Source organism: Panthera leo, chromosome A1 (assembly GCF_018350215.1).
Source record: "Panthera leo isolate Ple1 chromosome A1, P.leo_Ple1_pat1.1, whole genome shotgun sequence".
In the NCBI taxonomy this organism is placed as follows: domain Eukaryota; kingdom Metazoa; phylum Chordata; class Mammalia; order Carnivora; family Felidae; genus Panthera; species Panthera leo.
This window is the reverse complement of record NC_056679.1, coordinates 176,677,347-176,799,242: the sequence shown is the minus strand read 5'-3', so window position 1 is coordinate 176,799,242 and position 121,896 is coordinate 176,677,347. Positions and strand designations below refer to the sequence as shown.

At 48.7% G+C, this 121,896-nt stretch overlaps 1 protein-coding gene and 1 long non-coding RNA gene across 3 annotated transcripts; one reads left to right on the top strand and one right to left on the bottom strand.

The window, feature by feature from the left end:
* Positions 1 to 318: 318 nt before the first annotated feature.
* On the bottom strand, positions 319 to 101,646 carry SH3PXD2B (SH3 and PX domains 2B). 2 transcript variants are annotated; one of them, XM_042946664.1, is made up of 13 exons: positions 101,572 to 101,646; positions 67,876 to 67,956; positions 56,256 to 56,331; positions 49,840 to 49,916; positions 37,228 to 37,319; positions 33,274 to 33,299; positions 24,941 to 25,075; positions 20,730 to 20,834; positions 16,624 to 16,741; positions 13,357 to 13,583; positions 11,404 to 11,453; positions 10,362 to 10,487; positions 319 to 3,272 (listed from the first exon to the last, which is right to left on the bottom strand). In XM_042946664.1, exons 1-13 carry the CDS (start codon positions 101,644 to 101,646, stop codon positions 1,731 to 1,733), a joined length of 2,730 nt encoding a protein of 909 aa, XP_042802598.1. In that variant the 3' UTR covers positions 319 to 1,730. The 2 variants fall into 2 exon arrangements, with proteins under 2 accessions (XP_042802598.1, XP_042802608.1); XM_042946674.1 differs by lacking the exon at positions 101,572 to 101,646 and adding an exon at positions 76,380 to 76,412.
* LOC122224618 lies at positions 77,405 to 80,252 on the top strand. Its single transcript, XR_006204867.1, has 3 exons — positions 77,405 to 77,613; positions 78,996 to 79,188; positions 79,733 to 80,252. It is a non-coding gene; the product is annotated as an uncharacterized LOC122224618 (long non-coding RNA).
* Positions 101,647 to 121,896: the final 20,250 nt, after the last annotated feature.

Genomic DNA, 121,896 nt, shown 5'->3' with positions numbered 1-121,896 from the left:
GCCAGTGGGCGTCCCTGGGAAAGCTGGCCCTGTGGTCCACAAAGCATCACAGCAGACGATCACTGAATTGGAGATTGCAGCTGGATCCTCTTCTGCAGGGTAGGGTGGGGCGAAGAGGGGTTCTGCCCTCTCACCCCGCAGGCAGCCTGGTCCACAGGCAAGCACTCTGGGCTTGGAGCCAGAAACCTCGGGGCCCGATTCTGATTCTGCAATGCAGCTGTGCCTCCGTGAAGCATATCTGTCCAAATGGGTGGAAGTGAGATGACAGAGAGGGAGAATGCATGCAAAAAAAAAAAAAAGAAAAGAAAAGAAAAGAAAAGAAAGAAAGAAAGAAAGAAAAAAAGAAAGAAAGAAAAATTGCTCTGTGAATGCCAGAGAGGAGCAGAAAGCAGCAGCAGAGAGGGCCGGGAGGCATCTGCCTGTGGAGATGCAGCTGCTGGCCCCTGAGCCACCAGGGCCCCTCAAGGCTGGCACGTGAGACCATCTGAGCTCCCTTGGCTCCACGAGCTTTATCCCCCAGAGCAGGCAGCAGCACAGGAGGAGGAAACAGGGCCCTGTGGCAGCCGCCAGAGCCCTGGGCATCCCCACGTTGCCGAGAAGTAGCTGTCCACAGTGTAGGGCAGCCTTCGGTGCAAGCTGTGATGGGTTGGAGGCGTGGTGGGTGTGGGAGCAGCTACTGGTGCCCACACCACGAGGAAGCCCTTGGCCACCTGCTCCTGACACTGTCAGCTTCTTCCTTTCCCCTGCCTGGTTAGCCTCTTACTGGGGGAAGGGCACCGGCATCGAAGTCACACTAGCTCGATTCAAGTTCTCGTTCTTCTTCTGCCCAGCTCGTGTGCCCCTGGGCACACTGAGTCTGAGGTTCTTCGTCCGTAAAACAGGTATACTACAAGAGAGGGTTGATGTGAGGATTGAAACATGAATGTAAAGTGCCAAGTACAGAATCTGGCACCTACTAGCTACTCACAAGGGGCATGGATTGGGATTAGCTCCTTTCAAACCGACTTTGAGATTCTGGCTCTATGGAGACAAAGTGAAATGCCCCATGGTGGGGTGGGGATTCCTATTTAAAAAGCCCTGCTGTGGGAAAGTGAAGCGTGCTGGGGCTGGGACCATGCCCTCAGGATCAGTCAGGGTCCCAAGACAGAAGATGGGAGGCAGAATGGCTCAGCAGACCTTCAGGTCCACTCCTGGGACAGCTGCATCTGGTCAAACCTGAGAGGCTCCCGGGCCCCCAGCCTCGAGGAGGACATCTCCTTGGGATTGGCAATGGAGCCAACTTCCAGGGGATGGAGTTCTTTCTGGTACCAGGCATTTTGGAAACTGAGTAAATAAAGTCACTGGGATTTTAGAAACACGGAGAAGTTGGGGGCCAGCCATCACGGACTGGGTGGGGTGCCAGCAATGAGAGACCCTTTCTGCAGTTTCCAGATCATGGGTTCTGGTCTTGGAGGCGTCGGAGAGTCACGGTCCCGCTGCTAGGTGGCCTACACAGGGTGGCAATGCCACCGGCCTTAAGGCAGGGATGCTGGCTTGGAGAGGAAGCAGGGGGTGTGGCCTCTGACCCTCTGAGCCTCCAGGGAATGCTGTGATGGGAGGGAAGAAACCACAGTACTCCAGAGCCTTCCTTCCTTTGAAGCTGCATGAAGGTTGATAAATTAAGAGGCATATTAAATATGTGGGTAAAGCCAGCAGGGATGCACGGGACCGCCACACAGGGAAGGAGGTGGCTACGGCTTCTTTCTGAGATAGTTGGAAGGAATCCACCCTTCCCAGGAAGGGGCCCCGCTCAGGACCTGGCAGAACCACCAGCCACTGCTGTTCTTTTCCCGGACCTCGAACACCGTCCCCTCCTGGAAGCTGCTGGTATCTTCGTCTCCTTCAAAGTTGGCCACAGCCACATATAAAGAGTCCTTCGGGCCATCTGCATTGGGGAAGGGGGTTGCGGCTTTCTCCCTGTTTTCTCCGATCTTGCCCGCCATCCGTGGTCCCGGACCACCTTTGCCTCTCATGTCGTCTTGGCCACCTGAGGAATTGGAAAGGAAAGGTTTGGCTTTAGGAGGGACCAGCAGGGCCCGGCCTGGGGCAGGAGGTGTCTTGCCTTCGTTGGCTTCCCGTTGTGGTCCTCTGACCTCTGGGAGGGGCCTGGAGGATGAGGTGGTTTTCTTGGGGGGCGGTGGTCTGCGGGGCAGGACCACGGGTCTCTGCGGGGAAGCCTCCTGCAGCGGGGCGGGCACACTCTTAGGCACAGGATCTGCGGTCTTGGCTGGCCTCGGAGGGGCTCTGCAGGACATCTCCTTTGGGCTGAGCCCATCCTGTTTGGCCGTCCTGTCCTGGGTGCGGCCAGGCCCGTCGCCTGGGAGGAAGCCCCGGCTGAAGGCTGCATCTTGGCCCCCAGCAGCCTGGTGGCCGCTCTCTCCGTCTAGTAGGGGTTTCTCTTGGGACTTGGCAGGCCTCAGCTTGCTCCTGAGGTTGCAGATGTCTACTTGGTCTTCGCCCTGAGGTGGCTCTGTCCTGGGGGAAGGAGTTGGTTTGGGCCTAACCTGAGGTTTGGACTTCAAGAAGGGATTCTGGGGAACAACTTCCGGCTTCTCCTCTGGTGGCTCAGCTTTGGGTCTGGAGATGGGTCGGAGGTTGGGCTTCTTCACTTCCTTGGCCAAGACCTTGTGGCCACACTCCAGCCCCATCTCGTTTTTCAGCTGGAACAACTTGCTTTTGTCAGGTTTGGGCTCTGGTCTCCTGCTGTCTCGGGACGGGGGGGTGTGCTTGGCTGGAATCATGGGCAAAATCATGCCCGGAGGCTTGGGTGAGGAGCCCCGGAGCTGTTCCATCCTCTGCCGCCCCCTCTCCTGCAGCTCCCCTTCCGACTTGACGATGGATTCTTTCCGGGGAGGGAGGCTGGGCTTCTCTTCCAGGTCGGGGCTTGAGATCTCTTCGTAGCCTGCGCACGAGGACATGTCGGAAGACGCCTTCCTCAGGACCTCCTTGCCGCCCTTCCAGTCTTTGGACCACGGCATCCCGGAGTCCGCGGTACCATGTGGCGCGTCGGGCAGGGGCCGGGAGGGGCCGACGGCTTCACTGCCCGTGTTGTTCTCCGCTGCTGCTGCATCCCCCAGACGGAGCTGGGTCACCTCGTTGGGCAAGGGAGCCAGGAAGTTGGGTCTTGAGGCATTGCTTGTCTTCTTATACTTGTCAATGAAGGTGGCTGGGGCCCACCCTTCCTTATCTTCGATCTGAATGTACCACCAGCCACTCAAGTTCTTCTCGATCACCTGGAGGGGAGGACACAGGAGAGCACTTAGTAGGGATGGTCTGAGGGCCAGTGGACCAGAACAGTCTGGGAGAACCCACATGTGACTGGATTCTGGAAGCAAGCACTTTTCACTCAGCAGATCCCCAGACAACGGCTGTAGTGGACCATCTATGGAGACCTTACTGTGGGTCAGAAACATCTTACATGGGGGTAGGTTCTGGTCTAATCTTGGATATCCCCCAAAGCAGTCCTGGAGACATGGACTTGGGTATAAGTAATTAATCTGAGAGGTGATTTCAGGAAGTGCAAGTGAGAAAGTGGGAAAAGACAGCCAATTAGGAGTATGTTATTGTTTCGGGCCACGGGGGCTTAATCTGCCAGGACCCTTTGAGATCATGCAGAACTCATCCCAACTTGGGGGGTGGGGACATTTATCTCCTGATTCCTAGTCCCTGCCCCCCTCACCCCCCTGGGGTATTAATCCCCTGGCCTCTCTGGGTGCTGCCCTAATGGGGGTGTAGGAGATGGGAGGCTGTCATATTCAGGGACCTGTGTGCGGCTGCAGGAGGGTCGGGCTGCAGGACCGGCAGTGTCTGCTCCAATTCCACACTCAGCTCATCTTTAGACAGAGGGGAACCTCTGCTGATGAAGGTAAAAGAAACTTTTATCTCCTCTCCTTCTCCCTCTGGGTCAGACACCCATGGGTGGAATCACCCATGGTATTTAAGATCTTATGTTTCCTGTCTCCTTTTTGTTCAGTATCATATGGCTGAATTGACTAGAAGGTGTGTATGTTGCATGTTATAGGCTGAAGTGTGCTCTCTCCAAATTCATAGGTTGAAGCCCCAGCTCCCATGTCTTAGAATGTGACTGCATGTGGAGGGAGAACCTTCTAAGAGGTAATTAAGTTAAAATGAGGTCATATGGGTGGGCCTTGATCTAACATGAGTGGTGTGCTTATAAGAGGAGATTAGGACACAGAGAACACACAGACTGAGGGACGACCACGTGTGAACACAGTTAAGAAAACAGCGGTCTCTGAGCCAAGGCGAGAGGCCTAGCGAGAGACCAAATCTGCTAACCCTTTGATCTTGGACTTTCAGCCTCCAAAACTGTGAGGAAATAAACCTCTGTTGTTTAAACCACCCAGCCTGTGACATTTTGTGGCAGCAGACTGAGCAAACCAATACTCTGCAGTTCCCTGGCAGGCCCCCTCCACAGGAGACCCGATTAATGCTTGCAACCGCTGTGTGAGATGGGGATTATCATCCCATTTTACAGATGCAGAACTGAGCCTCGGGACAACTGAGGGACTTGCAGAGGGTCTTGTGGAAAGTTAATGGAGGAGGCGGGAGCCAAAGGCAGGTGTGTGGGTTCCAGAGCTGGAGCCTTTACCACTACACGACCATGGCTGCCAGGAAAGGGGACCTGCCTGGGGAGGAGCTGTATTCGAGGTGAGAAAGTGCTGGGGGCAGAGAGGGCCACGGGTGCAGTCCTGCCGCTGCACTCCTCCGCCCAGCCTAGCGCAGGAGGCAGAGGCTGGGCTCTGAGGCCCTCGGTGTGGGTTCCAGTTCTGGCTCCACCTTTTATCGCCTGCGTGGCCCTGCACAAGCCGCATGCTTGAGATTCCACAGCGTGAGATGGAGGACGGTGGTGAGAACAAGAACACCCCTTACAGGATTTTCAGGAGCACTGCATAAGCGAATGCACACAGTGGCCCTCGGTCAATGCCGAAAGGTAAATGTTTCCTATTATTAAATTACAGTGGAGATCACTGACAAGGCAGGATGCGTGTGACAAGTGTATATTTAACAAGCCCCGCTGGTCTCCCAGAAAGGGTATTGATACAGGCAAGCCCTTTGCGTGAGGGTGACCAGCATCTCCCTGACACCCAGTGGCTCTGGTAATAATTAAAGGTGACTCTGGGCATACAAGTCACTGTCAGCACACCCACGAGTTCAACCACTCCAAGTGTGTACATGAGAAAATGAAAACAGGACGATAATCGCGGTGAAATACATCAATGAGGATTTGCTAAGCTTACGCTCTATGCAAAGTCCTACGGCAGAAGCACTCAACATGTGTGTTCTTGATCACAACTTACGGGAGTTTTCATTTACCAGAGGGAGGCCGAGAGCTATCATGAATAAAAGCCAATGCCAAATCACAAGAATGAAGGGGAAGGAAAAAAGCCTGGGCTTTAACGCCAGAGACGCCTGGGTTCAAATCCCAGCTCCGCTTACTAGCAATACAACCTTGGGCAGTGGACCTAACCTCTCTTTGTCTCAGGTGTATCTGTAGAATAGGCTGAAGATATCAACCCGTTGGGACTTCTGTGAAGACTGTTATCAAGGGCGTAAGGTCCCCGGCACAGAGAGGTGCCTCTATCATCATCATCAGCAGCAGCAGCAGCAGCAGCAGCAGCAGCCGCACATGTTTTGAACATACACAGACCAGGCAGGCAAGTAAGGTGATCCTGGGCATCGTGTTGGAACACTGTGGCTCCATTAACGAAATCTGAAGGCTAAGAGGAGATTGAAATGAGCCAGGAAGCAAAGTGGGGAAGAAAGTAGAGGATACAGAACTGCTCATGAGAATACTTGGGTAAGCCAAAAGCTTTAGTGGCTTCCCACCGGAGGCCCCCAGGCCACCACTGGCAGAGCCGTATGCTGACATCATGGAACAACGAGCAGTTAAGTTTCAAGGTTGGGTTATGTCTGTGTTTTCTGGAAAAGAATGTCGGGTATGTGAGCTTTTAAAATGGATCAGCTTCAGCAAAGAGAGACAGGATAAAGGCCAGAAATAAAAAAGGGGACTGGTTCTAGTTGAAGTGGGGGGTGGAGACTGGCGGGAGGCACCCCAACACCCCCAGGAAACTCCAGGGATCCATGAGCTCCCGGCTGCACACAGAGTCAGGCCTCAGCTTTGGCGCATGGTCCACAACATCCTGAGCTGCGCTTGGCTGATTTCAGAACATTCTGAGCCAGGTAGCGGTGGTGCCTGTCAGCAAATATTGTTTGCCGACATGCTTGAACAACGGTGTGTGTGTGTGTGTGTGTGTGTGTGTGTGTGTGTGTACAAAACGCTGGAAACTTATTGTCTTGAAGGAGAAGGTGGTTTTATCATATTTTTCAGCACTCCAAGGAAAAGAAAACCAAACCTTTATACTATGCAAGTTGGATTTCTGGTTTCGAGAGGAGGGTGAATAGCAGCTTCCCCTCGATGCGAAAAAGCCAGGGAAATAAATAAATACAAAGCCAAGCTCAGAAGGAGGAAGGGGAGAAGTTAGCGGACCAGGAATTGTGAGGACTCACAGATGGACAGAGGCAGCAGAGGGAGGCTGTGGCCCAGGGCTGCTGCAGGGGTACCTGCCACCAAAGGTGGAGCAGGGCTGAGGTCTGCCAGACTTCAAGGTGGCGGAGCCTGGGAACAGGGTGCCCAGGAGCAAGCAACAGGGGATTAACTGAGATACCAGAGCAGAAGCAGCCAGGCTGGTTGATTCCTCACACCCCTTCTTGCCATTCTTTTAGGGCAGGCAGAGTAAAGAAGGTGATTGCTCATAAGTGGAAACAGGGAATGTGAGAGCTTGGGTCAGAGAGACCCCACACTATTCAGTGGCTGGCTTGGAAGTCCCCAACCTAGCGCTGGAACTGGTGGGAGCTGACCAGCACTTTGTGTACAAGCCCCTGCTGGACTGTCTGACTGCTGCCTCTTCTTGCACAGCCCAAGGCAAGTACTAACACCATGAGAAGAACGGAAATAAACCAACAGCACTGCAAAGGATATATGGCTGAGAAAAGAGATAATGGACTATAACAGTAGGACCTTAAATTCAACATATTTAATATTCTCAGAGTGTGATGGAAGGGCACCAAATTTGCGAAAGAACAGGCTCTGCTGAAACAAGAACAGGCGCCTGGGAAAAAGAATCATTACTGCACTCTCAGAAATGAAAATAATTGTGGAAATAAAATCAGCAACAGACTGAACTGTTAAACAGCAAATGAATGAACCAGAAGATGAGGCACAATGCTGGTGCACCTGGGTGGCTCAGTTGGTTGGGCAACTGACTTTGGCTCAGGTCATGATCTCACGGTTGATGAGTTCAAGCCCCACATCGGGCTCTGTGCTGACAGCTCAGAGCTTGGAGCCTGCTTCAGATTCTATGTCTCCTTCTCTCTCTGCCCCACCCCCCGCTTGCACTCTGTCTCTCTCTGTCTCTAAAAAATAAATAAACGTTAAAAAAAAAAAAAAAAAAAAGATGAGGCTCAATGCTCCAAGAAGGCAGCACCAAGGGACAAAGATAGAAACGTGAAGAAAAAGTCAGGAGACGTGGAGAACAGGGGCAGAAGGTCACAAAGCTGTTTAATAACTGTTCCAGGAGGAAAGAATAAAGACGGTGAATGGAGGCACTGTTTAAAAAAGTAAAAGTGGGGAACTCTCTAGGAAGATCTCGAGGCCTAGATCAAAAAGGCCACCACAATGCTAAGCAGGTAAAAATAAAGAAAGTCACACCTAGACGCACTTTCGTGAAATCCAAGCATTTTAAAGATAATGAGCTCCTGCGAGAATCAGAGAAATGACAGATTATGAACGAGAGAATAAGAATTAGGGAGGTAGTAGCTCGTGACCAGCAGCACTAGATGTGAGAAGGGAACAGAGTGATCTATGCAAAGTGCCAAGGGAAGGGAACTTTCAACTTGGATTACAAAACCCAGTCACTGAAGAAGAAGAAAACAACACTCATTTCTCATCATGTCAAGAAAGCATGTACAGAAGTGAGGGGCTTGCTCTCAGCTGAAGACTGAGACATAGGGCCCAGATAAGCCATACAGGGTAGGGAAGGGAAACCAATGTGAATCAGGGGAGGCTTCCTAGAGGATTTAAAGAATGAGTTTGATTTTGAGATGCCAAGTTCAGTTCAAAAAATGGCCTTCAGTGCCTTTTGTTTGTTTGTTTACTTATTTATTTTGAGAGAGAGTGAGAGAGAGAGCACAAGGTGGGGAGAAGTAGAGAAAAAGAGGGAGAGAGAGAAAATTCTAAGCAGGCTCTACATGGTCAGCACAGAGCCTGATGCGGGGCTCGAACTCATCAACCTGGAGATCATGACCTGAGCTGAAGTCAGACGTTTAACCGACTGAGCCACCCAGGCCGAGTGCCTTCTATGAGAAGGCAGGTGGAGTGCTAGGAGCTGGGTTAAAGCAAGGTCAGTCCTGGCAGAGAGAGTAAGAGAGCTGGAGAAGGGCCAGCTTGACCAGTGGGGTTCGCAGAAAAGCTGTGGAAACAGGCTTTGGTCGGAGACACGGCCTGGGGTGTGAAAAGATGCTCGGAAGAAGGCACATGTTTCATGTCGAATCGGATGTATATGTTTTACAGCAGCAAAATGGGGAACTGGGCATAGAATGATCTTTTAGCACAAATCAAGATGCCTTGAGTTCTCTGTAGATATGAAGTTGGAAAGGCCAGAAAGGCCAAAAAAAAAAAAAAAAAAAAAAAAAAAAGGCAAGAGGAACAGCTATGAAGTCTTCTTAGAACTTTGTGGGTGTTTCTGCTTTCCCCTTAGTCTGTCTACCTAGATTGGGATTTGCATTTTATAAAATTAGCTGGAGAGACTTTAGCTCTCTGCAGATAGCCCTCCCTCAATGGGCTGAAAGACATTTGGTTGAGGATGACTTTCTGGAGATGCCTGGGTAGAATCGGTGGTGGAGAGGCCCAGGACGCAGCACCTTTGGGGAGCCACCTTCTGCTGAGCTGCCTGGGCAGCTGCCCCAGGGCATGAGGGGAAAGAGAGAGAGAGGCAGGAAGTGTCAGAGTGGGAGGGAACCAGCAGGTGCTTTGCAGATCTCTTAGAGAGTGATGAAAGACCCTCAGGGCAACCACACTTGTGCACTGGCTCAACAGTCATCCATCCACTGCTTATGTCCTGCAATCAGCCAAACGTTCACTTCTAAAGCACCCACTACGGACCAGCCCCAATGCCAGGGCTGTGGGTAAGAATGAAGAAGATACTCCCCGGCCTTCTGAGTGTTAGGCAGGAGGCTAGTGGGGAGACAGATTTTCACTGAATCGATATTCCTTGCAAACCTACCATGTGCCAAGCACTGTGCTAGCTGTAAGGACACAGGAGTGAAAAACAGACAAGGTGCCCGCCCTCCTGATGTTCCCAAATGTCCAGCAGATGGCTAACAATAGGAGGTTAACAGTCCTGGCTCAAATCTGGAGACAGACATGGGTTCAAATCCTGCCTCTGCCACCTTTCAGCTGTGTGACTTTGGACAGCACCTTTTTTCCTGAGCCAAAGCTTCCTCATCTGAAAAATGGGGATTGTTAATGGTCCTGCCTCACCAGAGTAAATGATTAAGAGAGAGACTGTGTGAAGTGCTGAGCTCAGTGCCTGGCAGCTGATTGCTATAGCATTACTGCCAGGCTCTCTGGGAGATACGGGAAACAGCCTCAAGCTCTGACTCCACGAGGAAAGGAGAAAGAAATGGAAGGAGAGAGAGGATTTATGTTGGCCTTGGTGCAGGAACAGAGCAGACAAGCAAAGGAGCGGGATGAAAAGGAGAGAGAGAAGCAAGAAGGGAAGTAGGTGGTGATAAAAACAGAATACAAGGCAGTCACAAAAGATCACATAGTGTATGGTTCCACTTATATGAAATGTTCATGTAGGCACAGCAACAGAAACAGAAAGCAGATTAGTGGCTGCCTAGGGCTGGGGGCAGGGGGGCTGAGAACAGTTGAGGGGAAACAGGGAGTGGCGGCTAATGTATACAGCCTTTCTGTTTTGGGTGTTGAGAACGTTCTAACACTGAATGTGGTTGCACAATTCTGTGAATATACTAAAAAACACTGGATTGTATACTTTAAGTCAGTGATGTGTATGGTGTGAATTATATATCAGTAAAGCTGCCACAAAGAAAGGAGAGAAGGGAGGAAGGGAGGAAGGGAGAGAGGGAGGGAGAGAGGAAGGAAGAGAGGGAAGAGGGGAGGAAGGAAAAGAGGAAGGGAGGGAGGGAGGGAGGCTCATGAGGAGAGAAATGAGAGAAGCAGGAGGTGGTGCCGTGGTTTAAGAATCACAAGTAGGCAAAGGGACACCAGGTCCACTCACCTCGACCTTCAGACCCGCCTGGAAGCTGATGCCATCAGGGATGGTTGTCTGGAACTCAGCAATAGTGTAATACTCTTCCTCCACTTGGGGTGGAACGGGAGGCTTGGGCAGGTTAAGACCTCGAGGCTGGCACAATTAAACACAGTGCTAAATCCAGGGTAAGTCCAATGTCATTGGCTGAAGGGGGGAGGCGCTAAGGGTCGGGGGCACACGATCACCCTCGAGGGGAGCTGGTGGACCCGTTTGGATTCTAAGGGACAAAACACAGAGGACCATCTGTGCAGATCGTCTCCTAGATGGTTCACTGGACCATCAGCTTCAGAGTGAGGAGGAGAAACATGGGACATTTACCTACAATCATGAAAATCTGGGGCAGGACAACAGTCTCTGAATTCAAGAGGCAGTGAGGGTTGTGGAAAGAACACGGGCTTGCAGGTCAGACCCATCTGGGTTGGAAATACTGCTTATGCGTGCTGTGCACCTTTGGACAAATAACTTCCCCTTCTGGAGCCTCAGTTTCATCTCCTGTAGAATGGGGATCTACCTGGTGGGATCACTGTAAGCATTCAATAGGTCCACGTAATGAAGCACCCAGCACACTGCAGGGTGCCCAACTGGTGCTCAATAAATGGTAGAAGGCTCAATTTTCAAAGTATTGGTTAGAAAAGGTACCTAAAGAATTAAAAACAGAGTCTGAAAGGAAAATACCAGAACGGCATCACAAACAATACTTATGCCCCATCCCAGCTTTGGTTTCGAGTTACCTTCTCTGAGAAGACTGATCTACAATAAAGCAAAGTGGGCTCAGGAAGCAGAGGGCACATCCTGAGAGCTAACCGTGGCAGAGCCATAGGTAACTTGCATCACTCCCAGGGGACCCTAGCCTTTCCCCCTCTGACCAGACCAACACTTGTCTGGTCTGCGACACTTGTCCAGGCAGCTGTGTGGAGAGGCAAGAGAACATCTCTGGAAAGGGCAAGGTGGGAGTGAGGGGCCAGATTCGGATTAGGGCCTGGCTTCCCGGCAGCAAGGGTCCACTTACTATGGTCATATCTCGGCGAGGAGGGGGTCTCTGCCTCATCTTGGGCGATCCTACAAAGAGACGAGAGCTTACTGCACACACATGCAGAATTCTGCAGATGGAATTCTTCAGGGGGACACCAGGCAGGCATTTGTGAGCCGCTGTGACCTTTCTTGTGGGAAGAAACAGCCTGACTGGGAAGGGGCCGCTCAGACTTGGCTCGGGACTATGAGGACTGCCCGTGTGCCGGAGCGGCGTGAGGCTCTCCAGACAGGCCCACGATGTAGGCTTCGGTGGAACACAGGCGTGGTAATGCCTGCCTGCCACCCAGGGGCAGTGGCAGAGATGAAAGGTAAGGGTGCAAACGAGACCGGGGGCACCTGGTGGGCGTGCAATGTTAAACCACACGTAAACAGAACAAACAATTGTGGGCTGACGACATCAGGGGTTTCTACTCTGGAACTGGGCTGCCCTTGCTCTGAGTCTCAGGCTCAGGAGGATGACTGCGTAATGGTCCAGGCTCCTGGCTCAAGGCGGAACATGTGTCATCCCCTGAGCTGGCTCAGCACAGGTCCACACGGAGGGCAAGTCTGGCAGCTGGGATGTACTAATCTCTTAAATCCCCATTTCCCCTGTCTTCTGTTAGAATTAGTTAGCGATGGAGTTTTAGCCAGCCACTAAGCTGCCTATGTAAAGACTGCACTTCCCAGACTCCCTTGCAGCTAGGTATTGCCATGTGACTAAGTTCTGGCCAGTGGGACGTGACAGAGTGGAGAGCATGTAGCTTCTGAGTCAAGTCCTCCACTTCCCCCTGCCTTCTTCACTGGCTGGACTAGTGGGGCACCACCCTGGACCAGCAAGATGAGGGCAACACAAGATAGCGTCTAATAAGACCTTTGACTGCACAGAGCTGCCCCAGCAGCCCTGGACGCAGAGCCGGACAGCTTTGTGAGAAAGAAATGAACATCTAAATGATCTGAGCCCCTGTTACTGGGGGTTGGGGGGGTGTGAGGCAGGGGTAGGGAGAGTTTGCTTGAGCATCGGAACCCATCTCCTAACAAAGACATGGGGGTTCAGATTCTTATTTGCTCAGCGTTAATGGGAATCCTGTGCTCTTGGCCATGATAGATTAGAATCACAAAAGCCAGGGGCTGGCCAGAACCCCCGCCATGGCATGCCAGTGTTTTTTTTTTTGTTTTTTGTTTTTTTTCCTGAGACATCAGCTGAGCAGAGAATGGAGAAATTCTTGAGTTTCAAGAATTCACTGACTTTTACAAGTTTGCTGAGCTGCTGTAAACAGTTGGAGAAGATTAGCTGGGCCAGGGGACTTTCCCAGCAGACGGCTTCCTCCTGCCCTGCACAACTGGGGCAGGGTCACGTGCCCGGGGGTGGAGTCCCATGCTCACTGCAGACAACAATAAGGAACCCATACTCTCAGGTGTGTTGGGAACATTCAATGGAAGCATATATACAGAAGGCTTTGGAAAGTAAGATGCATAAAGAACTGTTGTTCGAGTCATCTCAACGCAAGGTCAACAACTTCTGGCTCAGAAACGAGGCCCTAAAGAGAGGGCACAGGTGTTGGGGTCAGGTGGGCCTGGGTTCAAGTCCCGGCCCTACCATTTACTAGCTGGGTGGCCCTGGACAAATCACCTCATCTCTCTGGTTCCTAATCTGTAAAACAAAACTAATTTAGTCCCTCTGAGGTTGTTACAAGGAGCCAATGAGACTAATTGTAAGATTCCTGGTACACAGTAGGGCTTGAGAGATAGAAGCTATCACGATCAGCGCAAGATCGTGGAAAAACCATGGTCTGGAACAAGCTCCCCAGGGTTTCTGGGACTGTTTTCCTGTCTACAGGATGTTGGGCAGCAGGGCTGTTGTGAGGATGAGGGACACGTGAGGAGCTCCGAGCACGGAGCCTGGCACATAGTAGGTCCTCAGCCCCCGAGAGCTCGGTGGGGTGTCACTCACTCTGCTTGATGTCGCTGTCGGGCCCCGGGCGGCCTTCAAACCGGCCGTCCCTCTGGTTGTTGAGCAGCTCTCTCTCCCTTCCCACCGTACTCTGCTGCCGGGAAACTCCGTCCAGGTCGAGAACGCCGGTGTGGGCGGACGAGCCGGGGCCCAGCTTCGGGGGTGAGGGCTCCCCACTGCTCTTCTTTAGGTAGGAGGCTGGGGCCCAGCCCTCTTTGCCCTGGTACCTGGGAAGAGGAGGGATGCTGGACAGGCTGCTCTGCCAGACGCACAGAAAGAAGCCGTGTTCCTACCACGCACTGCACTTCAAGTCCCAGACGGCAGGAACGATGGGCCAGAGGCTGGCACACCCCTTGCTGACCTCAGCTCGGCATTCAAGGCCTTTCCAACCCGCCCTCTGCCTGCCTCCCCAGCCTCATCTCTTAACAGCAACCCCCATGCCCCTCCTACCGCACGAGGCTTGCAGTCTCCCAAACGCACCACCATCGTTCACTCCGGCGGCCTCTGCTCTTGGAAACTCTGTGTCGGGAAAGCCCCTTCCCACTGTCCTTCCTGTTCTTTCTTCCCCAGCTCTGCTTACTGTCATTTCCTTTCTCAAGCCTTCCCTGAGCCTCACAGAGAATGAACCCCTCCCTCCACGGTGACCCAGTGTCTCCCGCACACAACACCACCCTAGCACCTGGGACACACAGTGCACTTGGCTGTGGCGGTTCTGTCTGCCCAGCTAGAACACGAGCTCCTGGGGTACGCTGCACCTGACTGATCTCTGTGTGGCAAGAGCCTCGGTGCCAGGGAGTTGAATAAAGAAATAAAAGGACAAGTGGACAAACTGCCCACGGGCCTGGCAAAGGCGAGCAGCCATAAAGCTCTGCTACACTCACTGTCCCGTCACAGTCATCGCAGAGATGACAACAGTGATAACTGCCACTTAGTGGGCACCTACTGTATGCCAGTCTGTTCTACCCACTTTCCCGCTGTTGACGTACTTCACGCATCCAACCCTGGGAGGTGGCAGAAACGGACTGAGACCTAGGCAGTTGGCACCAGTCTAGTCTCTGCTCCTAACCTGTTTTGCTGCCTCTTCCCAGCAGCCCCAGCTTCTGGCACAAAGCTTGGCACAGGCAGGGCATGGCTCCAGTCACACTGGTTAACATGTAGATTAAACATGCATTCAGGGGGCGCCTGGGTGGCTCAGGAGGTTAATTGGCAGACTCCTGGTTTCGGCTCAGGTCACAGTCTCAAGTTTTCGTGAGTTTGAGCCCCACGCTGGGCTCTGTGCCGGCAGCATGGAGCCTGCTTGAGAGTCTCTCTCTCTCTCTCTCTCTCTCTCTCTCTCTCTCTCTGTGGCTTCCCCCACTCATACTATATCTTTAAAATAAATAAACTTAAAAAATAAAAAAACAACCACCATGCATTCAGATGGGAACCAAGCCGGTCAGGAGCTGGTTCCACGACTTGCTAAGAGTCAGCTGGTGGTCACTGAACTGCAGAGTGACCGAGACCCTGACGGACAGCTCACTGAATTCCAAAGGGATTCAATGAATGCGATCGCTTAATTCTCTGCACAACAGAGCTCAGTTTCATAGCATGAGCCGAGGGGTCAAATTGGACCAGAGGGGTGCTGGAGCCTGCTTGCACCAACTGGTGAGCGTCAACTGTGTTCGTCTCTTCCGAACTCCACATTTAGTGACGTTGCACGGGAGGCTTGGAATCACCCGGTGGGACTATGTACACTTTGGAAAACACCACAACTCAAGGGTAGTTTTCCCTTGAGAACCGGATGTCAACTATTTGCAAGCACCCCGCTGCTCTGGCCCACATAATGCATGCCCACACCTTTGGGGGAGAGTGGAAGAGACCTGAATGGCTGGAGATGATATATGGCAAGGCCAAATCTCTCGTCAAGAATCACTTCAAGAACTAAATAGCACTGTTTCAGTGACGAAAAAGGTCCTTTATAACTGGAAGCCAATTTACAGGAGACAGAAATCTGCAGGATGTGATGACTTTCAATCTTAAAATATCTTCTGAGAGGGAGCAAATCTTGTCCTAACTGGAAAATGTCATGCTACCTAGAATCCAGGCCCTCGGCATGAGACAATTCACTGTCTGAGGTCACAAAGCCACAAGCAGAGCAGCACACGTAGAGGTGAGTGGCTCTGGGGTGAGAAAGGTACAGGTTTAAATCCTGGTTTGTCACTTTCCAGCCTCAGCTGAACCTTCAGATGATGGCATGCGTCGCTGACATCCTACCGCAACCTCAGGAGGGACCCAAGTAAGTCACTCCTTGAATTCCAGAGCCACTAAGTTTTGGGATAATTCGTAATGTAGCTGACACCATATACACTCAGGATATGTTAGGTGTCACTGTCACTACTCCTGCTTCAAACCTCAGTTCTGTAGACCCCTCCCAGGAAGCCATCCTGCCCCCTGAGCTCAGGAGCTCCTCTTCTGTGCTCCAGAGTCCCCATGCATCACCACCCTGCCGGGGGACTGAGCCTGCCTGCTGTGCCTGCTGGTGTGAACCTCCGTGTCTTTCTCACTGTTGACTCCCCAACTCCCAGAAAAGGGCTTGGCCCAGTACAGATTCTTGGTGTGTGTTTGTTGAGTGAATGAATGAAATGCCACAGGCTGAACCCCGATGAATGGCCCTAATATCCTGCATCACATTGCTGTATAGACACCAGGTCCCAAGGACTTCTTTTTTTGCCCTGATGTCTTGTTGCCACTGCCTGCCTACTAAGGTAACCAAGGAGGGGTTCCCAGGACTAACACTGGGGAAGTGGCAGGCAGGCCAGGAGGAGTTGGTGCTCATAGGGTGCTGACTGCATCACATAGGCAAAAGAGCTGTGATAAAGAGTTCGAAAGCTGGCCTCCAGCTTATACTACTGAACTCTGAGATGAGGGCAATTTTTGGCTCTAGGATGAGCTGCGGTCCTGTGGTGTTATGCATCCTGTTGGTGTCAGAGCAGGGCTGGAGTGGGAAATCACCCGCACAGGGCAATGCAGCGTCTCCTTACGAGAAACACATGGGGGTGGAAACCAGTCTTGCTCAACAGGGTTACCGCTATCTGTGGTTTGGGGCATTTGGAGGTTTTGTCTATTGCGGATTTTTAGAGAAGGATCTGGATAGGGAGGGAGTCTAAACGGCATCGAGGAGAAGCATCCTTTTGTGGCTCAGGCCAAAACCTCATCCCATCCATCCGTAATCACTTACAGACCTCTGAGCAGCCAGAGACCATGTGACCACTCAGTTGCAGCAGGTACCTGATCTTCCACCAGCCTTCCAGGTTCTTCTGGATCACCTCCACCACAGCCCCTCGCTCTAGATTCATTTCATCCTGGTCTCGAGCTGTGTACGGGTAGATGACTGTGTACTTCTCCTCTGCAGGGACAAAGGGATGCTGGGTTAAGTCAAAGACAGTGAGAGTCCTGGGATGCTGACGGCCAAGGGCATGAGACGTGATACATGAGACGTCCTTGCCCACTGAAAGGAAGGATTTCCTCCAGAAGTTTCTGGGGACCCCCTAGGCCCTCATTTAGGCCTGGATGACCCTGTGCAAGCAGCAACAGGACACAGGTCAGGTCCCAATCCCTCTGAAATCCCTCAGGGTCATGCAGTCATCCTCATCTTCCTCAAGGTCAAAGCTGTGCTTCAAGGTTACTTTCCTTGACCTTGCTTTATGCAGTATTCCAACTCATGGCAACCTCATCCCCCTTACCCAGGTTTATTTTTTTCCTCATACCAGGAATTACCTTCTAACACACCATACAATTTACCTGGTGACTGTGTTTTGTGTCTGTGTTCTCTGCTAGAATACAAGCACCACGAAGGTAGGGATTTGTGTCTGTCTCAGTTACTCCTCTGTCTCTAGCACTGGGCACGGTACTGGCAATACTGTGTAACTATTCAGTAAATTAGTCAACGTTTAGTAAATGAATAGTTCCCAAAGGCCTGGTGGGAGCCACCTAGCTCATGCCAGAGGGGGTTAAGTCATCTGTGGCTCCTCCACAGTTCTTGCTGGTAGAGGGTTCAGGGGTAAGCTGGATTTGGCAACAGCTGGTTTTAGGCTGAAATCCCTACCAAGGAGGCTACAGCTAGCAATTTTCTTTCTTCCTTTAATTTTTAAAAGCAATTGTCATTACCTAGTGGGTAACTGATCTTCATTTTTCATTAATTATTTTCAAGCTGCTGGATCCAACCACACCTGAAGCTTCAATTTTATTTTTAATATTTTGTTTTTTAAATTGAGATATAATTGACATTTAACACTGTATTCGTTTTAAGCGTGTCACATAATAATTTTATGCACACACATGACCGCACGCGCGCACACACATGTGTGCGCAGTGAAATCACTGCCTGCTTCAACTTTCGTTAATGTGACTGGGGTGCCTTCCACCTCACTCTCAGTGGTGCCTCACTCTTTCCCCTCAAAGCCATGGGACTATTTCTCAGGCTCTGCTTGGAGGACTGCTCACTGTCACAAGCTGGCAGGGCCCTCTGGAGAACAAGAGAATAGCTCCCGTGCTCAACACTGTCAGCAGGGACTCCTGAGACAGAACAGATGAGTGTCCCCAGGGACCCTGAAGAGGACACGGAAGGGCTTTCCTATTTAGCTTACATTCCGGCCCCCAGGGAGTGACCGAGCCAGCTGTGGGCTGGTGTTGATGGCCAGCGTGTTGGGGCCAACTCTCTTCTCTTTGGGAAAACACCACAAGCTGTCTGTGGCCTGCCCAGCTGGTGTCGAGGGAGGTGGAAAACACAGAGGGAGTTTATTTATTTATTGATCTAGCCCACTGACCTGCTCTGTGGGGGCTGAGCTGACTCAAGTTGCAGATATCCTGCGTACAGCAGAGTCAGCTGCTCTCCTCACTCATGGTAGCTGCAGGGTGGGTGCGGGTGCCGTGAGGGGTGCAGAGGGTAATTCAAACCCGTAGATGCACAGAAGTTCTCTCTGGTTGGGTGGGAAGGGTTGCTGCTTCAGTCCTAGACTAAATGCAGTCAGTCCTACGGGCCCTGGACTTCTGGGGGCCCACCCCTCACCTGAATTACACAGGGAGATTCTCCGGCACCCGGAGGCGCTCTCTGGGCTCCATGAAACACTTAGTGATCCCGAACAAACCTTACGGTGGGAAACCTTGCAGACTGCATGGCAGGTGCCCGCTGACACTGCATGCTTAGCGTCCGTCTGCCCTTCCTCTGTCGCCACTACCAGCCTCCATCCACATGGTTTGGGTAAGGCTGACCTCACCACTGCCTTGGAGGGACGGGGAGGGTGCAGGACCCTGGCCTGGCCAAAGTGCTGTCTTCCCCTGGCCACTGTGATTGGTTCAGGGATAGCATGTGGGTCGGTCAGAACCAGTCCTAAGACTTGTGTTGAAGGAGAAGCACTTTCTTTGGTAGGTATCTCTGAAAGGTGCCTGGAATTGGTGTCATGAGAAAATGGTGTCGGCAAGGTAGACAGCAGAGCAGAGGGGAGGAGAGTTAAGTCCCAGGTCCCCATAATGTTTTCAAGCCCCTGGATCCAGCCGTGCTTGAAGCTAGTCCTTCCCCAGACTTTTCAGTGACGAGCTGATACATTTCCCTTTTGGCCTAGGACAGTTTGATGTGGGTTTCTTCCCCTTGTGATGTGTCTGCTAAAAGAAACAGGTCACTGGCTCAGCATTATAGAGGCCCCAGGCATTATTTTTCAACCTGGTAAACTTTAGAGCCCCAGGCCGAGAAATACTGCCCAAACCTACATACCAACACACGCAGAACAGGCAAGGTCACTGTTTCTCACATGCAACAGGCATGGGCAGTCCCCGAGCAGGAAGACGCATGCAGATGCAGGGACCCAGCTCCAAACACTGAACAGGGAAGAAAACCCCAAGGTAGGCACCTTGACGCCAGCTGATGGCATACAAGTCCCCCAGAGTCCGGCGGCGGCCCACAGGCCGGGGCAAAGACCAGTACCTCCATGAGACTGGACAGGCAGCATGTAGAGGTGAAGGGCAGAAGGCAGAGGTGAGAAGAAAGCACTCCCAGTGTCTGGAGGCAAAGGGGACGCTGAGTGCGCGTTCCCGTTTGGGAGGAATTATTTCTGAGCCTACGCCAAGCCCCAGGTATCTTAAAAGGACCAACTTCCTGAGTATTAACCTTGAACTCGGGTGCAGAGGCCACCAGTAGATATAATTCTATTCCTAGCGTGACTTATAAAGAGGCACTAAAAGAAGCCCTTGCGTCAAGGGAGAAGAAAAATGTGCAAACTTAGGAAAATGTGGTATCTCTCCACCTTTTAGCTGTGTGACCCCAAGCAAGTGTCTCTACCTTTCTGAGCCTGTCTCCTCATCTATCAGATGGGGTTAACAATCAGTCTCTTACAGCGGGGTGCCCACAATGGCAATCATCAACTGCCTAAGGGAGCTACAGCTCTCATGCAGAACACCACAACCCCTGAATCTGAGTGGATTCTTTGAGTTGGCCCAGCCCCTCAGAGCTTGGGGGCCCCACAAAACCACCAGTAAAACGACATACGTTTTCGATGAGGGGTGCTGGCTGTAATAAAACTAAATGCAAACCCACATACACATTTTTTATTAACCTTTCAGCACAGAATTATCCCCCTTCTTGTCACCCTCTTTTCTGATAAACACAAAAAGTGGTTTTGTGCTTTCCCCCAAACAGTCAGCTAAAAGCCCAAATAGTCACCCCTGGGTAAGGCATAGTTATTTAATAACTGTTCCTAGTTATTTATTGTCTCTGGTTCTTTGCCAAATGCTTTGCATGTGGAATCTCCTTTAATTAAGAAAAAAAATCTCACGGTACAGACATCATCATTTCCATTTTTAGAGGAGGAGGCTGAGGTGGAGAGAGGTTAAGGTGCTGGCCCGACTCAGCTAACTCACATTCAGGTCTGACTCTAAAACCCTTCGATTTATTAGCTAAGATGGACTCCTACTCTAGTCTCAGGAATGCTTCTAGTGGGGAAAACAGAGTCAGCTGGGCGTTAGCATTTTTGGCATTGCAGGAACCACCCTTCAGGACACCTGTAGGGTAAGTTCTCCAGGAAACGGAAGTGTGCGTGGAGAGGGTCAGTCCTAATGCTGACACCCAGACTGGTCGCTGAGAAAGCACATGTTGATAGATACTTTCAGATGTCTTGCGAATGAGCTGGAAGGAGCCCAGCATCTTGGCCATCAGAATGGTTCGAATGAGGAATAATGAGGTGCTGGGGTGATCAGGCTGGGGCCCTCCTGGGGGTCCCATGGAAGTGTTAGGTCCCCAGCTCTGGCCAGCCTCACCTGGGTTGGCTCCCAAAGGCCCCTAAGGGTGGGCTTGCTGTTAGTCCCAACCCCACGGCAATTGCAAGGCTCCAACTCCTTCCTACCTTCTTCAGGCTGTAGTGAAAACTCATCCTGCATACCATCCTGCCCTTCCAGGCAGGTTGCGGGGACCCAGCCTTGCTCTTCAGCCGTGCTGACAAACCACCAACCTGGAAAATGAGAGTGCAGACTGATGTTAGTTGGGTCAGATGTGAAGCTTGGGGGTCAGAGTATAATAATATGTTCAGCCACTATGAGTCCATGCTTAGGGTAAGGCAAAAAAGTTGCCATTTTATCATAGAACACAACTACCCATGTTAGCTGCCTGCTAACTGCTAAGAATAGCCTAAGAAGAAACCCACTTCTGGGGCGCCTGGGTGGTTAAGCATTGGGCTTCAGCTCAGGTCATGATCTCACAGTTTGTGAGTTTGAGCCCCATATCGGGCTCACTGCTGGCAGCACAGAGCCTGCTTTGGATCCTCTGTTCCCCTCCCTCTGTGCCTGCCCCCCCTTCTCTCTCTCTCTCTCTCTCTCACACACACACACACACACACACACACACTCTCTCTCTCTCAAAAATAAATAAACATTAAAAAAAAAAAAAAAAAAGAAGGGGCACCTGGGTGGCTGAGTTGGTTAAACGTCTGACTCTTGGTTTCGGCTCAGGTCATAAACTCATGGTTTTTTGAGTTTGAGCCCCACACTGGGCTCCACGCTGACAGTGTGGAGCCTGCTTGGGATTCTCTGTCTCCCTCTCTGTCTGCCCTTCCCCTGCTCACGCTGTCTTTGTCTCTCTCAAAATAAATAAATAAACTTAAAAAGAAAGAAAGAAAGAAAGAAAGAAAGAAAGAAAGAAAGAAAGAAAGAAAGAAAAAAAAAACCCACTTCTGAGCTGGGACAGGGGAGAGAAAGGTCGTCCTGAATGGTGAGAGTAAAGAATGTAGCTATCTTCACTAAGGTATGCAAGGCACTAACCCTTTTACTTACACTGTTTTATATAATCTTCAGATTATCATCCCCATTGCACAGATGAGGAAACTGAGGCTCCAAGAAGTCAGTACACTTTTCCAAGTTCACATGGCTCAGGGCAAAGCTGCTATGTGCACCCAGGGCTAAGAGATACTGAAGCCACTGCCCTGATGACTTATCTGAGACACTGAGTTTGCATTTGCTCGTGTCAATGTAAACCTGGCTGCAGTGTAACTGAGAGGCCTCTCACCCAGACTCAGGTCCTCCTCCTTTCGAGAAGGGCTTGTACCCTGTGGCAGGCAGAACAGTGACTGGCCAAAGATGTCTGTGTCCTAATCCTGGGAACCTGTGCCTATGTTAAGGAAATAAGGTTGCAGGTGGTGGGATCAAGGTTGCAAAGCAGCTGAACTACAAATAGGGGGTTATCTGGGGTTATCAGGGTGGGCCCCATGCATTACAGGGGAGGCAGAAGAAGAGTCAGGGAGGTGTGGCTCCGGAGGAAAGACGAGAGAGGCACAGTACTGCTGGCTCTGAGGACTGGGGAGGGACCATGAGCCAAGGGATGGTGTGGTCTCTAGAAATTGACTGGAAAAGGCAGAGAAGCAAATCCTATCCAGAACCTGCAGACAGGAACTCAGCCCTGCCAACGCCTTGATGTTAGCCCAGTGGGACCCAATTTGGACCTACAGAACTGTAAGATAAATAATTTATGTGGTTCGAGGCCACTAAGTTTGTGGTACTTCGTTGTAATGGCAACCGGAAATTAACACAGGGCCCAACAGGCTCTGCACAGTATAATGGAAAAACAGGATCTGCTCCCCAAGATCACATACCTCCAAGCCCTGGAGACCCCAAAAAAGAAGAGAAGGAAGGGGCAGCCTACTGAGTAGCCTTTCTGGTTTTACAGGGAGGCCTTTGCTTTTGACCTCCCTGACTTGGAAGTCACCTACTTTACTCGGCTGGACACTCCTTTTGCAATACAAGTTTTGGTGTGTGTGTGTGTGTGTGTGTGTGTGTGTGTGTGCGTGTGCGCGCGCGCGAGTGAATGGGGTGGATAAGTCTGTGGAAAACCAGAAATTAGAAGATACATCGTATGTCTTCCTAAGAACTCGTATCTGCCGGTATTTGTGTGGGGGTTCAGGAAACTCACTATATAACAACGACAGTAATGTGTGCCAGACCGTCGCAGTGCTTGACATCTGACTGGCGGGATCCTCACAACAGCCCTACGAGCTGCCTACTATTACTGCCCCATTCTACAGATGAGGAAGCCAAGGCTCAGAGAGAGGCAGTGACTTGACTAAGGTCACAAAGAAAGTGGCAGAGCCAGGATTCATTCCTAGGCTGTCCTAGCCTCACAGTCTCAGCTCTTAACTCTGCACCAATGCCTCATGCGTTGCTAGAGGGAGAGTAAATTGCCATGACCAGTTTGGAGGCAATTTGGCAGGATCTTAAAATTCAAAATATGTGTACCTACGGTCCAATAGTTCTATGTCTCATTGTCTAACCTAAAGAAACACTCACCAGTGTGCACAGATATTCTATTCATAGTAGAGAAAAATATGGCTTATGTAGATCAACAGTAGGCAGATGTTAAAGGAATAAAAGCTGAATGTTGACTAAAAAGTATGTTGCAGATCAAAATGATCAAAAGGTACAGAATGATAACACTGGGGTTAAACTATAAAGTTATATCAACACACACAAAATGTTGTGTGTGTGTGCGCATATGGTTATGTATCTATGTATGGGCACACATGTAGACATACAGTTCACACACATACACACATGCACAAAGACACGTATATACATATACGTATATGTACGTGTATACAGTTATCAAGAAGGATTTGGAGTGAACCGTTAGAGGGTCTATTTGGGGTTTTGAAAGGGACTAATGTTGAAGCTAGTGGAAAAAGCAGATTTTAACTTTATGGTTGTTCTAAGAAGAATGTGTCCAGTATTATTTGGCTGGTAAAATACAACTAAAAATAAATGTTGCCAGTTTTTTGGCCCCAGGAAGATTTCACTGTCTGCCTCCTTTTCCCTGCCGCCTTCTGGACACACCAGGCTTATCCTCAACACCCCATCCTGGCTTCTACTCTCCTCCCAGCCGCGGAGTCTTCCCGACTTCCCGCAAGCGGGCTGCCCAGAGGGGTGGGGGCTGCCTTCCTTCGTCCCTGCGAAGCACATATTCATTCCCAGGAATTAGAAAGTCACGTGCCCTTGGGGCCAGCTGGAATTGGTTTGGAATTCCAGCTCGGTAACCTGTCATGAGATCTGGGGTGAGCGACCACGTCACTTAGCGTCTTGTTTCTTTGGCTGTGATGCGGGGATGGTAGTTGCTATATTGAGTAATTAACGAGTTTGGTTGGCTAAAGCAGATCTCATGACTGTGGTAACATGATTCAGATGCTGCTGCAAACACAGCTTTCCCTCTGTTTGTTGGCCGTTTGTTGGTCCTTAACTGGCCAATGGGGTGTCACAAAGACGGGCCTGCCAATCATATTATTAGGCAAGGTCACATTTTAGCCACAACAAAGCGGGTGGGTTTATGCCACTTTTTCCTGGAGAGGAGCTGCTCACCCCCTACTCCTTGCCCTTTTCTTTCGATAGTGCTGATGGCTACTCTGTGGCTAAGGAAGGCAACCGGGAGGGAAACCCACATCCTTGAGTACCTTTTGTGTGCCAGGCACACTCTAGGCACTATCTCATTGGATCCTTATAATAGCTCTTTGAAGTAGCAGCGCTTTCTATTTTGCATATTTTGCATATGAGAGAATTGATGGTCTGAGAGGAGCAGCAAGCTGGACTGCTGTGAGATGCAGAGTTCAGGCTAAGTGTCGGATCATACCACATTCCGTCCCAGACCTGGCCAGTGTACATGACCAGTGGCCCCTGTGATGACAGGTGGGCCGAAGAGTCAGGTGGCGTGTCCATCCCACCAGAGCCCACAGCTGGCGGAGCCTTCGTGAAGACTCCCACGGTAATCAAAGGCAATGTTCCAGTGGAATGCTGGACTCCATGTCTCTAAGTGGCTTTGAAACCAGAAGACACGTTCACGAAATGTGACCCGCAGAATAAATCGGTAACGACGGACGCAACAGGATGCTGGCGAGTTGTGACCAAGGGGGATATCTGAGCCCCGTGATCAAACAGAGGCAGCTTTCTAAGAGGTTGTCAGCTGGATCTGTGGAAACGGCCCAGCTCAGATCAGCGATTGCTGTTTCTGTGTTTCTAAACATCTCCTGTCCTAGGGGCTCGGGGACAGTGTAGGGCGGGGAGGGAGATGGTTTAGTTCCCCTACCTGACTCGTTCTTCTCGATGATGTCCACCACCTGCCCCACGCTGAGGCTGATCTCCGAGCTCTCCTGCTTCTGGTAGTCTGCCACCACCACATACTGCTCCAGGACCATGGGGTCCACTGAGGTCAGGTCACCCCCTGTGGATACAAAACCCACATGCAGCCACTGCCCACACGTGAAGGAGCGAGAGCCAGGGGAGAAGGGTGGGTCAGGAGAACATTCCAAAGAGAGAAAGCAGCTATCATAGGACTTACCTTGAGGGTCACCTCATCCATTCATTCCTGCATAATTTGCTCGTGCAACCACCAAAATTTACCAAATACCTATTCTATGCAGATACTGTGCAAGGCTCTGGGGATTCAGAGTTGGTCAAGATATGGTACCTGCCTTGAAGAAGCAGACAGCCTGATGGGAAAGTGCATTCATGCATACCAATCCTTCCTTCCATCCATTTATCCGTCCATCCACCCGCCCATCCAAAATCACTCATCTCGTAATTCAGGAAGTCACCAGTGATGTTCCAGACCCTCTATTAGGTGCTGGGGGTACTAAAGTGAATGAAACAGACATGACTCCCAGTCTCGAGTAAGTTAACCTAGTTGGGGCACATAAACAAATATACATCATGACAAGTATACAGGATAATAGAAGTATTAATTTTTGATAGCTACATTGCTGGAAACAACCAGGAAGCTGGACCAAGACTGGGAAAGGGGATGCCACATTCAATGGGGTGGTGAACAAGACCTCCCTAAGACAGGGGCATGAACAGGAGACATGGGAGGATGGGGAAAGAACGGTGCAGGCACACTCTCGGATGGGAAAGGGCCCAGAGCCTTCTAGGAACTGGGAGGAGGGTAGGGGACTAAAGTCCAGTGAGTGAGGACAGCGGTCCCGTATGAAGACACAGAGGCAGGCAAGGGCCAGAGCAGGCAGATAAGAAGTTTGGATCTTTTTCACCCTCAAGTAGAAAGCCAGTAGAGGACTTGAAGAAAGGAATGGCAAGTACAGATTTACATCTTTAGAAAGATAATTCTGGCTGCCACACGGAGCCCGGAAAGAAAGCAGGAGACCAGACGGAGACCAGCTGTCAGGCAGGAGACGGCGGTGGCTTTGGACCGTGGCAGTGGCAGTGGGAGAGAAGGGTGTGGACAGGTGCGCCAGGAGAGGCAGTTTCCACAGGACACGGTGGATGGTGCCCTCTGGAGTTGTGTGGTCCTGGTTAAGCAGTAAATCACACCTGCCTAACAAAAGAAAAGATATTGCAGACTATGGCTGATGTAAAGGGAAATCTGCATTCAGAGACTCCAAAGAGAAGGGAATGGCCCTCTTAGAGCAGCAGACGGAATGCGGTGGGAGGGCAGCCTGACATTTCTGGCCACAGGGTCTTCGTTTTCTGCAAGTCCTGATTCACAGCATTTCCTCCTATTGTTTCCATAAACAACTGAAATAGCCAAGAAATCCCACCTCTCTGTGTCCAAGCACACCCGGTAACGGAGTGGTGTGTGAGCGCCAGGCCACCCTGAGCCCGTTTTGTGCATCTTTTCCCAGCTCTGTTGGGTGGCGCCTTGCCGGTAGCTTGAAATTGGCCACCGTGGGAGTATTTACACCATGGATATTGGCAAATGCTACAAAGCAGGGCTTTCGACCAGAAAGCTGGTTGTGAAGTATTCACCAGCACGCCAGTGCCCTCCAGCCTCCGGCATCCAGAAAGAGCACAAAAGCCCTTTGTCAGCACCATGCGCTCTGAATTTTTGATGTGGGAAGCCAGAATAGGGCATTGTAGCAGGGTGAAGCGTTACTGCCTCTTGGCTCTGTGACTGAGGCCAGTCCCTCTTCCCAGCTGAGGTTGATGGAGGGAAACAGGAGTGGGAGGGTCCCAGGGCCACCCTGGGTAGAGAAAGCACGGGAATAGAGAAAGAGCAGAGGAGAGAGAGGGAGATGTAGGCCGAAGGTTCAGGAGCAGGTCTGGAGGGAAGCAGCCCCACACGAATGCCCATCACATCACACGTAAACTGTATGGCTGCACACCATACATAAACTATGTCAACACAACCACCTGGAAGGTGGCTACTACCTTGTTTTACAGACACGAAAAGAGAGGCCCCGAGATATCAAGTGACTTCCCTCGGGTCCCACAGCTGGATGGTGACAAAGCCAGACTTGAATCAGGTCCACCTGGCTCAAAGGCTCCCAGTGTGGTGGGGTGTGGTGGGGGTAGGTGAGGAAAGAAAAGACGCTAGGGAAGGAAGTGTGGTCTGAGGCCCGCTTGCTTTCCTTCCCTGTGGGTTCCCATGAGCACCTGTGAGCACCCCCGGGGACCAGTAAGGCCAAGTTTTATTTCCTTGTGTCTCTCAGGGGTATCTTCTCTCCTCCAGCACCTCTCCTGAGGCTGGCCTGCAGGGCTGATTTCCTCATTGCCTTGAGCACAACAGTCCGCCCCAGCCAGCCCAGCTGGGCTTTCAGTCGCCTTCGAGCAAGCTGATTATTGCCCCTCCCGCTACCCCCACTAGATAATAAGCTCTGGACAGCAGAAGTCTTGACGGTGTCCTGAACCACCTGGCACTGGGCCCACAAAGATCCTACCACGTGAGTGAATGGAGGTAGATTCTGGCTTGCTGGAGGCTCCTGGCCATTGCGAGCTGGGGACAATTTCCCCAGGGAATGCAAGAGGTAGAGACTCCAGAGTCTAGAGTTTTTACCCCAGGATATAGCCTGCCTTGGGGATCACAATCCCAGGAATGCAGCTACTCTTCTGATTTGGCCCTCCGGTGGGCTGTATCCAGGCCAACTGTGTTTCTGTGTGCCTTAACTTGAGAGAAAGAACTGGAGAAGACAGGAGAAAAGTATCCACTTCACAGTCAGGTTGGAACTTGTGCCCACTGCTCAGGTGCCCAGGGTCTTCCAGGCAGGAGGTCAGGGGGCTGGTGGAGTCACAGTGCGGCTGTACTCATGCCTGGGGGTTCTCTGCTGCCACCTGGAGGCAGGTCGGGATTCTTTGTCACAGAGCCACAGGTTTGATGCGGGTGGACCTTTTTAGTGCTTCGTCACCTGACTTTACTCCTATCCTCTGCACCAGGGACTGAGTGAGGCTTCTTTGGGATGGTGGTGGTGGGTGGGGGGAGGGGGGAAACGACACTTATAACTGGTCTCTATCCTGCCCCTCTGGTCTGTCCTCCATATTGCAGAGTGCTTGCTTCAAAAATGCTACTCTGATCATGCCTCTCCTTGCTCAGCACCTGCTGTGGCTCCCCAATGCCCTCAGGTTCTCTACAATCTGGACTCTGCTGGCCTTTATGGTTGTGTCTTTTGGCTCCCTCATCCCAGGTGTACCTAGAAAACATCATAGGCTGTTTTCAGGATGCCTTTTCCTCTCCTCTGCATTCACATGGGAACCACCTATTCTTAGCCTCCTAACTCGTCTCTTGCCTCAGACTTGACTGCTACGATTTGCTCTGGACACAGCAGCTATAGTGATCCTTTCAAAAGATGTGTAAGATCATGTTCCCCAAAGGTCAAGACCCTACAATGGCTCTGCCTCACTCAGGAAAAGCCCAGTGGCCTATGGGGTCCTGCCTGATCTCTCTGACCATTTCTTTTCCACTCTCCCCAGTGTGGCATAGGAAATTGCATGGTTCAGCGTCCTGCTCAAGTGGTATCTCATCAACGGAACCTTCTCTTGACCACCCTGCACTGCCTCACCTAATTTTATTTTGCCATAGAGTTTAAAAAAAACAACAACACAGAGTCTGTGTAGTCATTAGTTTTCCTGTCTGTTTTCCCACTCTAGAACATAAGCCCCATGAGTGCAGGCTCTTGTTTAGTGTTGGACTCCCTGCCTAAAGGCTCACAGGCCCACGTGGTCTGCTTTGGTGCAAAGGGAATTTGGAAAGTTGTTCTATTTTTATAGGGTTGTAAAGGAGAAGGAGAGGAAGAGGAAAAATTATTATTATTGACAGAACCTGTATGTGGCCTGCAAACCCTAAAATATTTGCTTTCTGGCCCTTCAGAGAAAAAGTTTGCCAACATCTGGCCTAGAATGTGAAGGGCACCTACTAGGCTCAATGAACATCTGAAGGAAAAAAAAAAAGAATATTCTAAAACTCACCCTTGGCAGACTTCCTTCCTCAGAAAGAAATTAAAATGTCTTCCTTTGCCATACCTATGACATTTCATTTTCTTTATCCACCTATTCATTCTACCAGACTGTAAGAAGGCTTCCCACATCTTATTTACCTTTGCATTCCCTGGGGGCCTAGAGCACTGTCAGGTACACAGTAGGTGCTTAGTAAACATTTAATCAACAACTGCGTCTGTCCTGTTCACTCGCCACTTAGCACAGACACTCAACGGATATTTGTGGACAAATGATGAAGGGAAACTTCTAGAAACTCTTTGCTTTGCATGGCGCCAGGCCTCCTCCTGTGTTGAGAGTTACAGAAGGCACCTGTCCATCTTATGGGCAACCAAAGACTGTTCCTTCTTGCCTACAAGTAGGGATAGAGCTTCGATTAGGTCAGGGTCCAGTTAAGTATGGTTGCTCTTTCCAAAAAGTTAATTGTTGCCACCCAGTTTTAACAACTGATGGTGGTACACCTGTACCATATAGTTTTCAGGAATCTGATCAATGGAGTGATCTATTCATTTCTGCACCAACTCTCCCAACCATGCTGCCAAGGGGATTTGGGAGAACCAACAGCAGTGACAGAATCAGAAAATCATGGGACTCACTGCAAACAAGACACAAATCCAGGAAGTGAGGAGGTCAGGGAGCAAGGGTTAGGACTCTGGGCTGGCCATGAGCAGATCTGTTACTGGCACAGGGCTCAGGGCTGGCACTTCCTCCAAGACTTGCTCGGGGGCCACGTCTCTGTCTTACATCTCCTTCTTCTTCTTCTTCTATGACAGCAGCTTTTATACCGAAGTACCCTGCCATTAAGTGGTTCAGAAAAAAGTGCATGGGGCTGCCTTTCCAGCAGTTCTTTTGCCTTCGTTTTACCCAGAGCACTCAACTATGAAAACCTCACTGGTTTGACTACCAGAATTCTCACACTAGGCTTCAGGCCACACTAGGCTTCAGTCTTTAGGTGGACACCTACCGGTGGACAGTGATATTGCACCCAAGCTCTATAATGCATAGTAATAGCAATACCTCAAGTTGATGCAGGTAGCTAAGTACTAGGAGCTACAAGTTTGAAATCAAAGTGTTCCTAGGTAAGCAGTGTCATTCTTGTGGTCCAGCAGGAATAAGGGAAGGAAAAGGTCAGCATAAAGGAGGAGATTCGACAGCAGAAGGGTGATTTTGACATTGAGGAAGTGCTATAAAATATTCTCAAGAGGTACAGTGCCTAATCTACCACAGGATTTCCTAGTTGGAATGTTTTGATTCATGATGACATGTTTTGAATTTTATTAAAATTTTTTTTAATGTTTATTTATTTTTGAGAGAGAGAGTGAGCAGGGGAGGGGCAGAGAGAGAGGGAGACACAGAATCTGAAGCAGGCTCCAGGCTCTGAGCTGTCAGCACAGAGCCCAATGTCAGGATCAAACTCACGGACCGCAAGATCATGACCTGAGCCAAAGGTGGATGCTTAACCGACTGAGCCACCCAGGTGCCATGACATGTTTTGAATTTTATTTAAATTTTTTTTTTAATGTTTATTTATTTTTGAGACAGGGAGAGACAGAGCATGAACGGGGGAGGGTCAGAGAGAGAGGGAGACACAGAATCTGAAACAGGCTCCAGGCTCCGACGCGGGGCTCGAACTCACGAACCGCGAGATCATGACCTGAGCCTAAGTTGGACGCTTAACCGACTGAGCCACCCAGGCGCCCCATGTTTTGAATTTTAAAGATAACTGCCATGGACTGAATTCTGTCCCTCTAAAATTCATATACTGAAGCTTTAACTCCCATGGGATGGCATCTGGAGGTGGGGCCTTTGGGAGGTAATTAGGTTTCGATGAGGTCATGAGGGTGGGGCCCCTAGGATGGGGCTAGTGCCCTTACTAGAAGAGACACCAGAGGGCTTGCTCTTGCTCTCTCTCTGCCATGGGAGGACACAGAGAGAAGGCAGCAGCCTAGAAGCCAGGACAAGGGCTCTTGCCAGAACCTGATAATGCCGGCACCTTGATCTCAGACTTCCAGGCTCCATACTTGGAAAGAAATAAGCTTCTGTCATTTAAGCCACTCAGTCAATAGTTTTTTTTGTTATGGCAAAATATAGTGAGCAATGATAACATGGGATTTTCTTTCCAGAAATTGACCATACTGCCAATCTTACTGGAAGAGCCAGTAAATCAGAGTATACTTCAATAAGTAAAGGGTAGAAAAATCAAGAAGAAAGATGCTCCTTAAATAATCAGATGACCTCTTAAATTTTGGTGGGAGGATTTTTTTCTTGCAAGATGAGCAGAAGTTGAGACCACATTAGCCAAAGTCTGCTGGCAAATTCTGGAGACAGGTGAGCTTTCTCCAATTCAGAGTACCAGCACAGAAATCTCTGGGTTTGGGCTGTCGACCTTAAATCCCTTTCACACTCAATCAAGAAGGCCATTTCTAACACAGAGGAAGAGTTCAAAAGTCAGATAAAAAAATAAGGCTCATCTCCGCATGGGTCCTTAGTCTGAAAAGAAAAATGTTATTTTCCATCCAGCTGAACTATAAATAAATCCACCCCTCCATCATTGCAGGTGAATGATGTAATAGTCATCACCACAAATTAGAGCTTCTTCTCTCTTTTCCAGACCAGTCCCCTCATCAAGCCTGTTCCGACCGGACACTTTGGTTTTTGCAAACTAGAGCTGTCTCTTTCCTCTCTTCCTTCAGCCGTTCCCTCCAGGAAAGTCTCTGCACACTCAAAGCCAGAAACTCTTGTCATCAGCCCAAGAGTTCCTCTTCTCCTCTCTGTTCTTTTCTAAGAAACGTATCATTATCCTCAGAGCCCAAGGGCCACGCACAGCTTGAACAGGATGCCATGGCTCTGGCCAGTACTTATTAAACGCAAAGTGCAGCTCTAAACAGACTGGCTGGGGAAAGGCGGGCGTTCATTCCAGACACGAGACCTTGAGGCAGAGACCTAGCTCCTCTCTACTTTCCCTTGCAAGCACAGCTTGGGCCCTGTAAAGTTGACCACAGGCCCTGTACCCAGGGGGCAGTAAAGGGACCAGGGCTACTGAATTTGGAATTTCTACTGATGCTGGACAGGGACATCCATGTGCTTTGAATTAATGGCAGCAGTATAAAGACGGCAGCAAACATGTATCACTTAAAATGTGCCAGGCACTGGTCTGAGTGCTTTATACATATTACTATAAATCCTACAATAACCCTCCAAGATGGATTACTATTATTATCCCCCATTTTACAGATGAGGAAATGGAGGGCCACGAGAGGAGGCAGGCATCCTTTTTTACTTCTGGGATCTCTGCTTGGCCCTTCTCTCCCCACAGCATTATCAATGCCCTCAAACTTCCTGGAGTCCTAGATACATAAAAGAACTTGGAATTCTGGAAGCTCTGAGGACCATGCTGGCTCCAGGTGTGGTGGTATGGGTAGGGGACTCTGCAGATACGGGGAGGGGGGGGCAGATAATACTGGGTTTGCAGAAGAAAAGGTTGGACTATCGTGAGTCTAAAGTTATCAACCCCAGGCCTGAGATGACTCAATCATTCCTCTATGCATACCTAAATCCCCACCTTCTCTTTTCCCATCACTGCTCTAGGGAGTGGAAGGGGTGCTGGGAAGGAAAGGAACTGGTGCCCGGGAGAAGGGAGTGAGTGCCAGAGGTGGTGGAAAGAGTGGCTCTTATTGCCCAGCAATAACAGCAGCCCAGAGGCTGGGCCCAAACCTGTGCCTCCCGCCTGCGCACCTCCCCGCAGCCCTAACTGCCCCTTCGCTCTGTGGAAAGTTCCCGTTCACTCTTTAAGACCCAGTGTCCCTCCTTTTGTGACCCCTTCCAACACCTGAGAAGAATGCTCTTAGCTGTGAGTCACCACATTCCTCTGTCTACAGCAGAATAAAGGTATTTAACCCCCTACAGGTGGTCAGGAGATATCGGGCTCCCCTATTCCTCTGAGGCATTCTCAGGGAAAGACAGCAGGTCTTATCCACTCTAACTTTTTGACACAGGATGCAACAACCTCCAATACTTTTTTTGGAAAACAGGCTGGGGTGTCAACCAATCAATCAAGCATCAACCCATCCATCCACCCATCCACCCACCCAGTCCCATGCTGTATCCCTCAGGCAGTGCCCAGGGACTGGCAATCATCGGTGCAGAGTAGGGGTATGCTCACCATTGAACGAACAGGAGAAAATGGAAAAATATTCTTACCAGATTTCTTTTTCCCAACATGCTCCCTGCACAGGAAAGAAATGGGTGGGAGAGGATAACAAGTCAGTACTGTTACATAGCGACACGAGTTATTCCATTAGGAAACAGAGATTCTCCATTCCACATCATCTCCAGTGAATGAAGAAAAGCCAAGTCAGCCCCAGGGACCCAGACTCTTCAAAGAAGAAAGAACTCCTTTTCATTTACTCCTTTTGCCTGATAAGTGCTCCGGTGCCCTGGGGACTAGCATCTCCACTCTATTTGTAGAGTAGGGGGCCCTGGGGAGGAGCCGCTGTGGGGGCATGCAGTATAAAAGCAAGAGTAGGCCCCCATGTTGCACTGAGCCTGATGCCCACCTCGTCAGGCACAGCAGAGGCCCTGTCCCACCTCCTGGGGGTGCCCTGAGCCATATACATGAAGCAGAAAGCTCTTGGCAGTTAAGTGGTGAGGGGAACACACTATAACACTGGGTAGGAGTCTCAATAGCAGCGAAGAAAACACATCTCCCTCGTGGTGACAGAGAGAACACTACCGTGGGCTAGAATTCACACCGAACAGTGAGTAATGTATTTGTCAACCCTTGTATTTGTCAACCACATCAGAATGTGTACACATCGCTGCATCACAAGTACAGTATGACAAATCAGGGTTTACACATACTTTTTAAGTAAATTATCCCAGTAGTAAAAAGGTTTCCAATGCTATAAAGAGAAAAGGGAGGTGACAGGGTGGTTGGGTTGGGACAGATGTTGTGGTGGCAATAACATTAGCCAAATGTTATTACCATATGCCAGTACCCTGCTAGATACTGTTTAGTTCATTCACTTAACACTCAGAACAGCCCTTGGGAATAAGTACTCTTTTAATGCCTATTTTATAGATGAGGAAAATGAGGCCCAGAGAGGTTAGGTAACTTGCCTAAGGCAACACAGCTAGTAAGTAGCAAGCGGAAGCCAGCTCTACCTACGTAATTTTTGTTTTATGTTTATTTATTTTTGAGAGAGAGAGAGAGAACGCAAGCAAGCAGGCGAGGGGCCGAGAGAGAGGTGGACAGAGGATCGGAAGCAGGCTCCGCGCTGAGAACAGAGAGCCTGACACGGGGCTTGAACTCACTAACCATGAGATCACGACCTGAGCCGAAGTCAGGCACTTAACCAACCAAGCCACCCAGGCGCCCCAGATTTACCTAATTTTTAAAAATTGAGCTATCATTCACACATCATAAAATTCATTCTTTTAAAGTGTAGAGTCCACTGGTTTTTGGCATCTTCGCAAGGTTGTGCAATCATCACCCTAATGCCAAAAAAATATTCATCATTCCACAGGGAAGCCCTGTACCTATAATGGTCACTTGCTATCCCCACCCCTCCGAGTAGCTGGCAAACACTAATTTGCTTGCTGCCTTTAAAGACTGGTCTATTCTGGACGTTTCATATGAATGGGATCATACAGCAAGAGGCTTTTTGTGATGGCCTTCTTTTGGGTGGAATGTTTCCAAGGGCCATCCATGTTGTACCATGTGTCAGTATTTCATACCATCTGATGGCTGAATGCTATTCCCTCATGTGGGTAAAACCACACTTTGCCGATCTGTTCATCAGCTGATGGGCATTTGGGTTGTTTCCGCTTTTTGTCCATTATGAATATGCATCTATCAACATCTGAGCTGAGGTCAGATGCTTAACTGACTGAGCCACCCAGGTGCCCAAATTTAGTCTCATTTTACAGTCTGGCCTTTTAACCACCGTGTAATGATGCTTTCACCGTTATCTTGGAAGGGGGTGAGGGGCTTAGACAATCCCCTGAGCCTGGGGCCACATTCCTGTGCAGCTGGGAGGAGTGGCAGGCCCCAGTGCTGGGCTGCGCAGGTCAATCGTGATGTCCCCTGGCCAGGCACTACCTCAGTGGGGCTAAAATTCATCACCCGTGCAGGGGGGGTTGGGGGTGGTGGTGGTGAGAGCTACGGAGGAATAATGTAGCTCAGGCTTCCTGGCACTTGCTGTGGAGACACTGCTGGTCAGAGCGCTGTATCTGGACTGCCCCAGTGAACCCTCATGACAATCCTTGAGGGTTACTCCATTTCACAGACGGAGACATGGAGGCCCAGGGAGGCGAAGCAACTCAGCCAACATCAGAACCCAGGAGACCTGGCTGGGGCCCACTCTCCTGCCCGAACCCTGGCCTGGCCAGGGGCAAGGGTGCTGCAGCTGGGGCAGGGGGCTGGGGGCAGGAGGGGGCTCTTGGTTTCCAGCAACAGCAGCATGTGTGGGCTCATGTAGGCACATTACCTCTCTGTGTGACATGCTTGGCACAGTCCCAAGTTTTCCCATGCACAGAAGCAAAACCTTCCTTTAACAGCACCATTTGGAATCCATCTTCTGTCTGCCTCAAGACTGCTGAGAACGACCCCCAGTCTCCACCTTCAGCCCTGACTCGGGAACGAGCTTCAGGAGGCTGACCAAGGGACCAGCTGCTTTGCTGCTGTTCATTCCTCCCTAAGCCAACAACCAAGGCCCACCAGGGACTGCCTGAGGGGCCCCAGAGCCATCCCCTGGGCCCTCAGCAACCCTCCTACCTTCCTACCCTCTTCCTTTCCCCTTCAAAGCCTGCTTTAAAGACAGGAAGACGTCACCAGGTAAGTACCTGCCGCGTGCCAGACTCTCCTTTATCGGCAGGGTGGTGTTCAAGCCTCACAACCACGATGCGATCAAGGTTAGCCAAGCCCACCTTGCTGATGAAACAGAAGCTCAAGGAAGTCAAGACACTTGTTCAAGGGGACAAGCAGGAAAAGGAAACAGAAATTGGGAACTTTTCCTTCTTTCCAGGAAGCCTCTTGGAACTAGATGCATATCCTCCAGCAGGATGCTGGTAAGCTGTGCTTTCTTTGGTACAGTCCAGGCGATGTTTTGTATTTTTAGTGGATGTTCTATTGGTGTGCATGTGTGTGTGTGCACGTGCTCTCTCTCGCTCTCTCTCTCTCTCTCTCTCTGGTCAAAGAGCCTGGCTGGCACTTCTCAGCCCTTCCTGACAGGTGCTGTCTCTTGCTCCTAGGACCCCATGACGGCCCTGCACCTGTAGGCTGGTCTCCCCTCCCCTCATGGCGACTGCAGACACACATGGTGGTCTCCCCCACAATAAAGTTGTCAAAAAGCACTATGTGTATATCACCGTCTCACTGGCGGGGCATCTGGTGCCATCAACTCCTGGTATGTGAAAGCTAGAAGGCAGGTGGGGAAATTCTTTGCCGCATGCCCCAAGCAGTGGGGACTATCGGCTGTGCACGGACAGGCGCCAGGAAGCGTCGTCTGTCTGCTGTAGGGGCTGTGGTGAACATTTTGGATAGCACTGGACCCTGGACGACCAAGATCAAATCCCGGCCCTGGCCCCGTAACCCTGAGCGGGTCTCGTCACTCACCCGTCCATCTCCCTCACGGTCCTGAGCACATGCACCCTTGTGGGCAAGGCACTGGGATGAATCTCCTGCACAGGCCCTGCCTCAAGGGCCCGTAGCCTCCTGTTTCTAGCATGCTCCATGGGTTCCGTGGTTAAGTGTGGATCTGTAGGGGGTTCCTTCCCCGGGAGGGCCACATGGAGCAAGGTCCCACCAGGGCTCAATCAATGGGATCCAGCTCAATTTTTACTTTGCTTTAGCGGCGTCTGGGTGGCTCAGTCCGACTCTTGATTTTGGCTCAGGTCATGATCCCAGTGTCGTGGGATTGAGTCCCACATCAGGCTCTGTGCTGAGTGCGGAGCCTGCTTGGGATTCTCTCTCTCCCTCTCTTTTTGCTCCTCTGCCCCACTCGCATGTTGTCTCTCTCTCTCTCTCTCTCTCTCTCTCTCTCAAATTAAGAGAAAATCTTTACTTCGCTATACTCCCGTTCTTCTTGGGGCTGGCCTGGCAGCAGGGACGGCTGTGAGGGCACACTCTGGGAAGCTGTACACACGCCAACTTACTCTTTGGGGGGATTCAGGTCCTCAGGTCTTGTCTCAAAGAACTGCAGCACCTCGTCACACTGAGAGATATAGGGGGGCAGCTGGATCAGGGCCTGGAGAAGAGACACAAGTGAGTCCAAGGGAAGGAAAGGGGTGTCGGGAACGCAATGAGCCAGGGGTTCTCAAACTTGGGTATGATCAGAATCTCTTGGCGGGGGGGGGGGGGGGGGGGGGCGTGGCGTGTGAAAACAGATGGCTGGGGACCAGCCCCAGAGAATGTGCATGTCTGACACCTTCTCTGGTGCTGCTGCTGGTTTGCGGACCGCACACACACATGCATGCACACACACGCACTCTCTATGCACACACACACGTGCGCACGCGCATTATAGGCGTATCTGAACAAATAACATGCACACATTTAGATAAAACACTCAACTATGGACTTCATGCCACGTCATCATTCTTACACAACTTCAACTCTACTGGATATTGGGTGTCTACTGCACAAACGTATCCTACTTTACTGACCCAGCTGCCTAGTGGTGAACGCTTAGCTTGTTTCCAACACGCCCGCATGGACGTCTTAACTCACAGATCTGCAGTGTTAAAGTGAAGGCGCAGCTTTAGGATTTGGGTAGAGGTTAGAAGTTCCCAAGTTATGGGGCATGTGGGTGGCCCAGTAGATTAAGCATCTGACTTTGGCTCGGGTCATGATCTCACAGTTCATGAGTTTGAGCCCCACATTGGGCTCGCTGCTGTCAGCACAAAGCCCGCTTTGGATCCTCTGTCCCCCCTCCCCCACTCGCTCTCTTAGATAAATAAAAAAAAATTTTTTTTTTAAGTTTTACTTTTTAATTTTTTTTAATGTTTATTTCTGACAGAGAAAGAGAAAGGGAGAGAGAGAGAATAAGAGAGGAGAGCAGAGAGAGGGAAACACAGAATCTGAAGCAGGCTCCAGGCTCTGAGCTGTCAGCATAGAGCCGGATGTGGGGCTCGAACTCACAAACCAATGGACCATGACCTGAGCCAAAGTCGGACACTTAACTGACTGAGCCACCCAGGTGCCCCCCCCCCCCCCCCCGCCAAAAAAAGTTTTAAAGAAAAGAAGTTCCGAGGTTACTGAGGGATTGAAACATCTGGTATCTCCCACTGCCCGAGTCATAGAAAGCTGCCATCCCAGCTCATCAGTTAAAGGACCCTCAGAGGTGTGCCAGCGGACTGGATATGGGGTGGGTAGAAAGCACAAATGGGACTAGGTGTCGTGCTAATTTACCTACCAATAGGTATCCATTCATTGATTCAACAGACATGATCTTTGTGCCCAGAACTGCATGGTTTCTGTGTCCAATACAAGAAGGATAGGGTACATCCTGATCACGAAGGGATTTGAAACTAAGACATGGCTCCACGACGAATAAACAGCTCAGCTTAACAAATCTATTTAAGCCCCTTCTGGCGCAGCTCCTGAGGACGCAGATCTGTGTGCAGTAACGCAGCTTCGTGCACGCATTTTATTACAAACTTCTGTGCAGGGAGGGCGCCTGGGCCCATGCACAGATTTGAATAGCACAGGCCATTCTGCCAGCCCACAGTCATGCTCTGGAGTGGGCAGGACTCCCGTACCCCCTTACCATGCTGAGTGTGAGCTGGGCGTGGAAAAATCGTGTCTTGTATTTTCTACATGACAAGCCTCCATAAACTCACCTCCCATTCATCCCCTGCAAAGTGACCCCCCCCAACCCTGCTACAGGGCTGTGATGGACTAAATGGGGAGACGGATGCAGGGGAGGTCTCCAACGGCACCCTTCTTGGAGTCTCAGGAGGGGTTCTGAGTTATTTTTCTGGTTTTTAAAAAGTTAAAAAAAATTTTTTTTAAATTTTATTCATTTTTGAGAGACAGAGAGAGACAGAGCGTGAGTGGGGGAGGGGCAGAGAGAGAGGGAGACACAGAATCTGAAGCAGGCTCCAGGCTCCGAGCCGTCAGCACAGAGCCCAATGTGGGGCTGGAACTCACAGACCACAAGATCATAACCCGAGCAGGAGTTGGGACGCTTAACTGACCGAGCCACTGACGCCCCTGGTTTTTAAAAAGTTTTAATTGTGGTAAAAGACACATAAAATTTGCCATTTTCATCATTTTTTTTTAAAGTAGGCCCCATGCCTGACATGGGGCTCGAACTCATGACTCTGAGACCAAGAGGTGCATGCTCTATTGACCGAGCCAGCCAGGTGCTCCATCATCTTAACCATTTTTAAGCATATGGTTCAGTGGCATTAAGTACATCCACTGTGTTGTGCAACCATCACCAACACCCATCCCCAGAACTCTATTTTGCAAATCTGAAGCCCTGTACCTATTAAACAATTCCCCCTTTCCCCAGCTCCTGGCAACCATTCTGCTTTCTGTCTGTATGAGTCTGACTACTCTAAGTACCTCATACAAATGGAATGATACATTTGTCCTTTTGTGACGGGCTGCTTTCACTTAGCTAATGGCCTCTAGGTCCATCCATGTGGCAGCATGTGCTGGAATTTCCTTCCTTTTCAAGGCTGAGTAACATTCCACCGGAAGGATATGCCACATTTTGTTTATTCGTTCAGCCAAAGATGGTCACTTGGGTTGCTGACCCTGCACAGCCTTTGAGTCAGGCTCCTGTCCTGGATCTAAAATGGGAGAACACATGTGAAGCAGGTGGACATGTTTTTAGTAGGGTGATGTCCCCAGTTACCGTCCATGCTCTATCCTTCTGGGTTGAAAGATGTTGACCATACGGGGCCTGATATTTGTGGTTCGTTGATTTTATTAGCCTTGAAGTAGCTTCTGCTCTGTAGCAAATCCCCAGGAACTGACCTTTTCCAGGCCGGAGGCAGACAGCCCAAGAGGGAGAGAGTGGGCCCTCCCCTCCCCTGCCTCTGGTCCCTGACCGCCTTCTCCTTCTGGTTTAGAGTATTCATTCTTCCTGGGACGAGCTGCCATCTTGGGGACCCCTGTGGCTCTCTCATTCCTCCGAAACCCTGCAGTTCTTACAGTTAGAACCACATAATGAAAGAGCTGATTATATGCTGGACCGTAGCTGCTTAGTGGGCAGAAATCTTGCGGCTCCCCCCCGACTGCAATAACACCATTCATTCCCTTATGTGGGCTCAGCACTCGATGGCTCCTGAAACGCGCTTGTCTGTGTCATTCCATGTAATCCTGGGAGGGCTGGCCCATTTCAGAGATGGGCAGATGGAAGCTCTGGGGAAGTAGGGAGGACTTGAGAGCCCAGGACTGGCTGACACCAGATCCTCTACCCCAAATCTACAGAGGGCAGGGGTACATAGTTGCTCATCCTGCACCTTTCTTCATGCCTAGACAGTGCTGGGGAGACCTTCATACCTGGTTGAAAGTATTCACTGGATCAATGACACGAGGAAATGGCCTGGATGTGGCCACGTGGCCCTGTTTGGGGACAGCAGGGTGGGCCCCGAGGTGGCCATGGCCTCTGCCTACAGGGGCTTCCCAGGGTGCTCCTTGCTGAAATGAGCAGAGGCTCCAGAAGGACCAGCGAGGGAAGGGACAACAAGGCCCACGGAAACTTCCTGACAATGCCAAGTTCTCTTTTGGTTTTGAGTAATTCCTGGGAAGTAAAAGCCAAACCTCCAAACCATAAAATACAGCCAAGTTACTAATAAAAGGCAGCCCGAACGCTTTGATGTTTGCCCCTTCCATTCTGGAAGGACAGGCTAACAGTAAAAACATGACCTGGGGCAGAGCAATACTCCAGAATCATCTTGTGTTTGGTCAGTAAAGACAAAGAACCATAGTTCCAGGAAAACTCGGTTCTTCCCTGGATAGAGTCCGGGCCTTTTGGATAAACGTGGCTGGTCAATGCAGGGAGGAGAGGAGAGGTAAGAACAAGTGTTGTTTGCTGAGGGTGACGAGGAAAGGTCAGACAGACCCAGCTCCTCATTCTGGCTCTAGCCATGTCCCATCACCTCTCTGAGCCTCAGTTTGCTCATCTGTAAAATGGAAATCACTAACATCCATGTCGGAAGGTTGTGCTACAAGACTTTAAGACTTCCATCATACACCAGCCCCTTGGTAACATTAAGTTAACCCTTTGTCTCTCAGTACTGTATCAAGTACAATAGGGTGGTGGTTCCCAGAGGTGGTTTTGGAGCCAGCAAGAGGACTCTTAAATAACAGCGGCTTGGCTAGTGAGGGAGTTTTCTCAGCTTTAAAAGAGTGCCCCAGAGGGGCGCCTGGGTGGCGCAGTTGGTTAAGCGTCCGACTTCAGCCAGGTCACGATCTCGCGGTCCGTGAGTTCGAGCCCCGCGTCAGGCTCTGGGCTGATGGCTCGGAGCCTGGAGCCTGTTTCCGATTCTGTGTCTCCCTCTCTCTCTGCCCCTCCCCCGTTCATGCTCTGTCTCTCTCTGTCCCAAAAATAAATAAAAAACGTTGAAAAAAAAAATTAAAAAAAAAAAAAAAAAAAGAGTGCCCCAGAGAATGAACACTTCTCTTTACATTTTATTTTTATCATGTTTAAAAATTGACTTATTCTGAGTGAGGGGAGAGAGAGAATCCCGAGCAGGCTCCATGCTGTCAGCAGGGAGCCTGATGCGGGATCGAACTCAAGAACTGTGAGGTCAATGACCTGAGCCCAAATCAAGAGTTGGATGCTTAACTGACTGAGCCACTCAGGTGACCCTCTCTTTATATTTCAACAATTTTATTTTAGGGTGATAAGAACAGTCCCCACGAGATCTACCCTCATAGGAAATTTTAAGTGTACAATACAGTATTGTTGGCTGTAGATCTCTACAGCTTATTCATCTCGCTTGCCTTAAACTTTATGCCCGTAGGTTAGTAACTCCCCATTTTTCCGTCCCTCCAGCCCCTGGTTAGCACCATTTTGCTCTGTGATTCTATGAGTTTGACTATTTTAGATACCTCATGTAAGTGAAATTATGTAGTATCTTATCTTTTTGTGACTGGCTTATTTCACTTTAGCACAGGTTCATCCACATTGCCACATATTCAGAATATCCTTCTTTTTAAAGGTGGAATAGTATTCTATTGTACGTATATACCACATTTAGGTTGTTTCCACATCTTGGCTATCATGAATGGTGCTGCAATGAACATGGGAGTGATTATATCTCTCCCAGATCCTGACTTCAATTTCTTTGGATGTATACCCAAAAGAAGTGCGATTGCTGGATCACATGGTAGTACTATTTTAAGTTTTTTGAGGAACCTCCATACTGTTTTTCATAGTGGATGCATTTTGCATTCCCACCAACAGTATGCAAGGGTTCCCATTTCTCCATATCCTTACCAACACTTGTTTTTTTGTTTTTTAATAATAGCCATCCTGACAGATGCGAGGTGATATCACATTGTGGTTGTCACTTGCATACCCCTGATGATTAGTGACATTCAGCAGTTTTTCATATATACAGTTAGTCATTTGTAGATCTTCTTTGGAGAAATGTCTATTCAAGTTCTTAGCCCATTTTAAAATCAGGTTATTAGCTTTTTTGCTATTGAGATATATGGGTTCTTTATATATTCTGGAGATTGACCCTTTCACAGACACCTGATTTGCAAATATTTTCTCCCATTCTGTAGGTTGCTTTTTTTACCACTCTGTTGATTATTTCCTTTGCTTTGCAGCTTTTTAGTTTAATACAGTCCCACTTGTTTATTTTTATTTTTGTTGCCTCTGCTTTTGGTATCAGATCCATGAAATCACTGCCAAGAGCCCTGAAATATATCCACACATATGGGCAACTGATTTTTGACAAAAGCGCCAAGAACATACAATGAGGGAAGTGACAGTCTCTTCAACGAGTGGTGCTGGGAGAACAATATCCACACGCAGAAGAATGACATTGGGCTCTCATCTCACACCACACACAAAAATCCACTCCACGTGGATTAAAGATTGAAACATAAGACCCCAAACTCTGGAATTCCCGGAAGAAAAGGCTTTTCTAACTTGCCGGGCAGGCAGGCAGCAGCAGCTGGCTAGATTTAAAGACATATCCTTTGTTGCTGTCGTTTCATTGCTCTTACTTTTATTTTTATGGCAAATGATGCCAGTTTTATATTATGGTCATGTTAGAAAATTTCCTCTAAAATGTGTATTTTTAAGAAGTTAAAAAAGTGAGTTAATTTGAATAATAATAATAATACAGGGGGTAGCATATAGTAAAACTCTTGAAGAGAGGTCTCAAATGGCTGGCGTCTGGTGAGCACTGCTGTTAGATGCCTACAGTTTACTTGTTTTTTAATGTTTATTTATTTTGAGAGAGAGGGAGAGAGCATGCACGCATGTGAGCAGACGAGAGGCAGAGAGAGAAGAAGAGAGAAAGAATCCCAAGCTGGGTCAGAGCTGTCAGCACAGAGCCCAGTGCGGGGCTCAAACCCACCAACCGTGAGATCATGATCTGAGCCAAAATCAAGAGTTGGTTGAGTGTCTGACTCTTGATTTCGGCTCAGGTCATGATCCCAGGGTCGTGGGATTGAGCCCCGTGTCAGGCTCCATGATGAGCATGGAGCCTGCTTGGGATTGTGTCTGTCTGTCTGTCTGTCTGTTTCTCTCTCCCTCTGCCCCTCCTCCCTCTTGTGCTCTCTCTTTAAAAAACAAAACAAAACAAAACACTACATTATGGCTGTGCATACTCACGTGTGTGTAAGCTACACTCCAATGATGGTGAAAATCTGAAGCATCTTCACTAGAAATGATCATTTTTAGCAAGTAAAAAACTCTAATCACAAGCCCTCCCTCCTGAAAAGGCTACTTCATGGCTTCTGTTGTCTTCACCTCTGATCAACACCATGGCCTTTATCCATCAGCATAACAGTTGTTAGAAATGAAATTCTTTACTGGTGGAATGAAGAATGTTCTAGAAATATTCTCAGATACTCTAACCCTTGCATAAAAAGAACCTGACACATCCATCCTCCAAAATGGTGCACTGGGTCTAGGATTCTGAATCCACTGTGTTCTGTTTCTTCTAGGGGATTTTACTGTCACACCAGCTAATCACCAGTGGGATTAGCTGATCCTGGCACAGGGATAATCATTCCATTTGTTTTGAGGAAACGTTCATGTGAAGTGGTGTCAGACAGTTGGCATTCCAGTAAGCTTGCAGAACAACTTGAGAGGCTGTTTAGGGAGGTGCATGATAATAAATGTTTGTATATGTGGCAGAATTTGGCATGTTTCCACTGTGTTCTTCAATGAACAGAGGTTCTTAAATTTAATGTAGTCAAATAAATCAATCTCTTTATGGTTGGTACTTTGTGCCTTTAGAAAGCCTTCTATACCTAGAGATTATGAAGTTTCCCCCCCCTATTTTTACCTTCTAAAGCCATTTATAGTATTGCCTCTTACATTTAGGTCTTTAATTTCCTTGGAAATGATTACATGTGTGGTGTGAGGCAGGGATTAGTTATCTTTTGTTTGTTTTCCTCATAAGGATTCCCATTTAAATTTTTTTTTTTAATGTTTATTTTTGAGACAGGGAGAGACAGAGCATGTACAGGGGAGGGTCACAGAGAGGGAGACACAGAATATGAAGCAGGCTCCAGGCTCTGAGCTGTCAGCACAGAGCCCGACGAGGGGCTAGAACTCACGGACCGCAAGATCATGACCTGAGCTGAAGTCAGCTGCCTAACCGACTGAGCCACCCAGGCGCCCCATAAGGATTCCCATTTACTGAAGAATCCAACCTTTCCTCAATGACCTGTAAGGCTTCCTTTGCCAGTATTAAAATGTCCAAATACACACAGGTCTGTTTCTGGATTCTCTATTTTGTTCCAAAGGTTTGTTTCCTTATGCCAACACCATACTATGTTAAGTACTGTAACTTTATAATAGGTCTAGCAGAGCAGAAGGTTTCTTCCTAGCTGGTAACTAGGTCTAGGGATACCTACGGCCTTTGTCTATGTTTCCCTATTGGAGACTACCAATTTCTACTAAAATAAGGCTAAGAGTGATAGATTAAATTGGCTTAAGTCAGCTCACAACAATGTCAATAACAGATACCCAAATGCTAAATAAGTCTATGTAGTCTGTAAAAGATTTTGCAGACTGTGTGAATAGATAGTTTCATCTCCCTCCAGGAGGGCAGTTCCCTTGAAGCTAAGCCAGGGACTTTGGCCAACCAAAACCCCAAAATATCTGCTCTGCTTCTTATGATGCATTAATAGCAGGGGGTGGTAACTTCCATGTGGCTCATACAACATAAGCGGCTTCTTCCCTATGGCTAATCCAAGTGAATTCATGATCTCCGTACCATTCCAAGCATCAGCCAGATGCAGGCAGCTGCTGCTCTCTGTTCGTTTCAGGGTTTTATTAAATCTCCTTTTCAAAATCAAATGTCTAGAGGTTCGTGACCCCCTGGGTATGAGGAAAGTGTGACTCTGGAGAGGAGGTGGGTGGGCAGGGGAAGAAGCAGGATAGCACAATTTGGTCTGAGAAATCCCCAGCTGGCCAAGGTGACCCCAGAGGTCCAAAGTTCTTGCCAGCAAGGCTGGCACAAAGGACTTTTAGGCTCTAGAGGTTTGAAAAGACACAAAGCACAGATGATCCAAACTTTCCTCTGAGAGCTGGGAGGCAGTAGTAGCATCTTTGTGCCTGGGTGACCTTCTCTGTGCTTCACTCCCCAATCCTTTTTTAAGGGTATCTTTAGGAGAAAAAGAGTCTGAGTTTATCTACGTCTATGAAATATATGCTTGAATATTTTGATCTCTTGAATTTTTACTTTCTTAAGAGAGGCCATATGTGGTATGTGAGTGCCAAGGCCTAAAAGGCCAGGGTTCAACCATCAAACTCTGTAATACTCTCATTGTAAGTAACTTTGTCGGGCCTCTGTTTCCTCATCTACACAATGGGAATAGTAAAACCTACTTCTCAAGGTTATTGGAGGGATGAAACGAGGTTATGTCCAGTAAAGAGAGGACAGGAGTGATCAGGAATGATTTTCTACCCTTCCATGACATCTCCTGCCAAGACAAGGGTCATCTATGCCCACACTGCCTCCTTTAAATTTTTTTATAGATGTATTGAAGTATAATTTATGTACATAAGAACCACCCATTATAAGTGCACAATTCAATGATATTTAGTAAATTATAGACTGTGCAACCATGACCACAATCCAGTTTTAGAACTTTTCCATCACCTCAAAAATTTCCCCCACCTAATTTGCAGTCCATGTCTGCCTATGCTGTCTTCAGGCCTAGGAAACCACTGATCTGCTTTCTGTCTCCGTAAAGTCGCCTCTTCTGCACATTTCATGTAGATGGAATCATGCAGTATGTAGTCTTTTGCATCTGGCTTTTTTCAGCATCATGTTTTTGAGATTCATCCAAGTTGCAGCATTTATTGGTCTTTCACTGCATTTTACTGTCGAATAATGGTCGATTGTATGATTATTCCACATTTTCTTTATCCATGCGCCTGACGATGGACATTTGGATTGCTTCCAATTTTGGGCTATTATGGATTAGTACTGCTAGAACATGTACATCCGTCTTTGTGTGGACATAGTTTTTCAATTCTCTTAAGTAGATATCAAAGAGTAGTTATACGGTAAATTTCACTTTTTGAAGAAACTGCCAAACTGTTTTCCAAAGTGGCTTTCCATCATGTATACCCTCCAGATTGAGGGCTCTAATTTCTCCATATCTTTACCAGCTCTTGGTTTTGTCTGTCTTGTTGATTATAGCTATTCCAAGGGCTGCGTAGGGTATCTCATTATGGTTTTATTTTGCATTGCCTAATGAATAAAGAAGCTGAACACCTTGTTATGTGTTTTATGTGCTTCCTAGGTGAAATTTCTATTCAAATCTTTTGCCTATTTTTAAACCAGGCCATCTTTATTGTTGAGTTGCAAGAGTTCTTCATATAGACTCAATACAAGTCCCTTGTCAGAGATATGATTTACAAATATTTTCTCCTAATCTGTGGTGTGTGTTTTCATTTTCTTCATGGGATCTTTTTGAAGTACAGAGTTCGGAAGTTTAATGAGTCCCATTTATCAATTTTTCTCTTTTGGTGTCACAGCTAGGAACTCTCTGCCTAAACTACGGTCATGAGGATTTTCTCCTATGTTTTCTTCTAGAAGTTTTATAGTTTTAGCTCTTACGTTTAGGTCTGTGATCCATTTTGAGTTGCTTTTTGTGCATGGTGTGAGGTAGGGATCCAACATAATTTTTTTCTTCTATTTGGTGTACGGATGTCCTACTATCCCACACTGTTAAAAAGATTATCCTTTTCCTACTGAATTTCTTGGCACCATTGCTGAAAATCATTTGACTATAAATTTCACAAAAGTTTATTTCTAGCCTCTTACTTCTGTTCCGCTGATCCACATGCCTATCCTTATGCCAGTACCACACTGTCTTCATTGCTATAGCTTTGTAGGAAGTTTTGAAAATGGATAGTAGAAGCCTCTAATTTTGTTCTTTTTCATAACTGTTTTGGCTATTTTGGGTTCCTTGCATTTCTCCACACAATTTAGGATCAGCTTGTAAATTTCTCTAAAAAAGCTTACTAGGATTTTGCCAGAGATTATATTCAATCTATAGGTCAACTGGGGGAGAATTGCCATTTTCTTTTCTTTTCTTTTCTTTTCTTTTCTTTTCTTTTCTTTTCTTTTCTTTTCTTTTCTTATTTTATTTTATTTTATTTTATTTTATTTTATTTTATTTTATTTTATTTGTAGTATCTTTTGTTTTGTTGGTCATTGGGAAGTTTGAGAGAGACAGCGTGAGAGGGGAAGGGGCAGAGAGAGAGAGAGGAAGAGAGAGAGAATCCCAAGCAGGCCCTGCACAGAGCCTGATGCAGGGCTCAAATTCACTAACTGTGAGATCATGACCTGAGCTAAAACCAAGAGTTGGACTCCCACCAACTGAGCCACCCAGGCGCCCTGGGATTTGTTTTTCTTTTTATTTCTAGTCCTGTCTTTCATCCATTTTTCCTATATGGTTGTTTGTCTTTTTCATATCAATTTCTCTACACACACACATACACGTGTATATATTATACACACACACAAATATACAATATATTGTCCTCATTAAGGCATTCATCCTAACACTCAAATTCTAATTTGCCCTCCTAGATTTTTAAAAAGTTTTTATTTAAATTCCAGTTAGTTATACAGTGACTCAACACTTCCATACAACACCCGGTGCTCATCATAAGTACCCTCCTTGATCCTCATCACCAATTTCACCCATCCCCTCCCCCTCCCACCCCTCTGGTAACCACCAGTTTGTTCTCTATAATTCAGAGTCTGTTTCTTGATTTCTCCCTCTCTCTCTCTCTCTCTCTCTCTACCCCTTTGTTCATTTGTTCCACATATGAGTGAAATCATATGGTATTTGTCTTTCTCTGACTGACTTATTTCACTTAGCATTATGCTCTCTAGCTCCTTCCATGTGGTTGCAAAGGCAAGATTTCATTCTTTTTTATGGCTGAGTAACAACTGCCATTTTAACACTATTGAATCTTCCAATCCATGAGTATGGAATGTCTCTCCATTAATTTTGAGCTGGTTTAATTTCTGTCAAGTGTTTTGTAGTTTCAATGTATAAACCTTGTAATTCTTTTATTAAATTTATTTCTAAGTATTTTATTTATTTTGATATTATTGAGAATGGAATTACTTCCTTAATTTCATTTTTGGATTGTTCATGCTTAGTGCTTAGAAATACAATTGATTTTTGATATTGATCTTGTATCCTGTGATCTTACTAAACTTTTGTATTAGTTCTAGTAGGTTGTTTTTTTTTTTGTGGATCCCTTAAGATTTTCTACAATAGAATCATGTCATTTGTGAAGGAAGGCAGTTTTACTTCCTCCTTTCCAACCCATATGCCTTTTATTATTTCTTTTTTTGTCTGCTTACATTGGCTAGATCCTCCAGCAAAGTGTAGAACAGAAGTGGCAAGAAAAATGTACTTGCTTTGTTCCTGATCCTAGGGAGAGAGAGCATTTACTGCTCCATTGTGATAGTATTTCTTGCTCTTCCCACCCTCTCCAATCAGAGCTTCTAGTGATTTGAAGCTAGAGAAATAAATACTAAAGATAAGGGAAACTAAACAGAGGAAAAGCATGCTTTTTTTCCCCAACCACAGCCTCCAGTCAAACGAAATACAACCAAAAGGCAGGCACCTCGTGGTTTAGAACATTCAAGGGATTGGAAGCCAGCTGCACTGTCCAACAACAGGGGCTGGCTGAATAACTTCTGGGACATTCACACACAGTAGAATACCATGCAACCAGTTACGGGAGGTTCAAGAGAATGTTTTTATAGCATGGGGAAATTCTTATATTACAATATTAAAGGAAAAAGAAAGAGCAACAAAAATAACACATATGGGATAGTGTCAAAACCATAAAGAAATGCATGTAGAGAGAAAAGGTAGAAAGGAAACATAAGAACCTTAATAATTGTTGCCTCTGAGTTGAGGGATCATGGGTGGTTGTTTTTCTGTTTTTACATTTCTTTGAACTACAGATGACTATTTTGTAGCCAGAAAGGGAAAAGAAGGAAAAAAAAAAAACAAAACACAACCCAATGAAAGACATGAGACACAGGGCAAGTGTTGGCATTTCTTAGACCGACCTTACAGTATTCATCAATTGGGATCAGGCGTTTGACAGCAACATCCCGGATGTGGCTTCTTCGGAAGAGAATTTTGCCTGCAGAAAATGAAAGCACACATGACACTGTATGCGAGCAATGACAAGCTGTCAGCAATCCTGGAGGGTGTGGATGTGGCTGCCTCTGTTAGGTGTGAGTGGTACCCAAATTCCTGGCTTCCATTAATATCCCCTGTTGGATGTCCACAGGGCCTGGATGACCCCATGCATGGTCCTCCAAAGCCTTGTTCACAGATCAAGTGCAAGGGCTTGAGTGACTGGGGTCGACTAGGCAAGTTTTGGTGAGATAAGGGAGGCTGGACCAATCGTGTGGAAGGAAGGGGCTCCTGCCAGATGAAGAAGGTAGGTCAGATCTGATGATCCAACTCCAGGGTTCTCAGATGGAGCGAGCAGTAGAGAGGACACTCTGATATGTCCAACCTAACAGCTCAGTCTCCTTTCTTCCTCTTTCCTCGTACACCTAGTCTAGTCTTACATTCCCCAAATACTCCACAGTCTTCATTATTTTCTGTCTTTTGCTCTGTCTGGAAAACCTTCCCCATCCAACGTCACCCACTCCCCCAGTGGGAAACTTTTACCCACTTTAAATGGACTAAGAGTTCATGTCTCTTTCTGACTGCACACATCACATTGTTGATTTACATCTTCTTCTTTCCTACTAGTCATGGAGCTCTGCACAAGAAGGAATGGACTGGGCCTTAGTCAATTGTGTGCCCTCACCACATGGCACTCACATTTGATGAATGTATAAAGGGGGATTTCACTTGCCAAGATGACAAATCCTTCAATTGACAAATCCTTCAAGATGACAAATTCCTTGCAATCAGTTCTCTCTAACAGAAGAGTTCCAAGCCTTCCTATTTCACTGAAAACGAACTGAGAATCAATTGATGACTTGCTCGGTGATATCCAGAGCTTCTAGTGTGACATGTGGGCAGGTCACAGGCAAAGACAAGTATATAAACGATGCCGCTGAGGATGTCTGGAAATATCCAAGATGCTAAAATGTTATGGGTGAGGTTTGTTTAAAGCAAATTGCTGAGGGGCTCCTGGGTGGCTCAGTCGGTTAAGGGTCTGAATCTTGATTTCGGCTTAGGTCATGATCTCATGGTTTGTGGGAGGGAGCTCAATTCAGGCTCTGCCCTGACAGCACAGAGCCTGCTTGGGATTCTCTAGCTCTGCCCCTCCCCACTCATGTGTAGATGCGCATGCTCTCTCTCTCCCAAAAGACATAAATGTTAAAAAAAATTAAGCAAATTGGTGAGTTCCCGTGAGTCTCACAGGGGAGAGTCATGGGCAGATGGTGGTCAACTACATGCACTGACCATTAAGACAGCTCGGCCTTACCCTTTTGGACCTGTCACACAGGGAGGGGGTGAGCAAAATCAGAAATAAGACACCAAGGGGGGGCCAAAAAGGTGGGGGATGGAGACAAGCTCGTCTGCCAAGCTTATCAGAGTGTCAAGAGGTCTCCAGGGGGAAGTCAAAGAGGAAGACACAGGGGGGCCATAGCGTTTCAGACAGCAGAGTACGGACAGCTATGGAGAGCTTCACTTACTTCTGGCCTGAGGAGGCAGGTCAAGGAGAGGAATTTGGGCCACGAGCCTGGCAGGGTAAGGAGAGATCAATCAGCATGCCAACACTGCTCTGGTGAGACCGCATAGAATGAACTTGGGTGAGCAGGAACCGAATAGGAGGAAAGGTCCAAAGGAATTTTCGTAATAGGACAGAACTGGAAATGATGATGGGAGACAGTGTACTGCCTTTGAGATGTTTCATGCAAGCTGGTAAGGGAGATTTGCACCCAAAGAGACCGTGTGGCTAATCTAACATTTAAAATTATCTGACCACTTGCTCTTGGGCAAAAGGGCACAATTAGGATATTAGGTAGATATGGTTAGCCTCATAGTGAGGTGTTTTTTTTGTGTGTTTGTTTTGTTTTGCTTAATGTCTACCAATTAGAAAGAAAACAACAACCCACAGTGAGATAAAATACATCTTCCTCATATTCCTTAATAACAAGGAATCTCCTTTGTTTATTATGGTGATTGTTTTAATTCTGCTCATGAGTCAAACTTCGGACATACCATGTCTATTAGGAAAGAAAAAATCGAGAAGAAAATGCATCACAGGATTCAAAGTGCTTGTCTCCAAGGGGTAGAAGACAGAGCCTTTTTGTTTTCTTCTTTGACTTTCCCCAAATTTCCTACCATAAACATGCATTGCTTCTGGAATCAGAAAATTTTCTTGTCCTTTACAATAAAAAAGTAAATTACGCAGCCAAGCGGGGAGGGTTTACAACCTGGCATCCCTGCTCTTATTCAGTTGATAGATAAGTCTCCACGTGAGCCCTCTGCGGGCCAGCGCAGGGGGCTGCCCTCTTGGCACTGAGTCAGTGTTTCCCAACAGGGAGGGACCCTGCTGACATTTCGGGTGGGGCAGTCTTTCCTTGTGTGGGAGGGTTCCCCACCCTGCAGGATGTTTAGCATCCGTGGCCCAAATCCAGAGAAAGCGCACAGCCTTCCCAACCCCTTTCCACCCCCAGTCACTGTGATAATCACATTACCACCCTCATGGGTGGGACCATTTGCAGTTTAGAACCCCTAGGAGAATCCTGAGCCTTGAGGAAAAACAAGGAATGCATGCCTGTGAAGAGAAATCTCCTACAGCAAAAACATTTGGTCCCATTTTGATATAACGTCCCTTTCTGTAAATCAGAGGAAGGGTGGAGAGTGGGGTTGTTCAGGCCTCTTACTGGGGAGATCGTGACCCGACTCAAACAATTCACAACGGGCATGCTGCTAGCACCGGCCCATGGGAACAGCACAGGCTGGTCCTGGAGGCACCACCATCAAAGAGAATTCACCCGAGGCCCAGCCTGCAGGGGCGGAGAGAGAAGGATGGAGAACTCAGGCACCTTCAATGTCTCCTGGATGGGTGACACAACAACAAAAGCACCATTCCTCTCCCTGCGTGGCCTCCGTGGGATAGGAGTCTCTGGGTAGATGTCTGGGGACAGGAAGCCCCATGGCAGCAGTGGCACCTGCCAGGGAGGCCACAGACTCTGCAGTCAGAGAGGCCCTGGGCCAATTCCAAGGTGGTCTCTTACTGACTATGCTGCCTTGGGAAATTCATTTCTCTCTCAGATCCTCAGTCTCCTTATCTGTAAAATGGGAGAGCAGCCCCTATTCCTTAGTAGTACCTTCCATGACACACGCAGCACTGGGCCTGGCCCTTCCTAGGTGCTCACAAAAAGAGTAAATCACTTAAAAAAACATGGGTTAGACGATACGGCCTCATATTCTGCAATTAAGAGCACACGTTCTTTCCTCAACCTGCAGCTTAGTTTGTGAAGACCTGTGTCCAATGGGCTAACTCATCGTCTATCCGCAGCAGAACTGGAACCTGGCTCAGGCCCTGGGCTGTGGGGCAGAAGCACGTGGCCAGTACCTCCTTGACTGGTGGCTCTGAGTGAAATGCCAGTTGGGCAACGGCCCCTCATCTGCACCTGATGCCTTTCGGTGTGAGCTGTAGGGAAGGAGGGTGAGCCCGAGGCTTCCCCGGCAGGCCAGCTTTCCTGGAGTGGAAAGGGTGCTCAGCAGAGAGCACAGCCTTTGGTGGGAATGGGCAGGCTTTTGTTTTCCACAGCGGTGGAAGGCCAAACTGTAAGTCTTATTTTTCAAGCTGCATCCTCTGCCAAGTTGGCTTCCCCAGCTCTTGCTGGGATGGAAAATTGTACAGGGCTCCTTTCCCCTCCCCCTGCCTTTGTGCTAACATGAGACTTGCTTTTGTTCTGCTGACACGGCAGTCCTGGCAGAAAACTGACCCCAAGGAGAGGGGATCTGTCTCCCGCGTTATCCCTGCCGTTGGCCTTGGCTTCAAGGAAAAGCCAAGGGGTGGGCTGGGAAGGAATGCTCTAGGGGTCCTGGGGCCCGACCAGACCACTCCAAGCTGCAAGTCGGTACCCTGAGCAGGGCAAATGGGGCTGAGTCTCTGAGAAGAGCATTTTCATAAATTCGTGGGTGGAAGATTACGTAACCACAAAAGCTTTCAGGGGCTTGGGAGAGGGTCGGTTCAAGTTCTTCCCTGTCCTGGGAAGTTTTTTCAGAGCTGGTTTTGCCTTTCATCCAGTGAAGAGTTACAACTTACTGCTTTCCTTCGTTTCCTTGAAGAAAAGCCTACATTTAGAGTCCAGTTCAACTTGAATATTCAGACTGATCATTTATGTATGACTCTCAAATATCAATAACAAGACATTCCAAAGGAATATCCCAGGATCCTGGTTCTGACTTTGACAGAGAACCCACTATATCCAAGGGCAAGAAGCTTGTAAAAGGGGGTCATGGTCCCATTTTATAGATGTAGAAACTGAGGCTCAGGGGCAGGGGGATGTCATCTGCTGGAAGTCACACAACTGGGTCTGTTGGACTTTAAAGCACACGCTGTGGGGCACTGCTATTTGGCAGCTGCAGTCGGTGCACTGGGTTTTCTCCAATAGGAAACAAAAATTCCAGGGTGATTGCACACTTTCTCCGTGGAAGAACTAAAAACATTAGCTTTTTTAGGCAAATGATTCTCCCAGTGGATGGGGGCCTGGCAAATACATCTACCCTGTCTCTAAACCCACTCGATGATGCTAACATCTGGAAGAACCCACTCGATGTGTTGCCGACTGCAGAACTCTGGGGTGGGGGAGGGGAGAGTGGGCTCTTGTGTGACCCAGGGAGTCCCCCTCCTCTCTGGGTCTGCTTCCTGTCTGCAAAATGAAAAAGATGGAAAGGGCCCTCAGCGCTAAATATTTGTGATTTGGGGTGATTGTCAATTTGCTGATTGTCTGTACATCAAAATAGTAAGTGCTTGGTTGCTGCTAGTTCTGTGCCAGTCCCTTAGCTAATCCTCATAACAACTTTATCATTTAAGTATCATTATTATCTCCAATTTGCAAATGGAAATAATGTGCGTGCTTAAATAATTTACCGAAGGTAACCGAGTGGATCCGCAGGGCACTGGGATTTGAACTTGGGCCCTCTAACTTCAGGCATGAATTTTGGGGCCAGCCCTACCAGTGTTTAACCCCAGCTCTGCTACTTGTGCAAATGCTTATAATTCCTCTGAGCCTCAATTTCCTCATCTGTGAAATGGGCACAGGGTTGTTCTGAAGACTAAATGTGGTAATGAATGTAAAGCACTTAGCCCAGTGACTGGCCTGCAGTAGACATCCAATGTTACTACTTGAAGCAGTAACTCTGGTTCGGGTAGCCCCGTTTTTTGAGCTGAAGCCTTCATGCTGTTCCTTCGGTAAGGGAATTTTTGCGGGGGAAAGGAACACTTAATGTCTTGACAGCAGGGACCAGCCATGATTGTATTAACTCCTCCACAGTGCCCAGAGTGGTGCTGGGCACTCAGAAGGTACTTGGTAGCTATGGTAGATAGGCAGGCAGAATTTCTCAAACGGACCCCAAAGACGTCCCATCCTAGTCCCCAGAGCCTGTGAATATGATGAGATCTCATTCCTGGGCTCATGTTACAATATATGCCATAATCCACTTTAAGTGAGGGAAATTATGCTGGATTAGCTAGGGAGGTATACTGTAACTGTATGAGCTCTTAAAAAAAAATTTTTTTTTAATGTTTATTCATTTTTGAGACACAGAGAGAGACAGAGCGTGAGTGGGGGAGGGGCAGAGAGCGAGGCGGACACCGAATCTGAAGCGGGCTCCAGGCTCTGAGCTGTCAGCACAGAGCCTGATGTGGGGCTCGAACTCACAGATGGCGAGATCATGAGCTGAGCTGAAGTTGGACGCCCGACTGACTGAGCCACCCAGGCACACCGGAAATAGTACTTAAGCTCTAGAGGTACAAGGAAGTAAATTCTCCCAACAACCTGAATGAGGCTGGAAGTGGATTCTTCCTCAATCCTCCAGCTAAGAGCCAGCTTGGCCAAGATGATGACTTCAGCCTTATGAGACCCTAAACAGAGAACCCAGCAGAACTGCCTGGCCTTCTGACCAACTGAGCTGTGAGATAGTAAATGAGTGTGGCTTTAAGCTGTTAAACTGGCATTAATTCGTTATACAGAGATAGCAAATTAATACTGCAGCCACAATAAAGATGCCACTCACTACAAAAACTTTATGAGCTCTAATTATTCCCATTTTAGAGACAGAAAAAACTGAGGATCCTGGAGGTGAAGTATCTTGCCTAAGTAGATGGTGTGGTATCTAACCAACCCCGAAGCCCATATTCTCAGGCACTAATTTCCACAAATGACTGGGACTCTGGTCATTAGTATTATGCCCCAAGGAAGCTGAGCTGAGAGATCTGGGGGCGGTCCTGGAACCCCCAGAAGCCCCTTCTGACAGCATGTGTCTCACCTACCTGGCAGAAAGGGAATGATCCGCTGTTTGGGATCCTTCTGTCCTCCTTCCATGGGAAATTTGTCCAACATCTGCATCTAAACAGGGAGAAAATAGCAAAAATGGAAGCCTTTAATATGATACATGCATCTCTGACATTTTAAGGGAATTATGTGAAATATGTGATTTGATACATAAAGGCTCACTTTGTTCAGCTTTTCAGAAACCCAGACATGTGCACATGGGAAAGACAATGTCAACTGGACTTAGGTTCTCCATGAAAACAGTTCTTTATGTCCACAGCCGCCATATAAGTGAAGGCTCAGAGCTGGGAGGGACCATTCTCAGTTTTCTTGGGGTTCTCTAGCCACAGGACCTGAAATGTGAACAACACCCCCAGAGCCACCAGAATCCCACTGACAGCAGGCCAATCTGCCTCCTAAGAACTGCAGGTTTTGTTAAGTAACAAACCAGTACGACTCAGTCTGGTTAGGTCTATGCCTGTGAATCATTACACTCCCATGTCCCACTAAGACTCCCCAGGTTGGCTCAACAGATACATCTGTGCCTGAATCTGTGCTAGGTGAATGGGGTACAGAGATGGAAAGATGCACAGTCTAGAGAGAGACTGCAAAGGAAACGGATCGTTACAGGGTGGTGTAGGCGGTACCTGCAGGGAGAGGTGTAGGCTGCTGTGGGGGTGAGAAAGAACGAGGGCAGAGTACCCGAACTGAAAACCTTTACCAGTGGGACGACGCTTTGGATTTGATACACAAAATCACAAGGACCTGCAGCTGTGGTCTTGGGGAAGTGACATACCTTGGGCCTCAACTTCTAATTGGCCGTAATGATACCAACTTGCAGCCTTACTTTATGGATTAAGGCCGGGTCGTGGTGGCGACTAAGGCTGTCGTCGGATTTCTGGTTCTTCTCACAGTAGATGCACACATGGTAGGTTTGTACTTCCCACCCCGCACTTGAGCTGGGACATGGCCAGTTAAATGTGAGGGACAAAAGACCACGTCACTTTGGGGTGGACGAGTTACGAGCGGTGCGTGATTCACTACCCCCCACTTCCTTCTGCCACGTGACCGGCCACACTCCAGACCCTGGCTTCTCTGCCACTGAGGGTCCGGAGCCCCCAACAACCTCTGATGGACAAGCAGCCCGAGGGAGAGCTGACCCTTGTTGTATAGAGAGGCTTTGTCATGGTGGTATGACCATCCTCCTGGTATCTGGGCCCAGGATTCAAGCAGAGGGAAAGGGAGTCTGGGGTGTCCCAGAGTGATGGCTGGAACGTGAAAAGCCTGCTCATTATTTCCCCTAAGGAGAGAGTCACCCTGGCTTTCAAGATGTCCCTCCAATAGAAGGAGAGAAGCTCTGACTAGCCCTGGAGAAATATGCAGGGCTCTTGCGCAGGGGGAGGGAGAAGAGGCCGGAAGAGCAAGAGAAGCAGGTTGTCCGTGCCAGGCATAGACTCGATTCTTTAGACACAGGCTCTCACTAAATCTTCAGAATGCTCCTTCAAGGTGGACAAGATTAGCCAGGAAACTGAAGCCCAGAGAGTGGAGAAACCTGCCAGAGGCCTGCAGCCAGCAAGTGGATGGGCCAAGATGGAAGTCCATGGCTTCTCCGCTGTCGCACACCCCACCTCTACAAAGCAGCGAAGATAACAACTAACACGGACTGCTCCTCAGGCTTGAGAAACGGGCTGGGGTTTCACGCCTCCTCCACGCTGTCTTATGGGATGCACCAGGGAGGTGGGTCCCCCTCAGGTTGGCCAGCACCCTGAAGGGCTGCCTGGAGGCCATGGTTTTATATGTGGTCCCCCCCCCCACTCTCTGGCCCTACTCTGTGCTGTGTGGTGATGGGGAAATGCTCGGTTCATGTCGTTCAGCAACTGGCAAGGCCACGGCGGGCCTTCTGGAAAAGGCAGGCTTCTTGCTTCAAACCCAGGAGTTTTTCGAAGCCAGCACAAAGTAGGCTCTCAATAAAAACCGACGAAAGCAACCAATGTTCACGGAGTGAACACTGTGGAGGACAGCTTTACATGTTTGCCAAGTACCCTACTTAATACTATTCATGTCACTAATATTAAGTAACAATCAGTAACCGCTACTAACATTTGCTTGGCAGTTTACAGTTAACAAGACTTCTCCTATGCATGATTTTACCTGCCCTTTACAATAACTCTGTGATATAAACGTATGCTCCCCATGTCACAGAGGGGGGAAACTGGGGAGCAGAGAGCGAAGGCTGCCTTAGGTCGCCCAGCTAAGTGGCGGTCCGGCCAGTTCAAGTATCTTAATGTAAATCCCATTCTCTTTCCCTAAGATCACCCTCAGAGGTGGCTTTGGAATGTCATGCCAACGTGAAAACTCAGCCCGAGATGTAGTAAGTGTAACATTCTGGGCACAGGTGAACGTGTTTTCTTCTGAAAAGCGGGGTGACCCATCAGTCCCAGCTGCAGTCTTTTAGCGATTATAGGTGTTGCCCGACACCATCTTTTTTTGTCCTTCTCAATTATATTTAAGACACTGCTGAAACACCATTACAAGGAACTTAGGGGGGAAAAAAGGGTCTGCACCAGTAATCCATCCACCCTCTTATGCCCGTTCTCCATTCTTCAGGCTTCCTTCTGAGCCCCTGTCCGAATGTGCATGCCAGCTGAAGAGGCCTCCCCCCAGTGTTTCTTATGGTCAACAGTCTGCTTAGGAAGCTATTCTCTCATTCTCTGTCCTGACTTGCTTTTTTTTTTTTTTTTTTTTTTAAACCCAGACAAGCATGGCCCGAAGAGCTGAAGTGTCCCCCCAAGTGTTATTTATTAATTTGAGGCAGCAGACCTGGGTTTAATGCTGCAAAGAGTAACCACAGATTATTATTACCCCTGGGGACCAGACAGCCCTGGGGTTAAATCCTGATGTTTCCTCATGCCAGCTGTGTGTCAGCGGCCAGACTCCTCACCCAGGGAGCCTGATTCATCATCTGGGGAACAAGGACCACAGCCTGCCTGTCAGGGTCCTTGTGTACATGAATGCTGAATGTGAGCCCTTTAAGGACATACAGGTGCTCGCAAACAGATCCTCCCTCCTTGCACTCTGTTCATAAGGAATACATTATTCTGAAAGTTCTTTGGGAATAATTAGCAGTTTGTGAGGCTGTGATTTTCTTTTTCTTTAATTTTTTTAAAGTTTTATTTACTTATTTAGAGAGAGACAGCATGAACAGGGAAGAGGCAGGGAGAGGGAGAGAGAGAACCCCAAGCAGTCTCCGTGCCACCAGCGTGGAGTCCAATGTGGGGCTCAAACTCATGAATCGTGAGATCACGACCTGAGTCGAAATCAAGAGTTCAACGCCCAACTGGCTGAGCCACCCCCGGAACCTCGAGGCTGTGTGTTTTTAAAAACTATGTTATATACACTTAACATAAACCATTTCGACCATTTTAAACATACAATTAAGCGGCCTTAAGCACGTTCATACTGCTGTGCAACCATTACCACGATCCATTTCCAGAATTTCTCCATCCTCTCAAACTAAAACTCTATCCCCCATTATACACCAGCTCCCTATTCTCCTCCCTTAGCCCCTGGCAACCATCATTCCACTTTCTATCCATATGAACCTACCTATTCTAGGTACTGCATATAATGAAACCACACAGTATTTTGTGTCTGGCTTATTTTTCTCAACATAATGTCCTCAAGGTTCATCCGTGTTGTAGCAGGTGTCAGAATTTCTTCCCTTTTTTTTTTTTTAATGTTTATTTATATCTGAGAGAAACAGAGAGAGAGAGAGAGAGAGAGAGAGAGAGAAAGTGGCAGAGGGACAGAGAGAGAGGGAGACAGAATCTGAAGCAGGCTCCAGGCTCCAAGCTGTCAGCCCAGAGCCCGATGCAGGGCTCGAACTCATGAGCCGTGAGATCAGGACCTCAGCCAGTCGGATGCTTAACTGACCGAGCCACCCAGGTGTCCTTTCCTTTTTTTTTTTTTTTTTTAATGTTTATTTTTGAGAGACAGAGCACATGCATGTGCGAGTGCACGAGCAGGGGAGGGGCAGAGAGAGAGGGGGACAGAGGATCTGAAGCAGGCTCTGGGCTGACAGCAGAGAGCCCAACGTGAGGCTTAAACTCACGAACTGTGAGATCATGACCTGAGCCATCATTGGACGCTTAACCGACTGAGCCATCCAGGCGCCCCAGAATTTCCCTCCTTTTTAAAGCTGAAGAACATTCCATTGCAAGGCTGTGTTTTAAACTTAGCAAAACTCCTCAGACTATCCAAGGCCCCCCACAAGCCAGAGCTGGGTTGTCCAAGAGAACTTTCTGCAACCATGGAAATGTTCTCTATCTGCATAGACCTTTTACGGTCACCACTAAGCCCTAGGTTGAGCTCCAAGATTGAGCACTTGCAACAAGGCTCTGGAGACTAAAGAATTGAACTTTTAATTTAATTGAATTCTTATTAATTTAAATAGTTTCACATGACTACTGCCATCATAGTGAACAGTGCAGGGCTGGACTAGAACATCCATCCTCCTCGTTTAGCCGTATCCAGGTTTATTTCGCTTTATCACCCTGTCAATGACAACTATAGTCTAAGACTGCTATTTGAAAGGACAGAAGATCGGAGGCTTGGGAGCTGTTTTGCTTCTGGTCTTAGTGTGTCCAGTTTCACAGGCCACAAGCCGCTCCTATCCAGAGAACCGTCATCCTTGGCACCCACAGGCCACGTTCCAGACACTCTGTGGGGAACCCCAGACCCAGCTGTCTGCAGCAGCAGGACCAGAGACATGCCAGGCTAAGTCCCACTGTGGACCGCTCTCCTTGGAAACTAGAAAATCCATGCCCCTCCCCCCAGATAATAAAAGGAAGTGGTGCTCGGGGTGAGGAGGACTGGAAACCAAGGAGGAAAGTGAGTCAGTCTGAGGGGTAGGGAGGGAGAGGGAGCCACGTCAAGTGGCTACACTGCAGGCCTCCGAGGGGGATGAGAGAACCCTCCATCAGCAGTTTTCAAGACATCAGCTTGTGGTAGAGAGAAAGGAGACGTGCTGTCCAAGGAAAACAGCATGGAAGCTGGCATGGAGGGCCACACGTGGTTTGTGTTAGTGGCAGACTGGACTTGGAGGGCTTTCCTCCCTCAGTATCACCAAGCCTCACAACCCAGAAGAGCCAGGGCGGCCCATGGGGACCGTCATGTGCAGTCGCTGGCTGGATAGAGGCCGCGTGGTCCTCAGAGCAGGACACAGCATACCTGGACCTGTGTGACACGGCTCGCTGTCCTTGGGGCTTCTGTCCCCTCGAGGAGCTGGCCCAAAGGTTAGCCTGCTCCGGCGTCCCGGTGGACCTGCCATGTGGGGCCCGCCTCTCGTCCCACCGATCCATCTCTCTCTCCCTACTGCCCCTCAGTCCATTGCCTCAGTCTGACCTCCTCACTGCTCTGCCTGCCCGTTGGCCTGCCCCACCACCTCCCCACTGGTGTGTGCCAGCAACTGTGCAAAGAGGGAATGGATGAACGAACGAACGAACAAATGAGTAAAAGAAAGTGGCTATCTGGTTTGGCCAGCCATTGTCCAGGAGAGGGGAAGTTACATTATAATGTTCCAGGTGGAGCAACAGGACCCGGGCTGGGATGCAGAGGCAACTGACCAACACAGTCTCGCTTCTTTCTAGTTTAGAAAGAAAGACTTGCTAACTGTGTGGAAAAGGGCAACGACGGTATTGTCTTCTTAGCGACACACAACTGAGGTGGCAAGAGCTCTTCAGACGGAAGGGAAGGAGGAGTGTATGAAGCGCGTCCAACACGTGGGAGGTGCGCTGCGATCTCAGAAGAGAACGTCTGTGGAAAGGAGTGTGTCTGAGCATTTGGATAAATATGCGTGGCGGGCTCCTCAGCCGGCTGTGGGCTAGGATCTCACTGGGAAGCCCCCCCGGGTGGGCAAGGCCCGCCTGGGGAGTGAGAGCTCTTGGGTTCTGCCACCCCTGTACTTGCCCCCAGAAGAGACGAGAAAAACACTCCCTTCCCTTTGGCCCCTGGGGTGGAGCGTGGGGGCTCCTGGGCAGACAGTCCCCAAAGCTCAGAAGTGCATGGGGGGGGGGGGGAGGGGGGGGCAGTTAGACTCTCAGCAGGGGGACAGGCCAGTCCTGTCTCAATCACAGTGGGAAACAAATGACTTTGCTGTGTGACTTGGGATGGCCGCTCCCGTCTCTGGATCTCAGTTCCCTTCTCTGGCGAGAAACAAAGGCGCGGATCGACATGCTGCCTCCAGGTTGCCTCCAGCTCTGAGATGTGCGGCGTCCAGGGCGCAGCATCCCGCGAGAGCCCCTGTGCCTAGGAACAGCCCTCTCTGGGTCCTCAGAGATGGAGCGTTCTTGCACGTGGGACACATGTGAGCTCCCTGCGGGGCAGAGTGACCCAGCTGGCTCTGTGTCCCCCACCACTGTAATTCTGCAGTGCGCCCTAAAAGTCCTGCTTCCTCACGCCTTTACACCTTTGCACACGTGGTTTCCTCTTTGCAGAAAGCCTTCCCCCCGTCCTGCGGGCAGGTCAACTCCTTACTCCTTGTCAAGGCCCTGCTCAGATGTTTGTTCCTCCAGGAAGCAAGCTCTGCCTGGGCTCCCTGGCTGGGACAGAGGTCCCTCTCTGAACACCTGGGGTCTGGCTCAGCACGTGTTTAACCGTGCCTTCTGTGAGGGAAGCCCTGGCTCCAGGGATGACCGTGACCCCAGCCCAGGGGATAGAATGAACCAGTGGGAAAACTCAGAGGGCAAAGGTCGCACGGTGCAGTATAAAGCAGACCCCCTCATGCATCTGAGGCCCGTTTGTGAAGGGCTTGTGGTCTGCTCGGAGTAGCCCTGAGGATAGGCCCCGCCCACATCTAGAAGGAGGGCCAAATGGGTCTTTGAAGGCCAGCTACAGGCAGAACTCTGAGGCAAAGCTAACTCTGAAGAGACATGGGTGAAGGCAATTCTGGGCCTCAGGGAGGCCGGGGGGCTCCGTGGTTAGGAGCCCAGGTTTCAGACTCAGTGTGCCGCAGCCTGAATCTTAGCCATGCTGTTTCTGGGCACATGACTCCGCCTCTCTGAGCTTCAGTTTCCCCATCTGTGACATGGGCACGATACCGACTTCGGGCCTGCAAATCAGGACTAAACAAGGCGGCGTAGAAAATGGGCACCTGGCCCATTTCAGTACGTGATTGCTGATACTGTTACTGTGCCACTCAACCCAAATACATTTTCTCTGGGCACTGCCCTCAACCCTGTGGGCATCTTGCTCAGAGGCCAGCTCCCTCCGTCACACTCTGATGGACTCTCCAACGTGGGCCTAGGCTAGGGCAGAAAGGGAGGTTCAGAGAGGCTGAGTGGCCTCCCCAAGGCCACACAGCTGGGAAGACAGAGGACTAGGACCTGACACCAGGTCTGCCCATTCCAAGCCCAGGGCTCTGTTACCTGCACCCTCATGTCAACGAGACTTGTGGCCAGATGTCAGCTAGTAGTGGCAGGCATGACGATCAGGGTCCGGCTCCTCTAAGCGTGAGAGGGTTAGGAAATCACATTGGAAGGTGAATTGTCGTAAACAGGACCTTCTCGCTGGTGACTGTGAGTCTCTCTTCCCACAAAGGAACCTGAGTCATGCTCCTTCTTTCTATTCCAGGCAGCCTCTCTGGAGAGGATTTCCTCTGCCTGAATGTCTCGCCCCGACCAGAAGGAACATTTACTGGTTTTTGTCATCTACAGGCTATTTCTCCCTTTCTGGAAGCAGCTGTCTGATTTCTTCTGGGGACTATTTCTACTCCTTGATTAGTCTACACTCATTCTCCTCCAGTCCCTAGGCTGGCCCGGACTGACCCAGCCGTCGACCCAAGATGAACCAATGAGACTTTTGCTTAAATTGTTGGGGGTATTCTTCTTTTTCTGAAGCCACTGAGCTGACCTGTTGGATACAGCTTGGAGCTGTGGCCACCACTGTATCACACACCATCCTGCTTGGGCATGAAGAAAGCTAAGAAGTGGAGAGAGCCAGGTCCTCGTGGACATTTTTGCTCCTGGATCCAGCCACACCTGCAGCCTAGTACCCTTAGACATCTCAGTTACATTTTGCCGATCAATGCTCTTTTTGAATAATCCATTTTGACTAGGTTTCTGTCATCTGCAACTAAAACAGTTCTGACTAAAACAAGATCTCACAGCCAGTAAGTGGCAGTATTTGGATCAAGGCCCAGGATCTTAACCACTCTATTAAACTGGCATCGTCGCCTCCTCTGATCTTCATGCCAGTTCCTAGCAGCAACCCACGCCCATCAATAATCCCAACAGCTGACATTTGCTCAGGGCTTGACAGCCCAGAGACTGCTCGCACACATCATTACTCTTTTTAAAAAAGCAATTGAGAGATACTTCGTGTGCCATAAAATTCGCCCCTTTAAAGCGTACCATTCAGTGGTGCTTAGTACATTCACAAGGCCGTGCAACCAGGGCCATCATCTAATTCCAGAACATTTCCATCACCCCCCAAAAGATACCCAGTACCCAATAACAGCCTCTCCCCTTTTGCCCCTCCCTCCAGCTCCTGGCAACCACTAATCTGCTTTCTGACTCTACGGATCTGCCTCTTCTGGACACACATCATCACTTTTAACTCCATATAAACTTTGTGAAGTAGCCACTAGAGACAGGGGCACTAGACGGCACAGTGGCAAAGAGTGCGGTATCTGGTGTCGCCCGCCCAGTTTCAAATCTAAGTTTGGACATTCACTAGCTGTGTGACCTTGTGCAAATGACTTAACCTCTCTGAGCCTAGAATTCTTCATCTATGTAATTTAATAAACTTAATATGAGGATTAACTGAGTCATTATATCTAGATGCTTAGCCGTCCGTGCTCCAGAAATGCCAGCTGTTTCTTTTGTCATTACCTTGTTACTGGTGAGGACAATCAGGCACAAAGGGGTTAAGAGGCGTGCCCAAGGCCTCATAGCACAGGTGGCTGGGCCCCAAGTCTCCTGACCAAGTCCTCTGCTTTTTCCATTACGCCACATTGGCCTAGCTGTTTCTCCACGAAAGCTTGGCCCTCTCCATACTCTTTTGTGCCAAGTTACTTTTGACAAAGCCAAGGCTACTCACCAGACAGGAGGAAGGGGAGTGTGGGATCATGAAATCACCTCACTTTAGGGTGTCACGGCCCCACACGGGCCGGCCTCCTTGCCTGCTCCTCGGGAACAGCTGACTTTGGCTGGTGGGATCCCGCCCTGCCCTCTTCCAGCTTCCTCCTCTGGGTTTTGGGGGGTGGCTGTTTCTAGGACAGCAGGACCCTCTGGAATTCTATGACTTTCCCACTCCAGCCACCCATCTGGGCCTCTTTAAGGCTGGCTGAAGCACTGCCTTTGGACTAACAGGGAGGGGAGTCTGAGGCAGCTATTTATGCTATACCAAACCCCCAATTATTGCCAATTATGCTGAGTGGGGAAGAAAACCTCACTTTTAAGTTCTGGTAGAAACAAGAAAGTTGAGTCAGAACAGGAGAGTGGAGGGAGTACAGGCTTTGGGCCAGGGACACTCGTGATCACACTCTGGCTCAGGCATTCCGAAATGATGTCACTTCGGGCAAGTCCCTTCTGAACTGAGACAGCTAATGGCAGCTAATGTGCTTATTGAGCAAGGCGCAGCTCGATTAACCATCACCACGAATGCATGAGGAAAGTTCTTTCATTCTTTAACATGCAGATGGGGAGACTGAGTCTCAGAAGCATACAGAGGTGACACCAAGCTGAGACCTGAAACACGAAGCTGAGACTTAAACCCAGTCTCTCTAACCCCAGAGGTCAAGGTCTAAAGCTGTGGGTATGCCGCCCTGCTGGCTGCAAAACAGCAGCCATGGACATTTCCATATGCCCTTCTCCTCACTCCCGTCTTCATCCAACCTCCTCTTCTAGATGATGCTGGAGCAAACACCCCAACCTCTCTGGCCAAGCTGACAGGCGTGGAGGTACACTTAGGACCCTTGGGACAATCAGATTCTCTCTCTCCTGGAGACTGGACTCAGCACCTAGAAACTCCAGAGGGTTGACAACAGGGAAAAGTGAGGGACTGAGGTGCTGTCTGGGGGATGTGGGCCAATGGGCTAGGGGAGGAAGCCGGTCCAGAGAAGCTAGCAGTTAAACAAAATAGGCTTGATGGGAGACCCTGTGGCCACAATGACAGACGGCTGGGGAGCTGCTGGTCCTCTGAGGGCCAATCAGGTGCTGGTTCTGGGGCCCTGTGGGGCCAGCTTCATTTCCTGCTCTGGGGCTCCATGGGACATACCTGCCTCCTCCCATAAATCTACCCCACTCCTCTCTTCCTGCCTAAGCTGCCCAGTGGCCACTTTGCTCTGTGGATTCCCATAATCCCCGGGACAGCAATCCTGAGTGTCGCCGTTCTCTGTCCCCTCTTATCCTTCATCCTTCTTGGAGGTGTCAGGCAGGCAAGAGGCCTCTGAAAGCAAAATACAGGTGGTCGTCCCTACACAGACCCTCTGTGCGTGAAAAGTCAGTCTAGCAACTTCAATCTCTGAACTGAAGATCTGCTATAATGGATCTGCCTAAGTCACCCCTGCACCTGGCAAAGAGGGTGTGGATCTTGGTCCTTCTCAGACAGGACGATGCCTCCAGCTCATCACATTCAAAGGTGTTGGGCATCATCTTCCCTTCCTTTCCCCCAGGGTTCAGCCCTTTCCTGGCCCCCATGCTGCTCCTGCCAAGTCTGTTTTAGCTAGAGTCTTAGCATCGTTACCATATAGTCTCTTTGTGCACTTCTAGGTCTGCTGTAGACTAGAAGAAAAATATAATTTACATATGGTACTGTTTAATTTTGTTGCATTTTGTCAACACAGAACACCACTAATGAGTTCACTGCATTTTAATAATTAGGTAACAGGAGTCTCGGTTGACATTACACAACGACTCTTGGCAGTTTGTTATGTAGGCGTTTGAGATGGTTTTAGTGATACTGGGGAAACCTGCGAGAAGCACATTATCATCTCCTCTTCCTTTAAAATAATGAAATACAGGTTCTGAAAATTCTTTATTCAACATTTTTAGGAATGGATTAGGTCCATACAACCAAGATGTCGGTGGTTAATATCACCCAAGCTTCTAAAAGAACATGTGGGGTCAAGAGATAGGATGGCGTGCAGGACACTGTGTTTGCTGGGACTTCTGGGAAGTGACCTTTCACTCTTTCCTGCTGAGTATAATCCCAGAGCATTTTGTAACCACGTGGGATCTGAGGATAAAGCCAACACCACTGAAAGTAGGAATGCAGGATGAGAGGAAGGAGCTGGGTGAGGTGGTACCATTGAAAACCCTGGATCAATCTGTGCCTGAAGCCAGGAAGGTTTTTTTCTCCTGGGATATTCAAACGTATGCTCCACAGATTTGCATGTCATTCTTGTATAGGGACCATGTTAATTTCTGTATCCTTCTGACTTCAGTAGCTGTGCTGCTCAAGGGAGCACAATGGACATCATTTTTAAGTCTAGGAAAAAAAAAAAACAAACCACTCTGTGTCCGCTGTGGGGTGAGCATCTAGACCCTGAAGTCAAAATGGAAAGTTAGTCCAATTAAACTTTTCCGACCCTGCAGCCCATTGGAGACTCCAAATCCTTACCTGGAGGTCAAAGAACTTGCTGTAGCGCCGGTAAATGGCCTCTGTGGAGCCACTGGACCACGTGACCCGGATGATATAGACCTATAGAGAGGGACAGAAGAGACAGGCATTAACACCAAGGGATCTCTTCCAACATCCAGATGGCGAACAGACACGTGAAAAGATGCTCAGTGTCACTCCTCATCAGGGAAAATACAAATCAAAACCACAATGAGATACCACCTCACCCTTGTCAGAATGGCTAAAATGAACAACTCAGGCAACAAGAGATGTTGACCAGGATGCGGAGAAAGAGGAAGCCTTTTGCACTGCTGGTGGGAAGGCAAACTGGTGCAGCCACTCTGGAAAACAGTATGGAGGTTCCTCAAAAAATTAAAAATAGAACTACCGTATGACCCAGCAATTGCACTACTAGGCATTTATCCAAAGGATACAGGAGTGCTGATTCAAAGGGGCACATGCACTTCAATGTTTATAGCAATGCTATTGACAATACAAAGTATGGAAAGAGCCCAAATGTCCATCGGCAGATGAATGGATGAAGAAGATGTGGTATATATACATACAATGGAGTATTACTCGGCAATCGAAGAGAATGAAATCTTGCCATTTGCAACTACATGGATGGAACTAGAGGGTATTATGCTAAGTGAAATCAGTCAGAAAAAGACAAATACCATATGATTTCACTCATTTGTGGAATTTAAGACACAAAACAGATGAACATAAGGGAAGGGAAGGAAAAATAATATAAAAACAGGGGCGCCTGGGTGGCTCAGTCGGTTGAGGGTCCGATTTTGGCTCAGGTCATGATCTCACGGTCTGTGGGTTCCAGCCCCGCGTCAGGCTCTGTGCTGACAGCTCGGAGCCTGGAGCCTGCTTCAGATTCTGTGTCTCCCTCTCTCTCTGCCCCTCCCCTGCTCATGCTCTGTCTCTGTCTCTCAAAAATAAATAAATGTTAAAAAAGTTAAATAATGGGGCGCCTGGGTGGCGCAGTCGGTTAAGTGTCCGACTTCAGCCAGGTCACGATCTCGCGGTCCGTGAGTTCGAGCCCCGCGTCAGGCTCCGGGCTGATGGCTCGGAGCCTGGAGCCTGTTTCCGATTCTGTGTCTCCCTCTCTCTCTGCCCCTCCCCCGTTCATGCTCTGTCTCTCTCTGTCCCAAAAATAAATAAAAAACGTTGACAAAAAAAATTTAAAAAAAAAAAAAAAAAGTTAAATAATATAAAAACAGGGAGGGAGATAAACCATAGAGGCTCTTAAATACAGAGAACAAACTCAGGACTGCTGACAGGGTGTTGGGTGGGAAGATGGGCTAAAGGGACAAGGGGCATTAAGGAGGACACTTGTTGGGACGAGCACTGGGTGTGATAGGTGAATGATGAATCACTACATTCTATTCCTGCAGTCATTATTACACTACATGTTAACTAACTTGGATTTAAATGAAAGGAAAGAGTTGGGGGTGGGGGCGGGGAGCTCTTCCATCTCCAGGACTCTGGAGTAAAGCACAGGGCTGTCAGAAAGACCTGGGTTTGAATCTAAGTTCTGCTGCTGACCTGCTGTGTGGCTTTGGAGAAGTTACTTGCTTTCTCTGGGCTTCAGCTTCCTCCTCAACAGTATGGGTATAACTCCCACCTCTGAGAATTATACAAAGGATTAAGTGAAATCAAGAATGGAAAACATTAACACCCTGCTCATCTCAGGAGATAGTGTTATTTTCAGCACTGCAGGGACTTCTTGCTTTCCACTCAATCCAGAGAGCCACAGGGCTGGCTATTTTTCCAGTCATTCTTAACACTTTGCCTTTTGTCAGAAGTCGCACAGACCTATGGCTCTTAGCGCTCTGGTATTTCTCATAAGCTAAGCCTCACACCACTGCCACCAATTAGGGGCCTGGGGCCAAGTCATTTTCTCCCTCCAGGTGTGTTTCCTCATTGGTGAATTGGTCTGACAGCATCTGTTCAGGGTGACAGTGTAAGGATCTCATGCGATCGACGATGGGGGGGCAACCACAGGGCCATGTTTCCATCATTGTCACAAGTCACGGCATATGCAGAAAATAATATATGATGACAAATTTGGGCAAACTGAGGTGGCAGCTGGTCAGAGGCAGTACCTCGTGGCCCCGCACACCACCTGGACAACTAAAAAGGATGTATGTGAAAGCTCTTTGGAAAGGCGGAAATGCTGTATAAACACGATGGGCTCGACGGTGATGGAGGCCATGAGCTGAGGAGTGGCTGGAGGGACAACACATACTAAATGAAAATAACCTGTGGGCAGTGCACGCCTGTTATTTTTTGCCCAGTACTGATTCCCTTTTCTTCCCACCAAAGCTTTTTTGACTTTTCTCCTGGGAACCTGCTTCCCCACCCCAGCACAGTGCCTTAGATACAGAGGTGGGTGCCATTCATGATCCATGGTGATTGGTTGAGAAATGAGCACGTGACCTGTGCTGGGCCAATCAGAGCCAGCAAGAGTCGGCTCTTTTGCTCCAACCCTTAAAAAAGACAAGCTGTCTTTTCTTTGAAGTTGCTAGGCTGTTAGGCAGTAGATCTGGAGCTGTTGCAGGCCATCTCACTACTGCCTGCAAGGATGCCAACATCAGCAGGTTCCTGGGAACACAGTCGAACCGTTAGATCCAGTTCTGCTTGAACCTCAATCTACTCCTGGTCTGTCAAGTTTACTGAGCCGAGAAACCTTGGGCCAAACCTGCCCTCTCGAATTATTTCTGAAGCCAGTTTAAGTTGGGTTTTTGACATAGGTAATCTAGTCCTGACCGAGGCAGGATGGGAGGTAGGAGAGAGCTCTCTGAAGCCTGGAGTCATCACGGTGCACTTTGAACGATGTGGAAACTTTACAAGGAAACTTCCATTCAAAATGGAACAGGGTGGAGAAACCATGGGGGGCTGGAGCCAGGGACCAGTGTGAACACCAGGGTCTCACAGGTAGAAGAAATGAATAATGGAAAGGTAATTCAGGACAAGGTGGGGAAGTGCCCTTGAGTGCCAAGCTAAGTCCACCACGAATGACCTCTCCAAATCCAACATGGATTTTATTTCAAAGAAGCATGATGGAGAGGAAGAAACCTGGGCTCTAGACTCACACAATTTCCTAACCTTGGGGCCACAGCCTCCTTAACTGTAAAATGGGGTCAGTAAGCCCATCTCACACATTGTTACGATGATTATAAGAGGCAAAGCTCTGAGCTCTTTGCCTGGCAGAAAGGAAAAGTTCAAGAAACTTTAGTGCCCTGCACTCTGATTCCCCAGGGCCTGTCCCACCCTGTTCATAAAAACAGGCTATTTCAACATCAGAGATTTGGGCATCCGGGCCCACCCCCCTCCCTTGTTGGTGCTCCCTGGTCCTGGGAACCTCATGGAGCCAAAGAACAGGTCAAGACATCCTTTAGGAGTCACCTCGGAAAGGTGATTTTCTGACAAAAAAGAACTGTCTCCAAAGCCACCCAGAGAGTTGTCAGTTTTATGAAAAAGACATCCATTCTGTTCATCAAGACTCCGGCACAGAGATTCTGAATGGCTCCCATTTGTCATTCATTCATTCATTCATTCACTCTATGACATTTATTAAGTACCTCTTGTGTGCTAGGCACTCTCTGGGTGCTGGGATGTAATGAAGAGCAAGAGCGACCTAGACCTTGCCCTTGGGAAATGGGAAGATGGGCAACAGACCAGCAGACAAGCAAGTACGTATGAATTATAAGTTACAGTCAGTGCTTAGAAAGGACCCAAAGTCTGGTATGATTGTACAATGGGGGAGGCTGGGGTGGATGAGTGTCCCTGGAAGGGAAGACCCACTGGGGCAAGCAGGCTTTGAACGGAGACCTGAGGGACAAGGAGCTGGCAGGGAGAAGAACTGAGAGAAGAGTATTCCAGGCAGAAAGAAAAGGATGAATAAGGATGCGGATGCCGGATGGTTCAGGACATGTCTGAGGTGCAGAAAGGCCGTCATGGCAAGCAGAGCCGGGGGAGGAAGGAGGCTGGGGCTGGGAGGCAAGCACCAGCGGCATTATGAGGGGCTTGCAGGTCACAGGGAGGAGATGGGCTTCTATTCTGTTAAGGGGTTTCAAAGGGTGGGGTGTGTGTGTGTGTGACATGATTAAACGTATGTTTCAAAAAAAGTTTTCCTATGTATCCTTCTGGCTGCTGTGTGAAAAATGGCTTGACAAGGAGGAGGGACACCACTAAGGAGGCTTTTCTGTCACTGAGAGGGACACAGCCAATCCAATGGCCCAACATCCAGATGGGTAAATTGAGGCCCAGAGAATACCATACCAAAAGTCTTGTCACTGGGGGATGCTTAAGCAAAGTCTGGATGACCATGTGTGAAGAATAATACTAATGGGGATTAAAAAACAAGGGAAAAGGGGCGCCTGGGTGGCTCAGTCAGTTAAGCATCCGACTTCAGCTCAGGCCATGATCTCACGGTCCATGAGTTTGAGCACCGCGTCGGGCTCTGTGTTGTCAGCTCAGAGCCTGGAGCCCGCTTCAGATTCTGGGTCTCCCTTTCTCTCTGTCTCTGCCCCACTCACACTCTGTCTCTCGAAAATAAATAAATGTTAAAAAAAAAAATAAAGTGAGTATCGAAATAAAGCTCGTTGAGTAAACTAAAAAAAAAGGGGGGAAAAAAAAGGTTGACCATCAAAGTTTCATTGTTTTCTGAAAACCAGTAAGAAAAACATTCCCATAAATGGAAAAAAATTCTGCTTACACAATTCATTTTCGATCTCTTGTTTATAGTTTTTAAAGTTCTGTACATATGGTACAAGGACTCTGCAGCAGGCCTAATTGGCTTAGTGGAACCAACCTGTGAACACAATTTAATGTCTGCATTTTTAGGCACACATCTAATTTTTAACAAGCATTGCCCCAGTGCAGGGTTTTGGTCTTGCCCAGGGTTTGGGGTGAAAGGGCATACTCACTGGCTTCTAATGCCAGCCCTGTTGCTGGGTGAGACTCACACGCACCAACCTCTCTGGCCGCAGTGTCCTTCTCTCTACTTTCCCTTGAGGATTCACTGTAATCACTAAGGTACATGGGGCTTTGCCCGATGCCTGGCACACAGGACATATGCAAACAGTCTTTCCTGCATAGCAGCTGTCCGACACATTACTGCTTCTCTGGTTCTCCTCTACTCCTCTTGGTAACAGCACCTGATTTCCCTTGGAAGATCACTCCTCTGCCGCCACTGGGTCTTTGTGACAGAGAATGGGTGGGTGTCCCAAACTACTGTCTACCCCTGGCCTCCACAATTCTTCAGGGATGGGCACATGACCCAAGCCAGGCCAATGAGACTCAATTCTGGGACTTTTGATGGCACGATCAGGGAAGAGCCCCTCTTCCCTACTGTGACAGCTAGCTGGGAGAACCATGTGGGAAGCACCTGCCACACAGAAGCAAGCAGCCAAGAGGGACAGAGAGGGCCTGAGTCCTGTGACATCATTTGAACCCCTGGACCCAGTGTCCCGGTCTTTTCATGGACACAAGCCAAAACCTTCCCTTTCTTGTGTAAGCCTGTTATAGTTTGTATTACTTGTAACCAAAGCAATCCTAACATATCTGACCTTGACTTTTAGATTTTTTTTTTTTTAACGTTTATTCCTTTTTTGAGACAGAGAGAGACAGAGCATGAACGGGGGAGGGTCAGAGAGAGAGGGAGACACAAAATCTGAAACAGGCTCCAGGCTCTGAGCTCTCAGCACAGAGCCTGACATGGGGCTTGAACTCACAAACCACGAGATCATGACCTGAGCTGAAGTCGGACGCTTCACCGACTGAGCCACCCAGGCGCCCCAACGACTTTTAGATTATATCCCAAATCCAGTTAACGCTCCGTGGCCTGCCGTTGAAGGAATTAAAAGCTGACTTCTTCATGGCAGCAGTATTCACAACAGCCAAATGAGGAACAAAATGTGTTGTATACATACAGTGGAATATCACTCAGCCTTAAAAAGGGAGGGCATTCTGACACATGCTAATAACATGAATGATCCCTGAAGACATTATGCTAAGTGAAATCAGCCAGCCACAAAAAAACGAATACCGTACGATTCCACTTATAGGAGGTCCCTACAGGAGTCAAATTCATAGAAACAGAAAGTAGAGTGGGGGTCGCCAGGGGATGGGGTGGGGAAATGGGGAGTTAGTGTTCAATGGTGTTAAATACAATATAAGTGTTAATGAAAAAATAAAAGGTCTGGAGACGGATGGTGGTAGCAGTTGCACAACAAAGCGAATGCACCTAATGCCACTGAACGGGACACTTAAAAACGGTTGAGGGGCGCCTCAGTCGGTTAAGCGTCCGACTTCAGCTCAGGTCACGATCTCGCGGTCCGTGAGTTCGAGCCCCGCGTTGGGCTCTGGGCTGATGGCTCAGAGCCTGGAGCCTGCTTCCCATTCTGTGTCTCCCTCTCTCTCTGCCCCGCCCCGTTCATGCTCTCTCTCTGTCTCAAAAATAAATAACCGTTAAAAAAAGAAAAATTAAAACAAAACAAAACAAAAAATGGTTGAAATGGTAAAATGATATGTCATATATATTTTATCACAATTAAAAAAATAATCAAAAAAGGTTTTTTTAATGTTCATTTACCCTTGAGAGAGAGAGAGAGAGAGAGAGACAGAGTGTGAGCGGGGCAGGGACAGAGAGAGAGGGAGGCACAGAATCTGAAACGGCCTCTAGGTCTGAGCTGTCAGCACAGAGCCCGATGCAGGGCTCGAACCCACGAGCTGTGAGATTGCGACCTGAGCCAAAGTCAGACGCTTGACCGACTGAGCCACCCAGGTGCCCCTAAAAAAATAATTTTTAACAAAAGCAGATTTATATAGTCCATGTCACGTTCCTCTGGAAATGACACTGAAATGTTCTCCCTGGTACAGCCTTCAAAACATGTACTGCATATCCAAGAAAGGATTTGTATCCAGAGCATGTTTTTTTTTTTTAAACTCTCAAAACTCAACAGTAAGGAAACAACCAACGTGATCACAAGATGGACAAAAGATTTAAACAGACCCTTCACCACAGAGAATATATGGATGCAAAGACATACATGAGAAGATGCTCGACATCATTAACCATCAGAGAAAGGCACGCCGAAACCATGATGAGATTTCACCACGTACCTATCAGAATGGCTAGAATAAAAATTGCTGACAAAAACAAACAAAAAATTACTGAAAACAAATGCTGACAAAAGTGTGTGGTCACCAGAACTCTCACACATTGGTGGGAAAGCAAGATGGCACAGCCACTCTGGATGGAAGCGGAACCACAGGGTGAAAGGCTGTTGATCAGGGTAGTCAGACGGTGAAAGGATCACCCCACGGATTACTCTCCCAGCAAGGGGACAAATGTACCGTTTCAGTGGAGGTCTGGCAGTCAAACTGGAGCCAGGTGACCAAACCCAGCATTACCAATAGAGGCAAGCAGGCACCGCGCGGCCCCCGAGGTGATGCAACGTGGAATCAAGAAAATCTTCTGTCAAGTACTGTCGCCCAAATGTTTAACCTGAATCTCAAGCCTCTTGACCTAATTTCCAATTTACAGAAAACAAAAGAGGATGGGGAACAAGCTAAATGACACCATGAGGAAACAGTCAAATTCCGAATGTGGGCTATTCTAGAAGTCTGCTAACGGGGCATCGTTCAAATGCTACTTCTTCCGGAAAGCCCTCTCGGACTGCTCCTTCCCCACCAATACTGGGTTGGCTCTCCCTGCTACATGTCTCCTTTGGTACCTGTTTCCCCATCACCGTTTCCTCATGTCAGTTAAGCTTTACTGCAATTGCTAGGTGTCTGCTTTCCCACTAGGTTCTAAGTTTCTTGACAGAAGAGACAATGCCTGTCTTGTTCCCCGGGTGCTGTATGCCCAGCTCTGAGCACAGTGGAAAATCTATGCTTCATGAAAAAATGAGAATGAGATGGAGATGCCAGGTGGTCAAGCTCTCACAGGTGGCAATGCCTGCCCGAGGCAGGCCTGAGGTCTGTGGGAAGGGAGCCTGGTCCAGCCGTGTCTCTCAGATGGTCCCTCAGGCTCGCCTATCCTCTGTGCTCCGTGCCCTGCTTCACAACCCCTCCCACTGACCCGTCTGCCTGGAGCAGAGAGTCTCCCCCAGCAGCCGGGACTCCTTCCCTCTGGGAATGACCACACTGGTGTCTGAGGGCCCCCAAGGGTTTCCTCCTGCTCCCTCCTTGGAGGCCTTAAACTGGAATTAGCCTCCATGGAAACCCCTTCTTATTCAACCTCAGCAGTCAGGCCTGTGTGACTTACAAAGCCCAGACTCCCCAGGCCCGGGTTCCCACCAGGCCCAGAAGTGCTGGGTTTCTTCACTTCCTCTAAGTCAGTACAGAGATGGACTGGTGGAGGGGAGGGCTGTGGGGGCAGGGTATACCATGACCAGGGTGCTTGGGGTAGAGTTGGGCACATGGCTGGGCCGTGGTGTCTCCCAAATTCCCCAGAGCCCACAGGTTAGGATAACATGTCTCACATTTTCCTAGCCAGCAACGGAGGCACACAAGTGCAGTGACCTGCCTGAGGTCACGAGCTCTGCAGTTCAAAATGAGGACTCTGATCCAGGTTGCCTCTAACCCCGATGGCCTTGCTGCACCAGGGAATCAGGCCTCCACCCCGGCAGCTGGACTGCAGCTGGACTGTGGGCCTACAGGAAGATGCATGCTGGTTCTTCTGTTTTTGAGAGCCCACCAGGAGGCTGTGGGATTCAGGAGTTAAGATGGCCCTGATTCACCTCTGCTTTCAACTACTCAACTAGCTGCGTGGTCTTGGGAAAGTGGTTTGAACTCTCTGTGACTCAGCTTCCTGTCTGGAAGAAATGAGGATCACAATAGTTGCAACCTCAGAGTTGGGGTGATGATGACACGAGAATGTGCACACAGAGTGCCTAGCATGGTGCCTGCACGCGGTAAATGGTTGGTGTAGAGAAGGTACCATTGCCCTCAGCATGCTGAGCTAAACCCAGGGACACAAAGCTGAGGGAGACCTGGTCTCTGCTCACTGCCTCTACAGATGCACCTCCCACAACCCGCCCACCTGCCCCCATCTCTCCACCCCCTCCAGGGCCCTGCCTCTTCTACCATCTTCTCCAGGCCCCATGAGGGTCAGAAGGACTGGCCCCTGCGTGGCCTGGGAACACAGGCCCAGCTCACCTGAGCCAGGGCACACATCTTCTAGCTGTCAGATGAGTCAGGGCCCTGTCCCCTCCCCGTGAATGTCTGCGGGGAAGGCCCCCGCCACCTCCTACCCCCACTCTGAGCCTCAGCCTCAGTGGAGGGGAGTTCTGTGTCTGGCCCAAATGCAGGGTCATCACATACCTGTGAGCCTGCCTGGTGCCAGGCTTTACCCACGCTGGCCTTTCCTCCTCTACCAAGGGGTGAAGACTATTCCAGGAGTCCTAGGTCAGTCTGACCTTGCCAGGAGGTACCTCACAAAGGATGAAGAACCCCATCTGCTCATGGATGGTGTTGGGTGTGGCCTTGGCCACAGGGACCCCTGGATTCTGAGGACTACTCTGTTCTGAGGCTTCTAGAAGCTACTTTTCTCAACTTAGACTGCTCTCAGAAGACAGAAAAAAAAAAAGCCCTCTGGTAGATGCTGAGAGTCCTTCTTGGACCCCCCACTTGAGAAGCACCACCTGTCCTGCCGGTCTCATGGCCACAACTGACCACAACTGATCCAGGGCGGGCCAATCAGCTTCTCTCTCTCAGGTATCTAGAATCAGACCACATGTCAGCTCCAGCCAGGGGGTTGGCTGCAGCCTGAGCACCTCCACACTTTATGAGGGCGCTCAGTGTGCAGAAAGGGACAAATGAAGGAAAGGCACAGAAAGGAGAGAGAGGGAGAGCCCTGCTAGGCTCCTGCCAGTGCTTCAGTTCCTGCTTCCAGGGCCCGCCTGCCCACCCATGGCTTCTATGACGCACGACAGGGGCCTGGGCCTTCCAGTTAATTCCCCTTTTGGCGAGAAGAGAGTTTTTATGCAACGAAAAGAATTCTATGATGTACAGAAGAAAGTTCAGGCACTATCTTAGGTAAAAAGAACAGGCTAAAAAAATGTAATCTCCATCTTGAAAAAGTTATATGTACTGTATATAAACATATGTGTGTGCATGCATATACATCATTTGCGGTAGTTATGTTCTATAAAGTCTTTTGTGAACACTGATTTAGCAAATACTGAACCACTGCTCCTGGGGAACTACAAGATTAGGATCCTGAAGGTTCTGGTTCCAACGTTTTCATTAACCAGTCAGTATATAGCCTGGCTGTTTCTGTGTAAAGACACCTTATTTAATGTATATTATAAATTCATTAATACCGAACTCTGGGCCAGTGATACTATATCTCATGCCTAAATGAAGCTTATCTAACACGTGTATTTTCTCTGCTATGACACATCACAGCCCTTCTGAGCTTAGGAACGCTAGACGGCACTTTAGCACTATGGGGTCATTTTAAAATGTGAAATAACTGGGCGCCTGGGTGGCTCAGTTGGTTAAATGTCTGACGTCAGCTCAGGTCATGATCTCACAGCTTGTGGGTTCGAGTCCTGTGTCAGGCTCTGTGGTGACAGCTCGGAGCCTGGAGCCTACTTCAGACTCTGGGTCTCCCTCGCTCTCTGCCCCTCCCCCGCTTGCACTCTCTTTCTGTCTCTCAAAAATAAACATTAAAAAAAAAAGGTGAAATAATCAACAAAAGTACAAAAAAAAATGGCACTAAAGAGATTATGAAAAAGACACTTGTTTAGCGTATAAGGGCTGAAACCAGAGGGCAGAATGTCGTCCTGTCTAACCTCAGCTGGGAACACGCACACTGTGTGTTTTTGCTGCTGTGCACATGCCCATCGTCTGCAAGCGACCACAAAACTGTGGTACGTTTTGATGCTGGATTACGAATCAATTTTACCAAGTAGGCAAATTCCCAAGTATGGAATTTACAAATACTGCAGATTGACTGTAGGGCATATAAATGTGTGTGTGTTATGTGTATAAGCCAGTGAGATACATATATCATATATATGGTTTGCTTGGGTTGGCAGGAATATGTAGGACTTTTTTTTATTCTGTTCTTGAAGTTTTCTCATATTTTTCAGATTTTCTTTTATAATCAGAAAAAAGGATGCCACTATTCTAGGAAGACAGAAGGGTCTGTGGCCCACTTTCTTGCCTTGCGTCCCAGGACAGCATCTTCTCTCACTACCCTGGCTCAGTCCTGGGGCCATCCCTCTGGAATATCCTTCCACATCACAGAGCACCTACCGGGTGCTAGCACAGCCGATGGCACAGGTGAGAGTGTGGGGTGGGAGGAAGTTGGGAGTTGGCAGAGGGGGCCTTTGTCCTGACCTTACCATGAGTTGGGTTAAGTCCTCAGCCTCTTTGAGCCTCTTTGTTCTTTGAAAAATGGGGATAAAAATCCAACCTTATGGCATTGTAAGATCAAATGGGTTTTTTGTTTTTGTTTTTTTTTTCTAAGCTCCAGAAATGGAACCCGTGTTGGTTGGAATCTCAGCTTATGGCTGGGACACCAGGGAGGGTATTCAATGTGTGCTCCCTAAGCCCTCTGCCCTCACCTCACCTGGCAGGTCCAGCCCTGGTCCAAGGGGGTGAGGGCTCCCAGTGCCTGGAGGGCCCCCATTAAGCATGCAGGAATTTAGACCCCATTTCCAAGAGACAACAGCCAAGGGGCCAATCTGTCCATGAATAAAGATTTAAATCAGAACAAAGCTTAGAGGCCCCTGAAACACTCCAGGAGCAGTGGCTGGTCTGAAACAAGCCAAGCACCTGGGTAGCTCCCAGCAGCCTAGTTAACTGTCACCCCCATCCCCCGCAGACCCACCGGCCATGGCTGCAGCTTTTGGAAAGGCCCCAGTACTACGGCCCCAGGGCAGCATGATATGAAGCAGCTGTCCCCCTGCCTCAGGAGTGCTCTGATCTCAGACGCTTGCTTTCATCATATGAACTCTCGAAAACATGAGAAGGTGTTTCTGCCCTGTGCATAAAATCTCTGAGACCCGGGGGAACACCCTCCAACATCATATTTGCATATATATTCCGTGGGGTTTTTAGGGTTGACAAAGAACCCAGCTTAAAGTCCCAGCTGATACTATTAGAAGGGGTGGGGCTGCTGCACGAGTCATGGCCAAGTGATTACATTTTGATCTGGATTGGAGTGGCCAGAGCTTTGATTTGGTGGGGTGGGGAGGGTCTGGTCCAAGGGCTTTCCAAAGTGACGGTCTTTCCTAAGATCACTGTGTCTCAAGGTCCACAGGAGCTCAGGGCACACGAGAGGGTACTAGCTGATACGGGATCTCAGCACTAAGCTGCAGGGAATCCCACAGAGGGAAAATTAGTCTCTGACATTCCCCTCCCTTCAAAAGGCTGGCAATAATGGCTTTTTAACACTTTCTCCAACATTTGCTGGTCTCTTCTTAGAAAAGAAGGGACAACTCAGGGCAGGCAACACTAGCCAGGAACAACTTGAACACACGGCTTTTTCCTTTTCCTTTTTATTTAGTTTCCTTCTATTTCTAGCAAGTGCTAGTTTTCCATTTATGGTAGACAGTGAAAGCCTCACCTTTAAAAATAATTTAAGTAAAAAAATGGAGTCAATCTGAAGAATACTGAATTAAGAATATGTAGCACAGGGGTTTGTGGATATGTCAGACACTGTGACGGGGCCAGAAGGAGGCTCGAGAATGAGGGCAGTACTGTTTCAGTGGAACCCACTGCCATTCTCACTTGGTTTGGAGTTCCGTTGTTTACAGGCCAATGAGCCCACAACATTTCTTAAGTTGGAAGCCCTCTTCTGGCTCTACAGTGCTGGTGGGCAGTCTGGAATGACCTGGGAGATGGAAAAAAAAATATCTAAAGAGAGGGCACCAGTGGTGCGGAAGGGACTGAGGCTGTTTTCCTGCAGAGGCTGTAAGAAAGGCACATCAGCAAGACAGAGTTCTGTGATCCATTAACAATGTCTGCCACGGGCACGGGGATTGTAGGATGTGTGCTGCATACTCAGCATCCCTAATCTGGATCAACCCCTCCATTTTACAAATGAAGATACGGATGGGCCAAGAGGTGCAGCAACCTGCCAGCTGTGGACTCTTTCACTTCCACGAGAGTGTCCAAATTTCTATACAGGATCCTCTTGCCCTGGCTCAGGCCTCCTGCACAATGACTGGTCTGGAGAACTTTAGGAGTGATTAAGCCAGTGGCCAAATTGGCCTGTAAGGAGCCCCAGGATCCTGGGGAGGTGGCTGGGTCTCTCTACCTTGGTTTCCACTAGGCAGCACCACTTTAGCTCTTGTATATATGAAGAAGGATGTAACCCAGCAGCCTACAGGCCCGACTGCCAGACCTTGTGGGTCCACAAGGCAATCATCAGTAAAGGTTCTGATAGGGCCTGGCCTCTTCCACTGCCCACAGTCCTCACTGCCAACAGCAGGGGGTTCCAAGACTTCAAAATACTTGAAAATCCTGTTCTAGACCATCCCTTATTTTATTTTTTATTTTTTAAATTAATTTATTTATTTTGAGAGAGAGAGCGCGAGAATGTGCATGTGAGCAGGGGCGGGCAGAGACAGAGGGAGAGAATCTGCACTGATAGCACAGAGCCTGATGTGAGGCTTGATCCCTCCCATGAACCGTGAGATCCTGACCTGAGCCGAAATCAAGATTTGGACGCTTAACCAAATGCGCCACTCGGGCACCCCAGACCATCCCTTATTTTACAGTTGGGGTTATGAGGCCACAGAGGGGAAGCGACTTGCCCAGGTCACATAGAGGGCAGATAGGAGGGTTGGAACCAGACTCAGAGCTCCTCTTGGGAGGTGCTGAGGACACAGGAGCTCTGCTCCAGAATGCCATTCTTCAGATCTGAGGAGCAGCAGAGTCCCTTTCAGATGGAGGAAGGAAAAATGGTCTCTTACGCAGCTCACCGAGGGGCTACAGCTTCTGCTTAGAGTCACACAGTTTCTGCAGCGGGTGCTCAGCCAGCAATAACAGAAGCTGTCTTGTGCCGCAACCTTAACTGCAAAAGCACGTGCAGTCCTGAAATCAGGCAGCTGTGTCAGTTTCAAGATCCAGATGAACCCACTTCCTGCAGAGGAGGCTCCTGGGGATATGTCTAAGGGCGCCCAGGAGACGCAGACCCTAGTTTAAGTAAGAAACCAGCTTTAAAAGGCTAGTGCAACCCCCTCTTCCATTAAGCTCCCACACTCATTGGGTTTCTGGGTTGGCGGATCCCGGGGACAGCCTGGTAATGACTGGCCGGGCTCCAGTCTCTGGCAATATGCTGGCCTAAGGTGGGCCACGGAGCCCAGTCTGAGGGGGGTAGGAGGCAGGCAGGGAGAGAAAGAGAAAAGGGTGGAGGAGACAGGGAGAGAGCAGAGGCAGTTGGATGGGCTCCGAAGGCTTAACTAATGGGAAACATGATTCTGCCGCTCCCCGTGGAGACCACGAGTTCCCTCTGGTTCCGATCTGTCGGCTCTCCCCAGCTGTCTGCCCAACATCTGGCCTATGTAGGTCAGCACTCCCAACCTCTTTTTGGAATTGCAACACCCTGCAGTTTGTCTGATTCCCAGCACCCCGGAGCAGCAACACCACCGGAAGTGCTGAAGACCGTGTATTTATCTTTTCAGAGAAAGTACGTTGAGTCTATTCCTGGGAAAACGCTGCCAAATGTCACGATGTCCTGGAGACCCAGGAGGTGATCGCAGGGTGTCACAGTGAGGCAGGACCAAGGCGAGTGGGGGCCCAAGGCAAAACTATTGACCATGTTGGGAAATGTGCTGCTAAACACTGGGCCTGTGCTAAGTGCTTTATGAACAGAGTGTGCAATCCTCATGAAATGTCTGCCAGGAAGGTGGGGCCCCCCCTTAGGTCAGGGGAGGGAAACTCAGGCCCAAAGTGGTGATGTGGCATGCCTGAGGTCACACAGCTGCGAAGGGCAGGTGACTTCAGATTGGATCCTGGCCCCTTCAGCCTCTGAGGTCCTGTCTCCTCCTAGCTTCCCAGGGCCAGGCCTCAGGTGTCCTGGCCCCAGGCCAGAACTTTCCTGTCCCCACATCAGCGTCAGGAATCACCAAGCTCAGGCTCTACAGCAAGTGACACATTGGGGGTGGCTGGCTGCCAAGTTTTCTTTTTCTTTTTTTTTTTTTTCCCAATCTTTTCAATTAAGTGAATGCTTGGAATGGGGCCCAAATCCAAGTGCTTGTGGCGTTAGCTGCAGATAAGATGCTCTGGTTCAGGGCTGTGTTCCGACCGCTCCTCGTCCATAGGGTATGCAGTGAATGTGCAGTGGAGGTGAGGGTCTCTGACCACCCATGGGCAGAGGAGTGCGAGGCTGGGAGATGGGACAAAGGGGCATTCTCTCTAAAGTGAAAATCTAATTGTGTCTCTTGCCTCTGCTTCAAACACTTCAGTTCATTCATTCGCTCATACATTCAGCCAATACGGACAGAGTGCCCACTGTGTACCAGGCTCCCTTCCAAGAGCTGGAGCTCTGGCTATGGAGGAGGCAGAGGCCCCCGCCCTTCTGGAGATTTCAGCCTTGTCAAGGAAGACAACAGCAGCACGCTATGGGGTTTTAGGGGCTTCCTCCCAGCAAGGCTCTCCCTTGCCTCCTGGCCCTGCACATGCTATGGCCTTTGGCAGGAACACCTCTCCCTTTGCCTGTCTAGTGCCTCTTTACTTCTCAGGGGTCAGCTCAGGAAGCCTTTGAAGACCCCACGTCTGGGTCTGGCCCCATTCTCTGGGTTCCCGCAGCCACTGGGACTGCCCTCTCTCTGTATACATTCCTCTGGGTGTGCCGTTCTGTTTGCACGACTGTCACCCCTTCTCCCCCAGGAGGCTTGAGGGGGCAGGGGCCAAATCCATCTGGTGCACCATGGCTTTGCCACCCAAATCCATCTGGGTGACATTAGGCCCTTGGGAAACATCTGGTGAAAGGCAGACGGATGGACAGGCAGGCAGGCAAAGTGACAAAAAGCCAAGACAGGGCCACGCAGTCATAAATCAAGGTGACCTCACTCAAGGCTCTCTGTGTCTGGAGAGTGACAATGCTCTTGAAATGGCTGAATGGACAGCTCAACTAGAAACAGAACCAGCTTTGTGACAGAGGAGAATGCAGGCATGGGGCCCAACCCGGGAAGAGAAGTCCACCTCTCACCGCCCCCCAGGCTTCTCGGAACAGGCGATGGAGAAAAAGAGCACACCACAGGAGCAAATTCCCATCCCACCAGGCCAGCCTGAGGGAATTCTTTGGCGGGGATGATGGAATTGTTCCGTATCCTGTCTGTGGTGGTAGTTATGAGAACCTGCACATGCATAAAAACTCAGGATGCTATACCAAAAGAGGGAGTTTTACCGCACACAACTAAAAACTAAAAATAACACTCACACACACTCTCTCTCACACACACACACACACACACACACACACACACATCAATCACTTCTTAATGTCATTAAAAAAACAGGCAGGCACTGGCCTTAGAGTACCGGGTATGAATCTCGGCTCTATAGCTGGAAGCTGTTGTGTGACTTTGCAAGTTCATGCATGGCTCCAGCCTCCATTTTCTCATCTGTAAAATGGAGAGAATAGTACCTACTTTTTTAGGGTTGGCTAAGGATTACAGGAGCTAATGCACGCAAGGTGCTTGGCACACGGCCCGACTCTAGGTAGCTTCCAGCACTATCACTGCTAACCCCATTATAGAGATGAGGCGCTGGAGGCTCAGACAGTCCGTCTCCCCTGGGGCCAACTCAAATCTTTTCGAGGTAAAGCTATGTTAAAAGGAACAGTCAGGAAGGTCATGCTGCGAAACCCAGTCAACCGTCCCCTCCTTGTGTGCCTGCACATGGAGCTGCCCACCCTTGGAGCCTGTCTTTCCCTCACTGCCAGAGTCTTCTCCAGATGGCGGGCAGCAGGAACCACTTCCAGGCTGGCCAGGCTACCTCCATTCTTCTATACTGAGCCATGGAACTGATGGAAACACTCGCTGGGCCGGGTGTGCAGCTCCAGCCTGGGCCTCTGGCTGCCAACACACGTCCTCGCACACATCTGGCCCAGAGCAGCATGGGGAACTTTCCAATGGCAAGCAGAGGTGCTGGCAGCTGGAGCCCAGGCTTGCTGAAACCAACCTGAAGGCTGGCTTTCTAGGAAAGCCTCCAGGGCAGGCACTTAGGGCTTGTGGGGATCTCTAAGGCTGCCAGGCCTCAGAGGAGCCCGGGGCCTTGCAGGAAACAGAGCTGAGAGATTTCAAGTTGGGACCTGTCCTGTGTTAACAGGGCTGACGGGACAGAACTGGGAAGCCCACGTGAGCACCCACTATGTGCAACACATCTGTATGTAGGGATATCCCCACAGACAGTAGGGATAAAGCTGCCCAAGTAATGAAAAAGAATCAAAACGGGCCACATTTATTGGGCTGATCGGGGGCTATGCCAAGTACTTCGTTTATGTTATGTCGTGGGATCTGGAGACTCGGAAAGGGCAACTAGCTTACCCAAGGTCACACAGCCACCACGTGACACAGCCAAGATCTAAACCCCAGCAGCGTGACATGGTAGGAAAACCCCAGGATACGTGGTCAGGCAGGCAAGGTCAGATGGGTCTCAGTTCTTACCTAAAGGGTCTGGCACAGTGCCTGGCACATAGTGGGTACTCAAGAGAGACGACATCACAGGCCACAGGCTCCCTAGAAGCACTCTATAGACTCTTGTGGGGGCACAGAGGGGATGAGGGCTAATTGTGCAGGGAGAACTTCAGAGAGGCTTTCCAGATGAAAAACAAACAAACAAAAAAACCCCACAAAAACCAAAAAACCAACTGCTCTGGATCTCGAGGAATCAGTAGGAGTTTTCCAAAGGAGGACCAACACCTAATGACCACTTACTAAATCCCCAGCACTCTGCTCTCAGGAAACCCTATGGAGTGAAATTTACTATCCACCCCATTTCACAGCAGAGAAAACCAACATTCAGAGAGGTTAGGTCACTGCCCCAAAGCCATGCAGCTGGTGAAGGAGGATGACAGAATGTGAACCCAGATTTATTTCACTTCAGAATGCCCATTCCTAACCAAGAAGACCAGGTAAAAAGGAGTCAAAGGGACCATAAGTAAGTATGTTCATTTCCCCTGGCTCCCAAGAACATCAGAGCCGACCTCGAATCCTGCTTTACCACTTACCAGCCAGGTGACTTTGGGCAACAAGTCTCTGCTTTGAAATGTAAATGAGGCCACATATTCCAAGTCAAAGAGTGCCTGTGAGCAGTAGGCGCTCTCTAATGTACAGATTACATGGGCTCATAAACCAGTGCATGGCCCCAACCACATACCTACTGTCCCCGACAGGTTCTCAAACCTGGCTGCACAGTACATTTGGGGTGCGTCTGAAAACTCCAGAGTGTGACCCCCGCCAGACCCACCCGAAGCCTGGGTTCAAACCCTGTGACTTCCTAGCTGCATGGGCCTGGGCAAGTCCTATCTCAGCCTGCTTCTCCATCTGTAAAATGGGGGTAATAGTGGTGCCTCCCTCATGGGATGACAGTAAAGATCAGCTGATTCAACGCATGCAAAGCTCTAAGCACAGCACCAGGCACACGGCAGCTACTCAATAAAGAATAGTTGTTACTTCTCCCCCAACCTACAGTTAGTGGGTACCAAGGCAATGAAATGTGTGCAGATGCCTGGCTATTCTTGATCCTGCAGAAATCAGAAGACCCCAGAAGTCTGGCACCTTCTAAAACAAGGTCACATGGACTTGGGACTTCCAAGCTGGGAGGGAGTTCAGTGGAGGAGGAGATGGGGGCCAGGGTGGCTGGAAAGATGTAGGAGAGAAGACAGAGCAAAGAATCTGGCAGCCAGCTCTCATCCTGGGTCCTCCCCGCCCCGCTGGCTCATGCTGCCTCCTCGCTGGCTATTTCCTCCACCACGCAGCCTCAGCTCAGGCCTGGGCCACCTCATTTTGGATGCAGCAGCTGCTCCCTCCAGGGCCTCCTGCCCCTCTGCTCACCTCAACAGGGATATTTCTAAAACACAGCATCTGACTGGATTTCCTTCCTCCTTAGAGTCTCTCAGGGGTTCCCTCTTAATGAAAAACAGCAAAACAACCACACAGATTCACATTTAAGGAGCACTTCCTTACTACTGGCCATGCTCAGGCCAGTTAATCCTTATTCCCCTATGGGGCAGGACCTATTGTCTTCCCCATTTTATAGATGGGGTAACTGAGTCTGGAAAAGTTGATGGCCTTATTTAGTTCAGGCCAACACAGTCACCAGTCTGGGTTTCTGCAAGGGCTCCCTGTCCGGCCTCCTGCCTCTAGTGGCCACTCTGGCTCTGCCTCAGTGGGGCTGTGGACAAGGGCTGGACGAGGGGACACTGTGCCTGGATCCAGAGTCTAGACACCAGGATCTAGGTGTTGAATCAGGTGAACAGGAGGGCTTGGGAAGAACACTCCCAAAGTTCGGAAGGATAACTGACACAAGTCCTTATCACCCTCCAGTCCTCCAACCAAGGCCAAAGGCACTGCAGCAGAATACTGTGGAAGCGGAGACAGTCTAACTGAGGGTCAGAAATGTGGGGTCCCCCAGGTGACATCTCAGGGAGCCTCTGGTCCACATGTGCCAGCTGCTGGGCCAGGAGGCTCAAGAGAATGCTGGGAGCTCTTCCATGCATTCGTCCATGACACCACACAGGACAGGCAGCCCAGCCTCAAGACAGCAACAATGCCAACCACACGGACTCTGAGTTGGACAGACGTGGGTTCTGATCCTGCTAAAAACACTTCCTCAAGCAAGCTACTGAGGAGCCTCAGTTTCCCCGTCTGTAAAACAGAGATGCTAATAAAAGTATTTCCTGTCTCTTAGGGTTGTTGTAATGCATATGATGGGATAATGTCTGCAACATGTCTGGTATAGTAGTGAATCTCCTTCCACGCAAGCAGAGTGAGTTCCTTAGGCCCAAATCAAATTCATATCATTAGGTTGAACCCAGTGAAACTGCCATTTGGGTAAAAAATGGACAATTTCATAGGGTTCAACCTAACAGCATCCCAGAGGGTTAGAAGATTCCTTCTGTTTCCAGATAGACTAAGAATTACAGTTACTTTTCTCTTGAGTGTTTACTATGTGTCATGTACTGGGATGACTCCTCCATTTATAAATGAAGAAGATACTGAAGTTAAGTAACCCACCCAAAATTGCACAACTAGAAAATGACACAGCCGGGATTTGCATCCAGGTCTGGCTGCCTCCAAAGCCTGTGCCTTAACAGCTATGACAAAAGGCTTGGTCTGGTGGCAAAAGGAGGTCGTCAGGAGGAATCTGATTGTCTCAGCTGAACAATGTCAACGGCCATCGCCCTAGAATCATGGGACCTTGGGACTGAGAGAGCCCAAGCAGTTATGGCTTCAAGGAATACACGTGGCTCCTGTCCTGAGTAAGGCCCTGGACTATGAGGGACTCAGGCCCAGTGGGAGAGAAGACACGTCAATGGATGACTGGACCCAATATATGGGCACTGCAATGGTGCTTGTCCATTGAGAGCCTCAGAATCAAAGCTGGGTGCCCTGGTTGGGTGACAGGCAGAAAGAGGCCAACTAATCTAGAATACTCCCTAAACAACTGCCCCCTACCCCTAAGTCTGGCCTCATCTTGTCCCACTGGGCTTGGGGACATGGAGGAGAAAACAACTAGATGAGAATGTGGAAGGACTGAGCTCTCAGACCCTGAGGACAGCCACCTAGTAGAGGTGTCATAAGGAGAGAGGGATTCTTGCACCAGATAAGGGGGGGGGGGGGGCTACAGAAGTGGGTTTCAAGCTTTGTACAGACAAGGAGCACTTTTTCCTGCAAAAACCGTAGTGATTCCTAAGGGTCAAGTTCTGTGAGTATCCTTGGCCACCCCTGTCCCCATATCCTGCTGGGTTCATCTGGCAGAGAATATTCCTCCCAGCCTCAATTCGAGCTCCTGTGTGGAATTTTCTGCCAGCTTCTCATGGTTCATACACAAGTCCATGAGACAGGAAAAGGGGGAGCAAGGGAAGCAGGGTCCCCTCCTTCTCCCTCTCTCCTTCCCACCTCTGCCATACTACACTGTCCTCTCCCCTCCAGGGAAACGTGCGATAACACACAAAAATATAATGCAATATAAAACAATATAATTCTTCACAACGACTAACAGCCTAGATGTACTTCCTATGAGGCTGCATTGTATCGCTGTTTCCATTCTGTAGTGGAGGAAGTAAGGCCTCGGGAGGTCAAGTCACTTGTGCAATCCAGCTGGGAACAAGCCCTGACAGCAAAGTCTGAGGTCTTAAAACTGTCCGTGTTTCCACCACCAGAAATGCTGTTTTGGGCATATTTCTTCCCCAGACTCTTTTTGGAAGTACTCAAGAAATGAAGATCACATTGTATATACAATTTGTCTTTTTCACTTGCATTAGATGGTGAGCATTTCCTCATCTCGTTAAAAATTCTTTGAACAAACCATGTTTAAAGAACCCTTAATAGTCCACCGAAGGCCATCTATCATTTATCTAATCACATTTCCAACGACAAACATCTAGGCTATTTTCGACATCGCTTTAATTACCACACCGCTGAATATCCGAATATATAAATCATCCAGGAAAACTGCTTTAAATCTCAGGGGGTGCATCCCGGGCTAGTCCATTTAGAGGATGCTTCTCAACGTGCGATCATTCCAGACCACCCGAGTCATATCAGCTGCGTTGCTTGTCTGGAAAGTAATGGTGATAATGATGATGCTAAGACAATACTAACAGGTAACTACCCAGCCCTTTCACAGCCGGGTACTGCTCTAAACCCTTTATGTGAAACAACCCACAGTAGGTGCCATTCTTATTCTCATTTTACAGATGAAAAAAGTGAGGCACAGAGAAGTTAAGACGCTTACTCCAGCTCACACAGCCGGGAGCCAGCAGAGCTGGGTCGAACCCATGCCATCTGGCTTCCAAACCCAAAGTTGGAAACTTCTACCCAGAAGTTTTTCATCTTTTTTTTTTTTTTTTTTTTTGAGCTTAGGACCCCGTTGGCAACCTCACGCAACCCATGGACCACTTCTCAGAATGATCTAGCATTAATAAAATAAAGCACAAAGGATTTCAAATGAAAACGGATTACACTGAATTATATATATTGAAAGGGTTTCAAAAACCAAAACGGCGAATACAGGTACCCCTTTATTAACGAAATCTAGCGGTAGTGAATGACCTACTTACTACCAGCAGACGATAAATGAATGATCTTTGGGATCCATGCAATAACTATAAAGTGATACGACACTACCTCTGGCGACAAAGTCCCAGGTATTACTAACATCACCGAGGGCTGCTGCCTTCGTTCACAAAGAAAGGCAATGCTAAGTTATGGCCGGAGGCTAATGGAAATAAAGATGAACTTTCCCCCTTCCAAGTTCAGGACCCTCTGAATTCTACCTGTGTTGAGGATTCCTCTGCCAGTTGGCTTTCCCCCTCCAGAGCAAACCTCTCTGTCCCAGTGAAGAATAGGCAGCCCAGGCCTCAGACCCCTCCCTGTCACCACAGCTCCATGCTATGCCCCATCAGGGCCCCAGTGCAGTGGTGATGCATTCCCAACAGACGGTGACCTCCATGGGGACAAAGGCTGCCTGGCTATCTTAGCCTCTCTCCGGCCTGGGGCCAGGCTTGGCCAGGGCAGACAATAAACCCACATCTGTGCAAGGGACTGGCAGCCAAGGTTGGCCCGAAGCCAAAGGCTGCTGATTCACACCTTGGCTGGGGAGGAGGAAATGGTGACGCCACTGTGTGGGTTTCTAGCTGTCTTTGCCAATGCAGTGGGCAGGGGGTCCATGCAATTCTGCTTAATTAAGCAGACTAGAAAATATTATCCTTATGTGCTTTAAGGCAATGTTTCCCTTCATGTCTGGGGAGAGAGACTATACTCTCATTTGTGGTCAATGATGCACATAGAGCTGAGTGCAATCCTGGGTAAATTATTCCACCTTTCCAAGCCTCAGTTTCCACACTTGTGAAATGGGCTAATAATAGTACCCACGTGGCCGGCATCAATGGTTTCCACCAGCTCCTTCTTCAGCAACAGTACCCTGAATCTCCTACAATGACTGTCTCTCCCACTGCTTGCAATTTAGGGGGAGTATCTATTCCAATATCTGGCCCTTGCTGGGCCAAAAGACGGCCAGGTGATCTTGGGCTTGACCAATCAGATTCTCTCTTCCTGGAGCTGGACTCCCACAGTCCCCTCTAATATTTCCCTCCCGTCCCTCCCACCCTGACTTCATCTTCACTGCACACAGCCCTTCTGTGGACAGGTGCTTTCTTTCTCCAAGATCCTCCCACTTTTTATCTGTGTTCTGCCCCCTCCATTCTCCTGTGAAAGGCCTTTCTAACCACCCAGCCAGCAGGAGGGGCCCTGACTACCAGCTTCCTGACTACTCCAGTGACTTCCTTTTGGACACCTCTGGTGCCGACCCCTGGCCCCCAGCCCGTGTATACTGGGGCCATGGCCTTCTTGAGCGTGGCGTCCATGCTTTGTATTCTTTTGTGGTTGCTGGCCCACTCAGGAGCCCCCAGGTCCTTCTGGCCTGCACCTGCCAGGCACGCTGCATCTCTGTCACTCAAAGCTCTCCTGCTTTTCTCAAACACACTTTATGCTGGGGTTTCCATTTCTTCGCCTTCCTGTTCTCTGCCTGAAATTCCCCTCCCTTTTTCCACTTGTGGAATCCCTCCCCGGCTCTGTGATCGGCCTTGGATCACCTCTGCCATGCCGCCTCATCCAAGTCCAACTTCCCCAGAACCCAAGTGCCTACTCCCCAAGTTCCAGACTAGCTCTGAAACACCCTGTCTACCTGTCTCTCTCAGAACACTGACCTCCTTGAAGTCTGAATTCCTGGTTTGTTTATCTGTATATCATCCCTGCATGTCAAAGTGCCAGGCTCCTGTAAGGATTTATATTTGTTCAGTGAATTCTCAAGAAACATGGTCGACTACAAAGTGCAAAGGTCTCTTGGTTGTTGTTTTCTTTTTGAAAGTTGTGGTTCTGGTGGAACGGCCAGACAAAGTACAGGATGCCTGGTAAAACCTGAATTTCAAATAAAAAATGATTAATTCCGTAGTGTCAGTATGTCCCAAATATCACATGTTTATCTAAAATTCAAATTTAACAGGTCATCCTGTTAAAGTTGGTAAATCTGGCAACCCTAAGGATGCCTGAGGATGGCCTGGGATAGGCCTGCAGAGAAGCAGGCAGGAGAGCTCTGTCCACCTGCACACAATAGATGCACCAATAGTCCCTTCTCCCTTCACCACCTCAAGAGGGCCCTGCGCTTGGGCTCTCTGCCCACCTGCAGGCTTGCATCCAGGCCAGCAAGTATGGGAGGAAAACACCCCGCAGTTTGGAGAAGGGGGCAGAGGAACGATGGATGTGTGACAAAGCTTGGGCCTGTGGGCTCCTGGGAGAGTCCCAGAGGAGTGAGCCACACAAGCCCCTGCCCACTGGCCCACTACGAGACACCGAGCCTCCTGACTCAATTACAGCCAGTTCCCATGTCGTGGCAGGGGGCAGCAATGCCAGCTCTAGCCAGGGTCTGGCTAACCCTGCTGACAAGGGCTCTGAGGAAGGAACCACAGGGCCCCAGTGTCTGGGCATTACCCCAGGCCAGGAAGCTCCAAGGACAACTGTCCCAGCAGTACTGTCCTCAGGCATTCTGCACAAAAGCTCACTTAATTTGCAAAGCCACCAAAGCCACCCATTCCCAGAGGAGAAGGCTCGAGGCCAACAGTGAGTGAATGGCAGATTCAGACTAGAACTCAGTCTCTGAGGGCAGAAGCCACACTCACAACCCTCCGGCCACGTGGCCTTCTTAACAAGCGTCGACTTCTCTCCTTCAGCTAGGGATGGGTGCCCATGACTCACTGCTTGTATCCACCAGGCTGAGAGGACCCTCAGCCAATGGCCCCCTTTCTTGCAGCTGCAGTGGCCCACGGCTGGCTTTCATCCCCAAGGGGAAGGAAAAAACTGAGTCACGCAAAGCAAGACTATTCCCCCTACCACAGCCCTCCCTCCAGGAAAAAAGCACTCATCATTTGCAATGAGGATAGCAGTGTCCTAGATGTTCAGTACAACGAATGGTGCGGTCCCCTGGTACTTTTCTGGCAGTGTGATAACTGTACTTCGTGCTGACCCCCATGCGCCTTGGGGTGGGCTAAAAGCGAATGAATGAACATCCAGGGAGGGGGGTGCAGGGCATCCCTCTAATCTGGATGAACTTTCTTGTGCCCTGTGACCTCGGTGCAGACCATAGAACTCAGGCCTGCAATTCTTTCCAACCCTCCTGAGCTGCAGGCGATATGGGAGGAGGACCTGGACCCGCAGAGCAAACAGCATTTTAACTAGAAAAGCGTCTGCTCAGGCCTTCCCTCGAGGTATTTTAAACTCATTTCTTTCCATTTCTTGGGCTCTTGCACTGGAAAGCCACATCCAGAGACCTCCCTCTGCAGCAGGAGAGCGGGAAGAGTCTTGGAGGCTGGCGCCTACCTTGGGAGGACAGGCTCTCTGAGGAGCCGGGAGAACCCCATTGCTTCGGGGCAGGATGGGGCAGCAGGATGTGGGAACCCGGCTGGAGCCACCCACAGTTTGGCACTGCTTCTTTTAAAAAAACCTTTTTTTTAATGTTTATTTATTTTTGAGAGAGACAGAATGCGAGTGGGTTGGGGCAGAGAGAGAGGAAGACACAGACTCCGAAGCAGGCTCCAGGCTCTGAGCCGTCAGCACAGAGCCCGACGCGGGGCTCGAACTCACGAGCTGCAAGATCATGACCTGAGCCGAAGTTGGATGCCCAACCGACAGAGCCACCCAGGCGCCCCGGCACTGCTTCTTTTTTAAAATGAGCATTTGCTGTATTTTTTATTTTCACTAAAAACAGGAATATGTGTTCACTGCAGAACATTTGGAAAACAGAAAAGCACAGACGAGCAAAAAAAAAAAAAAAAAAAGTGACATTTTATCAGCTATATTTCTGTGCTTATACAGACACATATTTTCATCCTTCATTCGTAATCAGGTGGGAATCAGCCTGAGCATGTTGTTTTGCAACCAGCTTTTACTATTTAATATTCCCATGACAGAAGACAGAATATATTTTTACCATCTTGATGATATCCTAGCATGCCACGGGCGTTTAAGTGGATACCAACTTTTTACTATCATAAATGATACTATGTTTGTATGTTCCCAATAAAGCTCATAGTTATGAGATGCTAGGCTTGTTTAATCCTCACATCCGCCCTATGATATTGGAACTGTTATTATTCCCATTTTACAGAGGTGCAGAAAGGGTAAGACATTTGTCTGAAGTCACACTGCTGGTAGGTGGCAGAGCAGGGACTTGAACGCAGGCTTTCTGGTGTACTTTCTCTGCTCACCAGAAGCACGGAATGACACAGGTTCAAAGTCTGAACTAAAGTGACATGTAAATAATCTGAAGATATGAGAGCCCCACCTGCCTTGATCTTGAGACAGCTGCAGGAGCCCAGAGTATAATCAGCAGGCTGATATCTCCTGCTGAGATGCCCTATCTAGCTCCTTGCATCTGTGGGCCAGACAGAGCAGGATGGGGCAATGCAACTGATAAGGTCCACTATTTTTCAATCAGAAGAAAGCAACAGCCATTGGAAACAAAAGCCTACCTAGGGGTGCCTCGGTGGCTCACTCCGTGCAGTGTCGATTCTTGGTTTGTACTCAGGTCATGATCTTGCGGTTCGTGAGTTTGAGCCCCGCGTGGGGCTCTGTGTTTGACAGTGCAGAGCCTGATTGGGATTCTCTTTCTCTTTCTCTCTCTCTCTCTCTCTCTCTCCTTCCCTGCTCTTGCTCTCTGTCTCTCTCTCAAAATAAATAAATTAATTTAAAAACAAAAAAAAAGCCGACCTGAGGGGTCTTAATGTCTACTTCTTTGTGACCCACATAGGGCGCACGACAAGAACCCACCTACCGAGTAGATAGGAAGGCTCAGCCTTGCTCAAGGGCCTATGCCAGCAGTCGTAGGGTGTCCAGCCTGGGGTTGGCACCCTAGAAATGCCTCTTGAATGAAAGAGCATGGAGAACCTGTAGCCTGGCCTCACAGCAGCAGGTAGGAAAGAGGCACAGATTTGGATCATGGCCATTATTACTGTCAATATTATTTTTCATGACTACTATGATTGATTAAGTGCCTCTTACACATGATGCATCAGACTGAATATTGTGTGACACGAGTGAATCTTCATAACTGCCCACACTTTAGGTAAGGACTATTACAACTCCGGCTCCCTTTTTACATACCCTCAGAGAGCTCATCTAACCCAGAAGTGCTTGGAGAGGACTCAAAGCTAGGTCTTCTTGGGGTGCCTGGGTGGCTCAGTTGGTTAAGTGACTGACTCCGGCTTAGGTCATCTCGTGGTTGGTGAATTCCAGCCCGACATCAGGCTGTCTGCTGTCAGCACAGAGCCTGCTTCGGATCCCCTGTCTCCCTCTGTCTCTCCCCCGCCCCGTCCCCCAATATAAACAAACATTAAAAAAAAAAACAACAAAAAACCTTGGTCTTTTCATAATGAAAGAAATGTGCTAGTCACTGGCATTTATCTCTCCCGGCAGAAGGCATGGAGTGTAGATAGAGTCCATATGTTATCAAAAACAGCACACAACAGTCTTAGGAGGACGACACTGTACTCATTCTACAGATGTAGAAACTAAGGCTGGGGCGGAGTCAGCCAAGGCCATGTTCATCTCTAACACCCAAGTTCTTTCCACTCAAGTTCACTGCCCTGTCCTGCATGTTTCTGCAAAAAAGGGGGTGCCAGGTAACTAGTAGCTGGAAACTGAATGCAGCTAATGCAGATTCACAATTTGTTCCAGACCACCAAGCTCACCACCCAGAGGCTTCCTACAGGCTGAGCTGAGACTGCCAGTAATACCTAAGAAGGGCGTGATCAGCAGCTCCGAATAGTGACCCCTGGGCTCTAGGGGCCTGGCAAAGGGAGAAAGGTTTCAAGACTGGTGGCACAGGGTCTGCCACCCCATCACTCCAGGGGCACAATCAACCCAGAGCTTCCTGGGGTGAGAATGTTTAGGGCTGGCGGCCGCCTGAGCTGCATCAATCCAGGCTGAGGGAGCAGTGAGATGGGGGGAAGGGCAGGGTGGAGAAACTGGGGTCCAGAAGCCAGGTGACACACCCGACATCACTTGGCTTAGGGCTGGGATCATACAGTTGCCACCTCTCCTAGAGCACGTACGTATCTGGCTCAATCCCCATGCTGCCACTCCTCGCTGTGTGACCTTAGTTAGGTGCACGCCCTCCCTTCCAGTCTCAAGGGGAGAATGGGAACCCTTAATGTAATAACTACCTGAAGGATTAGGATCTTGACTGTATAAATAAATCGTACCAATTAATAGAAGACAAATAACTCGATATACTGAGAAAGGAGCAAAAGATAAAACAGGCAATTCACAGAAGAGGACACTCAAATGGCCGACAAAGGTGTGAAAAGATGCTCAACCTTACCAGCAAGCAGGGAAAAATCCAAACACACACCAACCATCGGATACTATTCTGCACCCAGCAGCTTGGCAAAAACTAAAAAGGCTGACAATTTGGGGTGTTAGCTAGGACACGCAGCAAAGGGATGCACAGACACTGCTCTGGGGGCATCTAAACGTGAAGGCTGAAAGTGCACAAACCCCTTGACCCAGCAACTCCACCACGTGCAGGAAGCAGCCACACAGATCTGAACTGCTGGGGACACCCCAAAAGACCCCACCAGGAGCTAGAATAAATAGTGGTATATTCAAATGGAATATTAAAAAAAATTTTTTAGTATATTTATTTATTTTTGAGAGGCAGAGAGAGACAGAGCGCGAGAGGGGGAGTGGCAGAATCAGAAGCGGGCTCCAGGCTCTCAGCTGTCAGCACAGAGCCCGACGCGGGACTCGAACCCACAAACCACGAGATCATGACCTGAGCCAAAGTCGGATGCTTAACCGGCTGAGCCACCAGGTGCCCCTCAAGTGGAATATTAAATAGTAGTTAAAATGAAACTGGGGCCACGTGTGTCAGCATAGATCTTGAAAGGGTGATGTTTTTATGTAGTTTTAAAACACTCAATGCAAGATTTGGGGCAGTTAAAAAGGTAAAAAACATTAAAAGGGGCATAAGGGCTGGGGTGGGAAGGGGACTGACTGCAGACCGGTCCAAGGGATCTTTTTGGGGTTGATGCAAATGTTAAAAAACTGGATTGTAGTGGTGGTCTCACAGCTCTGTAAATTTACTAAAATAATCAGCAAACATACGCTTAAAATGAGTGAATTTTATGGCATGTAAATTATACCTCAATAAAGCTGCTAGAGAAAAAAAATCCTACCTAATAGACCGAATGTTCTATTTTTTTTTTTTTTTTAAGCGAATGGGAATGACAAACATCAAACACCAAATGCAGGACACTGGTTCATTTGGGTGGGGGAGGGGGTTGGCATGAGCTGGGGAGGGTACACAATGGGCTTTGCATCTGCCATGTTTTATTTCTCAACGAACAAAATTAATGATCTGAAGTATGGCAAGATATGAAGTTCTGACAGAGCTGGATGGTGGATAGATACTTTCTGTATTCGTATATTTGAAACAGTAGATTAATATAATGAAAAAGTACCTATTGTATTATTATTAGTTTTTAAATATGCTCCATGCCCAATGTGGGGCTTGAACTCATGACCCTGAGATCAAGAGTCGGATGCTCCACCAACGGAGACATCCTGGTGCCCCCAAGAGTACCTATTTTAAAGGACTGTTATGATGACTAATTATATAGAGAGCTTAATCCAGTGCCTGACCCACCACGACTGATCATATTTCAGCTGTTGTGATTACTGCTGTTGTAACGACTACTACCATCTTGCTCCTCTTAACATCTCAAGATCTCGATTAGGCAAGCCAGCATCTCCTAGCTCCTGCAGACAGCACTGTCTTCTGAACCCAAGGCTTCTACACATCCCGCTCCAGTGCAGGAAATGGGGTGATCCAAATAAAACCTGCAAAACGTACAGGGAGCACTTCCTCCTCCCCTCAAGTCAGAAAGAAGACAACCTATCCGGGAAGGGTCTCCCCAGGGTATTGCGCTTGAAAGCCCCCTTTCCATTCATTCAGAAAGCCCTGGGTTCCGGGGCAGGAAAGGTGGCAGCACAAAAATGGAGCAGCTCTCTAAGCCTTTATCTCTCCCTGCCTCTGACAGAGGGTGGTGGCTCCGGGAGAGACTCTCCAAATAATCCTATCCTTATTACCAATATTATCACCAACAAAACCCCCTCTCCAACTGTTAGGCTCTCAGAGGCCCCGGGAGCTTCTGCCCCTGCATTCTCCAGACCTCCTGACCTGTGGCTCTGCCCCTGGGCCCACTGATGATGTCTGTGCCCACAAGCGAAGGAGGCGGGGGCTGGGCAGAGACAGGATGTCACCCTGATCATGGAGATCTGCCTTTTCAGGTGGAACAGGGGGCCCAGCCCTGAGCTCAGATGCAGTTTCTCTATGACATCTACAGTCCCTGTTACCTGTTCCTTCCAAAGCAACTGAGGGATGAACAGGTGGTAGGCAAGGTAGCTGCAAATGGGGAGGAGGGGGTGGAAAATTACGGGGCATGGCTAACGGAACTCTCCATAACTGATATGTATATTCTAACACAATGGTTGGGGCAGGGGGTTGGGGGGAATCATGGGAGACATGTCCTGGGACATTTTTGGTTGTCACAATTTGGGAGGGGGATGCCACTGGCACCTAGTGGATAGAAGCCAGAGAGGATTCTAAACATTCTACAGTGCTCAGGACAGCCCTTGGCAACAAGAATGATCTGGCTCAACGTGGCAACAGGGTTGAGGTGAGAAATTCGGTCCTAGGGGGAAGCAGCAGTATTTACAGCTTGCAGATTACAGAAGCTGGAGCTCAGAGAGAGAAACTGAGCAGCCTAAGGTCACACAGCAGAGCTCAGGACTGTCCAACTTCCCTTCTCATGCTTTCCCTCCAGGGTGGCTGGGCCAGGTTCTGAGAGGAGGGTACCAAATGGGATGAGAGTCTAGGCCTATGCCAATAGGTGCCTCCACACTCTTCCAGAGTGGTGGGGTGGGTGTGTTTTGAGAACAGGAGGGGGGAGGCACTGGCAGTTTCTGGTGGGTTCAGGTCCCCTGCCATCATGGCATTAAATCTGCCCTGTTCCTGTAGATAACTCAGGCTTCAGTTCAACCCATTGCCCCATGTCATCTGACGAACCCAAAAGGCTGGATCCAAGGGAGGGGGCCCCCTTGAGTCACAAGAGTGACTAACCCCACATGCAGAAAAACAAGTTTTTGGTGAAATCCCTCCACATGTGACCTCGGCACACTCCCAATCAGGGTGACATGGACACCATGGAGCAGGGAGGCAGGCTTCTAACAATGATGGCAAGCCAGCCCTGCTGTCACGTGGTCCCTCCCCCGAGGAAGTGGGCACCATCACCCCCCAGGTACAGATGAGAAAACTGAGGCTCAGAAGCCGCACAGCTATCAAGTTGAGGCCACGATGTGAACCCAAATCCATATTGTAATTTGTCTCAAAGGACCCCGAAAAAAGGGATGGAAAAGCAAGCAAGATGCCCCCTAAAGCTGCCGAACCTTCAAACAGCTGGCGGATATGGATCCGACTAAGCAGGGAATGAAAAGCCGCAGGATGATCACAAATGATGGCAGACTTCTTGGTTCTTAAGGGGACTTTGCTTCAGGAAACTATGAAGGTATGGGATCTAGAAAGTGATGTAGTGGTCAGGTGAAACACCACCTTTTGATGTCCAACAGACGTGGATTGACATCCTTGCTCTGCCTGTGATTGTGACCTCAGGCAGAAGACCTCACCTTTCTGAGCCTTAGTTTCCTCATCCGTCAAATGGGCTCAAGAACCTCTGCCTCATGTGGTGTGCACCGGGAGCGGAGAGGAGAGGGTTAGTGGATGATGATGCCCACTTCGTGGTGACTGTATCTATTCTGGTTTTGCCAGCTCACAGATTGGGTGGGAGGCAGCATGGAGAATTTTAGACTTCCTTTTGTTGCCATGTTGGTGAAAACTGTCTTCATACCAAAAAGGCAACTCAGTTACACACTCAACAAGCTCAAACAAGAAACCACGATTTGGCAGTATTTGAAACAGTTGACAAAAAAAAAAAAAAAAAAAGAAGAAGAAGAAAAAAAAGACAATTTAGCTCAGCTCTGGAATCAAGGGAAACTTCACTCTATTTAAGGATGCCACAGGTCCAGGAAATTGCTTCCCACAGCCTGGCTAAGGGCTGAATAACTGGCTGCCCAGCCAATAACAATACGGACTCACACAGCACACCCTTTCTCGTGGAGAGTGCAGAGTGGATTCTGGCTATCTCCTTTCAGGATTTTATAAGCTATTCACGGAGGGCATATAGATCTGCTCTGTAAGAATGAGCCTCTTAAGAAAATAGATCCAGAGAAGACTTGCAGGGAGGCCAAGGAGCTGAATTTAGCCAGCCAACGCCCTTTGCTATTCATTGTTCTACACTTCTTTGTTAGGATTTTTTCCCTCCCTCTTGCTTTTTTCCTTCCTGGTTAACTTCTCTGCAGCTAGGCGCTGCCACTGCCCCCTTCTCACCACCAGAGACACCAGAGCCCCCTTCCCTCCAGTAAGGGAGGCCTCCCCAAGGCCTCACCTGGGCCCAACATCCCACAGACCCATTATACCTCCACCCAAAACCTCTGAGGTGATCCCATGGCCCCTGAACCCAGATTCAGCTCCTAGATTGCCGCAGAATCCATTTCCCATGTGGGGGTCACCGCCTGCCCTGGCACACGTTCCAGAGGCAGGGAAGGCCTGAATGCAGCTCCATGTTCTAGAACCTGCAGCTTCTTGGAGCCTCAGCCTTCCCATCTGCACAATGAGGTTACTGGCCCATTTTCTCAAGTCCTCACTAGCTCTAAACAAGATTCTCATTTTACAGAGGGAGGTACCAGGAGAAAACTTTCGCACATTTTTTAACAGAAGTTACTGGAGAAAAAGGCAGAGACTTTTTTTTTTTTTTTTTTAAACCTCTTCACGGTGCAGGCACTCAAAGGATCCATTCTCAGAGATCGCTTAGGCTGGCTGGCTGCTCCAAAAGGACGGAGCCAAACTTGGCGGTCCCTAGAGGGGCTACCTGTGGCTAAGACACTGCGGGTCTGAGTGCCTCTGGACAAGGAGGAACAGGGCGGGCGGCCCGAGAACAGGAGCTTCTATCTGTGTCTCTCTCTTTCCCCCTCCCCCTCTTTCTGTCTCTCTGTCCCCTACACTGCCTGGGCCAGACTTTTCCACAGATGGGCAGGACGGAGTGGGGGGCCGAGGAGAAGACAGTTAAGGGGGAGACGAGCGGCGGAGGGGCGAGGCGGGAGAACGGCAAGGAGGGGAGGAGAACCGGGCAAAAGAGAGGAGGGGGAGGGGGAGGAGCTGGAGAGACCCGGGCTCGAAGCAGCAGGGCCGAGGAGGGGAAAGAAGGAGAGGGTGGGGAGAGAGCAGACGGTTCGGAAGTTTTCAGAGCCGGGGGGCTCTCGGTCGCCCCCGGCGGGGCACGGGCTCGAGGGGGCGTGGGGACCGCGCGGCACTCACATAATGCTTGTTGGGCACCCGCCGCTTCTGCACGTCCAGCACCTTCACCTCCACGATGCTGCGCCGCGGCGGCATGGCCGTCCTCCGCGGGGCCGAGCGCGGGTGCGGGGGGCGCGGGTGCGGGGGGCGCGCCGCCGCGGGCTGCGAGCGGGGTGCCGAGCGCTATCCGGAGCCCGGGCCGAGCACGAGCCGCCGCCGCCGCCGCCGCCCTTCGCTCCGCGCGCCCTCGGGCCCGGCCGGCCGCCGCCGCCGCCCGCCCCCGGCCCGCCCCCGGCCCGCCCCCCGCGCCGCCGCCCCGCCCCCCTTAAAGGGCCCGGCCCCGCTCCCGCCCCCGGCGCGCGGACCCGGCTGGCCCACGTCCGGCCGCCGCCGCGCCTTTGTCCCGGCGCCCTGCCCCGGCGGCCGGGGGAGGGGACGGGCGGGCACCCGCCGTCCAGTCACTCGCTGGCTCATTCCCGCACGCGCTCGCTCGGGAGTCGCGGTCCAGCGCCGGATCTGAGGGCCTGGCTCCCGGGTTCAAATTCCGACTCTGCCGCTGTCTATTCTGTGGCCTTGGGCGAGTTGCTTCTCCTCTCCGGGTTCAGTTTCTCCATCTGTAAAATGGGCCTGGTACGAGTGCCCACCAACCAGGGCTGAGCTCCCCGCGTGAAGATGCACGTGAAGCTGTCGGCAATGTCTGGCCAGGGTATAAAAGTTGACAGTTTTAAACCCAGACCCGAGCCTCGGAGATTCAGGGACTAAAATGGCAACAAATACAAGTACAATATAATTGCAAGAGTGGCAGAACAGCGTAGGGTGGTCAGCGAGTGAGGGGCAGTTGGGTGCTTGGTAACAGAGGCCATTGAGTCCCAAATGTGGGACACTTCTTCCTTGCCAGATGCAGAACCTTCTTTCTGCTTTTCCAAAATGTTCCCTTTGAATCCTCAAGACAACTCCGGGAGGAAAAGATGGTTGACCCGTATTACAGAGGAGGTGACTGAGAACAGCCTGCGGACTCACAGAACTGGTGGAAGGAACCCATCACTATCTGGCTCTAGGCATATTTCACAAGCTAAGGGTGGCTGGGGCTGTTCCACATTTCTTCATCCAGTGCCTCCTAGCCCTGGCTTGGCTCAGAGTCATATTCAGATGTTGGCTGAACAAATGTCTGAATGAATGTACACATCGATGCATGGATGGGAGCCTGGCCAATGCTGTCACACTAGTAAGCGGGGGCTCTTTCCAACAAACTGCGTAACTCCCCTCCGGGCCTGAAAGAACCCAGGGCTCCTTCCCACCCTAGATCTGAGGTCAGCCTTTGAAAGACGGTGAGGGTCATCCTGGGGAGGATGCTTCTCGGCAGCCCTGGCCAGGTTCCTGGATGGTTTGGTGCTGATTCATTTTGGATTCACCCCTCCATTTGCACCTCCAACTTCCTTGCCAGGTTTTGCCACCCTGCCCTGGCCCTAGAGGATGGCCTGTTAGGATTTCAGGGACAGGCTCCCTGTCCTCAGCTTCCTCTTGGGTTTGGCCAATGGGAAGCCCTGGCAGCAGTTTGAGGGCAGAAGAAGAGAGAGGTCTAGGTATTAATTTCCTGAGTTCTCTTTTGTCCTGCAGAGTTGTGCCTCCAAGGTGGCCTTCCACATGCCTTTTCCCTGAGGGTTCCTGGGACCACTTTTTCCACTAAACATGTTAACAGTCCTGTCCCCTTTTGGTTCCCCAAGTCCTGCCACACCTTTGCAAGGGGACTTTTCAGTAAATGTCCCCTGGTGGCCCTGTTTGAGGGTGGCATCTGTTTCATGCCAGGACCCTCACTGATATCATTTCTGTAAGGCACATTCTTCTGAAGCACAGTTGCAAGTCAGATTACTTGGAAATGTCCAGTATGTCGAAGGCCTGGCTTTTCTGTTCCTTTTACCTCATCCTGTGAATAAGCCCGGCCTTCCTAATAAGGCAGAACCACAGAACGCAGACGCTAGAGGAAATCTGTGAATCAGCCAGCTTCCTTGGTTTTCCCAGAAAGGCGATGAGACCTGGCCCTAATTGTGTGCTGAGTGGCAAAGTTGGGTCCTCAGCCCGCCTGTGCTCACCTCTTCTGTGGTGGCAGGAATGGCCTGGGAAGACAAACTTTCCTCTCACCTGCCCGTAGCAGAAGAGGCAATACCTGTATCTTTCCGTACCCTTCCTTTGTCTTCCATTTTCTTCTTTTTTATTGTAGTGAAATATACACAATATAAAATTTACCATTTAAAAAAAAATTTTTTTAACACTTATTTATTTTTGAGACAGAGAGAGACAGAGCATGAACACGGGAGGGGCAGAGAGAGAGGGAGACACAGAATCTGAAACAGGCTCCAGGCTCTGAGCTGTCAGCACAGAGCCCGACGCGGGGCTCAAACTCACGGACCGCGAGATCATGACCTGAGCCGAAGTCGGCCGCTTAACCAATTGAGCCACCCAGGCACCCCTAAAATTTACCATTTTAACCCTTGGTGAGCATACAGTTCTGTGACATTAAGTACATTCACATCATTGTGCAACTGTCACCAACAACCATCTCTAGGACTTTTTTGATGTTCCCAAATTGAAACTTTGTACCCTTTAAGCAATAACTCTCCATTCCTCCTTGCCCAGCCCCTGGCAACCACCATTTACCTAGTGTGTGACCTTGGCAAGGCACGCCACCACTCTGTACTCTATCTCCTGATCTATAAGATGGGATAAGAATAGCCACTGACCTCATTGGCTTGTTCTGTAGTCTAAATGAGACAATGCATGTAAAGTACATGTATTTTTGTTATTTTGCTATTAGCTGATCTGAGATAGCTAAATATCTCCCTTTAAGTGCATCCAAATCTCAAACCTAATTTTAATCCCAACTACCATATCTACTCTTCCCTAGTCTTTTTTTAAAAAAAAATTAATGTTTGTTTATTTTTGAGAGAGAGAGAGAGAGAGACAGGGTGTGATTGGGGGAGCGGCAGAGAGAGAGGGAGACACAGAATCCAAAGCAGACTCCAGGTTTGAGCTGTCAGCACAGAGCCAGATGCGAGGCTTGAACTCGTGAACCTCGAGATCGTGACCTGAGCCGAAGTCGGATGCTCAACTGACTAAGCCACCCAGGTGCCCCCTTTTAAAAAAATTTTTTAAATGTGTATAGGGAAGGAACAGAGAGAGGGAGACATGGAATCCTAAGCAGGCTCCAGGCTCTGAGCTGTCAGCACAGAGCCTGGCACAGTGCTCGAACTCACAGGCCACAAGACCATGACCTGAGCCGAAGTCAGATGCTTAACCAACTGAGCCACCCAGGTGCCCCTGCTCTTTCCTAGTCTTGACTCTCTTTTTAGCCCCTGATTTTGTGTCCAGCCTCATCTCCCACCAGCTGCCTCCCTGTTCCCCCGAATAGAAATGACTTGTGATCTCCAGAAGGAAATATATTTTTGTTTTTTCCTACCTGCGTACCTAAGAGTAAGCGATTCATTTCCCCACCCTGTCTGTCAGTGACCTCTTATTCAGCCTTTAAAGCCCAGGTGGGATATCACTTCCTCCAGGAAGCCCTGCATCCCAGATATGTAATTGTTTCCCCAACACCCATCCCCCGCAGCTATCCCTATCCCTTGTCATAGCCATTATTTCCTTCTTATAGATCTGATTCCTTTGCCATACTCTGAGCCCCCAAGGAGATGGAATGGGTCCCATTTGTCTCAGATCCCCCAGCATCTGGCACAAACTAGCACAGAGAGGCCCCGGAGGAAATGCCTGTGGGATGAATGAATCTATCTCCATCTCCTTAATGCTAACCTAACTCCTCTCCAGGGTTGGGTTGGCTTTTGTCCTTACCTGTTCCCCAGAGACCTCTTCACACCAAGCTTCACTGTGTCCACACTCCTGGGAACACTGGCATTTTTCCTGATTGGGGTGGGAGGAGAACAGGGCAGAGAAAAAGGTAAATTTGTTGCCTTAGCTGACTTCATTCTTCTAAATTTCTGTTCTAGAAGTGCATTTTGCAAGCTCAAGAGCTGTAGACCGTAGAAAATCAATGCTGAAGCCAACGGACCGCAGAATTCCATATGGCAGGTTTACTTGAGAGGAGGGCTATACATTCGAGGGGCATTGAGCCCATCAGGCTGAATGAGGCCTCTGGTCATTTGGTGATTTTTGATGTCTGCCTGACTGTCAGGCTTCACTTCTCCCAAATCCCAAGTCCCCAAGACAGACGGCTAGGCCCAGGGAACTGAGGCTCCGCTCCTTTTCTTCCTCTGTCCATCAACTGTCTGAGATGGAGTCAGACCTCTCTCTTTCCAGAACAGAGGCGGGGGACTGGAAAAGAGGTTCTTTCCCTCCAAGACTGGCACAGCAAGATGCTCATAGCTAAACCTACAAGTGCTCAGTGGCCAGGCACACGTGGTCCTGTGGAATGGATTACGGGCTGGAAGGAAGTGGGCTTTAAAGCAAAGTTCCAGGTGCCCAGGCGGCAGGGCAGAGCCTTGGATGTGGGGGAGGAGCTTGAGTGAAGTTACATTTCAGCAGCTGGAAGGAGGAGAGCACAGATTCCTTCTATCTTCTCCCTTTTCCTGGCTGCCATAATTATCTTCTTCCTGAAGGAAAGCACTGTCCCCGCCACCCCCTGCTGCTCAGAAACCTTCACTGACCTCGCCCCCCCTCCCCCCGCCCCGCCCGCTGCTCAAGGTGTTCATGTGCTGTAGATTGGCATTCAAGGCCTCCATGACCTTGACCCTTCAGTACTGCTTTCATCTCTTCCAACTTTGTGTCTATAAATTGCACCTGTTTCTGTCTGTTCCTTACTTTGTAAAGGGATGTGCATGTGTCTTGCAATGTGTCTTTTACTGGGCACCTACCAGGTGCTATGTACAGCCGCAGACATTCTATGCGCATTCCTCTATCTAATTCGTCCAGGAAACCTGCCGTGTGTTATTTTTCCCATTTTCAAGTGAGAAAAGCAAAGTTCAGACAAGTTGCCCAGGGGTCCTAGCACAGAAAAGTGGTGAAGCTGGGCTTTAAGCTCAGATCTACTGGGTGCGTGAGCCATGTTTTTTTCTGGAAGCAAGACCCCACTTGAAGATAAGACTGATATTTCCTTTTCTTTAAATGTTTCTTTATTTATTTGGAGAGACAGAGAGAAAGAGAAAGCATGCACATGCGAGGGAGGGGGGGAGAGAGAGAGAGAGAGAGAGAGAGAGAGAGAGAGAGAGAGAATCCTAAGCAGACTCCTCACTGTCAGCACAGAGACTGACATGGGGCTTCATCTCATGAACTGTGAGATCATGACCTGAGCTGAAATCAGGAGTCGGACGCTCAACCGACTGAGCCACCCAGGCGCCCCAGGACTGATGTTTTCTTAATGTTTGTATCCACTCGTCTTCATTAAGTAGATATCTTTCTGCTACAGACTGAATGTTTGTGTCCCCATATCCACGTTGAAATCTAATTCCCAAATTGATACAATCTGGAGGTAGGGGTCTCTAGGAGGTGATTAGTTCACAATAGTGGAGCTTTCATGAAGACGATTAGTGCCCTTATAAAAGATATTCTGGAGAGTTCCTTCACCCCTTCTGCCATGCGAGGACATGGTGAAAAGGCAGCTGTTGATGAATTAAGAAGTGGACCCTTTCCAGACTCCAAATCAGCACCTTGATCTTGGAATTCCTAGACCCCTGAACTGTGAGAAATTACTTTCTGTTGTTTATAAACCAGCCAGGCTATAATATTCTGTTATTGCAGCCCAAATGGACTGACACCCCTAAAGCCGTTCTATGTCTCCAGTTAGATGGGTGTTTACAAAAAGAAAGTTAGAAAATATCTACAAAGGTTAAGGCCTCACTATGGTCAAGCCTCTGCTGACCTCTTGGCCTCATCTCATCCCCTCCCCCTGGCACACTCCCCTGCAGACACTCTGGCCTTCTCTCCATTCCTAGAATACTCACCATTTTGCACATGCTGTTCCCTCCTTCTGGCATGCTTTTCCCTCACATGGCCCGTTCCTGTCTTTCAGGCCTTAGTTTAAATATCATCTCTTATGAGACCTTCCCTAAAGTAACCCCTCTCTCCCATGTGCATTTCCTTCACAGCATTTATCATTGTTGTCATGCTCTTTTTTTCTCTGTCAGTAGAACATCAGCTGCACCATTTCAATTCAGACTGTCTCATCAGTTATCATCTGTAATGTCAGCACAGCGCTCATAGGCTCGTAGTGGGTAAATAGTCTTGGAATAAATGAATGGCCTTCTTCTCCACGAGAAAGGTAGGGCCTCTTCTCCCCCACAGTGTCTGGACCCCTGGCAACTGCTCAGCAAATGTTTGTTGAAGAAATGAATGGAGGGGCGCCTGGGTGGTTCAGTTGGGTAAATGTCCAACTTTTGATTTTGGCTCAGGTCATGATCTCGCGTTCATGAGTTTGAGCCCTGCATCGGGATTCTCTAACTCTCTCTCTGTCTCTGCCCCTCCCCTTCTCATGCTCTCTCTCTCTGCCTCTCCCCTGCTCATGCTCTCTCTCTCTCTCTCTCTCAAAATACATACATACATACATACTTTTTAAAAATTTCAGTCTTTAAAAAAAAAGACATGAACAGATGAACAAATGGATGTGAGAGTGTGTGAGAGATCAGATAGATAACGAAAAGGGTTTGGGCTACATTTCAGGTCAATGGGCATATACTCCAGAGACCTTGGACGGGGACAAGCCTGGTGACTCCCACCTTGTTCACAGAGCCTAAAGAAATTTGAAGAAAGGTATTAACAAGGTAGAGATCACCTGTCAGTTTCCCAAAACCAGACTGGGTGCATTTCCTCACTCAGCCACAGGGTGGCAGCCAGCTTGTCACTCCTGCCAATGCACTGCCCCATTCCCGTCCCAGGTACGACAATTTCTGTTTAATCATCCCCAGTGCTTCCCACACCCCACATTAACAGGTGAATCTAACTGCTTGATTACCCTATAAGTTTGTTGCACCAAAGGTTATGGTTCAGCCTTGCCTACTCGTATAAAGTGCATCAGAGCATGATCCCACGAAGGTAGCTCATGGATCCCAGTTATGTAATCTGATACTTATTTATGGCTTGTAAGCAAATACTGATCACTTGCATACGCAGTGCTTATTGGGTGCCTAATATGTGCCAGGCACTGCATGAGGTTCTTGGGACATATCAGTTTTATTAAATAGGTAAAGATTTTTTTTTTGGTGGTACTCCTATTCTAGCAATAAACATAAGAAATAGGGAAATTAGAAGGTAAAAAGTGTTCAGAGCAAAATAATAGCGCAAGGTAATGCGGACTAGGAAGCTGGGGGTCAGGAGAGCAGGAAGCAATTTTATATAGGGTGGAACAGGTAGGCTTCATTGAGGAGGTGACCTTGAGTACAGACTTGAAGGTGAGGCGGTGAGCCATGTCTGCGCCTAGGGAAAGAACCATCTAGAAGAGGGGAATAGCCAGTGCAAAAGTGGGAGCATGACTGGCACGTCTGAGAACAGAAAGGAGGTCAGTGTGGTTGGAGTGGAGCAGGGAAAGAGAAGTGAGGTAATGGTGCGCTGACTTCCACAGGGTCTTGTAGGGACCATGGAATGCTGGCTTTGACCCTGAGGGGCAGCGTGATCCGATGTATGTTTTACAGAGATCGCTGTGTCTGCTAGAATGAGAATAGACTCCAGCTCTCCTGGACACATGCTTGGATTGCAGTCTGCCACTCCTTATTCAGAGTGGGTTATGAGACTTTCTTGGCCACTGAAATGTGAACCGAAGCAGTGTTTCACTTCCAGGCAGAAGGGTGAATAGGCAATTTCACCTCTACTCTGTTGCCTGGCAATGCTCCAGATTGTGGCTGCTCTGCCAGCATGGGTCCCGCAAAGACCATGGTGATGCTATGGTCTGAATGTGACTCCTGCCCCACCCCCCATTCATATATTGAAACCTAGCCCCAAAGTGATGATCTTAGGAAGGGAGGCCTTTGGGAGGCAGAGCTTTTACAAATGGGATTAGCGTCCTTGTAAAGGAGACCCAAGAGAGCTCCCTTGCCCCTTCTACCCTGTGAAGACACAACGAGAAGACTCCAACCATGCTAGATCTCTGACTTCCCAGCCTCCAGAACCGTGAGAAATAAATTTCTGTTGTTTATAAGCTCCTCAGTCTGTTGCACTTTGTTATGGCAGCCCGAATGGACCAAGACAAATGAGCAGAGCCCCTCTCCAGAACTGTGCTGAACGTGAGTGTGGAGCGAAACTATTGCTGGTTAAGTGGCTGGGCTTTTTGGAGTTATCTGTCACTGCAGCATAACCTGGCCTATCCTGACTGCTAGATGCAAGGGGAGAAGGGGAAGACCGCTGGGAGGTTACTTGAATCATCCAGGGGAGAGATGATGGTGGCCCAGACCAGAGTATTGGCAGCAGAAATGCTGAGGGCAGTAGGTTCTAGATACGGTGAATTTTATCCTGTTGGGTGCTGGATATTCTTATATTCCTATAGACATTTTTGAGCTTTGTTCTGGAATGCAGTTATGTTATGTGGAAATAGTTTGGTCCTTTCAGATCTTATCTTTACGTTTTTTTTATGAAGTACCAGAACTGCATTTAATCTAGGGCTAATTTTTCCCCACTTCTGAGGCAAGATCCTTCTTAGATACCTTAATGATGCCCTGAGGCCCTTTAGAAACGAGTGGGAACATCACTATGAGGTTTTCTGCTCTTGCTGTTGGAGAAAGGCATGATTCCTGCCCCTGCGTGGGCTCTGTGCACATTTTCCTCTAATCTTTAAGGGTAATTCTTTGCCTGGCCTTGGTAGTTTCCTCACATGCATGTGCTGATAAACTTTCAACTGAATACTCATAGGGGACCCTCTGTAGATGTCTGGAATTCTCTCTGAGAATCCTTCTCCTCTCCAATACTTTGTTCTGCAAACTCTAGCTGCCTTGGCTTCCCTATGCTCCCAACTTTTTCTCTGTTGGACTCAGGGAGGCTGCCAAGGTTTCTCTTCCTTGAGCTGTGTTTGGGGCACCCTAGGGCTCCCTTCAATTGTTCCATGGCTCCCTGGAGTCACCATCCTTTGTTGCTGGTGTGCAATATTGCGACTGCCATGGTTTCATACACCTTATCCTACTTTTTAGTTATTGCTGATGGAAGGGTAAATCTGGTCTCTGTTAGTTCATCTTGGCCGGAAGCCCTGTACTGCATTTTGATACTGAAACTGTGCAAAAGATTGCCCATGATTCACCAAGCGATGCTACTGAAGGCAAAATAATTGCCTGATCTCTTCACATGGCTGAAATCCATTTCAAAGTCACGAGAGGCTCATGTGACCTATTGGCAGCCTAACCTTCTTCTTTTGGTAAGACATCAAATAATGCTATCTCTAATGATTAATGGCATTTTGGAGTTGATAAAATATAGCATTTCACAGTCTGTCTAAGGATTCAACACCCGGGATTCTATGGGTCTATTTCCGTGGCTGGTCGTTTCTGCTGTTTCTAGTTTATGTTTGTCTGGTCTCCTCATATCTTCCATTTTTTTTCCCTAGACATTTTATTTGAGAAAGTATTTGTAGAAATAGTTTGAGGCCCAACATAATATTATCTTCCTTCATAAAGGATTTTGGGGTCCCTTAGCATAAGCTCTGGGCTTAATGCTACAAAGTTAGGCTATAGTCTATCCCATGGCTGGCTTCCTTCTGATCTATAATTATTTCTTGAAGATAGTCTATCAGAGTCTCAGACCAAATGTGTTGTACTAAGATCCCTGCCTTGATTCTAAATTGTGCCCACCTAGCACTTGGAACCTGACAAAAGGGCAATTTAGCCTCTCAATTGATTGCATTGGCAAATACCTCTAGAATAAAACTGGCCTTGAGTTCTTTGGTCACCAATTTGGGTTCCTGGCCAGGGACACATATATTATTACATTTCTGATGCTTTGGGGGAGATTTATTCAATTCTTTTAAAGTTTATTTAATTTGAGAGAGAGAGAGAGAATGTAAGCGTGAGTAGGGGAGGGGCAGAGAGAAAGGGAGAGAGAGAATCCCAGGATATGAGGCTCGAATTCACTAACCATGAGATCATGACCCGAGCCAAATCAAGAGTTGGATGCGTAACCAACCGAGCCACCCAGGTATGACATCTTTTGGGGAGATTTAAAAATACTTCCAGCTTAAAAAAAAAAAAAAAACACCTTCTATTACTATTAACCTGCCATTAATATCACATATGTATTTTTATTTATTTGCTTATTTACACAAACATTGTACTTACCTTGGGCCAGGCACTTCTAAGCCCTCTGTATATAACAAGTCAATCCTCACAGCAGGATTATGGGGTAGATACTATTTTTGTTCCCATTTTGCAGACAAAGAAATTGAAAAAGAATGACTTGTTCAAGGTCTCACAGCTGATGAGTGGCAGAGCTAGAATTTGAACTGAAGCAGTCTGTCTGCAGGTATCACGTGATTTACGTCCATGGCTGCGCGTGAACTTGTGGCCACAGCAGTGACTGGTGTACAAAGGGACCAGTTGTCTGCTGGTTCCCTAAGGAAGTCATTTTTTTTTTTTTTTAACGTTTATTCATTTTGAGAGGCAAAAAGAGCATGAGCAGGGGAGGGGCAGAGAGAGAGGGAGACACAGAATCCGAAGCAGGGTCCAGGCTCTGAACCATCAGCACAGAGCCCGACGCGGGGCTCGAACCCACGAACCGTGAGATCATGACCTGAGCCGAAGGCAGACACTCAATCGACTGAGCCACCCAGGTGCCCCAAGGAAGTCATGTTTAAGTGGAGAACTGATGGATAAGTAGGACTCACCTAATCACATTACTGGGTGGCAGGCCAGAGGTTCAGAGCTAGCTGGTACATTCAAGGAATGGTAAGATGCTTCCCCTCTCTTCCCTCAGAAGGATGACTTCTCTGCTGAGCCTGTGGGATCGAGCAGCCAGTCCCCTGAAGCCCTGGCCGCTGGGGGGCATTTTGAATGGCTCCCCCTCCTGCCCTTCCCTCCTGCTCCCTGAATCCCAGTCTTCAGCAAAAGGCTTCCCTTGACTTCAAGTTCTGCTTTCCCAGGACCCCAGGCTGCACCGAGCCAGTGTACTGGATAGTGGGTCATGTGAAATGGTAGAAAAGGATCACACGGGTTTGTGCAAAGAAACCGGGATGGGAGGTGAACACGGAGTCCTCGCTTCCTTTCAAGCCTGGGTATAGAGTCATCTGGAGGCCCAACTTCATCTCTGCCTTGTAGTTCATCAAGACACGTCAGTGTCCCTTTCATCCCCCTTTTGACTTAATCCAGTGTAGTAGGTATGAAACTCAGGCCACAGATGTACGTATCCAAGAAAGACCTAATTTCTTAATTTTCTCAAATTAGCTAATTGTTGACTCTCTCTAACCTGCTGGTTGTTGGATAAATTCATCTCAGCCACTCTCGAGGCAACCCTTCCCCTAGGCTCTAACAGGGCAACTTCTTTCTGGGTGTCGTGGCCAGCCATTCTTGTGGTGCTGCCCAGGGCTCTAGCCCACGTGGTCTTTTCACGTCCCCTGCCCAGAACATCCACACCCTGCTAGGGGTGCAGGATCTCTGGGGAGGCTTAGGGGGCGCTCTAGGCCAGGATCCAGCCTCTCTGGTAATCCCCAGGATCTCTGCAGAACTCCCATCACTCTTCAAGGTGCAGCTCAAGAGGGAACACAGATCCCTTCTACAGACCCTCTTGCTCCTCCCCGGCCTGGGGAGGGGGGCTCTTTTTGTCTTGGGGGAAATCTTAGGTGATGGCCACCAGCCCAAGAGCTCAGGCACACACACCTGTGTGCAAACAGAGTTGGGTGTATCACCTGCTGCATTGAGCAGGACGCACACAATGGAGAGCTGAGGCATCTGGGTAAGAGAGGTTAGGGGGGCTTATTAGAGCGCTGGGGTCTGTGTTAGGGGACATGGGGGTTTGTTTTGGATTGGGTGCTGTCAGGAAGTGGGGTAATTCAGTGATCGGGTGACACTTTGTGCCCGGGAGGTGGGAGGAACTGGGCAGTAATCTCTCAGGTGAGGGGGTAGGGGATGTTTGCTAATTTAAGGGATTGCTCGAGGGTCTCTGTTTTTATCTCTGCTTGGGTGTGACTAAGGACTGGTCTTTTTTTGTTCTGTTCCATCACAATCACAGAACGTCCTCATCTGACACTGGTGCTCTAGGAGATTGTGTATGTTCAGGATGGACCAGCACAGTCTGGCTGGGAGCAAGAGACCATCATATTGCTTTTTTATTTTTCATCCCCTTCTTCAAGCTTGTTCTCATTAGGGGAACCCTGTTATTCCTTGGGTTTGGGAAGGGAAAGGTCTTGCTTCAAATCTCCCAAGAGGCAAGGAGGCCCGGAGCCTGCCACCTGCTTGAATTGGGAGAGGAGGCATGTCTATAGAGAGGGGTAGGAATTCATTTGTAGACACATGTTTCTGGCCTTGTGGGCTTGAGGTTGCTGTGGAGTCTAACCAGGGTCCTGATGGCAGGAATGGGGGTCTTACTTTATAGGACCAAAGTTCAGAGTAGGGAACTGTGGGGTCTAAGGTATATAGCCACCAAGGATTAGTAAACCTGGATTCTAAAAAAGTAGTTATTTAGTTGTAGAGAGTCATTTTATGTTGAGAAAGAGATACAATTTCTTTTTTTAAATTTCATTTAAATTTTAGTTAGTTAACATGCAGTGCAATATTGGTTTCAGGAGTAGAATTCAGTGACTCATCACTTACATACAACACCCAGGGCTCATCACAAGGAGTGCCCTCCTTTTTAGAAAAAAAAATTTTTTTTTTTTTACATTTTATTTACTTTTGGGAGAGAGACAGAGCACAAGTGGGGGAGGGGCAGAGAGAGGGGGAGACACAGAATCCAAAGCAAGCTCCAGGCTCTGAGCTGTCAGCACAGAGCCTGATGCAGGGCTTGAACCCACAAACCGTGAGATCATGGCCTGAGCCAAAGTCAGTTGCTTAACCAACTGAGCCACCCAGGCGCCCCACAACAAGTGCCCTCCTTAAAGCCCATCACCCATCTAGCCCATCTCCCATCCACCTCCTTCTATTAACTTTCAGTTTGTTCTCTATCATTAAGAGTATCTTGTGGTTTGTTTCCCTCTCTTGAGAAAGCGGTACAGTTTGCATTGATGATATGAGTCCTAGGCATTGATGTACTGGAAAACATTGCAGCAAAATAGATAAAGCAGAATAGAAAGAAACAGAAAGAAACCCAAGACAGAAGGGGCATGTTAAAACACCCATCTCCATCTTTGACAGGTGAAGTAGACAAAAAAAAAATACATGGACACAGAACAGTGCTTTTTGACCTTTTTGGAGCATCTAATGTGCTCAATGAGCCCTTGCTTCAGAAAAATGCACATCTGCAGGCATGCTGGTACTTTTGTAACTGGGATGGGGGCTGCTCATTATGTCCCCCAGGAGCTCCATGAGTCCCTGATATGGAAGACTTCAATCATAAACTAGCCTGAGCTTAGCAATCACCTTAAATTTGAATCCCAGCTCCGTGCCTCTCATTGTGTGGCCTTACACAAGTTACTGAACCCCTCTAAGCCGTAGTTTTCTTGTCTGTAAGACGAGGATCACAGAGACATTTCTTGCAGGGTTGTGGGGGATTACATGAGAGAATGTGTGCAAAGGGCACGGTGCAGAGCCTGGCACACAGCAAGCCCTCAGTGGAGGCTGGCTCTTACTTGGTGCCCTGGACATACATGGAACTCTGTACTTTGCAAATAAAAAATGTACCTTCTTTATGTGCCCATACACAAGCTACAAAAATGGATCCTACCTGAAACCACTAAGAACAGTTAAACACCAAAGGCAGAAAGCATATTGTCCATATCCTTTGCCCACAAGGCAACTAAACAAAGACATAAATAACACTAATTTAAACTAAAAGAAAAAGCTCAAACTACTTAGAAATAGAAAAAACAAAAAATAAAAGCTGTTCTGAATAGATGTTGGACCCAAGAGAAAAATCAATGAAATGTGCCTTATTGTGATTGAGAAGCTATCAGAGATTCTGCTGCGGGTACCTCGTTTTCCCAGTGTCTGGTGGTCCCTAGGGCCATCTTCTTTTCTCAGCAGAATTAGGGACAGGCGCTGGAGGTTCCTGTGGGCACCAAGAGGTGTGGGAGGACCTGGGGACCAAGGCCAGGATAGATGAGCCTCCCGGGAGTGGAGTCAGGGCCCACCATGGCTTTGACTGTGGCAATGGCTTCTGTTGTGGAGTTAATCACAAGGGAAATGGATTCAGGAAGATAGAAGCTTTACAAATGGATGCATTAAATGGCACCGGGGACAACTGAGAAGTGCCACATGGAATGGAGATCAATATTTGTTGCTTTAAACTATATAGGCAAGGAAGCTAGAGAGTAGAATATCAAGATTCTGAATGGCAAGCAAATAAAATAATAAAGAAAATGGGAGAAAAATAATGAATATGTTATGGGTAAGAAAGGAAACAGGAACAATTCAATGAGAGAAAGATTAATAATTGAGGTGTATTTAAAAGCTAGCTAGCACAGGGAGGGGCTGGACCAAGTAGAAGGAAGAGCTCAAAGGTGGATGGCTCTAGGTTTGGAAGATTGTAAGGCAGGAGGGAGGCGGATCTATCTGCCTGGCAATCCTGAGGTTTCTGCTTTGACAGAAGATGTTCAACGGAAGACAGTTTTTGTAAATGTCCTTTGTGAGTTAGACCGAATGTGAAAAGGAAGCAAGATAATGAAGGCAATGATGGCAGGTGATTGAGATCCAATAGGAACCCTGTCCAGGGAGGGGTCCTGAAGCTTTGGAGAGTGTGCTGGGGGAAAAGGTAAGATGTGATCACAGACAGAGATGAACGGAGTTTTGCAAGAATGCAGAATTCTGAGTCTGAGTGAGGAACTTTTTATCTTTCATAAAAGAACTGTGAGATTACATTTAAAGCAAATCATTGCAGGGCAAAGAGCACCATCAGGCACCTTACATATTCCAGATGATTGTGGAAAAATCCTGCTTAATGTGAAGACTGTAAGAGGTGCCAAATTAAATATCAAGCATACGCTATTGTAGTATTTACTTAACAGCAACCATTAACCGTGTGCTCCAAACTTCCTAGGCACTATGGTCATAATGACAGCTAATACTCACCTTACGCCTTCTGAGCTCTGGTCTAACCTCTGTATGTATATTAGTTTATTTAATTATTGCGGCAACACTGAGAGGGAGGTGTTACTGTTTTCCCCATTTTACAGATGAGAAAACTGAGGCACAAAGGGATGAAATAAATGCACGAGATGGGGCCAGGATATTGGTGAGCTAAGTGAAGCACTCACTTCAGATGCAAAATTTTTAAATTAATTAAAAAAATTGTTAATGTTTATTTATTTTTGAGACAGAGAGAGTGAGAGAGAGTGTGGGGCGGGGAGGGGAGGACAGAGAGAGAGGGAGACACAGAATTCAAAGCAGGCTCCAGGCTCTGAGCTGTCAGCACAGAGCCCGACGCGGGGCTCGAACTCACGAACTGTGAGATCATGACCTGAGGCGAAGTTGGACACTTAACCGACTGAGCCACACAGGTGCCCCTCAGATGCAAAATGTAAAGGGGGTGCCAAAAACCCTCAGTAACAAAGAGAAAAAATATGTTAATGAAAGATTTATTAATAACAAAATTAATGCAAAAAATATGATGAAGTAGCAGAATCTTTAAAATCTTTTTTTTTTTATGTTTATTTACTTCTGAGAGAGAAAGAGAGAAACAGAGCGCAAGCAGGGAGGGGCAGAGAGAGAGCAAGACACAGGATCTGAAGCAGGCTCCCGGCTCTGAGCTGTCAGCACAGAACCCAACGTGGGGCTCGAACCCATGAACCGCAAGATCATGACCTGAGCTGAAGCTGGACGCTGAACCGACAGAGCCACCCAGGCGCTCCAGAAGTAGCAGAATCGTAAATGACGGCAGGATCAGCAAGGTCACACGGCTCCTAAGAAGCAGAGCCAGGATCTGAACCCAGGTAGCTGGCTGTAGAATTCATGCTTTCTACTACCCCATACTGCATTGACCAGCGGGCCACATCTGCCTTTTCCTCCACTCTATGCCCAGTGTCTTGCCCAGGCCTGGAAGAATGTTAAATGAAGACATGGGCCCTGTTCTTCTCAAGAGCACCCATATTCACCCAGCACGTGCCTGTCCTAAGGCCATGCTAAGGGCCTGATGTGTGCCACAGACACTATCCATAACCTTACATAGTATTCCTGTTATGATTAATATATCGGGATAAAGGCTGTACGCTCACTGGCAGCAGGATCATAGGAGTAAGGATGACGTCACTCCCACAATGCCTGCGGGCTTGAAGAGGAGGTTACATTTGGGCCGGGTCTTCAGGAGGTGAAGTATTTCTTCAGGTAAGGGAAGGGGGGGACGTTACGGAGAGACACAAGTGAATCCTCATGCATTGTTCAGTCAAGAAAGCTGGTCTACAGAATCGTGTTTAAAATATGATACCATCTATGTAAAGAAACCTTTTCCAAGCGTGTGTATGCTACGTGCATTCATGGGGAGAGGTCTGGGAAGATGATCACCAAACTGTAGAGATGGCTTCACAAGGAGGCGGGAGACTGGGGAGATGTTGAGACAGTCTTCAGCCTTCCAGGCTCTGCTTTTATTTTTTTAATTAAAAAAAATTTTTTTTTAAGTTTATTGATTTATTTTGAGAGAGAGTGTGGGTGAGCAGGGGAGGGGCTGAGAGAGAGGGGAGAGAGAGAGAGAACCCCAAGCAGGCTCTGCACTGTCCTCACAGAGCCCGACGTGGGGCTCGAACCCACGAACCATGAGATCGTGACCTGAGCCAAAACTGAGAGTTGGATGCTTAACTAACTGAGCCACCCAGGCACCCTGGGTCTGCTTTTAAAGGACAAGCAGAGAGCTATTAGTGTTTGTGTAATTAAAAATTAAAATTTTCAAATAGATCGAGGAGGACCTCTAGGAACTCATCTGGAATAGTTTCTAAGATGTATCTTTAAGTGAGAAAAGGCAAAGCGCAAAAAAGTTCTTGTAACATGTGCTCTTTTTGTAGGAAAAAGAAATAAGAACACGCATACATGTGTACATGTATTTGTCCTTTGTTGTTTTGTAAAGATGGAACATGGGGAGAATAAGGTAGAAATAATGAACACGGTCACCTATGGGGGTAAGTATGAATAGGGCAAGAAAGATAGGGTTGGAAGAGTCCCTATCTTTTTATAGCTTTTGACTTTTCAGCCATCTAGTTTCCCTAATTAAAAAAAAAACAAACCTGAATAATGATGGAGAAAGCAACCTTAGTATTGAATACAGACAGAAACAAATGAACCTGGCTGTCAACTTGGTGACAGCTGTTCAGACCATGAAAGCATTTCCAGGGCTGTGACTCCATACTCTTAGCCGGATACGGTGAAAGGGTGAAAAGAACCTCAAATAGATCACGATCTTTACTCAGTAGGGCTTTTGTGGTTGGTGCTGCGTGTCACGTTGGAGTAGTGATTTGTGTATACTGTGGAATGGAGTTAATACATTGATGCTATTGTGAGCCAGAGTTCTCCCTCTGGAAGAAGGAAGATGTAGCTTTGGAATGGGGGAAAGCTCAGAAGAAACCTATGGTGTTGAACTTGAATCAGAACAAGCATTATAGGGGCGCCTGGGTGGCTCAGTCGGTTAAGTGCTGACTCAGGCCATGATCTTGCTGTCTGTGGGTTCAAGCACCTCATTGGGCTCTGTGCTGACAGCACAGAGCCTGGAGCCTGCTTCGGATTCTGTGTCTCCCTCTCTCTCTGCTCCTCCCCCACTCGTGCTCAGTTTCTCAAAAATAAATAAACATTAAAAAATTTTTTTTAATTAAAAAAAAATACATTATAAACTAATGACTAACACTAAACTAGAGCAGTGGTGAGCACCTCTGGTGAGAAACCAGACCCTGGTTTCTAAATACATCACAAGGAGCTCTGTGGTGAAATGGCCAATTCCAGCACTGGGGCAGGAAGAGAACAAGGTGAGTCTGGGGCACAAGCAAGTGCTCCAGGACCAATGGGGACAAGAGTAAAGGACAAGAAGGGCACATGAGTCTGCTTGAAAGGGCTCCCACTGGCCAATTGGGGTATGGTTTAAACACCAAAAGGATAGCATTGGGAATGGATCGATATATATTGAATTTTAAAGATGTATGAGCTTATAATGATGCTGAAGAAGAAAGGGGCTCTGTCTTGCAATAGAGTGATGAATAATAAATTTAGAAGGGATGAAAGAAGTCGAAAGCCACCATTTTGCAACCGATAATTGATTCAGGCACAGATCATGAGTGACTACTAAAATCAGTAGGTGAGAGGTAGTAGGTGAACAGAATGTTCACACAGGCTTGAAGAACTGCTCCACAGGTTACTTATCAATTACAGGGATGGGGTACAATGGGGCAATCTGCAGACATCTCCTTCACTGCCTGTGACAGCCATTGAGTTTGCTCTGTTCAGATCTCCCTTCAAGAGGACCTGCTGTGGGGAGCATATTTGACTTACGGCCTCACTTCTGGTCCACTCAGACCACACGTACCCTGGACTGAACACAGTGGGGGTCCAAGAACCAGGCCTTTGTTGCCCTCTGTGGGATGTTCCCCACTGGGCAACGTGGGCTTGGGAACTCCCCTTAGGCCTGACCAAGAACTTTTTTTTTTAAAGAAACAGCAAAGAGAATCCTGAAATTGGTGTGAGCCACAAAAGACCCCATATAACCAAAGCAATGTTGAGAAAGAAGAACAAAGCTGGAGGCACCACACTCCCTGATTTCAAACTATATGGCAAAGCTATAGTAATCAAAACAGTATGGTACATAGAAACAGACACCTGAACAGTGCAACACCTCTGGGTCTAGAAATCCACACATATACAGTCAGCTAATGTTGGACAAGGGGGCCAAGAATACTCAATGGGGAAAAGATAGTCTCTGCAGTATATGGTGTTGGGAAAACTGGATATTCATATGCAAAAGAATGGAACTAGATGCCTATCTTATGTCACGCACAAAAATTAACTACTTGAAATGGATTAAAGACTTACATGTAGGACCTAAAATTGTAAAACTCCTAGAAGAAAACATAAGGGGATATCTCTATGACATTGGTCTTGGCAGTAAACTTTTGGATATGACACTAAAAGCAAAAGAAACCAAAAATAAACAAGTGGGTCTACATCAAACTAAAAAGCGTCTGTATAGCAGAAGAAATAATCAACAAAATGAAAAAGTAACCTACAAAATGGGAGAAAATACTTGCAAACCATCTATCTGATAAGGGGTTAATATCCAAAATATACAAGGAACTCATACAAGTCAATGGCAAAAAATATATGATCCAATTTAAAAATGGGCACAGGGCTTGAATAGACATTTTCCCAAAGAATATAAACAAATGGCCACAGGTACACGAAAAGGTCTTAACATCACTAATTACCAGGGAAATGCAAATTTGAGGCATCACACTTGTTAGAATGTCCATTATCCAACAGACAAGGATGTGGAGAAAGGGAGGCCCTTGTATACTGTTGCTAGGAATGCATATTTTAAAAAAAATTTTTTAATTTAATTAAAAAATTTTATTTTATTTTTTTAACTTACATCCAAGTTAGTTAGCATATAGTGCAACAATGATTTCAGGAGTAGATTCCTTAATGTCCCTTACCCATTTGGCCCAACCCCACTCCCACAACCCCTCTAGTAACCCTCTGTTTGTTCTCCATATTTAAGTCTCTCATGTAAAAAAAAATTTTTTTAACATTTATTTATTATTGAGAGATAGAGAGAGACAGGGCATGAGCATGGGAGGGGCGGAGAGAGAGGGAGACACAGAATCCGAAATAGGCTCCAGTCTCTGAGCTGTCAGCACAGAGCCCGACGCGGGGCTCAAACTCACAAACCGCGAGATCATGACCTGAGCTGAAGTTGGACGCTTAACCGACTGAGCCATCCAGGCGCCCTGGAATGCATATTGGCGTGGTCACTATGGAAAAGAGTATAGAGGGTTCCTCAAAAAATTAAAACTGGAACGACCACATGACCCAGCAATTCGACTTCTGGGTATACATCCAAAGGAAATGCAATCACTATCTTGAAGAGATATCTGCGCTCCCATGTTCACTGCAATATTATTCACAGTAGGCAAGACATGGAAACAATTCACAGTAGGCGAGACATGGAAACAATTCACAGTAGGCGAGACATGGAAACAACCTGCTTACTGATGGATGAATGGATAAGTATATACACATATATACTTACATATACATATATACATACACATGAATGGTGTGCATATGAGGTATGCACATACATATACACAGGAATGTTATT

What these genes read in the sequence shown, in the direction of transcription:
- SH3PXD2B (XM_042946664.1), bottom strand. Translation starts at nt 101,646, where the DNA reads ATGCCGCCGCGGCGCAGCATCGTGGAGGTGAAGGTGCTGGACGTGCAG. An exon ending in GACCTGAATCCCCCCAAAGA is followed by an intron (nt 33,300 to 37,227) that starts GTAAGTTGGCGT and finishes TTTCCTGTGCAG; the next exon opens with GGAGCATGTTGGGAAAAAGA. An exon ending in TGTTGGGAAAAAGAAATCTG is followed by an intron (nt 25,076 to 33,273) that starts GTAAGAATATTT and finishes TTGTATCCACAG; the next exon opens with GGGGTGACCTGACCTCAGTG.